General features: G+C 59.4%; 9 protein-coding genes, 1 long non-coding RNA gene and 1 pseudogene across 28 annotated transcripts in view; 6 read left to right on the plus strand and 5 right to left on the minus strand.

Moving 5' to 3' along the window:
- Positions 1–10058: 10058 nt before the first annotated feature.
- Positions 10059–24030, plus strand: PLEKHM1 (pleckstrin homology and RUN domain containing M1). 7 transcript variants are annotated; one of them, XM_052699609.1, is made up of 13 exons: positions 10090–10127; positions 11196–11349; positions 12571–12647; positions 13688–13935; positions 14634–15257; positions 15810–16068; positions 17386–17620; positions 18174–19067; positions 20497–20642; positions 20718–20911; positions 21635–21698; positions 22779–22936; positions 23142–24030. In XM_052699609.1, exons 3-13 carry the CDS (start codon positions 12606–12608, stop codon positions 23290–23292), a joined length of 3015 nt encoding a protein of 1004 aa, XP_052555569.1. In that variant the 5' UTR covers positions 10090–10127; positions 11196–11349; positions 12571–12605; the 3' UTR covers positions 23293–24030. The 7 variants fall into 7 exon arrangements, with proteins under 7 accessions (XP_052555566.1, XP_052555569.1, XP_052555570.1 ...); XM_052699607.1 differs by lacking the exon at positions 10090–10127 and adding an exon at positions 10224–10333 and having other exon boundaries at positions 10372–11349; XM_052699608.1 differs by lacking the exon at positions 10090–10127 and adding an exon at positions 10224–10333 and having other exon boundaries at positions 10448–11349.
- Positions 24031–25277: 1247 nt separating this feature from the next.
- On the plus strand, positions 25278–43580 carry ARHGAP27 (Rho GTPase activating protein 27). The gene is made up of 15 exons (XM_052699613.1): positions 25278–25654; positions 33023–33415; positions 34105–34302; positions 37620–37730; positions 37826–37893; positions 37978–38065; positions 39314–39418; positions 39493–39591; positions 39665–39734; positions 39811–39918; positions 39990–40088; positions 41098–41175; positions 41258–41392; positions 41479–41584; positions 42919–43580. The coding sequence occupies exons 1-15, from the start codon at positions 25346–25348 to the stop codon at positions 43094–43096; spliced, it is 2145 nt and encodes a 714-aa protein (XP_052555573.1). The 5' UTR covers positions 25278–25345; the 3' UTR covers positions 43097–43580.
- On the plus strand, positions 25649–27203 carry LOC128088793 (uncharacterized; annotated as a pseudogene).
- LOC128088796 (uncharacterized) lies at positions 29004–32268 on the plus strand. Of its 3 annotated transcripts, none has more exons than XR_008210392.1 (3): positions 29004–29173; positions 30988–31039; positions 31337–32268. It is a non-coding gene; the product is annotated as an uncharacterized LOC128088796 (long non-coding RNA). The 3 variants fall into 3 exon arrangements; XR_008210393.1 differs by having other exon boundaries at positions 30988–31013; XR_008210394.1 differs by having other exon boundaries at positions 29004–29160; positions 30988–31026.
- A 1955-nt stretch (positions 43581–45535) lies between the features above and the next one.
- Positions 45536–49612, plus strand: TMEM98 (transmembrane protein 98). 4 transcript variants are annotated; one of them, XM_052699684.1, is made up of 7 exons: positions 45536–45624; positions 47220–47400; positions 48086–48217; positions 48301–48334; positions 49007–49122; positions 49195–49254; positions 49361–49612. In XM_052699684.1, exons 2-7 carry the CDS (start codon positions 47270–47272, stop codon positions 49563–49565), a joined length of 678 nt encoding a protein of 225 aa, XP_052555644.1. In that variant the 5' UTR covers positions 45536–45624; positions 47220–47269; the 3' UTR covers positions 49566–49612. The 4 variants fall into 4 exon arrangements, with proteins under 4 accessions (XP_052555644.1, XP_052555645.1, XP_052555642.1 ...); XM_052699685.1 differs by having other exon boundaries at positions 45618–45633; positions 47218–47400; XM_052699682.1 differs by lacking the exon at positions 45536–45624 and adding an exon at positions 45996–46067 and having other exon boundaries at positions 47103–47400.
- Positions 49613–50540: 928 nt separating this feature from the next.
- GRN (granulin precursor) lies at positions 50541–55548 on the plus strand. The gene is made up of 8 exons (XM_052699679.1): positions 50541–50595; positions 52394–52545; positions 52619–52790; positions 53708–53811; positions 53891–53987; positions 54087–54184; positions 54890–55117; positions 55411–55548. Exons 2-8 carry the CDS (start codon positions 52405–52407, stop codon positions 55492–55494), a joined length of 924 nt encoding a protein of 307 aa, XP_052555639.1. The 5' UTR covers positions 50541–50595; positions 52394–52404; the 3' UTR covers positions 55495–55548.
- A 39-nt stretch (positions 55549–55587) lies between these two features.
- FAM171A2 (family with sequence similarity 171 member A2) lies at positions 55588–65681 on the minus strand. The gene is given in 10 exon segments (XM_052699673.1): positions 55588–55734; positions 56577–56821; positions 56823–57666; positions 58548–58674; positions 58749–58865; positions 60428–60604; positions 61174–61326; positions 62309–62401; positions 63761–63988; positions 65545–65681. Coding segments are annotated over 10 exon segments (2115 nt in total). The 5' UTR covers positions 65621–65681; the 3' UTR covers positions 55588–55679.
- A 2015-nt stretch (positions 65682–67696) lies between these two features.
- Positions 67697–84214, minus strand: ITGA2B (integrin subunit alpha 2b). Of its 5 annotated transcripts, XM_052699669.1 has the most exons (30): positions 83947–84166; positions 83361–83491; positions 82693–82790; positions 82454–82619; positions 82319–82368; positions 81721–81766; positions 80870–80998; positions 80736–80783; positions 80589–80632; positions 80379–80438; positions 79879–79931; positions 79280–79488; positions 78130–78312; positions 77678–77723; positions 77508–77612; positions 73780–73835; positions 73559–73710; positions 72370–72492; positions 72194–72264; positions 71971–72118; positions 71279–71365; positions 71113–71192; positions 70937–71008; positions 70758–70860; positions 70529–70681; positions 70363–70458; positions 69793–69903; positions 68628–68735; positions 68439–68552; positions 67697–68332 (listed from the first exon to the last, which is right to left on the minus strand). In XM_052699669.1, exons 1-30 carry the CDS (start codon positions 84102–84104, stop codon positions 68201–68203), a joined length of 3132 nt encoding a protein of 1043 aa, XP_052555629.1. In that variant the 5' UTR covers positions 84105–84166; the 3' UTR covers positions 67697–68200. The 5 variants fall into 5 exon arrangements, with proteins under 5 accessions (XP_052555629.1, XP_052555627.1, XP_052555626.1 ...); XM_052699667.1 differs by lacking the exon at positions 81721–81766 and having other exon boundaries at positions 68628–68732; positions 83947–84214; XM_052699666.1 differs by lacking the exon at positions 81721–81766 and having other exon boundaries at positions 83947–84214.
- A 244-nt stretch (positions 84215–84458) lies between these two features.
- Positions 84459–113654, minus strand: GPATCH8 (G-patch domain containing 8). Of its 4 annotated transcripts, XM_052699663.1 has the most exons (10): positions 113233–113321; positions 107746–107820; positions 103928–103945; positions 102856–102928; positions 99402–99446; positions 97667–97734; positions 97253–97339; positions 95527–95670; positions 89759–89889; positions 84459–89157 (listed from the first exon to the last, which is right to left on the minus strand). In XM_052699663.1, the coding sequence occupies exons 6-10, from the start codon at positions 97691–97693 to the stop codon at positions 85530–85532; spliced, it is 4017 nt and encodes a 1338-aa protein (XP_052555623.1). In that variant the 5' UTR covers positions 97694–97734; positions 99402–99446; positions 102856–102928; positions 103928–103945; positions 107746–107820; positions 113233–113321; the 3' UTR covers positions 84459–85529. The 4 variants fall into 4 exon arrangements, with proteins under 4 accessions (XP_052555623.1, XP_052555624.1, XP_052555621.1 ...); XM_052699664.1 differs by lacking the exon at positions 99402–99446; XM_052699661.1 differs by lacking the exons at positions 99402–99446; positions 103928–103945; positions 113233–113321 and adding an exon at positions 113544–113654.
- On the minus strand, positions 99249–100768 carry LOC128088827 (uncharacterized). The gene is given in 1 exon segment (XM_052699681.1): positions 99249–100768. A coding segment is annotated over 1 exon segment (867 nt). The 5' UTR covers positions 100116–100768.
- Positions 113655–140004: 26350 nt separating the features above from the next.
- Positions 140005–142544, minus strand: part of LOC128088763 (uncharacterized) — a 4714-nt gene continuing 2174 nt past the window's right edge. The window contains exon 2 of the mRNA XM_052699552.1: positions 140005–142415. Within this exon, the coding sequence (XP_052555512.1) occupies positions 140111–142415 (2305 nt within the window). The 3' untranslated portion in view covers positions 140005–140110. The remainder of the gene's footprint in view (positions 142416–142544) is intronic.

Consider the following 142544-nt stretch of genomic DNA (forward strand, 5'->3'; position numbering starts at 1 on the left):
CTGCAGCATAGGAAGTTCTGCACCAATGTGCACAAGAACTTCTTTACAGTGAGGTGAGGAGCACTGGAACAGGCTGCCAGGGAGGTGGTGGAGTCTCCTTCTCTGGAGATGTTCCAGACCTGCCTGGATGCCGACCTGTGCGACCTGCTGTAGGAACTGCTTTGGCAGGGGGTTGGACTCGATGAGCTCTGGAGGTCCCTTCCAACCCCTACAGTTCTGTGATTCTGTGATTCTGTGACACCATATATATATATGTGTGCAAATATACGCACAGTGATATCCTTCTTAATGTGCTTTTTTTGAGGAGCAGTGCCACTCACAGAAGGGCAGAACCACACAGAATGACCCAAAGCCACCCCTGGGAGACATGAGGTGCAGTGAGGCCAGTAGGCCTCACTACTGGCCTACACACAGAATCACAGAAAGGCCAGGGTTGGAAGGGACCTCAAGGATCACGAATCTCCAACCCCCTGCCACCTTCAGGGCCAACAACCTCCACGTTTAGTGCTAAACCAGGCTGCCCAGGGCCCCATCCAACCTGGCCTTGAACACCTCCAAGGACGGGGCACCCACAGCCTCTCTGGGCAGCAGTTCCAGCACCTCACCACTCTCTGGGTAAAGAATTTCCCCCTGATGTCTGACCTCAATCTCCCCTCCCTCAACTTCAAACCATTTCCCCTCGTCCTACACATATCAACCCTTTCAAAGAGTTGATTCCCCTCCTGTTTGCAGGCTCCCTTCAGGTATTGAAAGGCTGCCATGAGGTCACCCCACAGCCTTCTTTTCCCCAGGCTGAACAAGCCCAGCTCCCTCAGCCTGTCCTCATAGGAGAGGTGCTCCGGTCCTCTGATCATCTTTATGGCTCCTCTGGACCCTCTCCAACAGCTCCCTGTCTTTTTTGTACTGGGGGCTCCACACTTGGACACAGTATTCCAGATGGGGCCTCACAAGAGCAGAGTAGAGGGGGACAATCATCACCTGAGGCCTACACACACCTGAGGCCTACACACACCTGAGGCCTACACACACCTGAGGCCTACGCACACCTAAGGCCTACACACACCTGAGGCCTACGCACACCTGAGGCCTACACACACTACCCACAGCTGAAGCCTACGCAGGCCCAAGGCCCCAAGACCCGTTTCAAGTGGTGTCCCCCGGGGGTCGGTGCTGGGGCCCATCTTGTTTAGTATCTTTAGTGATGACGTAGATGAGGGCAGTGAGTGCACCCTCAGTAAGTTTGCAGGTGGCACCAAGCTGGGAGGTGGTGTGGATCTGCCTGAGGGCAGGGCGGCCCTTCAAGGGGATTTGGGCAGGCTGGAGCGCTGGGCTGAGGTGAATGGGATGAGGTTCAACAAGGCCGAGTGCCGGGTCCTGCATTTGGGCACAACAAGCCCATGCAGCACTGCAGGCTTGGGGATGAGTGGCTGTGAGTGTGAAGAAGAGAAGGAGCTGGGGGTGTTGGTTGGTGCTGGGCTGAACATGAGCCCACAGTGTGCCCAGGTGGCCAAGAGGGCCAACAGCATCCTGGCCTGCATTAGAAATGGTGCGGCCAGCAGGAGCAGGGAGGTGAGCATCCCCTGTACTCAGCTCTGGTGAAGCCGCACCTCGAGTGCTGGGTTCAGTTTTGGGCCCCTCACTACACAAAAGACATTGAGGCCCTGGAGCGTGTGCAGAGAAGGGCAACGAAATGGTGAGGGGTCTGGAGCACAAGACTTATGAGGAGCTGGGATTGTTCAGTGTGGAGAAGAGGAGGCTGAGGGGAGACCTCATTGCACTGTACAACTTTCTGAAGGGAGGCTGTGGTGGAGAGGGGTTGGGCCTCTTCTCCCAGGCAACGAGCAGCACACGGGGCAATGGCCGCAAGTTGTATCAGAGGAGGTTTAGGTTGGACATAAGGAAGAACTTTTTCTCTCAGTGGTCAGGCACTGCAATGGCTGCCCAGGGAGGTGGTGGAGTCGCCGTCCCTGGCAGTGCTCGAGAGGCGTCTGGACGACAAGCTGTGTGATGTGGTTTGGTGCTGGTGGCGGCAATGCTGATGAGGAGACGGTTGGCCCAGATGATCCTACAGGTCGTTTCCACCCTTGTGATTCCACGATTCTATGATTCTAAGGCCTACACACAGCCCAGGCCTGCGCACACCTGCAGCCCGGTTGCCCAGCAACCATGATGGCAACGCCATGGTTCTGCCCCGACTCCACCACCCATTCCTCCTCGTCCTGGTGCTCCCGTTGGTCACAGCTCTGTCCCCAGGGCAGCCCGCTGCCCTCTGCCCGCCCTCCTGCCACTGTCACCGGTGGCTGCTGGACTGCAGCCGAGCCTCCATGGTCGCGGTGCCGCGGGCCACCCGCCGCTGGGCCCTGTCTGTGCTGTGAGCAGTTTGTAGGGGAACGGGGTTTTGTGTTCCGTGCCTCACCTTGGAGGACCCTCCGATCTCCAGGGAAGCAGTGAGATGGAACGGGAAAGAGGAACTCGTGTAACGTCATTAAAGGGCTGACTGAAATCCTCGTGCTAATGACAGAAGCAGCTCTGAGACGGGGCACGGTGCAATGGGACGAGAGGGGGTGGTGGCCTCAAGTTGTGCCGGGGGGGGGGGTCAGGTTGGATGTGAGGAAGTGTTTCTTCTCGGAAAGAGCAGTGATACATCAGCACTGACTGCACGGGGGTGGGGGGTCATGGAAATAGGAGGTGTGGCACCAGGGGATGTGGTTTAGTGGCAATATTGGTGGTAGGAAAATGACCTGAGAAGACTTTTCCAGCCATAACGATTTGATGATTTGCAAGCAGTCTTTCTGCAGACGACTTTCTGCAGACCTGTTAGCAATCGCAGTCACGTGACGCTCGTTTGTTCGCAGAAATTTCACCAGCAACTCTATTTCTTCCATTGAAAAAGAAGCATGGAGGGAATACCCGTGGGCTGAGCACTTGTAAGTATTCATTTTAAATAAATAAATCAGATAGTTTCAATCCAGACACTCTATTTCTTGAGCTGAGTGTATAAGGAACACAAGCACCCACACGAAGCATTTCCAAGTGAGTTCAGAGCTGAGCTGCTCAGTAAGGAGGGGTGAGAAGCCCCCCAACCTCCATGAGCGGCCGAAATGCTGCGAGCTACGGGAAGGCTAATGGTGCCAGTCCAAGAGGGCCATCCCTGTGCCTAATTAATCAACCACCAAGCTACAGTTGGCTTCAGCAGCTCAGGGGGGAGTGCCTGCTCCTCTTGGTGCCGCAGTAAACGACTGTTTTGTTGCAGAGTTCTCCAGGACAACGATTTGAGGGTGGTGAAGAGGCATTCGCTGGAGGGTTTGCTGCTGCTGAAGCATCTGTATGTGTGGGCTGGTTCTGTCCCCCTCCCCACGCAAGTGTCCTTCATTCCCCCCCTGTTTCAGCAAAACGCAGTGCCACGATCCTGCAGTAGCGACCGGCGCGAGGATCCACTGCAGGGCTGTGGTGCCACTTTCTTTGCTCCAAACCTCCCAAAGATGAGGTGGCTGCTGCCCTTTCCCTCCGGGTGATTCACAGTCAATCCCACCCCAGCTGTGATCTCCTGTGAGCTGCAGATTGCCTCTAGCTTTCGCTGAGGACTGTTCAGGTGTGGCGATGGCCAAAACAAGGCAGAACCCATACGTGCACGCCTCGCTTCTGCCAAGGTTTGGGTGGAAAATTCCTGCAGCGAAGTCAGAGCCCTGCAGTGCTGGTCACTCAGGACAGGCTCTCAGCTTGCTTGCTGTATTTCTGCAATTCCCCTGGCTGCCTGCGTCGCTTCCCGTGCCCGGAGCTCACGTCACCTGAACCTTACAGAGAGGCTGCATCTCTGGGGCACATCCAGAGGGGCACACGCTTGGTTGTGGCCCATGCAAGTGCTTCCTTGGCTGCTAAAGAATCTGCCATAGGGGAAAATGGAGCCCTGAAACAATTCTGGTGGGGTCAGAGCTGGAAAAAATAGCAAGGAGATGAAAGCCACTTCCAGGCACGAGGGTTATGGCAGGTTACACACCGCCGGTATCAGATATAAACATGATGTGAAATTAGAGCCATGAAACACATATGCTGCCAAAGCAAGGGAAGGTAAACACGACGGTGCAAATGTAACCAGCATTTTGTGTTCTAATTTTAACAGGGATTTATCCGGCAATAAAATCCTGTCGATTGAGGAACGTGCTTTTGAGCCACTTCCCTTCCTGCAGCTTCTGTGAGTCGTAAAAATCTCTTTTTGCATTTATAACCTTCTGTGTGCCAGGAAATGTTCTTTATTGTTGGAATAGTGGCAATTTCTTCTGCTAAGCTGGGCTGGAGGGTCGGTGCGGGTGGCTGTGATGCAGCAGGATGAGATCAGTGCAGTTGCCCAAATGCAGCCATGATTTTCCCGAAGGCTCACTGTACCCTGGAACAGAAATAGATGGAGCACATGTGCAGCTCGCTTCCTCTCCTTGACAGGTTGAAAGAACGAGAAGGCAGCAGTTTGGTCCCCGTTCTGCCTCAGATTTGGGTATTTCCTGCAGATCAGTGCTGTTCTGCTCCCCGCAGGACACACCAGATCCCTTTCTTTCCCCCCAGAAACCTCAGTGGAAATCTCATGGCGCGGATCCAGAAGGACACTTTCCAGGCTTGGCATGGGATGCAGTTTCTACAGAAAGTGTGAGTTCTGTCAGCTCTGAAGGCGGATGGGAACGGGACTGAGAAGAACACTTTGCATACCTGCATTTAAAAGCAAAGGTGCTCCGAATCATCCACAAACGGACATTTTGTTCCTTTGGTGCCTGCAGAAACGTGATGCGACCCACAGCCGAGGAGCCCTTCCAAGGATAGGGTCACAATTTCCATCTGGGCCCACAGGGATTCAGGGCGTTTTGCCCACCAAACCTTCACAGGCGTAAAGGAAAGGCCACTTTCCAGAAGAAATACTTCTTTTCTTCCAGCTGCGGGTGATCAGGACCTGCTGCACTTTGTGGCTTACGCCATCCGTTCCCATCTGCACCTTCAGCCCAGGCCCTTCCTCACACGTCAGGCAGTCCTTTACCTCCAGGCTGAAAGGAAAGGGGAGGTTGGAGTCAAAATGGTTCAGCCGAACCCACATCTGCCATCCACGATGAGGCTGGATCCTCATCCTCACCCCCCACGTGGCATAGAAGAGCCTGGAAAGGGGATTTCGATGTGGCTCAGCATCAGATCCAGCACGTGCAGCTCTGATATGGAAACGTGAAGTCTGGCAAAGAGGAGCAATGGATCACGGAGAGGCTTGGCAGGGACCCAGTGGAAATTCACTTTGATTTGTTGTTGTTTTGCAGGATCCTGAGCCACAACCCGCTGTCTGTGATCGATGACGCGTCGTTCTTCCAGCTGCCAGCTGTCAGCTCTCTGTGAGCATCGACTCGTTTTGAGTGGGTTAATGCTTAATTCTCTCCCTCCTGAGGTGGGAAATCACTTCTCCCAGCAGATCAAAGGACGACTTTTGGGCTGTCTGCAGCACAGACCCATCTGCAAAGCAGCCAAAGAGCTGGGACACAAATGAGGCGGGGGAGGAGGTGGGGAAACGCTTCTGCTTCCGTCCCATGGTTGGGAGCACCTGAAAGCACTGAGGTTATGAACAACTTCTATTTAATTAGCAGTATTTAATTAGAAGCGGATCCCCTGGGAGCAGCACCAGGATTTGGGCTCTTTCCCATAAACGTGCCTTGCAAATTCCATCTGCTTTCCCCAACCCTCGCAGTGACCTGGGAGCAACGCGGGTGTCACAGCTGTCAGTGCTGAAACTCCTCCTGACCACGGCCCGTTTGGAGACGCTGTGAGTACACAGAGGCCAGGCTGCCAGCAGAATGCGCTGCTGAAATACGTGCTGTGCTGGGGAGAGCACAGCTCACCCCTACATCGGAATGCCCCCGCCCCACAAGCCTAAAGTGCAGCATTTCTTACTGAGGACCCCCAGACTCGTCTGCTGGCAGTCGGAATTTCACTGTTTCGGTTTTTCAAAGGGAAGTTTTAAGGCAGTGGCTCGCTTCTGTTTCACGTTGCGTTTTGGGATTGGTTCCGCTCTCAAAGGTAAAACAAAAGCATGTGGAATCTCACCGAGAAACCTGGAGAGCAGCTCTGTCTGCGTGGGTTTCGGGGGGAAGTTTTGCAGAGCGATCCCCGTCACGCTGAGATGGCCTGCAGCCTCAGCTGACGCACATCGAGAAACGGAGCTTTTCTCCCCTTTCTCTGCAGCAAACTGCCCCGAGCTGCCGCCTGCTGCCTCTGCCAGGAGCGCCGTGCTGCCAAGGCTCTGTGCAGGAGCGTCCGCTTCCACCAGGAGCTGTGTGCCAGCGGCCCGCACTGCGGTAGGCCCCCAGCACCACATCGGCGGGCTCCTCATCTCCCTGATCTCCCCCGGCTTTGGGAGATGCTGTCGTGTGGCTGTGCCGTGTGAGTTCCCTCCCAGGCAATCCCAAAGCATCTTGAGGAGCTCTGTCCCTGCAAAGCCTTTAATTGCACCCACGTGGCTCCTATGAGAGCTGGGAGGTCTGAACGCATCCCCCGAGCCAGGGGCACAAAATCCTCCTTTTGGAGAACAATGCTTGGAAACAAAAACAAGGGCTGGAAACACACAATTGCACCCATCTGCTGCCGGGGCTATCTGGAGGAAAAGTGCCTTGCAGGGCAGAGCAAACACACCGGCCTCCAACACACACAGAGCACTCAGCCAAGGAAACCGTGTGGCCCGGTGCCGTTCCCAAGCAGGGGAAGCACGGCCTGCTCACAAACCCCACACATTCCCCCAGACCTTCCCAGTGCCACCACAGCATGGCTTGCTGCAGCCCTACTGGGTAACTCATCTGTTAGCGGGATGAGGACGAGCAAACCTCACTGCATGGCCAGGGCATCCTCACGTGTCCCATTTCCCATCAGCTGCACAGCAGAAAGGCCCCAACGCCTCCATCATCTGTAATGCTCCCCACCACGGCGCTCGGTGCCGGCACCGACAGAGAGCTGGCTGCGTGTGCAGCCTCAGTGCGGGGCTGGGAGATGCTCCCCACTGCAGGCTCAGCGCGTTCCCTGTGCATCAGTGCTCTCCTGGACTCTGCCTCACCCCAAGATCCGCTCTGCCCTGATTGTGTTTGTTCTGGTGCTGCAGCTCACGAGGAATCCCCAGCAGAGATGCGAGCAGAACTGAGGAGAGCTGCACAACGCGGCGCGGTGCTGCGCCTCAACCCCAGCAATTCTTCACTTGGAGACAAAGAAACCGTAACACTTAATGTTCTCCTGAGCCCTCACAGTGCTGACGGGGTCCTCAGGAACTCCAAGAATCACATCTCCAGAATGAGCCCCCGCTCCCCTCAGCACCCACGCAGGCAGGAGCTGCACAGCGCTCTGCGTAAGGGCCGGGAGAGTGGGAATGGGGGGAGAAAACTCCATTTCCCAGCAACAGAGCTGAAAGAGGAGCAGCAAAGCACCGCCTCACAGCTGCCAAGACCTGCGGCACACAAGGTCCTGGAAGCAAAGGAAGGAGCCCATGTCCCCACGGAGCCCAGCGGCGCAGGCAGCTCGGAGGATGAGGATGCAGCAATGGAAGGAGACCTCTTTGAAAGAGAAGTGGAGCGCAGCCTGCGCTCGCTGGTCCCCAACGGAGCCCTGCGGGGTTTCATCGCCCGCGTGGCACGAGCTGTGAGGAAGGACTGCCGAGTGCCCCACCTGCAGCCCTCCTGCACCAAGCTGCTGGCACAGACGGGGCAGCTGGTGGGGCTGCTGGGCAGGCAGAGACCCACGGTGCAATGCCCAGTGCAATGGGGGAACAGCTCCGTTGGCACAGAGAGCAGGAACCGGAGTGGGGAGGTAGGGCAGAGCCAGTGGGATCCTGTGGGGGTGGAAATGGGATCCTGTCGGGGTGGAAATGGGATCCTGTGGGGGTGGAAATGGGATCCTATGGGGGTGGCAGTGGGGAGGGCTGCTTTCTCTCTGTGATTTGCTCTTTCTGCCCCAGAGCACGGCAGCGCACAGCTCCAGCAGGAGGGTCCTCTTGGCGCTGTCGGTGTCTCTCATCATCACCACTTACATCGCAGCCATTTGTCTCATCGAGGTGGGCATGGCGCTCATCGCAGCTTAGCATGGGGGGCACAGTGCACATCTGTCCTCCCTATAGCATCCGTGGGCATCGTGGGGGATGTGGGGCCGGCATCCACGCTGCACAGCTCGGTTGGCCGTCCCCCATCTGCAGCTGCGCTTCGCAGCTTTCCTTTCCCAACTCCTTTGGGGCTGTCATCACAGCCTCCCCAAGCCCCACATCTCCCCGGCCCCACATTGCTCCACTCCCACATCTTCTCAGCCCCACAGCCCCTCCTGCCATGCTCTCCTCTGCCGCTGCCCCAGCACTGATTGCAGCAGCCCCTGCTCCCCTCACAGAGCGCAGCGCGTGCCCACATGTCAGCCCCGTTTTGCAGCACACGAGAGGCCCATCCTGACGTTGGGACTCCTCTCTCCTCAACCCCCAGGTCTGCTGCCCCAAACCCACAGCTGCCTCCCAGCCCCACAGCACCAGCAAGTCACGGTGGAGACGGTAATTAATTCATTACCCCCTGCCCCCCAAACTGACCCAGTGCGTCTGCCCACATTCTGGGCCTGTTTATGATGGGCTGCTGAACCTGAGCCTCCGCTTTTTATCCTTTCTCTCCCTTTTTTTCAGGTTCTTGAAGAAGCTGTTGCCGCACCGATGGCGCAGGAACGATGGGGCACAGGTGATGGCAATGTGCCGTGCCCCACAGCTGCCCCACAGCTGCCCCACACTGACACGTCCCATTCCCCACTGCTTCCCAGGGATTGCACTTTGCAGAGCGCATGAAGGACGAACCCAAGTGGCTCCGAGATCTCTACATGCCCCTGGATGACCTGCAGAGGAACTCCATCTATCAGCTGTACCGAGAGCCTGAGGAGGAGGAGGAGGAGGAGGAGGTGTTCAACAGGGCAAAGCCAACGTAAGATGGGACGGTGGCCACGTCTGTCACCCAGCACCACCACGAGCAAACGTGCTCCATTTCCTGCTGCCCCTCATCCCCACAGGATGCCCGAGGAGCAGCACAGCCCCAGCACCTCCACCCCATGAGGCCCAGGAGGGTCCAGCAGGATGGGGGCACTGAGCCCTGAATGGCTCCGGGAGCAGCGCAGCGGTGCACAGAGCCCAGCATGGGGTGCCCTGCTATTGAGTGGGATGGATGCTCCGCTGCAGCAGCGCTGGGTTTGCTATTAAAGGCTGTAGGGTGGGAGTGCATGTGAGTGCATGGGTGTGCGTGGTGTGCAGCTGTGGGGGGTTGCACAGTGCAGGGTGTGTGTCTGCGTGCAGACCTGGGGGGGTGCACATGAGGGGTGCACACGTGGGTACCTGTGTAGGGTACATGTGTAGGGCAGTGTGTGTGTGTGTCTGCATCTTGGTAAGTGTGTGGGTCTGTGTATGTGGACATATGGGCACATATGTGGGCCCATGTGTGCATACAGACACGTGTGGGCCTGTGTGTGCACATATGGGTACATATGTGGATGTGAATGTGCCCACATGGGCACGTGTGTGGGTCTGTGTGTGCACGTATGGATACAAATGTTGGTCTGCACATGTGTGGGTCTGTGTGCCCACATATGGGGATGTATGTGTGTGTGTATGTGTGTGTATGTATGTATGTGTGTGTGTGTGTATGTACGTGTGTGCATGTATGTATGTGTGTACCTATGTATGTTTGTGTGTGTGTGTGTGTGTGTATGTACATGTGTGTATGTATGCATATATGTATGTGTATGTATGTATGTATGTGTGTATGTATGTATGTATGTGTATGTATGTGTATGTATGTGTGTATGTATGTATGTGTATGTATGTGTATGTATGTATGTATGTGTATGTATGTGTGCACCTATGTATGTATGTACATACGTGTCTGTGCACATCCAGCTCTGTACGCCCACTCCTGCCGCCCCGCCCCCACCTGCACGCTCACCCAATCACGCGCGTTCCCCGCACGTCACTCAGCGCGTGGTCCCGCCTCCATTCCAGCGCGGCGGGCGTGGCCTCCTCCCCTCTCGGTACCGCCCCCTTTGCGTGATGACGTCACGAGGAGGAGGGACGCACGGCCGCCACTTCCGGGTTTCCCGGCCGGGTCGCGCAGGCGGTGAGCGGCAGCGGCGGGCGGGGCCGTGAGGGGGGAGCGGGCCGGGATTGGGGGCTGCGCTGCTCGAACCTCAGCACCGCCGGGCCGAGCCGCGGAACGGGGCCTGGAGGCAGAGGGCCCGGCAGGAGGAGAGCTGCGGGACCGTGCTGTGCCCGGTGGGGCTGCTGTAGGCCTCGTGACCTGTGGTGGCTGTGGGGCTGACGTGGGTCCTATGGACCCATTGCCTGCAGTGGGGCTGCTGTAGGCCCTATGGACCCATTGCCTGCAGTGGGGCTGCTGTAGGCCCTATGGACCCATTGCTCACAGTGGGGCTGCTGTAGGCCCTATGGACCCATTGCCTGCAGTGGGGCTGCTGTAGGCCCTATGGACCCATTGCTCACAGTGGGGCTGCTATAGGCCCTATGGACCCATTGCCCGCAGTGGGGCTGCTATAGGCCCTATGGACCCATTGCCCGCAGTGGGGCTGCTGTAGGTACTGTGCCCCATGGGCTGTGTGCCCCCAGGCTGATACAGACCTCATGCCCTATAGGCCCTGTGCCCTCTGGTGGGGCCGTGTTGGCCTCCCACCCCACAGCTCCCATGCGCCCCCAATGGGGCTGGTGTTGTTCCAGGCTGTGCTGTGCCGCATTCCCTCGCTGTGGTGAATTCTGCTCTTCCTGCCCTGCTGACGGCTTGCTGGGTGCTGGGCAGCCATGAGGAGCTCCGCTCTGTGCTCTCAGTGCTGCCCTCCCCAGCAGCAGCCCCTGATCTGAAGGGCCGTCGCCTCCCGTCGCTCTGACGCAGCCCTGAGGAACGCCGTCCTGCAACCAAGGGCTCAGCTCATAACACCTGGCTGTTGTAGGGCGGAATTCAGCCCCGCAGCAGTTTGACATCAGTGCGTCGCTCTGGTGGGGAACAGGACGGCGTTGGGAAGCAGATGGGATCAGAGCTGAGGTCCCACACCTGTGAGCTGGCTGGGGACGTGTGGCACAGCCCCACACCTGCGCTGCCCTTCATCCCAGCAGAGCTCTGGGCGGGGGGTGAGCAGCGCTGCGCTCGTGCTTGGAAAATGAGTCGTTCCCTTTGCAGCCCTGACTCACCGGCCCCACGCTGCTCGTGTTTTCCACCTGCAATGTGCTGCTGGCCGGGAGCTGTTTGTAACTCAGAGCACAGAGCTCCGGGACGGAGCTGACGTCCCAACCCAGAGACCCGCTGTGAGCACACAGCTCTGCTTCCTCGCTGGGTAACCGCGCCGCTCGCTTTCTGTTTTATTTCTTGTCACCTCGAGCCGTTTTGCTCTGCGTCGCTCTCAGGGTGGGGGCTGCAGGGAGGCAGCACCGATCCTCAGCCCTGAGTTCAACCCCGCACCCCACCAGTGTGCGCGGCAGGGCGAAGGCGGCAGCGGCTTCCACAGCGCTGCATCCCGCAGGGAGGAGCAGCCCCACGGCCTGCGGCTGAGCTCGCGGTGCTGAGCAGGCGGGTCGGGCTGGTTGTGCTGCTGGGAGCTGAGCTCCATGCTACACCAACCCCCGGCTCCGCTCAGCTGCTGCTGTGCTGCTCAGTGGGGGCAGCAGGGTGGGCAGCGCCGGGGGCTCTGCTGTCACCTCGTGGCCCCATGGTCGGTGTTGCAACGCCGGGGGGAAATCGCGTGATGAGCCGTGGTGAAAGCGGTTTCTTTTTCTATAAGCTCAGCTGTTGAACTCTGACCGTTGTGGGGTTGGTCGTCAGGGGGCTGCGCGGGGCTGAGCGGGCTGGGATTCGGGGTTCTTGCTTGGGATTTGAGGTTCTTCCTTTGGATTTGGGGTTCCTGCTTGAGATTTGGGTTTTTTTTTCATGGGATTTTGGGTTCTTGTTTAGGATTTGGAGGCCTTGCTTGGGATTTGGAGTTGTTGGTCGGGATTTGGGGTTCTTTTGTGGGGCTTGGGGTTCTTTCCTGGGATTTAGGGTTCTCGCTTGGGATCTGAGGCTCTTCCTTGGGACTTGGAGTTGTCGCCTGGGATTTGGGGGTTCTTCCTTTGAATTTGAGGTTCTTCCCTGGGGTTTGGTGTTCTTACTTGGGATTTGGGATGCTCAGGGTTTGGGCCGCCTCCACGGCTGCCCTCTGCAGTGAGAGCCGATGGGGTGGGAGCACACGGCCCTACCAGCACCGCTGGGCTCTGCCTCCACTTCACACAAAGCCGCAGCAGCGCTCCCACAGCGGGGGAAGGTTTCCTCTCCCAGCTCTGTGCCCTTAGCAGCGCTTTGTGGCAGCGGCTGCTGCTGGAGCCGCCCGTGGGTCTGGAGGCAGATGAGTGCAGACGGAGCTGAGCTGGGGGCAGCTGTGCTGCTTTGCTTCCACACCTCCGGGCTCAGCAGGGGAAAATCCAGACGCTTTGTGGGGTTTCTGTTCTGCCAGGAGCGGGGCAGCGCTGCAAACTGCACTGCGAGCTCCAAAGTGTGCGAGTGAGCGCGGTGTGACCCACAGGTGACATGTGACCGCGGGCGGGAGCAGCAGCTGAGATGCATTCGAGCCACGCCGATGACCCCAAGGAAGTCATCCAGGTGAGCTGTGCTCCCGGCCCTCCAGCACCGGGGGCCCCAGGCACTGCTGAGACGTGGTGACGCTCCCGGGTGGTTCTTGCACCCCTCTGCTGCTGCGGTGGGATGCACAAACCCCGCAGGATGTGGGCACGGTGCTCAGCCCCACTGCTGGGGGTGCGGCAGCGCTGTGTGCGCCTCGCTGCCCTGCTGCAGCGCGTGGCACGCGGCTTTGTTTGCACTCTGTGACTGCATTAAGGCTGACAGATCAGGGGCAGCTGGGGAGCACGGGGCTGCGCTGCAGGGTTTGGGCACGTGGCCTTCAGCTACGGCTGCAAACCTCGCTTGGGTGCTGGCAAAACATTCAGGGCTGAGGATTCAGTGCAAGAAAACATTCAGCTGGGAAAGGCTTTGCTGCGCACTCTAAAACCCCAGAAACCCAATGAGCCCCAAACCCTGAGCTGTGGGAAGGGCACTCGGCATCCGTGGCTCATTTACAAAACACAGGTGGACTCTGATGCCAAGAGAGCGAGTCCCCAGCGTGACTGGGTCAGCTGCACTGCTCACCAGCAGCACCTGCAGGGCACACGGATGGCAGGAGCTGCACAGAGCCTCTGGATGAGCGTGGCAGCTTGGCATCCCTGTAGCTTGCAGCCCTGCATCCCAGTTGCTGGCAGCTTGGCATCTCTGTAGCTTGCAGCCCTGCATCCCAGTTGCTTGCAGCTCAGCATCCCCAGACCTTCAGCCCAGCACCCCCATTGCTTGCAGCTTGGCTTCCCCATATCTCGCAGCCCTATATCCCAGTTGCTTGCAGTCCAGAACCGCCGTAGATTGCAGCTCAGCTTCCTGGTTGTTTGCAGCCCAGTGTCCCAGTTGCTCGAAGCTCAGCTTCCCAGTTGCTTACAGCCCAGTGTCCCCCAATCTTGCAGCCCAGCATCCTGATTGCTTGCAGCCCGGTGTCCCTTAGCTTGCAGCTCAGCATCCCAGGTGCTTGCAGCTCGGTGTCCCCATCGCTGCCCTTTTTCCTGACCCTACAATCTAACCCTGCGCCTCCCGTGCCGCAGCTGATCAAGAAGCAGCTGGTGAGCTCCATCAAGGCCCTGCAGAAGCAGTACGTCTCCTCGGACGCCGTGGTGACCAGCGATGACGGGAACGCCAACACCCTGTGCAGCGCCCTGGAGGCCGTCTTTGTGCACGGGCTGAAGGCAAAGCACATCAGGACAGAGACAGGGGGCAAAGGGAGGAAAGCAGGCGGCCGGCTGCTGCTCCCCCAGCCCGTCTTCTGGGCCCTGCTGAAGAGCATCACGCACCGGTGCGTTGCCACGCTCGTTTCTGTGCCCTCTGAGAGGTCGGGTGGCTGGCAGGGAGCTGCCTGTGCTCTGCGCCCTTCGGCTCCAGCCGTGCGACCTCAGAGGGCGTTGGGTCCTGAAAGGTGTGCGTAGGAGAGCGTGGTGCACCTGGGGGTGTCCCCCCCCAAACAGCATCGCATACAGAGAGGTCTGAGATCCCCCTGGCCCCATCAGCTGCTGATGAGCAAATACGGAGCGGATGATGAGAGCGCTTCGGTGCTGTGCAGGGTGGCTTTGTGCCCTCCCAAGGTGTTTCTCCTCTGCCCCTCAAAGACAGCAAACCTGTTCTCTTTTTCCCAGCAGTGAGCTGGGGGCAGGCAGGATTTGGGGAAAAAGCAGCCGAAATGAGGGCAGTGAGGGTGGTTGGAGCACGCAGCGTTTCTGTGTTCCTTCTGCCTTACTGTGGCATCAGATGCACGGTGGACCCCGATGGGTGACACCAATGGGTTTTTCACCCCCTTCCCCACACGGGAGCAGGGAAGATGCCTGCAGCCAGAAGGAGGCCTGAGGAGTGGCTGAACCTGATGTGTTTGGTGTAGGGGGAGTTCAGGAGCTGATGTTTGCCCATAGGAAACCACGGCCTCTCAGCCCCCGTCACGCAGCGCTGTGGGAGCGCATCCCTCACATCCCGCTCTGTTTTTCTCTCTCCCCTTCCCCCCAGGAACATCATCTCAGAGCTGGAACAGCTCCTTTTCATCACCACGGACGTGGGCCGCTGCCGGGCCTGGCTGAGGCTGGCTCTGAACGACGGATTGCTGGAGTGCTACCTGAAGCTGCTGCTGCGCGAGCGCTCCCGCCTGCCCGAGTTCTACCAACCCGCAGCGCTGCTCCTGGACGCCGAGGAGTGCGAGTTCCTCCTGAGCTACCTGCAGGGCCTGTCGTCCCTCACCTTCCAGCTGTCCTACAAGTCAGCAGTGCTCAACGAGTGGACCGTCACCCCGCTGTCCCTCTCGGGGCTGTGCCCTGCAGCCGAGCTGCTGGAGCCCCCGACGGCCGAACCTCAGAGAAAAGCATCCCTGGGCTCCATCTCCCAATCTTCAGGCTCCGATGAGATTGAAATCCAGCCCTCAGCGCTGCCCATCGGCAAAGCGGGCGACAAACCCAAGCGGACGTCGTCCTCGCTGAGCCTGAACACCACGGGTTCGTCGCAGCTGTCCTCCAGCCTGGGCTCTGACGGCGTGCAGCCCCACTGCGCCCGCAGCCCCGAGCGCGGCGATGAGCCGCTGTCCTGCGACTCCGACGTGGGCACGGCCACGGCCGAGGACCTGGACAGGTCGCTGCAAGAGTGAGTCCCCCTCCTCACCTCTCATTTTCTCCCTGCGGGCGCTCTCTGTTTAATGAGTTTTCCTCTTGGGAGCAGCCTGAAAGGCAAAAAGCAGCAGCGCGACCGTTTCTTTAAGCGTGTTTTGGCCGGAGCTCAGCCCAGGCTCATTAGGAGCTTTGGAGCACTTGAAGCTGATGCTGCTAATTGCTCAGCTGTTTCCCATGGCTTAGAGCTCTGCTCTTCCCGTTGCTCACAGCGCTGTCACCTGCTCGTGGCGCTGGGCAGGGACGATAATCCTGGTGCAGAACCCGTGACTCAGTTCTCAGCCTGACCCCGGGTTGGTCTGAGCGGGCTGTGCTCAGCTGGGGCCATGGGAACGCCTGCAAACTGCTGTCGAGAGCGCGGCTGTTTGGCAGCAGCTGGGACCCATTAGCTCACCCTGTTAGCTCATTAAAATCCCCTCAGTCGTTAGGAAAGGCATCCTTTGCAGGTCTTTGCCCTGAGGTTGCACGCTCCTCTTTCTGCTTGACGTGCCTCCAGCAGAGCGATGCTCAATGCTGCTTCTCTTCGAAGGGTGCTCTCCGAGTTCAGGAGAGCTGAGCCGAGCCTTGGTGCCCCATCGGAGCGGCCGATCCCTGCTGTGCTGGGCTGCTCCCCACCACCCCCCGAGGACGCCCACCCGCCGCCTTCCCCACCACCAGCCGAGGCCTGCAGCGCTCCGCAGGAGGAGGACAGCATCCCGACCCCACAGCACGGGGATGGGGGGAAGGAAGGCCGCGTGGCGCGCAGCCCTGCTGCCAAATTCCTCTGCTCCCCGCTGCCGGGCTGCCCGGTAGGTGTCGCAGCTCACAGTGCACAGGATCCTCGTGTCCTTCCTGATCGAATGGGGAAGAGTGGTGAAGTGGGTGGCGGCGTTGCTGGGCTCGAAGCACTCATCCCCAGAGCTGCCAGCAGCACTTGTGGTGTAAATAATGCCCAAATCCATTCCCAGCATCCCAGATCCCACTGAGCCACCGTGGGTCTGAGCAGTGCCATGAGTGCCCACGTGCTGGGGGTGCACTTCCCACCCCCTTGGGTTCCTTTGGCTCATTCCCAGCTCTCCTGTCTCCTCCACTTCCTCCTGGCTCGGGGCCAGCCTGACTAATCTATGGATAACATACGGTGTCAACAGGAAACCCCCTCCTGCTCTGACATGACTCACAGAGCAACCTGCATTCCTCAGCCCGGGGTAAACGGGGCCTTCCCACACCTCCCGCTCTTCGCTGCCGATTCCCACCGTGGTTTTGTCTGTGGTTGGGATAAAATGCTCTTGGCAGGCAAAGAAGGGTCGGCCCTGGTGGGAGCCCACGTTATTGCACTTGGGTGCTGCAGGGCTGCACTCCTCCTCCTGAGCCCCTCTGTGCTTTAGGGGGAGAGAATCAACCCGAGGGTGTTTGTGTGCTTTCACATCCCACCACTCCTTCGCTGCGGAGCCCCTCAGCAGTTGGAGGGCAAAACCAGAAAGTGGTGTGGAGAGGAGAGCCGGGCTTATCAGGAAGATGGAATCATAGAGTCAGTAAGATTGGAAAAGACCTCGAATATCCAACCATCAGCCCATCCCCACCAAGCTGCTAAACCACGTCCCCAAACAGAACCACAGAACTGTGAAGGTTGGAAAAGACTCCGAGATCCCCAAGTCCAAGCGCAGCGCGTCCCCACCGTGCCCACTTGGAGAATCATCCAGGATGGAAGAGGCGGTTGGATTTGGTGATCTTGGAGGCCTTTTCCAACCTGAATGATTCTGTGGTAGGGACAGGTTGGGGTTGGACTTGGGGATCTTGGAGGTGCACCCATCCCACCACGCTCATTCATTGAGGCGTTAAGGTTGGAAAAGGCTTCCGAGATCTCCAAGTCCAGCCCCAACCCGTCCAACTGTGCCCACGTGTAGAATCATTCAGGCTGGAGAAGACCTCCAACATCTCCAAGTCCAACCATCCACCCAGGTCCTTGCCCCCATGCCCACCAAATCGTGCCCCCCTCTCGTGTCCCTGCTCTGCAGACACAGCCTGGATGTGCCCAAGCTGTGCGCTGTGTGCGCAGGCTCACGGTGGATGTGTGTGTTTGAGTTGGTTGATGGATGTTGGTTTCTGTCGCATCTTTCTTGTAACAGAATAGGAAGAGCTGGATTTCGGAAGACGATTTCTACAGACCTTCAGCAGGAGAGAGCGATGAAATCCCAGCTGACGCCAACGGCTTTGTGCCAGATGGGGCCGGGGAGGGCCTGACCTCAGGGCTGCTCAGTGCTTTGGATTTGGAAAGGTCGTCCCCACCGTCCTCGCAGGGCCCCAGGCTGTCCCCCGAGCGAGAGCAGAAGGGTTTCAGTGTCGTGCATCGCCGGCAGATGGGTGCGTGAGCCCCGCTGTGGGACCAGTGGGGAATCAGAGCTGTCCCCATTTGGGGTCAGCACATCGCTGGGTGCTGGCAGTGCTGAAAGCCCCACAGGTGGTGCTCCTGTGGCCCTGCTGAGCCCATGGGCACTGCTGGGGCACGAGAGGGAACGGGATGCGGCACAGATTTGCTTTACACCCTCCCTCTCATCCTTAGCCTCCATACCAAGAGCATATGGAGCATGGCGGGGCCCAGCAAGTGGGTCCTGCAAACTCCTGCGCTCCCCTTAATCCACTGGGATCCCCTTCCATATTCCACCAGGATCCCTATCCTATATTCCACTGGGATCCCCATCCCATATTCCACCAGGGCCTGCTCCCCGTCTCCCATTCCACTGGGATCTGTTCCCCATCCCGTATTCCACCAGGATCCCCTTCCCATCTCCCATCAGGATCCCCATCCCCTGCTCCACCGAAGCCTCGGTGCCTGTGCTTGCACGCTGTGAGCCGCCTCCTGGTTCTCCTCCGTCCCCACCTGGGGTCCCGCTGAGCCGTCCCCTTTTCCCCCAAGGTCTCTCCAACCCTTTCCGGGGCCTGCTGAAGCTGGGCAGCCTGGAGCGGCGCGGAGCCATGGGCATCTGGAAGGAGTTCTTCTGCGAGCTGTCGCCGCTGGAGCTGCGACTCTTCCTGGACCACGAGGATCGCAGCTGCGTGGAGAGCTTCTCCCTGCTGCGCTGCGAGTCGCTGGCGCTGACGCATCCGGATGGACGCTTCGAGCTGGTGTTCCTGGGGAAAAAGCTGTGCTTGAGGGCTCCTTCCCGGGATGAGGCTGAGGACTGGCTGGATCGGATCCGCGAGGCGCTGCGCAAGTGCCGCCCGCAGCTGGAGGAGGAGGAGTGGGAGACGCTGGCGTGCCCTGAGGACGGGGGGGATGGCGGCGAGCCCGCAGCTCCGCTCCAGTGTGAAGCGCCTGGGAATGGCTTGGACTGGACTTTATCCCACAAACCTGAGCTGGATGCCATCAAAGAGTCCGTTCTGTACGCGGACGTAGATAAGACGTGGGTCCCTTTTGTCTTCTCCCTCTCGTTGGAAACCTTGAAGTGCTTTAAAGTGCGGAACAACGACAAAATCTTAAGCAACAGTTACGGCATAGAGACGATCCAGGACATCCTCCCCGACACCAGCCTGGGGGGGCCCTCCTTCTTCAAGGTGATCACCTCCAAAGCTGTGCTGAAGCTGCAGGCCGAGAGCGCGCAGGAGGCCGCGGCGTGGAGGGAGCTGGTGCGAGCGGTGCTGGGCTCCTACCTGGAGGCAGCCGAGGAGGCACTGACCCTGGGGGGCAGCTTGGACGGCCATTCCCAGGTGCTGCTGAAGAGCATGGTGAAGGAGAACGGCTTCTTGTTGCAGTACCTGGTGGCCATCCCCGTGGAGAAGGGGTTGGACTCGCAGAGCTTCATCTGCGCAGGTAGATGGGGCCGGTTTGCAGTGAGGAACCCAGCTCTGCGTCGAGTTCGTTCAGGTTAACGAGGCTGTGGCGTAGCCCCTCTGCTGGGCTTCGACCCCCAAATTTTGTGGTGTCTTTGGCACAGGGAGAATCCCCCAGCACCCCAATCTCCGTCCCCATCCCACCCAGCGCATCAAACCGCGCTCTGCTGGGTTGCTGCCCAGGAGATTTGCGGTTTAGGCAAAAGATTGGCTCTAAGCAACCTCATGTGGAGCTGAGGGACCCCCATCGAGGGCGTCCAGTGCCCCCAGCCCACAGGGAAGACTGGCTCAAGGCAAACCCGTGGAGCAGGGCAGTTTTTCCAGTAAGGCAGCTCTGGGTGTGACCGGCTGCTTCGTGCGACCTTCCAGCAACGCCTCCTGGGTTACCAGCACAACACCCACTGACCTCTGCGAGCTGTAATTTGTTCTGTACCTCGCTGACATAATTAAGCTTCACCTTTTCTCTTGCTTCACTCGTGTTTCTCATCCCCTCCAGCAGGTTCTACCTTAATCTTTTTTTCCATATTTTCCATTTTTCGGTCCCTGCCTTCCCCCCAGGCTGTGTCCTTCCACCTACCAACAAAGGGAAGCAGCAAGTTGAGCAGACCCGTCTTCCTTCCCTGTTTCTTTGCTTTGCTTTTCCTTAGGTGTCTGCTGCCTTCCAGCCCTGACGCCCGTTAGGACAGCAATGGTTTCCCAGTGTGCCAGGGTAGAACAAGAAATATAGGCTTCTTTGTTTGATATTCAACACCCGAGCTCCATAAAATGTTGGCAGCGCACTCCAGATTGCAAAGAAGTGGATGGGGGTGATGGGGTGGCCTTGGCTCTTCCTGGGGCAGACACAGACCCACCGACGCCGTGTTGGGTGTTTTGGAGAAGGGAACCCATTAAAAATAGTTGGAAGGGACCTCAAAGATCGAAGAACCGTGGAATCGTTGGGTTGGGTGAAGTAGGGTTGGGTTGGAAAGGACCTGAAGAGTTGTGGAGCCATGGAATCACAGCATGGCTGTGTTGAAGGGGCCTCAAAGATCACAGAACCGTGGAATCACGGCCTGGTTGGGTTGGAAGGGACCTTAAGGAGCACAGAATGATGGAATGGTTGGGTTGTGTTGAGTAGGGTTGGGTTGGGAGAGACCTTCAGAATCATAGAACCATGGAATGATTGGGTTGGGCTGAGTAGGATTGGATTGGTGTCATCTAAATAAAGGCCATCGTAACGATTTATGGGTTACAGCCGAGATGGGCTCAGGAATGGTCGCGATGCCTGGTGCACAGGGTTGCTCCGTCCTGCTCTGACCGACTGGAACGTGCTTCCCATGTCCACCCCCTTCCCAGGTTTTCCTGCCCCACGTCTCACCCCACATCCCCCCCCAGCTCCCCTCTGACTTCCTGTTCTCTGTTCCCCAAAGGCTGCTCCAGGCAGATCGGCTTCTCCTTCGCCAAACCCAAGCTCTGTGCCTACTCCGGCCTCTACTACTGCGACAGCTGCCACCGGGACGACGAGGCGCTCATCCCCTCACGCCTCATCCACAACTGGGACCTGAGCAAGAGAGGGGTGAGGAGGATGGGGCCGGTGTGGGGGCGGCCCTGCAGGGCCCTCTGGGTGACCGTCCCCCTCGCTCTGCCGTAGATTTGCCGCCAGGCGCTGAAGTTCCTCACCCAGATCCGTAAGCAGCCGCTGATCGATCTCAAGTTGGTCAACGAGAGCCTCTACGACCACGTGGAGAGGATGGGGCGCGTGCGGCGGAGCCGGGAGCAGCTGAAGCTGTTGGGGGATTACCTGAGCGTGTGCCGCAGCGGGGCCCTGAAGGAGCTGAGCAAACGGTGAGCAGCCCGGCTGCCTTCTGCTGGGTGGCACCTTTGCTCCGTCTGTCGCCGTTGCTGCCGTGCTGGGGTTGAAAGGGAGCTCAGGGGTTGCAGAATTACGGAATCGCAGCACGGTTGGATCGGAAGGGAGCTTAAAGATTGCAGGATTATGGGGTTGTGGCACGGTTGGGTTGGAAAGGACCTTAAAGGTGGTAGAGCCATGGAATCGTGGGGTTGGAAGGGACTCGGAGATCACGGAGCCATGGAGGTAGGGCACAGGGTTTGAAGAGACCTCGCAGGTCACAGAACCGTAGGACTCCCTCCCCACATCCGAGCCCAGTTTCCCCTTCCAGTTGGAAGCTGTGCCCCCTGTGCTGCCCCCACCCAACCGCGCCGTTTCTGAGCGCTGGCAGCCGTTCCATGGGACGCGGGCTGGTTTCCCCTCCCTGCCATCTGCTGCAGGAAGCTCCCCGTGTGTCCATGGGGCGGCGCGTGGAGATGGGCCGCAGGAAGCGCTTTCCTGGCCGGGGCTGGACAGGAAACACCTGGGCAAACAGATGGGAGATTGCTTTTCCCTCTTTTGAAATGCTCCCAAACAGTTTTCAATGGCAGGATCTGCGATGCGTCGCTTGGCGCCGTGTCAGGACTGCAGTCACCCAGAGCCTTCATCCCCTGGGCTCCTCCTCGCCCCTCCAAGACGTGGGAAGCTCCCACCGAGCTCCTCTCTGTGCTTATTTGCAGCCTGGATCACAGGAACCACCTCCTCGAGTGCCCCCACAAGTACAGCGTGGCTGACCTGCAGCAGGTGAGCAGCCCGTGCTGGAGGTGCTTCGGTGGAGGGGCTGCGTCCCGTGGGGCCTCCGCCAGCAGCGCGTCTCACTGCGCTCCGCTCCTCTTCGCTTGGCTTCCTGTCGTCACCGCAGCTTAGGGGCTGAAATCATGGGGGTGGGGGGGAGTGGGGTGGGGTGGGAATGGATGGGATGGGGTGAGTTGAAATGGGATGGGGTGGGGTTGGGAAGGGGGTAGGATGGGGCGGGATTGGGTTGAGGTGGGATGGGGTTGGGATGAGATGGAGATGGGGGTGGAGTTGAGGGGTTGGATTGGAGTGGGATGGGGTGAGTTGAAATGGGATGGGGTGGGTTGGGATGGGTTGGGAAGGGGGTGGGACGGGGTTGGTTTGGCTGGGATTAAAGTGGGTCGGGGTGGGGTTGGTTTGAGGTGGGTTGGGGTTGGGATGGGATGGATGGAGTTGGGTTGGATTGGAGTGGGGTAGATGGAGTGGCGTTGGAATGGGATGGGATGTTGGATGGGGTTGGGTTGGGATTGGTTGGGGTGGGTTGGGGTGGGATGGGATGGATGGAGTTGAATGAGGTTGGGTTGGATTGGGATGGGTTGGGATGGAGTGGGATGAGTGGGAATGGGATGAGATGGGATTGGGTTGGGATGGGTGGTGGGATGGGATGGGGTTGGGTTGGGACTTTTTGGGATGGTGTTGAGGTGGGATGGGGTTGGGGCGGATTGGATTGGGGTGGGTTGAGTGGTGTGAGGATGGGATTAGTTGGGATGGGATGGGGATGGGATGAGTGGGGTTGGGATGGGAGTGGGATGGGTGGAGTTGAGGGGGATTTGGGTGGGATTGGGTTGGGCTGAGACGGGATGGGTTGGAGGGACCTCGTGCTCCAGGAGCTCCGGGGAATCATTTCACCCCCACGCGACCCAGCCCTGCTGCAGCTCCAGAGCTGGGCCCCAGTAGCACTCAGTGCGTCCTGCAGCCGACATCGCTGGCCCCTGTGGCAGCCGCCCACCGCGGCCCTGGGCCCCACGCGGCCACACGGGGCTGCGGGGCGTTTTGTCTGCGAGTCGCGAGCCCAGCTGTGCTCTGCAGCTCTCCGACGGCGCCTTCGAGCCCTTCCTGCTCTCGCTGATCCAGTTTGCGTCGCACCACGTCTACAGCTGTGAGCTGTGCACGCAGCGGGGCTTCATCTGCCAGATGTGCAGCAGCAGCGACATCATCTTCCCCTTCCAGCTGGATTCCACCTCCAGGTTGGCTTCGCCAGCGGCCTGCGGAGCGGCTGCGATGCCAGCAGCGCTGCTGTCGGGCTGCTCGCCCTCCTGGCGTTGTGGCGTTGTGTTGGGGTCTGGGGCAGCCCGGGCTGGGGGGGTCGCTCTGGAAAGGGGGCTGAGGAGCCACCCAGCCCTGCGGGCGCCCAACCCACGCTGTGTTCTTTTGTTTTGTTTTGTTTCCCAGATGCAAAGACTGCAAAGCTGTTTTCCATCGGGAATGCTTCGACAGCAGCACTGCCTGCCCGCGCTGCGAGCGGCGGCGGCGCTACCGACAGGAACAGCAGGAGGAGGAGGAGGAGGAGGAGGAGGAAGGCGGCGCGGGGCCGATGCCGTAGAGCCAGCAGCCATCCCAGAGGCGGTGGCAGATGATGCCCCAAAAGCACGCGGTGCACAACTGGCCGTCGGCCCAGGAGCTGTCGGGCAGCGCGTGGCACTGGGGGCTGGGCCTGCACCCAAAGGACCCCACAGCCAATGGGGGATGGATGAGCAGGGGGGGCTGTGGGGCTGAGCCGGGGCTGTGGGGCTGCAGCCATCCCCTGCCACCACCCCGCTGATGGGGAGGCGGCGGCGCTGGGCGGGTTTTGGTGTCCCCATCCCTGGGGGATATGGGGACGGGGCTCCCCAGGGCCTGCAGTCCCCCCTCCTTTGGGGTTTCTTTGGCCCCCCCCCCCCTTTGGGGTTTTGGTCTCTCCATCCCAGAGGGGCACAGGGAGACGTGGGAGCAGGGACTCCCCCCATTTTGGGGTCAGATGTGCCAAGGGGACGCAGGCTGTGCAATGCCACCCACTGGGATCCCTGCCGTCCCCCGCTGCCATCGTCCCAACGTCCCCCCGGTGGCACTGGGGGGCTCGCAGGCTGCGCAGTGGGGCGGCCGTGGGGCCCAGCTGCTGTCAGTGGGGCCCGGACTCGAGGGCTGTGCGACGGCTGAGCTCGGGGCGTTTGTGGGTTTGGGGTTTTTTGGAGGTGCCGTGGTGCCGTCGTGCCTTGGGGGGCAGAGCTGCTCTGCCTCCCTTTTAACCCCCGGCCCTTCGGGGGCCGCAAAGAGAGTTTTATTTTCCTGTCACTGTGAAAACGATGGAGGTTTGTTGGATGTTTTTCTCTGCGGCCGCCCCTCCCCGACTCGCAGGGGGGTCGGCGCCCACCCCACAGCTCCACCCCACACACTGCACCCTTTTGGGACCCCACGAAGGGTCAGACGCCACTGGGGACCCCGGGCTCAGTGCCCCCCACCCTTCCAGCCTGCCTTTCCCCAACCCCTTTCCTTCCCCAGCAGTGGGACTGCGGGTCCCCCCACCCGCCCCATAGATCCACTCCACGCCGGAGGATGTGATGGGATCCCACCAGGGGACAAACCCCACTGGGGACCCCCAGGATCAGTGCCACGAACCCTTGGCTGCCTTCCCCCCCAACCCTCCAGCAGTGGGTCTGAGGGCGACCCCATCTCCCCCATAGCGTCACCCCACGCTTGGGACCATAACAGGACCCAGCCCTGGAGGGGACAAACCCCACTGGAGACCCCCGGGATCGGTGCCCACCACCCCACTCTTGGGGCCACGATGGGACAAACCCCATTGGAGCCCCTTGGGCCGATGTCGCTCCCCCTCCTCCCCCAGCAGTGGGGTGGGGGTGCCTCCATCCAGCCACCCCACAGCTCCGCCCGCAGCCCTATGGGACCCCAGGAGAGGGCCGACCCCACTGCAGCCCCCCGGGATCGGTGTCCTCTGCCCCACAGCACCACCCCGCGATGGGACGCCAGGAGAGGACAAAACCCCACTGGGGACCTCGGTGATGAGTGGCCCCACGGCGCCTGCGTGCCCCCACCTCTCCCATCGCAGCAGTGGGGCTGGGTGCTCCTGCCCACCCCACAGCACCACCCCGTTCCTGGAGCCGTTTTGGCACCTCTGCAAGGAACAAACCCCATTGAGCACCTTAGGGATCAATGTTCCCCCCACCCCCCACAGCGCCACCCCACATCTGGGGCTGTGATCACCCCCCGCCAAGGGGGGAAACCCCACCGGGGAGCCTCGCGATCGACATCCGCCGTCCCGCAGACCCCAAGAGCCGCAGGCCGAGGGACCCACAAGCAAACAAACCCCGCTGGGAAAACCCCGCAATCGATGTCCCCCGCCCCACAGCTCCACCCCACAGCCGGAGCCGTGATGGGGCACCAAGAGGGTCGGAACCGGCACCGAGGACCCCACGGCCGGCTGCCCCCTCCCCGCAGACCCCGAGGCCGCTGGGTTGGGCCCTTCCTGCCGCAGGAACCGGCCGCATCCCGTCGGCCGCCATCGCCCCATCCCTCCCTCCTGGGGAGGAGGAAATAGGTTGGGCCACGGGGCCCCAACGCGGGGCGAGCCGGGACGGGGCGCTGTGCCCTATAGGGCCGCCATGGAGGCGGAGGAGGTCTACGTCTTGGTGGAATACGGCTTTGAGTACCGCACCAAGGACGGCACCGTGGTCTCCATCCACCCCAATGAGCGCTACGTGCTTTTGGGGCGCACCAACGAGCACTGGTGGCACGTCCGGAGGAGCGGCGATGCGCGGCCCTTCTACGTCCCCGCTCAGTACGTCAAGGAGCTGCCCCCCATGGCCGCCCCGCAGCCGCTGTACCCCGACGAGGTGGGATCCTATGGGTTCCCCACGTTACGAGTGGAGCCCAGCCCCGGCGAGAGCTCCAGGAGACAGCGGGAGGTGCAGGTATGCGACACCCCATAGGTGTCCCCACACTGGGCTTCGTGTGGGGCATCAGCGACCGGTGCTCCGTGGGGCAGAGCGTCTTCAGTACCCCTCGCCTGGGGGTGGAATGGGACGGGGACGCGGCTCCCCAGGGTCTGGTGTCCCCATCCCATAGGGTGGCACTGGGACAGGGATGGGGGTCCTCAAGGTTCAGTGTCCCCATCCTGTGGGTTTCGGTTCCCCATCCCATGGGGTGGGACAGGGACAGGGCTCCCCAGGGCCTGCAGTCCCCATCCCTTTGGGGTTTTTGTGTCTCCATCCCTTTGGGGTTTCTGTGTCCCCATCCCTTTCACTTTTTCGTCTCTCCATCCCCAGGGGGCACAGGGGGACATGGGGACGGGGACTCCCCACATTTTGGGGTCGGATGTGCCAAGAGGGGACGCGGGGACAGGCAGTGCCACCCACTGTGTGCAGGATGTGGGGCTGTAGGATCGGTGCTGTCCCTCACTGCCATCATCCCGACGTCTCCCACATGGCACAGGGGGGCTCCCAGGGCCGCCCCGCAGTGTCGCGCAGTGGGGCAGGCTGTGGGGCCGGCCGCTGTGTTCATCCCCCTGTGGCGCTGCAGAATGGGGCCGTCGGGGTCCCTCCATCCCGGCGCTGTTATGGGGCAAAAAGAGGCAGAAAAGGGTTAACAGGGAACCGCAGCAGCTCCTCCCTTGTAGGGCGGGTGTCACCTGGGGAGGGAGGGGAGCGGGGGGTGCCACCCCACAGAGCTCACCCACACCTGTAGGTAAGGAGGGGCCCTTCTGGGGGGTCCCTTACGTGGGGTGGCTGAGGGGCTGCTCCCTGATCCCGTTCTCTATGGGGCGTCCGACAGCGGGGTCGACCCACCTGTGGGGCACAGCAGCACCGCGGGGTCTCGCGTCCTCCCCACGGCCCAGCGCCTCTTTGGGATCACCTTGCGCTTAAAGGGGGGGGGACACGTGCCAGCACCAGGACCCCAATGCCAGCCCTAAACCCAACGCCGACCCCAATCCCGATCTCAGCCCCACACCACCATTCATGCGTCCCTGGGCTCAGCCCCGCGCTCCCAGCCCCATCGCCTCGGGATTCGCCAGTGGGGTTTTTTCTGCTGCGCACCCCGTGCCGTAGGGCTGCGCTGTGCTATGGGGCAGAGCTGCGGGGTGTTGCCGTCCCCCCGCATTCCTCGCCTTTCCCAAGCGCTGCCGGGCCGGTGACATCGCCCAGGTGGGAGAAACCCTTATGGGACATTTCGCAGCCTCAGCCCCACATGCGCAGCCCTTCTGCCCGCCCCACAGCCCTCCCAGGAGGCAATTCCGCATCTGGGGAGCGCTGCTCTTCCGCCCCATAACACCAACAGGAAGCACACGGCGCGCCCAGAGCCACAGCGGGGCCACCCAGCGCCCCGACCCCATAGAGCTCCCCATAGCGCAGCGTCCCCGCTGGGACACCCCAACCCCACGGATCCCATTGGAGCATCCCGACCCCAAAGCGCCGGGATGCTGCAGCGATCCCACAGCCGTGAGTGGCGGCCGCTGCACCGGGGCGAGGTATGGGGTGGGCAGGGGATGGGGGCAGCTCGCTATGGGGCGGCGTGGGGCAGCGTGGGGCGGTGGGGCCACGGCGAGGAGACTTTGTCCCCATTGCCGTCGCAGGTCGTAAAGGCGGAGAGCAAAGGGTAACTGTGGGTTGGCTGCCTCTTCCTGCTTGGGGTCACGCACCCTATGGGGATGTGTCCCTGCCGGGAGGAGGGCGGGGGGCCCCTCTGCCCCCGGTGGGGTGTTGTCACCCGTGGGGACGCGGGGACAGGAAGCTGTGGGGCAGCTTCGAAGGCTGTCGGATGCAACAGGGCAAAATGGGGAAGAGGCGAAAGTTGGGGTGCGCGGAGCGCGGGGACGGAGCCAGGGGTCCCATCCTCGGTGTGGGGCTCAGGGTGGGTCGGCCCCATAGGCAGCCCCATAGGCAGCCCCATAAGCAGCCCCATAGGCAGCCCCATAAGCAGCCCCATAGGCAGCCCCACACGTCTGGGCGGAAATGGGCGTTTATTTTGGGGTGCGGTGGCGGCGCCGTCAGCCTCAGATGGATGCAGAGTGGGGAGCTGGGGGTGCAGGAAGTGGAGGGCGGGGGGGGCTGCGAGGGGGGAGCAGGGGGCCGGGGGGAGTCAGATGTTGGGTTGTCGATGAGGTGGGATCCCAAAGTGACCCCAAAGTCCCAGGAATCCCAAAGTGCTCCAAAAGTGCTCCAAAAGTGCAGGCGTTGGGGGCAGATTTGGGGGGCAGGCGTTGGGGTTCCTATGGGGTGGGTCGGCTGTTGGGGCTGGATGAGATGGATGCGGATATTGGGGGGCCGATATTGGGGAGCATAAAGGGATGTTGGGGGGCAGATGTGGGGCCAGACGTTTATGGGGGGCTGTATGGGGCGCTGATGAGTTGGAGGCTGATGGTGGGATGCAGATGTTGGGGGGCCAATATTGGGGTTCCAGCGTTGGGATTTGGGGGGGCCAATATTGGGATGCTGAGGTTGGGGTGAAGATATTGGGGGCCAATTTGGGGGGGCTGATGCTGGGGGGCCAACGGTGGGATGCAGATGTTGGGGTGCAGATGTGGGGCCAGGAATTTGCCGGGGGGCAGATTTGGGATTCATATGGGATGCCAGTGAGATGGGCGTCGATGGTGGGGTGCAGATATTGGGGGGGTGATGTTGGGGGGCAGAGTTTGGGGTGCTGGGGTTGAGGCAGATGGGTTGGATGCAAACTTTAGGGAGCAGCTCGTGGGGCACAGATATGGGGGGCGATGCTGAGGGGCCGATGTTGGGGTGCTGATGTTGGGGGGGCCGGCGATGGGGCACAGAAAGGGGTGCCGATGTGATGGGTGCAGATATTGGGGTGCAGACATGGGACCAGATGTTTGTTGGGGTGCAGACCTTTGGGTGCTGATGTTTGGGGGTCAGGAGCAGGAGGGAGATGTTGGGGGGCCAATGATGGGTGCAGATGTTGGGGTGCTGAGCTGGAATGCAGACACTGGGGTGCAGAAATCGGGGTGCAGGAGTGGGGTTTGTTAGGGGTCTGCGTTGGGTGCTGATGAGTTTGGGTGCTGATGTTGAGGTGCTGATGTTGGGTGCTGATGTTGGGGTGCTGATGTTGGGTGCTGATGATGGGTGCTGATGATGGGTGCTGATGTTGGGGTGCTGATGTTGGGTGCTGATGTTGGGTGCTGATGTTGAGGTGCTGATGTTGGGTGCTGATGTTGGGTGCTGATGTTGGGGTGCTGATGTTGAGGTGCTGATGTTGGGTGCTGATGTTGGGTGCTGATGATGGGTGCTGATGTTGGGGTGCTGATGATGGGTGCTGATGATGGGTGCTGATGTTGGGTGCTGATGTTGGGTGCTGATGTTGGGTGCTGATGTTGAGGTGCTGATGTTGGGTGCTGATGTTGGGTGCTGATGTTGAGGTGCTGATGTTGAGGTGCTGATGTTGGGTGCTGATGTTGAGGTGCTGATGTTGGGTGCTGATGTTGGGTGCTGATGATGGGTGCTGATGTTGGGGTGCTGATGCTGAGGTGCTGATGTTGGGGTGCTGATGATGGGTGCTGATGTTGGGTGCTGATGTTGGGGTGCTGATGTTGGGTGCTGATGTTGGGTGCTGATGTTGGGTGCTGATGTTGGGGTGCTGATGTTGGGGTGCTGATGTTGGGTGCTGATGTTGGGTGCAGATGTTGAGGTGCTGATATTGGGGTGCTGATGATGGGTGCTGATGATGGGTGCTGATGTTGGGGTGCTGATGTTGGGGTGCTGATGTTGGGTGCTGATGTTGGGTGCTGATGTTGGGTGCTGATGTTGGGGTGCTGATGTTGGGTGCTGATGTTGAGGTGCTGATGTTGGGTGCTGATGTTGAGGTGCTGATGTTGGGTGCTGATGTTCGGGTGCTGATGTTCGGGTGCTGATGTTGGGTGCTGATGTTGGGTGCTGATGTTGGGGTGCTGATGTTGAGGTGCTGATGTTGGGTGCTGATGATGGGTGCTGATGTTGGGGTGCTGATGTTGGGGTGCTGATGTTGGGGTGCTGATGTTGGGGTGCTGATGTTGGGTGCTGATGTTGGGTGCTGATGTTGGGGTGCTGATGTTGGGGTGCTGATGTTGGGTGCTGATGTTGGGGTGCTGATGTTGAGGTGCTGATGTTGGGGTGCTGATTTTGAGGTGCTGATGATGGGTGCTGATGTTGGGTGCTGATGTTGGGTGCTGATGTTGAGGTGCTGATGTTGGGTGCTGATGTTGGGTGCTGATGTTGGGTGCTGATGATGGGTGCTGATGTTGAGCTGCTGATGTTGGGTGCTGATGTTGGGGTGCTGATGTTGGGGTGCTGATGTTGGGGTGCTGATGATGGGTGCTGATGTTGGGTGCTGATGTTGGGTGCTGATGTTGGGGTGCTGATGTTGGGTGCTGATGTTGGGTGCTGATGTTGGGGTGCTGATGATGGGTGCTGATGTTGGGGTGCTGATGTTGGGTGCTGATGTTGGGTGCTGATGTTGGGGTGCTGATGTTGGGTGCTGATGTTGGGTGCTGATGTTGGGGTGCTGATGATGGGTGCTGATGTTGGGTGCTGATGTTGGGTGCTGATGTTGGGTGCTGATGTTGGGGTGCTGATGATGGGTGCTGATGTTGGGTGCTGATGATGGGTGCTGATGTTGGGTGCTGATGTTGGGTACTGATGATGGGTGCTGATGTTGGGGTGCTGATGTTGGGTGCTGATGTTGGGGTGCTGATGTTGGGTGCTGATGATGGGTGCTGATGTTGGGGTGCTGATGTTTGGTGCTGATGTTGGGTGCTGATGTTGGGTGCTGATGTTGGGGTGCTGATGTTTGGTGCTGATGTTGGGTGCTGATGTTGGGTTCTGATGTTGGGTGCTGATGTTGGGTGCTGATGTTGGGTGCTGATGTTGGGGTGCTGATGTTGAGGTGCTGATGTTGGGTGCTGATGATGGGTGCTGATGTTGGTTGCTGATGTTGGGGTTCTGATGTTGGGTGCTGATGTTGCGTGCTGATGATGGGTGCTGATGATGGGTGCTGATGTTGGGTGCTGATGTTGGGTTCTGATTATTGGTGCTGATGTTGGGTGCTGATGTTGGGTGCTCATGTTGGGTTCTGATTATTGGTGCTGATGTTGGGTGCTGATGTTGGGTGCTGATGTTGGGTTCTGATTATTGGTGCTGATGTTGGGTGCTGATGTTGGGTGCTGATGTTGGGTGCTGATGTTGGGTTCTGATGTTGGGTGCTGATGTTGGGTGCTGATGTTGGGTGCTGATGTTGGGTGCTGATGTTGGGTGCTGATGTTGAGGTGCTGATGTTGGGTGCTGATGTTGGGTGCTGATGTTGGGTGCTGATGTTGGGTGCTGATGTTGGAGTGCTGATGTTGGGTGCTGATGTTGGGTGCTGATGTTGGGTGCTGATGTTGGGGTGCTGATGTTGGGGTGCTGATGTTGGGTGCTGATGTTGGGGTGCTGATGTTGGGTGCTGATGTTGGGGTGCTGATGTTGGGGTGCTGATGTTGGAGTGCTGATGTTGAGGTGCTGATGTTGGGTGCTGATGTTGGGGTGCTGATGTTGGGTGCTGATGTTGGGTGCTGATGTTGTTTGCAGATGTTGGGTGCTGATGTTGGGGTGCTGATGTTGGGTGCTGATGTTGAGGTGCTGATGTTGGGTGCTGATGTTGGGTGCTGATGTTGGGTGCTGATGTTGAGGTGCTGATGTTGGGTGCTGATGATGGGTGCTGATGTTGGGGTGCTGATGTTGGGGTGCTGATGTTGGGTGCTGATGTTGGGGTGCTGATGTTGGGGTGCTGATGTTGGGGTGCTGATGTTGGGGTGCTGATGTTGGGTGCTGATGTTGGGTGCTGATGTTGTTTGCAGATGTTGGGTGCTGATGTTGGGGTGCTGATGTTGGGTGCTGATGTTGGGTGCTGATGTTGGGGTGCTGATGTTGGGTGCTGATGTTGGGTGCTGATGTTGAGGTGCTGATGTTGGGTGCTGATGATGGGTGCTGATGTTGGGGTGCTGATGTTGGGGTGCTGATGTTGGGTGCTGATGTTGGGGTGCTGATGTTGGGTGCTGATGTTGGGTGCTGATGTTGGGGTGCTGATGTTGGGGTGCTGATGTTGGGTGCTGATGTTGGGGTGCTGATGTTGGATGCTGATGATGGGTCCTGATGTTTGGTGCTGATGTTGGGTGCTGATGTTGGGTGCTGATGTTGGGTGCTGATGTTGGAGTGCTGATGTTGGGTGCTGATGTTGGGTGCTGATGTTGGGTGCTGATGTTGGGGTGCTGATGTTGGGGTGCTGATGTTGGGTGCTGATGTTGGGGTGCTGATGTTGGGTGCTGATGTTGGGGTGCTGATGTTGGGGTGCTGATGTTGGAGTGCTGATGTTGGGTGCTGATGTTGGGTGCTGATGTTGGAGTGCTGATGTTGGGTGCTGATGTTGGAGTGCTCATGTTGGGTGCTGATGTTGGGTGCTGATGTTGGGTGCTGATGTTGGAGTGCTGATGTTGGGTGCTGATGTTGGGTGCTGATGTTGGGTGCTGATGTTGGGGTGCTGATGATGGGTGCTGATGTTGGGTGCTGATGATGGGTGATGATGTTGGGTGCTGATGTTGGGTGCTGATGAAGGGTGCTGATGTTGGAGTGCTGATGTTGGGTGCTGATGTTGGGGTGCTGATGTTGGGTGCTGATGATGGGTGCTGATGTTGGGTGCTGATGTTGGGTGCTGATGTTGGGTGCTGATGTTTGGGTGCTGATGTTGGGGTGCTGATGTTGGGTGCTGATGTTGGGTGCTGATGTTGGGGTGCTGATGATGGGGTGCTGATGTTGGGTGCTGATGTTGAGGTGCTGATGTTGGGTGCTGATGTTGGGGTGCTGATGATGGGTGCTGATGTTGGGTGCTGATGTTGGGGTGCTGATGTTGGGGTGCTGATGTTGAGGTGCTGATGTTGGGTGCTGATGATGGGGTGCTGATGATGGGTGCTGATGTTGGGTGCTGATGTTGGGGTGCTGATGATGGGTGCTGATGTTGGGTGCTGATGATGGGTGATGATGTTGGGTGCTGATGTTGGGTGCTGATGAAGGGTGCTGATGTTGGAGTGCTGATGTTGGGTGCTGATGTTGGGGTGCTGATGTTGGGTGCTGATGTTGGGGTGCTGATGTTGGGTGCTGATGATGGGTGCTGATGTTGGGTGCTGATGTTGGGTGCTGATGTTGGGGTGCTGATGTTGGTGTGCTGATGTTGAGGTGCTGATGTTGGGTGCTGATGATGGGTGCTGATGTTGGGGTGCTGCTCTCTGGACCCCCATCCCCCTCGCTGACGCCCCCACGTCCCCGCAGGAGCGCCGAGAACCAGAGGAGCCCTCAGCCCACATCTACCTCAACCTGCAGGAGCTGCAGCTGGAAGCCGCCTCATGCGGCCCGGCCCCGCTGCCCCCCTGCCCGCCCCACAGCGCCGACTGGGAGACCCACCGCGACTCGGAGTCGGGACTTTTGTTTTATTACAACCCCAGCACCGGGGAGACGACGTGGGAGCGGCCCTTGGAGCTGGACGTCGATGCCGTGAGTCCCGGCGCCTCCCCCCCCATGTGGGGACACCAGGAGGAGCCGAGCAGGCCGGCGCTGTGCTGTGATTCGGCGACTGGAGAGGGGCTGTGGGACCCACAGAGCGTGGGAGATGGGCACTGGGATGCGGAGATGGGAACGGCGCCCTACAGCCCCATGGAGCACAGGGTGAGACTGCGGGGAGCAGGGGTGCGATGGGGACACGGGGGGGAAGAGTGGGGATGCAGTGGGGATGCAGTGGGGACACGATGGGGACTCAGAGGGAAGACAATGGGGATGCGATGGGGGACAGTGGGGACACAGTGGAGATGAGGTGGGGATGGGGATGTGACACAGTGGGGACATGATGGGGACACAAAGGGGATGCAGTGGGGACACAATGGGGACTCAGCAGGAATAAATGGGGATGTGATGGGGGCACAGTGGAGATGAGGTGGGCACACGACACAGTGGGGGGACACGACAAAATGGGGACAAAGTGGGAACACAGTGGGGATGCGATGGGGAGGTTGTGGGGGATGCAATGGGGACAAAGCAGGGATGCAGTGGGAACACAATGGGGACAAACCGGGGACACGGTGGGGATGTGAGGGGGACACAGTGGGGGCATAATGGGGACACAACGGGGATGCAGTGGGGACACAGTGGGGATGCAGTGGGGACACAGTGGGGATGCAGTGGGGACACAGTGGGGATTTAATACGGATACAGTGGGAACACGATGAGGACACAGTGGGGACACAACGTGGGGACACTGGGGACGCAATGAAGGTGCAATGGGGACACGATGGGGACACGGCGGGGACGCAGTGGGGCAGGGATGGGAACTCCTGGTCACCTTCCCGCCCGCCCCGCAGCCGCCCACCCCCGAGGCCGATTACCCCGAGCTGTCTGCAGACGAGCTGGAGCCCTGCCCCGAGGAGGACGGCTCGCCCCCGGGCTCCTTCCGGTGGGGGGCGGCTCCCTGCCCGCCCCCCCGGTGGCACCAGGAGCTGGCGGGGTCCCCACGGTGGGACGGAGCCCCTGGGGAGCGGGAGCCACGCGGCACCGAGACGGTATGGGGTCGGGGGGGGGAGGAAAGGGGGGGGATGAAGATGAAGGTAAGGATGAGGGCGGAATGGCAGCAGGGATGGGGGCGAGGATGGGGACAAGAATCGGAATGAGGATGGGGTGGAGTTGGGGGTGAAAATGGGGAATGGGAGTAAGGATGGGGGGGTGAAAATGGATGAAGGTGAGGATGAGGATGGGGATGGCAACAGGGATGGGGATGAGGATGAGGACGGATGGGGACGAAAATGGGGGCGGCAATAAGGGCAGGGATGGGTGTGATGATGGGATGGGGTGAAAATGGATGGGGATGAAGATGAGGATGGGGTTGGGATGGGGATGTGGGGGGGGATAGGGATGAAGATGAAGATTGGGATTGGGATAGAGGTGAAAATGGGGACAGGAATAAGGATAGGGATAGGAAAGGTGATGAGGATGAGGATGAGGATGAGGATGAGGATGAGGATGAGGATGAGGATGGGGATGGGGATGAGGATGGGGATGGGGATGGGGATGGGGATGAGGATGGGGATGAGGATGAGGATGGGGATGAGGATGAGGATGAGGATGGGGATGGGGATGAGGATGGGGATGAGGATGAGGATGGGGATGAGGATGAGGATGGGGATGGGGATGAGGATGGGGATGGGGATGAGGATGAGGATGGGGATGAGGATGGGGATGAGGATGGGGATGAGGATGGGGATGAGGATGGGGATGAGGATGGGGATGGGGATGAGGATGAGGACGGGGATGAGGATGAGGATGGGGATGGGGATGGGGATGAGGATGAGGATGAGGATGGGGATGGGGATGAGGATGAGGATGGGGATGAGGATGGGGATGAGGATGGGGATGAGGATGGGGATGAGGATGGGGATGAGGATGGGGATGAGGATGGGGATGGGGATGAGGATGAGGATGGGGATGAGGATGAGGATGGGGATGAGGATGGGGATGAGGATGAGGATGAGGATGGGGATGAGGATGGGGATGAGGATGAGGATGAGGATGAGGATGAGGATGAGGATGAGGATGAGGATGAGGATGAGGATGAGGATGAGGATGAGGATGAGGATGGGGATGAGGATGGGGATGGGGATGAGGATGGGGATGGGGATGAGGATGAGGATGGGGATGAGGATGAGGATGGGGATGAGGATGGGGATGGGGATGAGGATGGGGATGGGGATGAGGATGAGGATGAGGATGAGGATGGGGATGGGGATGAGGATGAGGATGAGGATGGGGATGGGGATGAGGATGGGGATGGGGATGAGGATGAGGATGGGGATGAGGATGGGGATGGGGATGAGGATGGGGATGGGGATGAGGATGAGGATGAGGATGAGGATGAGGATGGGGATGAGGATGGGGATGGGGATGAGGATGGGGATGGGGATGAGGATGAGGATGGGGATGAGGATGAGGATGGGGATGAGGATGGGGATGGGGATGAGGATGGGGATGGGGATGAGGATGAGGATGAGGATGAGGATGAGGATGGGGATGAGGATGAGGATGAGGATGGGGATGGGGATGAGGATGGGGATGGGGATGAGGATGGGGATGGGGATGAGGATGGGGATGGGGATGAGGATGAGGATGGGGATGAGGATGAGGATGGGGATGGGGATGAGGATGAGGATGAGGATGAGGATGAGGATGAGGATGGGGATGGGGATGAGGATGGGGATGAGGATGAGGATGAGGATGGGGATGAGGATGAGGATGAGGATGGGGATGGGGATGAGGATGGGGATGGGGATGAGGATGAGGATGGGGATGAGGATGAGGATGGGGATGAGGATGAGGATGAGGATGAGGATGAGGATGAGGATGAGGATGAGGATGAGGATGAGGATGGGGATGGGGATGAGGATGAGGATGAGGATGAGGATGAGGATGAGGATGAGGATGAGGATGAGGATGAGGATGAGGATGAGGATGGGGATGAGGATGGGGATGGGGATGAGGATGAGGATGAGGATGGGGATGAGGATGAGGATGAGGATGAGGATGGGGATGAGGATGAGGATGGGGATGAGGATGAGGATGAGGATGAGGATGAGGATGAGGATGAGGATGGGGATGAGGATGAGGATGGGGATGAGGATGAGGATGAGGATGGGGATGAGGATGAGGATGGGGATGAGGATGAGGATGAGGATGAGGATGGGGATGAGGATGAGGATGGGATGAGGATGAGGATGAGGATGAGGATGAGGATGGGGATGAGGATGAGGATGGGGATGAGGATGAGGATGAGGATGAGGATGGGGATGAGGATGAGGATGGGGATGAGGATGAGGATGGGGATGGGGATGAGGATGGGGATGAGGATGAGGATGAGGATGAGGATGAGGATGAGGATGAGGATGGGGATGGGGATGAGGATGAGGATGAGGATGGGGATGAGGATGAGGATGGATGAGGATGAGGATGAGGATGGGGATGAGGATGGGGATGGGGATGAGGATGAGGATGAGGATGGGGAGGATGAGGATGAGGATGAGGATGGGGATGAGGATGGGGATGAGGATGGGGATGAGGATGAGGATGAGGATGGGGATGAGGATGGGGATGGGGATGAGGATGAGGATGAGGATGGGGAGGGGGATGAGGATGAGGATGAGGATGGGGATGGGGATGAGGATGGGATGAGGATGAGGATGGGGATGAGGATGAGGATGGGGATGAGGATGAGGATGAGGATGATGAGGATGAGGATGGGGATGAGGATGAGGATGAGGATGGGGATGAGGATGAGGATGAGGATGAGGATGGGGATGGGGATGAGGATGATGGGATGAGGATGAGGATGAGGATGAGGATGGGGATGAGGATGAGGATGAGGATGAGGATGAGGATGAGGATGATGATGAGGATGGGGATGAGGATGAGGATGAGGATGGGGATGAGGATGAGGATGAGGATGGGGATGAGGATGGGGATGGGGATGAGGATGAGGATGAGGATGGGGATGGGGATGAGGATGGGGATGAGGATGAGGATGAGGATGAGGATGGGGATGAGGATGAGGATGGGAATGAGGATGAGGATGAGGATGAGGATGGGGATGAGGATGGGGATGAGGATGAGGATGAGGATGGGGATGAGGATGGGGATGAGGATGAGGATAAGGATGAGGATGAGGATGAGGATAAGGATGAGGATGAGGATGAGGATGAGGATGAGGATGAGGATGAGGATGAGGATAAGGATAAGGATGAGGATGAGGATGAGGATAAGGATGAGGATGTGGATGAGGATGAGGATGAGGATGGGGATGAGGATGAGGATGATGGCTGGCGTCTGTCCCCAGGTCCTGGCAGGTGGCCTCCACCAGCGGGCCAGCAGCAGCTCCAGCCAGGACAGCGGGTTGCTCGCATGGCCAGCTGGCAACCCGGCATCACCAGGGCTCCGCGAGGAGAAGGTGAGCATCCTGGGACAGCGTGGGGACGTGGGAGCACGCAGATCTGGGGGGCTCTGCAGGCCGGGGCAGAGCTGACGCTGCGCCTTCCTCTCCAGCTCAAAAGCCTTGACAAGGCCGGGGTGCTCAACAGGACCAAGACGATGGACAGAGGGAAGCGGATACGGTGAGTGCGTCCCCGCGTCCCTCCAAAGGGGACAAGGGTGGCCGCGCCGCCCCCGCTGTGACCCCCACCTCCCTCTGACCCCAGGAAAAACTGGAGCTCCTCCTGGACGGTGCTGGAGGGCGGAATCCTGACCTTCTTCAAGGACTCCAAGCACTCGGCTGCGGGTGCCCTGGTGAGCGCCATGGGGCCGCAGGAGGGGCGGCACCCGAGCGGAGAGGGAGGGAATCCATGGGAGGGGGCCAGGAGCCGTGGGGTGGGACCAGGACTCGTGGGATGGGGTCAGGATGCAAAGGACAAGAAGGAACCCAACAGGAGAGGGCAGGAACACACGGGATGGGCTCAGGAGCCATGAGATAAAGGCAGCCCCCAATAGGAGGGGGCAAGAACCCACAGGATGGGACCAAGGCCGGTGGGATGGGGTCAGGAGCCATGGGACAAGCGCAGAACCCAAAGGTAGAGGATGAGAACCATGGGAGGGGGCCAAAACACATGGGGGGGAGTCAGAAGCCATGGGAGGGGGCCAGGAGCCGGGGGGTGGAATCAGAATCCATGGGACAAGTGTGGCACCCAGTAGGAGAGGATGAAAAGCCATGGTGTGGGGTCAGGATGTGTCGAGTTGGAGTCAGGACCCACAGGACAAGAGCAGAACAGGAGACAGTGAGAACCTATGGGGTGTGGGTCAGGACCATTGGGGTAAGGCCAGGAGCTGTGGGGTGGAGTCGGGATCCACGGCACAAGGACAGACCTTGGTCAGGGCTGCACGTGGTGGCAGTGTGGGACATGGCAGAGTGTCCAAGCCATGCAGGTGCCGTGTGGGTGCATGTGGGTGCATGTGGGTGCTGCGCCCCGTGCCTTGCTGTCACACGCACCATCTGTTGGAGGAAGCGATGCCTGTCCCAGCCCACAGCCAGCACTGAATGCAGAAGTTGCACCGGGGTCTTGCAACACCCCACAGCGCTTATGGGGCCAGCACAGGGTGACACCGCTGTCCCCACAGCAGGGAGGTGGCTTGGGGTCTCCAGCATCAGTGGGTTGGAGTTGGTGAAGGGGAATGCATCCAGAGCCAGGACACGGGGCAGGACAGCCTGTCCCCATAAGGCCCAAAAGGGCCGTGCCCCCCACGGACGGCCAGGAGCACAGACGGGGCTGACAGCAGCAGAGTCCCACCCCAAAGACCCCTCAGGCTCAGTTCAGGGCTGTCCCATAAGGTGACAGCGATCCTTGGGTCACCCACAGACGGTGGCACAGGACAGGGAGATGCGGGTGACCCCCACAACTGCAGGGTCCCCTCGTTGCCACGGGGTGGGGACAGACGGGTCCCACTGCGGTCGTGGGGACAGCGCTGCCCCCGAGGGCCCCATTTTGGGTGGAGAAAAGCCCAAAGCGGCGTCCTGGGGTGACTCCCCGTCCCCACACACAGCGGCACCCCACCACCCTGACCACCCCGGAGCACACGGTGGAGCTGCGTGGAGCCGCCATCGCCTGGGCCAGCAAGGAGAAATCCAGCAAGAAGCACGTGCTGGAGGTGAGCGGGGGGACGGCGCGGGGACGTGGGTCACCCTACGGGGTCAGCCCTCACCCCAAGCGTCCCACCCCCAGCTGAGGACGCGGGAGGGCTCCGAGTTCCTCATCCAGCACGACTCGGAGCAGATCGTCACCACGTGGCACCGGGCCATCGCCGACAGCATCGTGCTGATGGTGAGGGGCGGCCGCGCAACCGCGTCCCCCCGCGCGTCCCCAAACCCCTCCGACTGACCCCGCTGCCCCCCAGGGCTCCGATGTCCCCACCGAGGAGGACGCCGAGAGCGGGACGGAGTTCGGCTCGCGGGAGAAGCTGGGCGGTGAGGAGAGGAGGGCAGCGGGCGAGCGCCGCCCCGACGTCCCCGCGGGCGATGCTCACCCTGCCCCCTCCCACAGCACCCAGCCCAGGCGACAGCGATTCCAGCAAAGTGCGCAACAAGCTCCGCAAATTCCTCCAGCGGCGGCCGACGCTGCAGTCCCTGCGTGAGCGTGGCTACATCAAAGGTAGGGATGTGCCCTGGGTGTCCCCAGGATGTCGCCTCCCGCCCGTGCCCACCTCCCCTTTTTTCCCCCAGATCAGGTTTTTGGGTGCTCGCTGCAAGCGCTGTGTGAGCGGGAGCACGGCACGGTGCCACGGTTTGTCCAGCAGTGCATCCAGAGCGTGGAGAGGAGAGGTGCCAACGTGGGGACGTGGGGATGCGAGGATTTGGGGATGTGGGGATGGGATTGTGGCAACATGGAGACATGGGGATATGGGAATGTGGGGACATGGGGACGTGGGGACATGGAGATGTGGGGACGTGGGGATGTGGGGACATGGAGATGTGGGGACGTGGGGATGTGGGGACGTGGGGATGTGGGGACATGGGGACGTGGGGACATGGAGATGTGGGGATGTGGGGATGTGGGGACGTGGGGATGTGGGGACATGGGGATGTGGGGACATGGAGATGTGGGGACATGGGGATGTGGGGACATGGAGATGTGGGGACATGGGGATGTGGGGACATGGGGATGTGGGGACATGGAGATGTGGGGATGTGGGGATGTGGGGACGTGGGGATGTGGGGATGTGGGGATGTGGGGACGTGGGGATGTGGGGACATGGAGATGTGGGGACATGGAGATGTGGGGATGTGGGGACATGGGGGCGGGGTGGTGGCATCACTTCTCTCAATCAGGAAAGTCCAAGTTTGATGAGGAATCCCATCGGGGCTTCCCAAAAAACCATTGGGTTGGAGTTGTGAGATGGCACTGGCTGTCCCCACCCTGGTGCCACCAGTGACCATGTGGGAACAGCCCTGGGGACGTGGGGACACGGGGTGGGGTGGTGACTCTCGCTGGCGTAAGCTCAGCTTTGACAGTAGGGAATCCCATGGGGTTCCCCCCAAAATCCATCGGGTTGGAGCTGTGTGTCGCCGTGGCCATGCTAAAAGTGCCACTGGCTGTCACTGCGCAGTGCCACCTGGATGACCGTGTGGGGACAGCCCTGGGGGCACGGGGTGGGGGGTGGCGTTCTCCCCAGGCAAAGCCCGGCTTTGAGGTCAGGGAATCCCGTTGGGTTTCCCCCCAAAATCCGCTGGGTTGTGGCCATGCGTTGACACATCTGTGCTCAAAGTGCCACCCGCTGTCACCACATTGGTGGCAGCGCCACCTGGATGACCGGCAGTTGTCACCCCTCAGGGCTGGACATCGACGGGCTCTACCGGGTCAGCGGCAACCTGGCCACCATCCAGAAGCTGCGCTACAAAGTGGACCACGGTACTGTGCCCATGTCCCAGGGGTGTCCCCAAATGCCACCTGGTGGGTGTCCCGTGTCCGAGGTGTCCCCGTGTCCCCGCAGAGGAGCACCTGGACCTGGACGACGGGCGCTGGGAAGACGTCCACGTCATCACCGGTGCCCTCAAGCTGTTCTTCCGCGAGCTGCCGGAGCCGCTCGTCCCCTTTGGGCACTTTGACAAGTTCATCGCCGCCATCAGTAAGGGATGGGGACGGGGACGGGGACACGGGGGGCGGCCCGTCCTCCAGCATCACCGCCCCACACCGCATCCCGTCCCCTTGCAGAGATGCAGGACCCGGTGCTGAAGGGACGCTGCATCCGTGACCTCGTGCGCTCGCTGCCGCCCGCCAACCACGACACCATGGAGGTCCTCTTTGGGCACCTCTGCAGGTGACGCCGCGTGGCCCGCCATGGGGCCACCAAGGCGGAGGGGGGACGGGGCCGCGTCGTGGGGTTGGGTCCAATCTGAAGACGCTTGGGGGGCATGGAGGGAGAGGCCAGGTTTCAGGGACCCCTGCGACCTCAGGTGGACCAGGTTCTGGGTTTAGGCAAAGCCACACGGGGTCTGGCTGTGGGGCTCCCCGCGGGAACAGGTCTGGGTGTTCCCCACATCCTCACAGGGATGGGTCTTGGGGTTCCTCATACAGGAACAAATCTCGGGGTCCTCCAGGGCCCCACTAGGGACTGGTTTGGGGATCTCCATAGGAATGGGCCTTGGGGTCCTGCAGAGCCCCACAGGTACCGGTGTTGGGCTTCCTCATAGGAACAGATCTTGGGGTCCTCCAGAGCCCCATAGGGACTGGCTTTGGGATTCCCCATAGGAACCAGTCTTGGGTTCTTGCAGAGCCCCACAGGGATGGGTTTTAGAGGGTCCCACAGGACTGGGATTTGGGGGCTCCCAATAGGAACCACTCTTGGAGTTCTCCAGACTTCCATTGAAGCTGGTTTGGGGATCCACAGGAACTGGTCTTGGGGTCCTCCAGAGCCCCATAGGGACTGGTGCTGGGGCCCCCCACAGGAACAGATTTGGGGGTCCTCCAGAACCCAATAAGAACCAGGCTCTGGGGTTCCCTATAGAATCTGGTCTCGGGGTCCTCCAGAATCCCAGTGGGACTGGTTTGGGGATCTCCATAGGAACCCGTCTTAGGATCCTCCAGATCCCCATGGGGGCCTCGGGGGTCTGCGTAACTCCACTGTGATGGGGATTGAGAGGTCCTGCAGAGCCCCGCGGGTGGGGTCCCACTTAGGGGGCTGGGGTCCCATTTCGGGGGCTGGGGTCCCATTTCAGGGGTTGGGGTCCCACTTAGGGGGCTGGGGTCCCATTTTGGGGGCTGGGGTCCCATTTCCGGGGCTGGGGTCCCACTTAGGGGACTGGGGTCCCATTTTGGGGGCTGGGGTCCCATTTCAGGGGTTGGGGTCCCATTTAGGGGGATGGGGTCCCATTTCAGGGGTTGGGGTCCCACTTAGGGGGCTGGGGTCCCATTTAGGGGGATGGGGTCCCATTTCAGGGGTTGGGGTCCCACTTAGGGGGCTGGGGTCCCATTTTGGGGGCTGGGGTCCCACTTAGGGGGCTGGGATCCCATTTTGGGGGCTGGGGTCCCATTTCAGGGGTTGGGGTCCCATTTTGGGGGCTGGGGTCCCACTTAGGGGGCTGGGGTCCCATTTCGGGGGCTGGGGTCCCATTTCGGGGCCCAGTGGTGACGCTGTCCCTCGTCCTGCCGCAGGGTGGTCGAGTTCAAGGAGGAGAACCGCATGTCGGTGCAGAGCGTCGCCATCGTCTTCGGCCCAACGCTGCTGCGGGCGCCGAGCGAGGAGGGCAGCATGGCTGTGCACATGGTGTTCCAGAACCAGGTGGTGGAGCTCATCCTCAACCAGTACGGACACATCTTCCCTGACGGGTAGCGCGTGACATGGGGACAACACAGGGACACCGCGAGGACACCGTGGGGACACCGCGAGGACAGCATGGGGACACAATGAAGACACCACGGAGACATCATGAGGACATGGTGGGGACATGATGGGGACACCACAAGAACATCATGAGGACACCATGGGGACATGATGAAGACACCATGAGGACACCATGCGGACATCATGAGGACATCATGGGGACACCATGTGACACCATGTGACACCATGAGGACACCGTGGGGGACGCCATGGGGACACCGAAGGGACACCACGGAGACACCATGGGGACACCATGGGGACACCATTGGGACTCAGGGGCATCAGACTGTGGGTGACAGCACCTGAAGGTGGCACAAGGGATGGGGACACCGCTGGGGACGGTGACATGGACCCTGTGGGGAGGGGACACCCAGGACGGGGTGTGGAGATGCGTGGCCGGGAGCGGTGCTCCTCAATAAAGAGATTGTAAGGACATGAGGACAGTTTGGTGACATGGGGACACCAGGGGGAAGATGGGGACACAGAGACACCATCAGGGACATGGGGACACCATCAGAGAGGTGGGGACATCAATGGGGACGTGGGGACACCGTCAGGGACACAGAGACACCATCGGAGGCATAGGGACATCAGTGGGGACACCGCTGGGGAAAAGGGGACAACAGTGGGGACATGGGGACACGGGGACAACATCAGGGAAGTGAGGACACCGTCAAGGACATTAGAACTCCAGTGGGGACATGGGGACACTGGTGGGGATATATGGACACTGGGACAACAATGGGGACATCAGTGGGGACGTGGGGATAAGGGGGACAGCACAGCAATGCTTTGGGACCCCATGGGGACAGGGCACAGTGAGGACGGTTTGGGGGACAACTGGGGCACCTTGGGGCATCATGGGGACACTTTGGGACATAACGGGGGTGGCTTGGGATGCCATGGGGACACTTTGGGGCCCTCTGGGGCACCATGGGATCCCTGTGATTCAACGGGGACACTTTGGGATGGGGAGCGGGACATGTGGGGACACTTTGTGAGTCAACGGGGGCACTTGGGGACACAGCGGGGACACTGAGGCACTTTGGGGCACCATGGGATCTCTGTGATTCAATGGGAACGGTTTGGTGTGGGGTATGGGGACACCGGGGGACACTTTGGGGCACATTGGGTCCCAGTGGGAACTCTGTGGTTCAATGGGGACACTTTAGGAACAGAGGAGGGGACATTTGGGGGCACTTTAGGGGCAAATCGGGGCTCTTTGGGGCTGTAGGGGACAGCTGGAGACTCTTTGGGGACATGATGGGACACATGGGGGCTCTTCAGACCAGTCTTTGGCATTTTGGGACACGACAAGAACTCTGTGACTCAGTGGGGACACTTTGGAACGGGGTAGGGGACATTTGAGGGCACTCTGGGGACACAGAGGTGTTCTTTGGGACGGTCTGGGGCCCTTTGGGGCAGTTGGGGATGGGGTAGGGGACGTTTGGGGACATTTTGTGAGTCCCTGAGGACACGGTGGGGCGTCGTGGGGACACGGTGGGGCGCTTTGGGCCACAATGGGACATCCGTGATTCAATGGGGACACTTTGGGATGGGACAGGGGACATCTGGGGACACTTTGGAGGCACTCTGGAACACTTCAGGGCCGTAGGGGACATTTGGGGACACTTTGGGGGCACGCTGGTTGTCTTTGGGACAGTTTGGAGCTCTCTGGGACACGACGGGAACACTGTGATTCGGTGGGGACACTTGGGGACATAGCGGGGACACCGGGGCACTTTGGGGCACAGTGGGGTCTCTGGTTCAATGGTGCACTTTGGGAGGGGGTGGGGGACATTTGGGGGCACTTTGGGGCTCCCAGGGCCAGTTTGGGGTTCTTTGGGACACAATGGAAACTCTTTGGGAGTCAAGGGGACACTTGGGGACACTTTGGGGCACTTTGGGGCACAGCGGGATCTCTGTGATTCAATGGGGGCTCTTTGGGGTGAGGGAGGGGACATTTGGGGGCGCTTTTGGGGTACACTGGGGCTCTTTGGGACACGATGGATGCTCTCAGTGAGTCAGTGGGGACACCTGTGACACAATGGGGACAATTTGGGGGCACTTTGGGGCACAATGGGATCCCTGCGATTCAATGGGGACGCTTCGGGATCGGGGGGCACTTTGGGGGCACATCGGAGCTCTTTGGGGCACTTTGGGACGCAATGGGATCTCTGTGATCCCAAGGGGGCACTTTGGGATGGGGTAGGGGGCATCTGGGGGCACTTTGGGGGCAAATTGGGGCTTTTAGGGACAGTTTGGGGGCACTTCGGGTACTTTGTGATTCAACGGGGACACTTTGGGACCGGAGAACGGGGACGTTTTGGGGGCACTTTGGGTCACGGCAGGGACTCTTCGGGACCCCGTGGTTCCTCTGGGGGCCCCACTGCGTGCCTACGGGGGCGGCGCCAGCGGGGGGAGGACGGCCGTCCACCGCCCCATAGATCCCACAGAGCCCCGGCGTGCAGCTCCAGGTTTGGGGGAGTTGGGATTGGGGGAGGTGGGATTGGGTTTAGGATTGGGGCAGGGAGGGGAGCCCTCCCCTCACATTGGGGGCAGCGTGGGGTTACGGGGCGGGATCGGCTTTGGGGCCGCAAATCTGCTTTATTTAGGGGGGGGGGGGGAGGTGGGGATGGGGCGGAGTGGTACAGGTCTGTGGGATTGGGGGGGGGGAGGGGAAAAAAGGGGGAAAAAAGGGGGAAAAAAGGGAAAATGGAGGGCAAAATGGGGGGGGGGGGGGGGATAGGGGGGGGATAAAGGGAAAGAAGGGGAACTGGGGGGTGGGGGCTGGGGGGGCTGTGGGGCCGGCCGCCTGCCCCCCCATTGCGTTACTCACGGTGCAAAGGTCGCAGCCGCGCTGCGGAAGTGCCCCGATCCCATTCCCGGCCCCGATCCCCGCAGATCCGGCTGCACGCAGGTAGGGGCCGGGCCCCATAGCGGAGCCCCGTAGGGATTGGGCTCCGGGGTCCCCATAAATGCGGGGAGCCGGGGGTTGGGGAATCTGCAGGGAGATGCGGGTCCAGGGGCTCTGCGTCCCTGTGGGATCCGGAGTCGGGGTCCTCCGGAGCCGCACGGGGATGGGCTTCGGGGTGCCCCATAGGGACCGGGCTTTGGGGTTCCCCATAGGAACCGGTCTTGGGGTCCCCTGGCCCCATTGGGACAGGCCTTGGTGGGCCCCATGGCGCCTGGCTGTGGGGTTCCCCATAGGGGCCAGGCTCCGGGGTTCACCAGAGCCCCATAGGGACGACACTTTGAGGCTCCCCAGCAGGATCAAGCTTAGGGGTTCCCCATAGACCACAGCCCCATAGGGACTAGTTTTGGGTTTCCCCGTAGGAACCAATTGTGGGGTCCTCCAGAACCGCATAGGAATGGGCTTTGGGGGATCCCATAGGGATGAGATTTGGGATTCCCAATAGGAATCGCTCTTGGGGTCCTCCCAAGCCCCATATAGAGGAGCTTTGGGGTACCTTCTACAATCTGGTCCTGGGGATCTTCAGAGCCCCATAGGGACCGGCTTTGGGGTTCCCCACAGAAACCAGTCTTGGGGTCCCCAGGCCTTGGTGGTCCCATAGGAACTGGCTGTGGGGTTCCCCATAGGGGCTCAGGGGTTCACCAGGGCCCTGCAGGGCTTTGAGGTTCCCCAGCAGGATCAAGCTTAGGGGTTCCCCACAGATACCTGCACTGGGGTCACCCACAGCCCCACAGGGACTGGCTTTGGGATTCCCCACAGAAGCCAATTTTGGGGTTCTCCAGAGCCGCGTGGGGATGGACTTTGGGGGCTCCCATAGGGCTGAGATTTGGGGTTCCCAATAGGAACCACTCCTGCTGTCCTCCAAAGCCCTGTAGCGATTGGCTCCAGGGGTCCTCGTGGAAACTGGTCTTGGGGTCCTTTAGAGCCCCGTAGGGATGGGTTTTGGGGGTCCCCATACAACCCGGTCTTGGCGTCCTCCAGATCCCCACTGGAATTGGTTTGGGGATCCCATAGGAACCCGGCCTGGGGTTCTCAACTGCCCTCGGGATCCCCAGAGCCCCACAGCGTCCATCTCTGGGGGTCCCCGCCCCACTGCAGGCGCCGCCGGGGCCGAGATGCAGCGCAGCGCCTGAACGCGACGGGGAGCCATGGAGACGGTGGTCATCGTGGCCATCGGGGTCTTGGCCACCATCTTCCTGGCGTCCTTCGTGGCCCTGGTGGTGGTGTGCAGGCAGCGCTACTGCCGCCCCAAGGACCTCCTGCACCCCTATGACACCAAGTGAGCTCGGGGACGCCGTGGCTGTCCTGTGTCCTTGTCCCCAAGTCCTTGTCCCCGTGTCCTTTGGTGCGTCCCCAGTGGGTGGTGAGGACCCCACGTGTTGGGGATGGTGTCATGCATGATGGCACTGAGGCTGGGAAAAGCCTTTGGGAACACCACTGAGGATGGAGAGGTGGCACCAGGGTGACCCTGTGTCCTTGTCCCCATGTCCTCGTCCCCATGTCCTTGTCCCCATGTCCCTCGGTGTGTCGCCCTGGCTGTGTGTGTGACCCTGTGGGTTGGGGATGGCGCTGGGGATGTGTCAGCATTATGGCATTGGGTTGGAAGAGCCCCGTTGGGATTGGAGAGGTGGCACCGGGGTGTCCCCATGTCCTTGTCCCCATGTCCTTTGGTGCGTCCCCAGTGGGTGGTGAGGACCCCACGTGTTGGGGATGGTGTCATGCATGATGGCACTGAGGTTGGGAAAAGCCTTTGGGAACACCACTGAGGATGGAGAGGTGTCCCATGTCCTTGTCCCCATGTCCTCGTCCCGTTGCCCCCGGTGCAGATGGGATGGTGCAGATCCCAAGGGTTGCAGACAGCGCTGGGAAGGCGTCACCCATTGTAGCGTTGGGATTGGAAGATCCCCAGTGGGGATGGAGAGGTGGCACCAAGACGTCCCCAAAGCCACCCGTGTCCCCTCCAGACCCATCGTGGACCTCATCGGGGCCATGGAGACGCAGTCGGAGCCCTCGGAGCTGGAGCTGGACGACGTGGTGATCACCAACCCGCACATCGAGGCCATCCTGGAGAACGAGGACTGGATCGAGGACGCCTCGTAAGCGCCTGTCCCCAAAGTGCCACCGCTGCCCCCGGGGCTGAGGGTGGCTCTGTCCCCATTCACTCCTCCTCCGTCCGCAGGGGCCTGGTGTCACACTGCATCGCCATCCTGAAGGTGAGCGCCCCCGCCGTCCCCATGCCAGTGTCCCCGATGTCCCTGTGCTCGGCATCCCCAGTGTCCCCGTGGTTGGAGTTCCCGATGTGCTCACGCTCGGTGTCTCTGATGTCCCCTGATTGGTGTCCCCAGTGTCCCTGTAGTTGCTGTCCCCGTTGTTCCCCTGTTGGTGTCCCCGTGCTCCCAATTCCCTGTTGGTTTCCCCAAATTCCCCACGGTCCCAAAGTCCCCACGGTTGGTGTCCCCCGCATTCTCGTGATCCCAGTGCCCCTATTGTTGGTGTCCCCATTGTTCCCCTGCTTGGTGTCCCCACAGCTGGCATCTCCAATGTCCCCATGGTCTCAGTGTCCCCGTGATCCCAGTGACCCTATCGTTGGTGTCCCCACTGTCCCTATTGTTGCTGTCTGCAGTGTTTCCATGGTCTTCATGTCCCCATGATCCCAATGTCCCCATAGTTCCAACGTCCCTATTGTGGGTGTCCCAGTATCCCCATGGTTTCAGTGTCCCCGCGGTCCCAATGTCCCCACAGTTGGTGTCCCCAGTGTCTCCATGGTCTCAGTGTCCTTGTGTCACCACTGTTGGTGTCCCCCATGTCCCCACGGTCCCAAAGTCCCCATTCTCGGTGTCCCCACGTTTGGTGCCCCCCACCCTCCATCCCCCCCGTCCCCACAGATCTGCCACACGCTGACAGAGAAGCTGGTGGCCATGACCATGGGTTCTGGCGCCCGCATCAAATCCCCCTCCAGCCTCGGTGACATCATCGTGGTGGCCAAACGCATCAGCCCCAGGTGAGGACGGGGGACGGCGGCGCATCCCCGTCACGTCCCCACGTCACCAACCCCATCCCCATCCACCACCAGGGTGGACGATGTGGTCAGGTCCATGTACCCCCCGCTGGACCCCAAGCTGCTGGACGCCAGGTGACGACGGCGGGGGGGGGGGGGGGGGGGACGCTCGGGTGTCGGTGGCCGCGGAAGCCGCTCCTCGTCCCCACGCCGCCGTGACGGCCGTCCCACGTCCCCGCAGGGCCGCGGCGCTGCTGCTGTCTGTCAGCCACCTGGTGCTGGTGGCACGGAGCGCCTGTCCCCAACCCGGTGACAGGGACTGGGTGGACCGGTCGCTGGCGGCCGCCGAGCAGCACATGGCCGCGCTGCGCCACGCTGCCATGGCCACCGAGCCGGAGAGGACGGCGGGCACCGAGGCCTTCAGGCAGGAGCAGTCGGCCATCTGAGCCCCGGGAACCGGCGGCGCCACCACCAGGGTCACTGATGCCACCATGTGATGCCACCGCTGGTACCAGTTGGGTGCCACAACCGATGCCACCATAAGTGCCACCGGCTGTGTCACCGGTGCCGCTGGTGCCACCATAGGCATCGCCACCAGTGCCACTGATGCCACCACCAGTGCCGCCGATGCCTCCTGCAGCGTCACCCCTGGTGCCACCAACCCCCTCCCGGAGGAGCAGTCGTCCACCCGAGCCCTGGGATACCAGCGATGCCCCCATGGGTGCCAATAAACGCCCCGTGACACTGCTGCCTGTCTGTGGTTGTGGCCCTGGGGACAGCAGGTGACACGGCGGTGATGCTGTCCCCTCCCCCGCACACATGGTGCTCCCGCTTCTGCTTTTGGGGAGCACGTGGCATTTCCGGGGGGGGGGGGGGGGGGGATCCAAGCCCAGGTCCTGTTGGGGGGCTCAGCTGGGAACCTCTAAATCCAGACAGTGGGGGGGGAGGGGGGCTCTTATAGGACCCCTCCAAATCTCGAGTCGAATGAAGGCGGCTCTTGTAGGACCCCCACCCCCAAATCCAGACCCAATGAGGGGGGCTCTATAGGACCCCCCCAAAAACAGCCCTCCCTCCCCATCCAGGCCCGGCGGGGTCCCCGTTCCCCGGTGCCTCCCACCCCTCGATGGCATTTGGGGGCGGTCCGGCAGCTTTGTGCCCCCGCCTGAGAACGGCCGCGCTCATCGCACTGCTGCTGAGCGGGGAAAGGGGGGGGGGAGGAGCGGTCATGTGGCTTTACAGCACGTGATTGGAGGAGCGTGGCCTGGTGTTCCCGCCCTCCTGCCGGCGGCGACCAATGGGAATGGAGCGAGGAAGCACGTGTTTGAGAGGAGGGGCTTGATGTGCATGCCCACCGAGAGACGGCGGCCAATGGGAGTGAAGCGAGGGGGCGCAGCGGGCCAATGGGGAGGGAGAGGGCGTGGCTCGCGGAGAGGAGGGGCGGGGCGTGGAGGGAGGAGAGCGTCGGGAGCGTGCAGGGTGCGGAGGGGTGGGGGGGAGTGGGAGAAGCGGGGGGGAAACTGGGAGAACTGGGGGGGGACTGGGGCAAAGTGGGAGGATGGGACTGGGGGGACTGGGAGACATGGGGAGAGTTGGGACTGGGAGGCAGCGGGGAAACTGGGAGGCAGCGGGGGGGGGAACTGGGAGAAATGGGGAGCTGGGAAGTGCTGGGGGGAGCGGGGGGTCCTGGGGACTGGAGTGCGCGGGTGGAACTGGGGGGCGCTGGTGGAAACTGGGAGATGTGGGGAGGGGAACTGGGAGGCGATGGGGGGAACTGGGAACAGCCCCCCCCCACCCCCAGGGCCCGGTTCCTGCTGGGGGGAGGAAGTGAAAGGAGGGGGGGCTTGGAGGTGCTGGGGACGGGGCCATGAGTGCCCCCCCATTGCCCCCCCCATGTTTTTTTAGGGTCCCCTCTGGCTCTTATCCCCCCCTTGTAGGACCCTCTCCTGCCTTTTGTCCCCCCCCCCCCCCCTTGTCATTTAGGGTCCATCCCCCACTGCCTTTTAGGACCCCCCCTCCCCCCTTTTGGCTCTTAGCCCCCCCCCAAGCTTTTAAAGCCCCCTGTTCTCTTATAGGACCCCCTTTGGTTTTTAGGGCCCCCCCGTGTCTGTAGCCCCCCCTAACTCCTAGAACTCCCCTCCCCCCCCTTAGCTCCCCAGATCCCCCTTTGGCTTTTAGGGCTGCTCCCTTTGCCTTTAGGGCCCCCCCGCCCCCCCCCCCATTTGTTGGACTTTGCCCCCCACCAGACCGGTTTTTCTCGGGGGGGGGGGGGGGGGGGAAGCAGCCATAGGGCAGCAGGGGTACCTTAAGGCAGGGCCCTAAAAATGGGGGGGGCTGTGGGGTGGGGGCAGTTTTAGGGTGGGTGGTGTTATGGGGCTGGAGGAACGATGGGGTCAAAGGAGCTATGGGGTAAAGGGGTGTTATGGGGTGAAGGCAGCGATGGGATGGGGGATCTTATGGGGCAAGGTTGGGCTGTGGGGTGGGGGTTGTTATGGGATCAGGGTGCGATGGGATTGAAGGAGCTGTGGGGTCAAGGGAATTATGGGGGGGGGGAGTATTATGGTGTTAGGGGAGCTATGGGGTGGGGGATGTTTTGGGATCATTGTGCTGTGGGGCGGGGGGAGCTATGGGGTGAAGGGAGCTATGGGGTGGGGGAGTCTCATGAGATGGGAGGAGCTGTGGAGTGGGGGAACCTATGGGGTGGGGGCAGCTGTGGCATAGGGGGTATTATGGGGTGGGGGGTGCTATGGGGTTGGAAGAGCTATGGGGTGAGGGGCTCTTATAGGGTGGGGTTATTTTATGAGGGGAGCTATGGGGTGAGGAGAGCTATAAGGTAGGGGGTGCTATGGGGTGAGGGGTGCTATGGGGTGAGGGGTGCTATGGGGTGAGGGGAGCTATGGGGTGAGGGGAGCTATGGGGTGAGGAGAGCTATAAGGTAGGGGGTGCTATGGGGTCAGGGGTGCTATGGGGTCAGGGGTGCTATGGGGTGAGGGGAGCTATGGGATGGGGGTGCTGTGGGGTGGGGGGAGCTGTGTGGTGGCAGGGATCTATGGGTTCAGGGCTGAGGGCAGCTATGGGGTGGAGGATCTTATGGGATGGAATGAGCTGAGGAGGGGGGGCAGCTGTGGGGCGGGGGGTGTTGAGGGGTCGGGAGCGCTATGGGGCCAAGGGAGCTGCGGGGTGGGGGCGTCGTGGGATTGGGGGCGCGGGGGGGGCTGTGGGGCAGAGCTTTGGGATCGGGGAAACCGAGGTCCGGGGGGGGCGGTGCTGCCCGCAGGCGTCCCAGCCATGAGGGCGGCGGTGAGGCTCTGGTTGTCCCTCGCTGCGGTGACGGCGCTGCGGTGCCCCGACGGCGCCTCCGAGTGTCCCCAAAACACCACGTGCTGCGTCACCGCCGGGGGGGCCTGGGGCTGCTGCCCGATGCCGGAGGTACGGGGGCACCGCGGGGCGGCGCGGCGGGGATGGGGCTGACGGCGGGGCTGAGGCGGTCGGTGCCGCGCAGGCTGTGTGCTGCCGGGATGAGGAGCACTGCTGTCCCCGCGCCACCAGCTGCGATTTGGAGCGCGGACGCTGCGTGTCGCCCTTGGGGGACGGCGCCATGGCCACCAAATTCCCAGCGTGGAAGAGGCCGCGTGGTGCCGCGGCGCCACCTCAGCCCCTCGTCCCTGCAGTGGGTGAGGAGCATCTCTGTCCCCATGTCCCCATCCTCGTGTCCCCATGTCCCAGCACTGGGTATGGCGTCCCTGTGTCCCCATGTCCTCACATCCCCACGTCCCAGCAGTGGGTGCAGCACATCCCTGTCCTCTTGTCCCCATCTTCATGTCCCCATGTCCCCGTATTCAGACACTGGGTGTGACACATCCCTGTCCTCTTGGCCCTATCTTCATGTCCCCACATCTCCATGTCCCCATGTCCCAGCACTGGGTATGGCACATCCCCGTCCCTTTGTCCCCATGTCCCCACACCGTGGCCTGCAGCTCAACAGTGCCACCACCTCATATGTCCCCATGTGCCAGCAGTGGGTATGGCACTTCTGTATCCCCATTTCCCCAAGCCATGTCCCTGGTCATGGCACATCCTTGTGTCCCCATGTCCTGGCACTGTGTATGGAATGTCCCTGTGTCCCCATGTCCCCACATCCCAGCAGTGGATATGACACATCCCTGTCCTTATGTCCCCATCCCCATGTTCTGACACTGGGTATGGCACACCCCTGTCCCCATGTCCCCATGTCCCAGCAGTGGATATGACATCCCTGTCCCCATGTCCTGGCACTGTGTACAGAATGACCCCATGTCCCCATGATGTCCCCACATCCCCTTGTACTCATCCTGTGGCCTGCAGTGCCTCAGTGCCACCACCTCATATTGTCCCTTTGTCCTCATGTCCCAGCACTGACTGTGGCGCGTCCCCACGTCCCCATGTGCTCACGCTCCCCCATCCCTGTCCCAGCACCGACTGCGACCCGTCCCCGTGTCCCCACATCCCAGCGCTGGCTACGACACATCCCTGTCCCCGCGTCCCCACGTCCCAGCCCTGTCTCTGCCCCAGCCCCGTCCCCACGTGCTGACGGTGCCGCCGCTCCCCGCAGCGCTGCGCCGGCTGTCCTGTCCCGACAACAGCTCCGCCTGTCCCGACAGCGCCACATGCTGCCAGCTGCCGTCGGGGCGCTACGGCTGCTGCCCCCTACAGAACGTGAGCGTGTCCCCAAACGTCCCCCCGTGGTGGTGGCACTCGGTGCCGGCCGTGCTGTCACCACGCTGTCCCCACGCAGGCGGTGTGCTGCGGCGATGGGTGGCACTGCTGTCCCCAAGGCACCACGTGTGACCTGCAGCGCTCCATGTGCACCTCGGGGCGGGACGTGGCGCGCGGTAAGGGGACGCGGCCACCCCCAAAGCCACCCCCAAAGCCACCCCACGGCCCCGGCTGGGGCTGGAGGGGACATCGGTGGCTCATGGCCTTGTCCTCAGTTGGTGACGTGAAGTGTGACGATGAGATGAGCTGCCCTGATGGGAACACGTGCTGCAGGCTGAGCTCCGGGGAGTGGGGCTGCTGCCCCCTGGAACAGGTGATGGGGGGACGGGGGGACGTGGGGGGGTCCCAGGGGGGCGGGTGGGACGAGGGCATTGTCACCGTCCTGTGATGGGATGAGGAGTGAGGTCCCCGTGTCCTGCATGGGATGGGGTTGGGGTCCCATGATGGGACGAGGACAGATGTCCCTGTGATGGGACCAGAGCCATTGTCCCCATGTCCACCAAGGGACAAAGTTGGCTTCCCCATGTTGGAACAAGGACCGATTCCCCGTGTTCTTTATGGGATGGGGTTGGGTCTCCCCTGAGCCGTGATGGGACGAGGACAGATGTCCCCGTGTCCTCCATGGGGTGGGGTTGGTTGTCCCTTGTCCCTAGGTTCCCTGATGGCACAAGGACAGATGTCCCTAAGGTTGTCCCCGAGGTTTGGTGTGCCCCGTGCCATGATGGGACACAGACAGACGTCCCCACAACGAGCCACTGTCCCCATGTCCTGCATGGGGTGGAGCTGAGCGTCCCCCGTCCCCATGCTGGGACGTGGACAGATGTCCTCCTGAGCCCGGGGGCTGGGGACAGCGTCCCCAATGGAACAGGAGCAGATGCCCCCCATCCCCAAGCTGGGACGAGGACAGACGTCCCCCTGTCCTCCACGGGATGGGGTCAGTCGTCCCCTCTGCCCCTAAAGCACAGGGCAGCCCCACCGCTGTAGGGTCAGCGCTGACACCCCTCTGTCCCCCCCCCAGGCCGTGTGCTGCCCCGACCACATCCACTGCTGCCCCCAGGGCTACACCTGCGACCCCCAGGGGGGGACGTGCCTGCAGGGGGGGGGCCGCCTGCCCTGGCTGAAGAAGAGCCCGGCGCTGCGGGGTCGGGGGGGGGACGTGCGCTGTGACGACAGGACGAGCTGCCCCGATGGGAGCACGTGCTGCAGGCTGAGCGGGGGCACCTGGGGGTGCTGCCCCCTGGAGCAGGTGGGGGGCTGGGGGGGGGGGGGGCGAAGGGTGGTGGGAGTTTGGGTGGCGCTGGGTGGGGGGAATGGTGGGGCGGGGGGGGTTTGGGGTCAGGCCGGTGTGTGGGGGGCTTTGGGGACGGGAGGGAAGTGGGACCTGCACCCATCACTGCCCCCCCCCTCCGTTTGTGTTCCTGGGGGCACACGAGGGTGACAATGGGGGCACACCTGCAGCAGGGACAGGGGGGTGGCATGGGGTGGTGGCAGTGGGTGGCACGATGTCCCTCCCCCCCCATGACATGTCCTCCCCCCCAGGCCGTGTGCTGCAAGGACCACCAGCACTGCTGCCCCCAGGGCTACACCTGCGACATCGCCACGCAGAGCTGCGAGAAGCTGTGACCCCCCGGGGCTGTGAGCCCCCCACCCCAATAAAGGGTTTGTAGGGAAAAAAAACCCAAACGATTTTGGGGGAGGAAGAGGCGGAGGCGGCGATGTGTCAGTGGGATTTTATATATTAATGGTATCTAAAATCCACAGTGGGGTCTGGGGGGGGGGGTTCTGCCCTCCTCCCCCCCACCCCGTCCCTATGGCAGCTTGGAGGCACCGCTGGCCCGGGGGGCAGTGCCAGACCCCCCCGTCCTGTGGGGACACAAATGGGTTTGTGTTAAGAATGGGGGATGTGGGGGGGTCCCGGCCCTGTCCCATCCACTGCCCCCCACCCTGGGTGGAATGGCCATGGGGCAGAGGGGGGGAAGGCGCTATGGGAGAGGAGGGGGGACTTGGGCGCCCATGGGGCAGGGATGTGGGGTGGGAGGGGGACAGGATGGAGGAGGGGCAGGGGAGGGGGGGTGGGAATAGGATGGAGATGTGGAGAGGGGTTGGGGGGATGGATGGGGATGGGGATGGGGATGGAGGTGAGAATGGAGATTGTGGTGGAAACAGGGATGGGGGAAATTGGGATGGGGGTTGGAAAGGGATGGGGGTGGATGGAGTTGAAATGGGTGGGAATGGAGCTGGTGGATGGAAATCGTGGTGGGATGGAGATACGGACACGGGGATGGGAGCAGAGAACATGGAGGAGCAAAGGGGATGGAGATGGGAACAGGGACTGGGATGGGGATGAAAACAGGGACTGGATGGAATGGAGTTGGGGACGGACGGAGATGGGGCTGCAGAGGGGTGGACATGAGAATGGAGATGGAGAGGGAAAGAGGATGGGGATGGGAGGAGGTGGAGACGGGGACTGGGATGGGATTGGGACAGGACCTGGGATGGGATGGGAGTAAGGATGGGGATGGGGACAGGAGGCGAAATGGGGATGGGAGTGGGGGCAGAAACGGAGATGGGGGGGAGACGGGGATGGAGGTAGAAATGAAGGAGACGGGGTGGAGATGGAGATGATGGAACGGAGACGGGCTGGAGACGCGACGAGGTGGGGGCAGGGCTGGGGGTGGAGACGAGGATGGGGGCTGCGCGCTTACTTGACGTTGAAGACCATGAGCGGCCGCTCCTCCCTCCTCTGCCAGGGGCTCTTGCGGTCCCCGCCGTCGTCGCCGCCGTCTCCCCCGTCGCCCGCCTCATCCTCGGGGCTGCTGGGGGAATCCCGGGGGGGCTCGGAGGCGCTGCTGCACCCGCTGCCCCCGGCCCCGCGGCGCCCCACGGGCGGCCCCCCCAGCAGCGGGGCCAGCGCGCTGTCCTCGGGCGACGGCGGCCCGCGGGGGGGGGGGCGGCCGCGAGCGGGGCGGCCCTCTGTCGCCGCCCTGCAGGTCGATGTAGGAATGGCGGACGTGGGACGCGCGCCCGTCCAGGGACACGAACCAGGCGCGCGGCGCCACCAGCTTCTGCTCGGCCAGCGCCTGCAGCTCGCCGTTGAGCTGCGCCACCGCGGACTCGTTGAGCAGCACGGGGATGGCCACGGGGCCGCCGCCGCCGCCTTGGGCCGGGGCCGCAGCCTGGCTCGAGCCGCTCGCCGCCGCCGCCGGGTTGGTGGCTTCCAGCTGCTGCGCGCCCTCGGCGGCCCCGTCCAGGCGCATGTAGCGCGCGGGGATGAGCAGGGTGGGCACCACGCCGCGGTACACGTCCTCCTGCGGACCCTCCAGCGCTCCGCACAGGATCAGCGGCCCCGGCGGCCCCATGGGCGGCCCCATCGCTGGCCCCATCGCTGGCCCCATCGGCGGCCCCATGGGCGCTCCCAATGACGGCGGCCGCGGTGGCGGCGGCGGCGGCGGTGGCAGCGGGTCGGACGGCGGCACTTCGGCTCCGTGGGGTGCTGCGGGGGGACCCTCGCTGGGGGTGAAGTCCTCACGGGGGTGGCAGCGGCGCGGCGCGGCGTTGGAGGACGTTTGGGGCGCGGAGGAGGGGACCTGCTTGAAGAAGTCCTCGCGGGAGCTGTCGAATTTGAGGACGGGGCTGTGAGCCTCCGTGTCCCCCCCCGAGGACGCCGTCTCCAGGTGGCTGCTGCAGATGAGGTTGAGCTGTGACATGGACGTGGCCTGGTCCCGCTTGGAGGGGTCCAACGTCCCCGACAACGGCAGCTTGCGGTGCTGCTGGCGTGGCTTCAGGCAGCGGCGCCTGTGGGGACGGCGGGGGGACAATGTGGGGAGTGTGTCCCATAACGGCCCCCACGGGGGTGGTGGTCCCATAGTCTGCTATAGGGCATCACCATAGCCAGCTATAGGACATCGGGATGGTAGATCCCAAGTCAACTACAAGGCACCTAAGGGTGGTGGTCCCATAGTCTGCTATAGGGCACCCAGGAGTGGTGGCCCCATAGCCAGGTATAGGGCACCCAAGGATGGTGGCCCCATAGTCAGGTATAGGACATTTGAGGTTGGAAGACCCCACAGTCAACTATAGGGCACCCATGGCTGGTGGTCCTGCAGCCAAACATAGGATACTCTGGGTTAGTGGCCTGATAGTCTGCTATAGGGCACCCAGGAGTGGTGGCCCCATAGCCAGGTATAGGACATCTGGGGTTGGAAGACCCTGTAGTCAACTATAAGACACCCAGGGGTGGTGGCCCCATAGCCAACCATAGGACATTCAGGTTTGGCGGCCCTGCAGTCCACTGTGGTGCACCGAGGCCTGGTGGTCCCATAACCAGATATAGGACAGCTGGGGTCAGCAGACCCCATAGTCAACTGTAGGGCCCCACAGCCAACCGCAGGATGCTCAGGGTTGGTGGTGCCTGTGGCCAGCTATAGGGCGCCTGAGGGCGGTACGAGTCGGAGGCCCCATAGTCAGCTGTAGGACAGGCAGGGCTGGTGGCAACTTATGGGATGTCTGTGAGCGCCAGGAGGTGTGGAACCCACAACCAGCTATGGGATGTCTGCGGGTGCCAAGCAGGAGGTGCGCCCCAGAACCGGCTGTCAGCCACCCCCGGGTGCCAAGCACACCGTGACCCACGGCCGGCTGCAGGACCCCATGGGCAGCGTGGGGCGGCCGGCGCTGACCTGCAGTAGTAGATGAGGAGGCAGAGCAGGGTGAGCACGAGCAGGGCCAGCGCGCCCAGGATGGTGAGCAGGAAGATGGTGTGGTACGCCGTGATGTCCTTCATGCCCGCAGCCACGGCCACCAGCCCTGCGGGGACACCGAGCTGGGATGTGGCACGGCCACCCCCGGGACACCACAACCCCCCAGCCAGAGGGTCCTACCTGGGCTAGGAGAGGGCACTGCTGCCGCCCAGTAGCCCAACTGGGGGGCCACAAAGGTCCAGTAGAGCTGCTGGCCCTCCCTGCGGATCAGCCCCGTCCCATTGCGGACCCACAGCCCTATGGGGAGAGGCACCGTCATGGCGGGGCGAGACCCCGAGCTCCACCATGGCCACCACCATCATCACAGCCACCATCACCACAGCCACCATCACCACAGCCACCATCACCACAGCCACCATCACCACAGCCACCATCACCACAGCCACCATCATCACAGCCACCATCATCACAGCCACCATCATCACAGCCACCATCATCACAGCCACCATCATCACAGCCACCATCACCACAGCCACCATCATCACAGCCACCATCACCACAGCCACCATCATCACAGCCACCATCACCACAGCCACCATCACCACAGCCACCATCATCACAGCCACCATCACCACAGCCACCATCATCACAGCCACCATCACCACAGCCACCATCACCACAGCCACCATCATCACAGCCACCATCATCACAGCCACCATCACCACAGCCACCATCACCACAGCCACCATCATCACAGCCACCATCATCACAGCCACCACCTCCACAGCCACCATCACCACAGCCACCATCATCACAGCCACCATCACCACAGCCACCATCACCACAGCCACCATCATCACAGCCACCATCACCACAGCCACCATCATCACAGCCACCATCACCACAGCCACCATCACCACAGCCACCATCATCACAGCCACCATCATCACAGCCACCATCACCACAGCCACCATCACCACAGCCACCATCACCACAGCCACCATCATCACAGCCACCATCACCACAGCCACCATCATCACAGCCACCATCATCACAGCCACCATCACCACAGCCACCATCACCACAGCCACCATCACCACAGCCACCATCATCACAGCCACCATCACCACAGCCACCATCACCACAGCCACCATCATCACAGCCACCATCACCACAGCCACCATCACCACAGCCACCATCATCACAGCCACCATCACCACAGCCACCATCATCACAGCCACCATCACCACAGCCACCATCATCACAGCCACCATCACCACAGCCACCATCACCACAGCCACCATCACCACAGCCACCATCACCACAGCCACCATCACCACAGCCACCATCACCACAGCCACCATCATCACAGCCACCATCACCACAGCCACCATCATCACAGCCACCATCACCACAGCCACCATCACCACAGCCACCATCATCACAGCCACAATCATCACAGCCACCATCACCACAGCCACCATCATCACAGCCACCATCATCACAGCCACCGTCATCACAGCCACCATCACCACAGCCACCATCACCACAGCCACCATCACCACAGCCACCATCATCACAGCCACCATCATCACAGCCACCATCACCACAGCCACCACCATCACAGCCACCATCACCACAGCCACCATCACCACAGCCACCATCATCACAGCCACCATCATCACAGCCACCATCATCACAGCCACCATCACCACAGCCACCATCATCACAGCCACCATCATCACAGCCACCATCATCACAGCCACCATCACCATGGCTCCCGTTGCCCACGGCCACCACCACCACCCACCGCCACCTCCCCACCCCACTCCCGTTGCCCCCCCCGTCCCTCCGCTCACCGCTTTTGGGGTCAAACCTCCATGCAGGCACGCTGGTGGCCGCGACGGCGCTGGACTCGGAGCTGAGTGGGACGGACAGATGGACGGGCCCTGCCAGCTGCACCTCGGTGCCGTTCCCAGTGAACAGACGGACGCCGAGCGCGGCCACGGGCGACAGCTCCAACCAGGTGACATTGGCTGGAGAGGAGGACAGCGGGGTGAGCAGACAGAGTCACAGAGTCACAGAATGGCCAGGATTGGGAGGGACCTCAAAGATCACGGAGCTCCAACCCCCTGCCACATTTCACAGCAGCCCAGGCTGCCCAGGGCCCCATCCAACCCGGCCTTGAACATCTCCAGGGATGGACGGGGCATCACAGCCTCTCTGGGCAGCTGTTCCAGCCCCTCACCGCTCTCACAGCACAGAACTTCCCCTGACATCCAACCTCCATCTCCCCTCCCTCAACTTCAACCATTTCCCCTCGTCCTGCTGCCATCTCCCCTTGCACAGTTGACTCCCCTCCTGTTTCAGGCTCCCTTCAGGCACTGCAGGCTGCACTGAGGTCACCCCGCAGCTCCTCTTCTCCATGCTGAACAACCCAGCTCCCTCAGCCTGCCTTTGGTGCTGCAGCCCCTGCTCATCTCTGTGGCTCCTCGCACCCCCTCCAACAGCTCCCTGTCTTTGTTGCACTGGAAGCTCCAGCCCTGGACGCAGTGCAGCCAGGACCCTCCGTGCGCCCCCACCCCCCGTCCCGGCGTCCCCATACCGCTGCTGTCAGCCCCCAGGAAGGCAGGGAAGCTGCGCAGGTCTCGCAGGGCGGTGGCGGCGGTGAGCGATGCCCAGAGCTGGCTGTACGTGGAGCTGCGCGGCAGGCGGGCGGCGCGGCGCTGGAACTGCGCCCATGGCTGAGCCCGAGCGCCTGGGGGGACGGGGACAGAGCTGTGGGGTTGTGCCCTGTGGGCAACTGGAGGGCATGGGGGGCGGTGGCCCCGTGGCAAGAGATGGGACATGGAGCGTGCCGCGGGTTGGTGGCCCCGTAGTTATAAGTCACCCAGGGTTGGCGGCCCTGTGGTCAACTGTATGGCACGCTGGGGCAGTGGTCCTATAGACAACCGTATGGCACCCAGGGGTGGTGGCCCCATGGGAATCTATGGGATATCTAAGTGTGCTATGGGTTGGTGGCCCCATGGTCAACCATAGGGGCACCCAAGGGTGGCGGTCCTATAGACAACTGTAGGGCACCCAGGGGTGGTGGCCCCATGGGAATCTATGGGACATTGAGCGTGCTGTGGCTTGGTGGCCACGTAGTTATAAGTCACCCAGGGTTGGTGGCTCCGTGGTCAACCGTAGGGCACCCTGGGGCAGTGGTCCTATGGTCAACTGTAGGGCACCCAGGGATACTGGCCCCATGGGAATCTATGGGACAACTGAGCATGCTATGGGTTGGTGGCCCCGTGGTCAACCGTAGGGCACCCAAGGGTGGCAGTCCTATAGACAACTGCATGGCACCCAGGGGTGGTGGACCTATGGGAATCCATGGGACATCTAAGTGTGCTATGGGTTGGTGGCCCCATAGTTTTAAGTCACCCAGGGTTGGTGGCCCCGTGGTCAACCGTAGGGCACCCAAGGGTGGTGGCCCCATGGGAATCTATGGGACAACTGAGTGTGCTTTGGGTTGGTGGCCCCATAGTCAACTGTAGGACATCTGGGGTTGGTTGCCCTACGGCAGGCTGTAGGACACCCAAGGGTGGTGCTCCCACAGCCTGTATGGCACTATCTGGCACTATCTGGCACTATATGGCACTATCTGGCACCCAGGGGTGGCGGCCCCATGACAAGCTATGGCAAATTTCAGGGTTGGGGGCCCCACTGTTTGTAGGACATTTCGGTGCCCCACTCACCAGGGGGGCCCAGCAGGATCTGCACCAGGTCCTCGTACAGGATGAGGGTGGCAGGGCGCTCGGGCTGCAGGTACAGGCTGATGGAGGCGTACACTGTGTAGGGGGAGGGGGAAATGAGGGGGGGTCCCCGTGCCCCCAATCCTTGCCCACCCCAACCCCTGCACCCCTCCCGCCCCCCCCTTCCGACTCCCCCCCCACCCGATTGCTCCACGTCCCACCCCACGGCAAGGTGACCCCATTGATGCTGTCCATCCCCCCCCCGTGGTGACACGGCCGCCCCGGGGCAGGGCTGGCACTGAGCTCAGGGTGACCCCCCCCAGGGGACCTCAGTGCCAACAACGCCCCCCCCGCCGGGACACGTCACTGCCTGCCGTGGCAGCGGGGTCCCAGTAAGGGATCGGGGTCCCCCAATAAGGAGCTGGGGGTCTTAAAGGGGCTCTGAGCCCCCAAGGAAGGGATTGGGAACCCCCCCCAAAAGGGTTGGGGGCCGCTTACAGCTCTAAAGCCCCCAGCAAGGGACTGGAAAGCCCCCAAGCATCCCAATAAGAGGTTGGGGTCCCCCAAAAGTGTCCTGAACCCCCAGTAGGGGATTGGGATCCCTTAGGAAGAGGATGGAGCCCCAACAAGGGGCCCTGCCCCCTGCACAGAGCCCCAGTAAGGGATCAGAGCCCCCCAGTAAGGGGCTGGGCCCCCCAGAAGGGCTCTAAGTCCCCCGTATGGGACTGAAACCCCGTAGGAAGATGGGTTCCTTATAAGAGATCAGAACCCCCCAGTAAAGGATCTCATAACAGCCCTAAGCCCCCCAGTAAGCCATCAGGGTCCCCCAGTACAGCACTGGGAGGACCCCCACCACCCCAGTAGTGGGCTGGGGTCCTCCAAAAAGGCCCTGAGCTCCTTATAGAAGGATTGGGCCCCCAAAAGGGGGTTGGATCCCCTAAAAGGGATCAGATTCCCTCCAGTAAAGGATTGGGAGCCCCCAAATGGGACTGGGATCCTCCAGCAAGGGGCTGAGGTCCCCCAAAAGGGCCCTGAGCCCCCCAGTAGGGGATTGGGACCCCCAAAGAAGGGGTTGGGCCCCCCATAAGGGCTGTGAGTCCCTCAGTAAGGGATCAGAGCCCCTCAGCCAGGGACTGGGAGGCTCCCAAGCACACCAGTAAGGGGCTGAGCTCCCCAGAAGGGCTGTAAGCCCCCCCATAAGGGACTGGGCCCCCCTAGGAAGGGGATGGGGCCGCATAGTGGCTCAAAGCCCCCCAGTAAGGGATCAGGGTCCCCCAGCAAGGGACAGGGATGCATCCAAGCACCCCACTAAGGGACCAGAGCCCTACAAAAGGTCCCTGAATCCCCCAGTCGAGGATTGGGACCCCAAAAAGGGGCTCAGGACCTCCTACAAGGGATCGAGTCCCACTTCATTCCCGCTCAGATCCCCCCCCGGCGGCGGGGATCCCAACTCACGCGGCAGTTTGGTGACACGCCAGGGCACGGTGGAGGTGACGAAGCCCCGTCGGGTGGCACTGACCAGCACCCAGGTGCCCAGGCTGTAGGACAGAGGCAGGACCCCCCCTCCCTCGTGGTCCGTGGTCCCGGTGGCCAAAGAGCCGCGGGGTCCCAGAACCTCCAGGTTGGTGTGGGGCAGCGGGGTGAGCGCGCCGCTCTCGTACACCTGTACCTTCAGCAGGACGTCTGTGGGGACACGGGGGGGCGGGATGCGTCCCAGTAGGGTCAGCGTGGGGCTGCGAGGAGCCCGTCCCGCTAAGGTGCTGCCACGTCCCACCGAGGCCCTGGGCATCATCTTATAGGGCCATGGGTACCGACCCAACACGGTGGGACCCGGCCCAGCAAAGGCAGAGCACCCATCCCGTAAGGCCATGGGCACCATCCCAAAATGCGGTGGATCCACCCCGCTAAGCTGGTGGGCCCCATTCCAACACGTGGTGGGACGCCCCATAAGCTCATGGGCGCCTTCTTATGGGGTCCTGGGCACCACCCCAACACGGGGCAGAGGCGGCCCAGTAAGGCTGTGGGACCCGGCCCTGTAAGGTCACTGGGATCCTCTCATGGGGTCACGGGTCCCAGCCCAGCAGGGCACCCACCCCCACCCCACAGAGTGACACCCCCCCTCCTCCCAACACCCCCATGTGCCCCCCCACCACACACAGTGGGATTCTGCCCATCTCAACCCACAGCGGGGCCCGGTGCCCGCACACAGCTATGGGGCCGGGTGGGCACAGGAGGGGGGGGATCCCAGCCCCACCCCCAGCCCCCCCCCCACGCCAGCAGATCCCGCACAGACCGCGCAGCCCGCAGCATCCTCAGCTCGCTGCCGTCACCATGGCAACGACCTCATCCATCCCCCCCCCAAATCCCCGAGTGATTTCGGGACCCCCCCCACCCCGAGCATCGCCCTGACCCCCAACCCGCCCCCCCCCCCCCCAATCATCCCCCGTTGCGGGGCGGCCCCGAATGTCGGTGGGCGGAGGGAAGCGATGCGCTTTTGGGGCTGGGGGCGGGGGGGTCCCGACTCTTGGGGGCAGCTGTCGCTGTGTGGCACGGATGTTCCCCGCTGTTGGGGACAGGTGGCACGGGGAGGGGGGGGGGGGGAAGGGGGGGAGGGGGCACCACGTGTCCCGCGGCACAAAAGTGGGGTCCCACCCCCCCTCGCAGCGCTGCCCGAACACCGCGGGGGGGGCTTTGGGGAGCGGGGAGGGGTCGTGGCGGGGACCTCCCCCCCCCCACCGGCACCCGCGGCCACACCGCCCCCATGGAACGCCGCCCCCCGGCCCCCCCCACGGCCCGTGGGCCCCCTCCCGTCTCACCGTCTCCCCCCAGCGCCCCCCCCACCCCACCGGTGCTCCCCGTTCACCCCCAGCGCCCCCCGCCCACCCCATCCCCGCCCATCGCCCCCTCCCCACCCATCCCCCCACGCCCACCCCGCGGTCCCCAACGCACCGCCTACGGCCCCCCCACCCCACCCGCAGCCCGGGACCCCTATCCGACCCCCCCGCAGCCCCCTCCCCTCCCCAGAGCATACGCCCCCCTCCCCACCGCACGGCATCCCCTCCCCGTCGCCCCCCACCCATCACCCCGCGGACCCCCACCCCGCAGCCCCTACAGCACCGCCTAAGGACCCCCCCGCACCCCACACCCATAGGGGGACCCGCCCCATCCCCGCAGCGCTGACATCCGCGCACCCCGACGGGGGTCGATGCCGCCCCCCCCCCCGCACACAAAGCACTCACCCATCGCCCCCCGCCCGCCCGCAGCCGACAGGAGGAGGAGGAGGAAGAGGAGGGGGGGGGGGCGGCGGGGCCGCATCGTGCCCGCACCGCTCCGCTACGGCTCCATGGCCGCCCCGCACCGCCCCGCACCGCCCCGAGCCCCCCCGCCCCCCCCCACCCCGCACCGCGAGGGCCGGGCTCCGCCTGGCGGCACCGCCGCGCACCGCCGAACCCGCGCGTGAACGCGCACTGCGCGCCCCCTACAGGGAGACCCCCCAGAGGGACCGCCCCCAAAAGGGCCCCCCAGGAGGGGCACCTCATAACGAGCCCGGTCCATAGGGACCCCCATAGGACACCCCCCCCGTGGACCCTCCATAGTGAACCTCCGCAGGGACATCCCATAATGAGCCCCGCCAGTAGGGACCCCCATAGAGACCCTCCCACAGGGACACCCCATAGGGACCCCCGCCCATAGGGACCCCCTCCCCCTTAGGGACCCTCCGTATGAACCTCCGTAAGGACCCCTCCAAAGGGCCACCCTATAGAGATCCCCCCATAGGGCCCCCCCCATAGGGCACCTCATCGTGACCCCCACCCATAGAGGCCCCCCCATAGGGTCTTCCCCTCCAAACACCCCCCCTTCATAGGAACACCTCATAGGGACGCCCCATAATGACCCCCCCCCCTTAGGGATCCCCAATAGGGAGCCCCCACGTGCCCCCCTCCCCCCATAAGTGAGGCCCCTCCTTTATGGACCCCCCTACAGGGATGGACACCCTAAGGGCTGCCCCCTCCTTAGGGTCTCCCCCATGGGAACCCCCCCATAGGGACACCCTGTAGTGATCCCCCACTCAGGACCCCCCCCATAGAACCCCTCCATAGGGACATCTGATAGAGAACCCCCTCCCCATAGGGACACCCCAAGGACACCCCATAGTGAACCGCTCCCCATAGAAGCCCCCCATAGGGACCCCCCATCGAGAGCCCCCAAAGGGACCCACCCCATAGGGAGCCCTGCCCATAATGCCCCCCGCCCATAAAGACCCCCATAGGGCTCCCCACATAGGGACACCCCATAGGGATACCTCAGTGACCCCCACCCATAGGAACCCCCTCTTAGGACCCCCCCCCACAGTGAACACCCATAGGGATGCCCCATAGTGACCCCCTCCCCCATAGGAACCCCCCCACAAAGAGACCCTGTCCTTTGGGACCCCCCCCCCATATAGGGACCCCTCACATAGGGACACCCCATAGCTACTCTTCCTATAGGGGCTCCCCAGAGGGACACCCATAAGAACTCCCCCCAAAGCGACCCCTCCTTGGGGTCTCCCCCACAGAGAGCCCCCCCATAGGGACACCCCCATAGTGAACCCCCCTCGGGTGCCCTCTCCATAGGGACCCCCCATTGGGTCACCCCATAAGGACAGAGGGACACCCATAAGGGCTTCCCCCAGGGACCCCCCTCAGTAACTCCCCCCCCCCAAGGACCCCGTCCATCATTCCAGCCCTACACACGGCCCCCAGCAGTCATGCCCCTATAGGAACCCCTCCATAGGGACACCCCAAATAGGGCTTTCCCATAGAGACACCCCCCAAGATGGGCACCCCCACTGAGACGCACCAACGGCAACCCCCCACGCAGCCCCCCCACAGGGACCCCCCCCCCAATAGGGGCATCCCCCATAGTGACCCCCCGTAAGGACACCCCCATGGGGACACACTCATAGGGAGCCCCCAATAAGGACACCCCATAGAGACACCCCAAGAGGCACCTGCCCCACAGGGGTGCCCCCATAGGGATTCCTTCCCCCCCCCCCACCATAGGGTCACCTCGATACCAAGTGTCACCAAGTGCACTGCTGAGATTTATTGGAGGGGGAAGTGGGGGGGGGGGGGGGGGGGTCAATAGGATCCTGAGGGGGATGGGGACAGCGGGATGGGGCTATGGGGACATTGGGAACCACTGATGTTGGGGACAATGGGGCAGGGACATTGGGGTGGGACTGTGGGGACACTGGGGCTGGTGTGAGGCGCTGGGGACACTGGGGTGGGAGTGGGGACACCGGGATCTCAGAGATTTTGGGGACACTGGGGCAAGTGTGGGGCACTGGGGTGGGACTATGGGGACACTGGGAACCCACAGATGTTGGGGACATTGGGGCAGGTATAGGGTGTGGGGGTCACTGGGGGCAGGGATGGGGTCATTGGGGTGGGACTACAGGGGCACTGGGAACCTACAAGATGTTGGGGACATAGGGGCAGGGACACTGGGGGAAGGGGGGACTATGGGGACACAGGGCAGGTGTGGGGCTCTGGGGACATTGGGGTGAGAACGGGGACATTGGGAAGCCATAGATGGTGGGGACACTGGGGAGGGGTTGGGGACATTGGGGCAGGACTATGGGGACACTGGGAACCCAGAGATGTTGAAGACAATAGGACAGGGACACTGGGGGGGGCTATAGGGACATCGGGGCAGGTGTGGGGCACCGAGGACACTGGGGGAGGGACGGGGACATTGGGAACCCACAGATGTTGGGGACACTGGGGTGGGAATGGGGACGTTGGGGCAGGTGTAGGGTGCCTGGGACATTGGGAACCCATAGACGTTGGGGACATGGGGTGGGGATGGGACATGGGGGACATGGGGGGGCAGGACACGGGGTCCCCTCCCCTACCCCTGGCCGTCCCCCATCTCCGTGCCCTGTCCCTGTCCCTGTCCCTGTCCCTGTCCCTGTCCCTGTTCCGCTGCCCCCTCCCCGGTGTCCCCCTCCGCCGGCGGCCGCGTCCTCTTGAAGAACCCCATCTGCAGGAGGGGACAATGTGACCCCGCACCGCACACCAGGGCCCCATTGCGGGGTGTCCCCAGGTGTCCCCAGTGATGTCCCCCCCCCTCTCCCCCCAGCACTCACCATCCCCATCAGGAGGACGAGGAGGGCGAGCAGGAGGAGCCCCGCCAGCACCCCCAGCACCACCCACCACACCGGGACGGCAGCGGGCCGGGAGCGCAGCACCTCGGTGACAGCCTGGGGGGACGGGGGACACGAGGACAGTGCCACCACAGCGGGGACATCGGGAGACCCCGAGGGACAGCACCATACCGTGGCGGTGCCGTGGGGCAGCGCGTGGGGCTGGACGTGGTACGGCATGGCTGAGGTGTTGAAGGAGGCCCAGGACTGGATGGAGAGGTGCTGGGGGTGGTCGTCCTGCTGGGGACACGGGGGGACATGGGGGGACATGGGGGGATATGGGGGACACGTGGGGATGGGCACATGGTGTCCCCATGGGGGTTTGCCATATGGCCAAGGCTGTGGCATTGCCCCACTGTGGGGACATCATGGGGGACACAGAGGGGACAGCATGGGGACACCACTGAGACACCAAGGGGACACCATGGGGACACAGAGGTGATACTATGGGGACACCATGGGGAAACCATGGGGACAACACGGGAATATTGTGGGAGCACATTGTGGGAACACCATGAGGACACGATGGGGACACTGTGAGGACAGCATGGGGACACAGTGGTGACACCATGAGGCACCACAAGGACACCATAGGGACATTATGGGGACACCATAAGGACACAGTGGGCACATCATGGGGACACGATGGGGACACACACTGACACCACAGGGACACAGAGTGACACCATGGGGACACCATGAGGAAACCTCAAGGACACCACAAGGACATCATGGAGACACACGGTGACACCATGGGGACACCATGGGGACGCTGTGGAGACACACAATGACACCATGGGGTCACTATGAGGACACTGTGGGGACACCATAGGAACACTATGGGGACACCAAGGGGACACAGTGGGCACATCACGGGGACACCATGGGGACACTATGGGGACACCACAAGAAATCCACAAGGACACCACAAGAACATCATGGAGACACACAGTGACACCATGGAACACCATGGGGACACAGTGGTGACACCATGAGGGGACACAGTGACACCATGGGGACACTACGAGAACATCACGGGGACATAGAATGACACCATGGGGACACTGTGAGGACATCATAGGGACGTGATGGCAATGCCACGAAGGCACACAGTGACAGCATGGGACACCGGGACAAAATGGGGACACCATGGGGACACAACGGGGACACCATAAGGAAACCACAGGAACACCACAAGGACATCATGGAGACACACAGTGACACCACGGGGGCAATATGGGGACACCACAAGGACACCGTGGGGACAGAGGGGACAGCAGTGGCATGGTGCCACTACCTGCAGGGTTTCCATCCAGAGCAGCGCGCGGACGGCCACCAACACGCGCTGTCCCTGCGCCATGCTGCCCGCCTGGCACCACACCTCTGCACAGGTGGCATTGCCACAGTCCTGTGGGCACAGCACACGTCACGTCACACATCACACGTCACACATCACACGTCACACATCACACGTCACACATCACACGTCACACATCACATGTCACACATCACACGTCACACATCACACGTCACACATCACATGTCACACATCACACGTCACACGTCACACATCACACGTCACACATCACATGTCACATGTCACACATCACACGTCACACATCACACGTCACACATCACACATCACACGTCACACATCACATGTCACACGTCACACGTCACACATCACACATCACACATCACACGTCACACATCACACATCACACGTCACACGTCACACGTCACATGTCACACGTCACACGTCACATGTCACACGTCACACATCACACGTCACACATCACACATCACACATCACATATCACACGTCACACGTCCCCCTGTCCCCAGCCCCCCCACGTCCCCCTCTCACCACACTGACGCTCTCCTCCCCGTCCCCCACATCCCTGCGCTCCCGTCGCCGCGTCCCGTTGCTCTGCCCCACATCCGGGGCTTGGGCCACCTCCAGCTGGGACAGACGGACAGCCGTTCAGCACGGTGCCACCCGCGCCGTCCCCGCGCTCGTCCCCGAGCGTCACCTGCATGGGGTTGAGGTCCGGCGGTGGCACACAGGTGATGCCACCCTCGGTGCCCAGCTCCAGGAGGTACAGCAGCGTGCGGCCGCCCGCGGTGACAGGGATGTGGAGGCTCAGGGTGACGTTGGTGACGGTGGCCGGGCCCTTATTGTGCAGCTGTGGGGTGACATCGGGTGGCACTCGGTGACACTTTGGGGCCGTGCCACCTCCACCCCCCTGCGCCTTGCCCTACCTGGTAGACGTGCTCCACGCGCACCCCATGGTCCTCGGGCTGGCGGCCGTCCCCAGCCCGCCGCCACTCCATGGGCAGCACGGTGGTGGCGGGCAGGGACATGCTGGTGGCACATGGGGACGTGTGGGGTCACCTCCCCGCCGCCCCGCAGCCCCGCAGCCCCTCATCCTCATCCTCACCCCCTCAGCTCCATCTCTGCGTGCGCTTCCACAGGGATGCTCACGGCCGCGGTGACGCTGGGGCTGTTCTTGCTGCGGGGACAGCGGGGTGAGCACAGCACCATGTGGGGACACGGCAGGGGACAGCATGGGGACAGCATGGGGACAGCAGGGGGACAGCAGGGGGACGGCGTCACCTCCTGAGCTGCAGGTGGAAAGTGATGGCATCGCCCGCGTCCTCCAACCCGGTGACACTCAGCTCCACGGCCACAGCGATCTGCAGGGCGGCATGAGGGGACACGAGGTGACAGGAGGGGACACAGGGGGACAGGAGGGGACGCGGGAGGTGACAGTGCCACCCACCTGTGTGCCCGCCTTCATGGGGTTGCCCATGTCGCACACCACCGCGTGGGTTCCGTTCTCCTTCCTGGGGTTGCAGCTCAGCTTCTCCTGTCCCCATAGCGGTGACATCAGGTGACACCACAGCGTCACCACCCCAAACCCAACGTCACCACCCCGCACTCAGTGTCACTGTCTCATATCTGACATCACCACCCCAAACCCAATGTCACCATCCCGTAGCAGACGCCACCACCCCACATCCAGTGTCACTGTCCCATACTCAGTGTCACCACCCCACACCCAATGTCCCCCCATTCTCAGTGTCACTGTTCCATCCTTGATGTCACTGCCCCGCACCCGATGTCACCACCCCACACTGAGTGTCACCAATGCCACCACCCCATACTCAGTGCCACCGTCCCATACTGAATGTCACAACCCCATGACCCCACACCATACCCAATGTCACCACCCCACACTCGATGTCACTGCCCCATACTCATAGTCACCATCCCACAACTGGTGTCACCGTCCCATACTGAGTGCCACCACCCCATGTCCCCACCCCACACCTGATGTCACCACCCCACACTCGGTGCCACCGCCCCATACCCATTGTCACCATCCCATACCCAGTGCCACCGTCCCATACTCGGTGTCACCACCCCACACCGATGTCCCCCCGCCCCCATCCCAGCCCCGCTGTCACCCACCTGCGTGTCACTCAGCGCCCGCTGGTAGAAGCTGCCATCCGGGAGCTGCACCCACAGCTCGGCCTCGAAAGCCCCCTCCCCCATGTTGGTGGCCCCGACCCGCAGTGTCACCGCGTTGTCATCGCCGATCCGCAGCCGTGCGTCCGGCCTGGGGGCAGCGGGTCAGAGGGAAATGGGGGGGGGGCCGGGGGTCCTGAGGGGGGGAGGGGGGGAGGGGGCTCACGTGTGGGCAGAGAGGCGCAGGTCGGGGACGCAGACGTTGTCATCGCCGCAGTCCTCCAGGATGATGTGGGTCTGGGGGGGGACGGCGTGGGGATGGACGGACATGGGGACAACGCGTGGGGACACCCAAGGCACCGTGAGGGGCGGCACGGCCCCGCGTTCCCCGCTGCCCCCTACCTGCGCCTGCACGTGGGTGTCCCCATAGAGCACCAGGCCCAGGCCTTTGGGGTCCGGGGGCGGCAGCGCCAGGCTGAGGCTGGTGACGATGGGGCTCAGTTTGTCCCTGAAGTCCCCTTCGTCCTGGGGACGCAGCGGTGGCGCTCCGTGGGTGGGCAGCCTGGTGCTGGCTGTCACTGCCCACGCCGACGTCACCACCCCATGTCTGATGTCACTGCCCCACAAGCAGCATCACGGTCCCAAACCCGAAGTCACCGCCCCGTATTCAGTGCCACCTGACGTCACCATTTCGTAGCCGATGTCCCCATCCCGTACTGAGTGCCACCGTCCCAACACCTGATGTCACCACCCCATACTCAACGTCACCAGCCCATATTCAATCACTGTCCCACACTCGATGTCACCACCTCAAACCCAGTGTCCCCACCCCATACCCAATGTCACCATCCCATATTCAACGCCACTGTCCCAAACCCAACGTCACTGCGTCACCCTCGATGTCACCACCCCAAACCTGATGTCCTCATCCCATACCCAACGTCACCATCCCACACCTGATGTCACTGTCCCAAACCCCATGTCACCACCCCACACCCAACGTCACCATCCCAAACCCAGCGTCCCCATCCCATACTCAGTGCCACCATCCCATATCCAGTGTCACCACCCCACACCCAATGTCACCGTCCCATACTTAATGTCACCATCCTGTATTCAATGTCATTGTCCCAAACCCAATGTCACCATCCCGCACTCAACGCCACCATCCCACATCCAACATCCCCACCCCACACCCAATGCCACCATCCCATATTTAATGTCACCTCCCCTTACCCGATGTCATTTCCCCAAACCCTGTGTTACCACCCCAAACCCAGTGTCACCATCCCATATCCAATGTCACCACCCTACATCCAACATCCCCACCCCACACCCAATGCCACCACCCCATATTTACTGTCACTACCCCACACCTGGTGTCACCACCCCACACCCGATGTCATCATCCCATATTTAATGCCACCATCCCGTACTCAATGTCATTGTCCCAAACTGTCCCAACCCCAAACCCGTTGTCACCGTTCCATGCCCAATGCCACCATCCCGTACTCAGTGTCATTGTCCCACCCCCAACGCCACCACCCCATATTTAACGTCGCCACCCCACACCGCTGTCACCACGCCATACCCTCAGGTACGCAGCCAGTTGGTGGCACTGCGGCGACGTCCCCGGCTCCAGGGTCACCTCCCGCTGCCACGCCGCCTGCTGTCCCCGCAGCAGCAGCACCCTGCGGTGTCCCCTCTGCTTCAGGCGGTCCAGCTGCAGCTCTGCCACCAGCCCTGAGGTGACAGCGTGGTGACAGCGCCGTGCCGGTGCCACCGCCCGGCCCCCCGCCGCGTCGCACTCACGGATGCTGCGAGGGATGCGGCGTCCCGACACGGAGACACAGAGCTGCGCCTCGAAGCTGCGGGGACACGTGGGGGGCGTCCTGTGGCTGTCCCCAAAGGGCGTCCCCACGCAGCGCCCCCGGGACCGCGACCCCGTGGTGGTGACAGCGTCCCGATGGCCGTGTCGCCCCCGTAGCGCCCCCACAGCGGCGTCCCCGTGGCTCTGTCCCCACAGCGGTGTCCCCATTGATTTGTCCCCACATTGTCCCCACGGCTGTGTCCCCAAAGCAGTCCCGAGCTGTTGTCCCGATGGCGGTGTCCCCACATGGCTCCATCTCCGTGGTGCCCCCACAGAGCATCCCAGTGCTGGTGACGCTGAAGCGGTGTCCCCATGGTTCCCCCATGCCTGTCCCCAGGACAGTGCCCCCATGGTGTCCCCATAAAGCATCCCAGTGATGGTGTTGCCAAAGCGGTGTCCCATAGCCGTGTCCCATAGCCGTGTCCCATAGCCGTGTCCCATAGCCGTGTCCCATAGCGTTGTCCCATAGCTGTGTCCCATAGCAGTGTCCCATAGCCGTGTCCCATAGCCGTGTCCCATAGCCGTGTCCCATAGCCGTGTCCCATAGCCGTGTCCCATAGCAGTGACCCATAGCCGTGTCCCATAGCCGTGTCCCATAGCCGTGTCCCATAGCCGTGTCCCATAGCAGTGACCCATAGCCGTGTCCCATAGCAGTGACCCATAGCCGTGTCCCATAGCCGTGTCCCATAGCCGTGTCCCATAGCAGTGACCCATAGCCGTGTCCCATAGCCGTGTCCCATAGCGGTGTCCCATAGCCGTGTCCCATAGCGGTGTCCCATAGCCGTGTCCCATAGCAGTGACCCAAAGCCGTGTCCCATAGCAGTGACCCATAGCCGTGTCCCATAGCCGTGTCCCATAGCCGTGTCCCATAGCAGTGACCCATAGCCGTGTCCCATAGCCGTGTCCCATAGCCGTGTCCCATAGCCGTGTCCCATAGCGGTGTCCCATAGCCGTGTCCCATAGCAGTGACCCAAAGCCGTGTCCCATAGCAGTGACCCATAGCCGTGTCCCATAGCCGTGTCCCATAGCCGTGTCCCATAGCAGTGACCCATAGCCGTGTCCCATAGCCGTGTCCCATAGCCGTGTCCCATAGCCGTGTCCCATAGCCGTGTCCCATAGCAGTGACCCATAGCCGTGTCCCATAGCCGTGTCCCATAGCTGTGACCCATAGCCGTGTCCCATAGCAGTGTCCCATAGCAGTGACCCATAGCCGTGTCCCATAGCAGTGTCCCATAGCCGTGTCCCATAGCAGTGTCCCATAGCCGTGTCCCATAGCCGTGTCCCATAGCCGTGTCCCATAGCAGTGACCCATAGCCGTGTCCCATAGCCGTGTCCCATAGCTGTGACCCATAGCCGTGTCCCATAGCAGTGTCCCATAGCCGTGTCCCATAGCCGTGTCCCATAGCCGTGTCCCATAGCCATGTCCCATAGCAGTGACCCATAGCCGTGTCCCATAGCCGTGTCCCATAGCCATGTCCCATAGCAGTGACCCATAGCCGTGTCCCATCGCTGTGTCCCATAGCAGTGTCCCATAGCCGTGTCCCATAGCGGTGTCCCATAGCAGTGTCCCATAGCTGAGTCCCACAGCGGTGTCCCATAGCCGTGTCCCATACCCGTGTCCCATACCCGTGTCCCATAGCCGTGTCCCATAGCCGTGTCCCATAGCCGTGTCCCATAGCCGTGTCCCATAGCAGTGACCCATAGCCGTGTCCCATAGCCGTGTCCCATAGCCGTGTCCCATAGCCGTGTCCCATAGCAGTGTCCCATAGCCGTGTCCCATAGCCGTGTCCCATAGCAGTGTCCCATAGCAGTGTCCCATAGCCGTGTCCCATAGCCGTGTCCCATAGCAGTGTCTCATAGCCGTGTCCCATAGCCGTGTCCCATAGCAGTGTCCCATAGCAGTGTCCCATAGCAGTGTCCCATAGCAGTGACCCATAGCCGTGTCCCATAGCAGTGTCTCATAGCCGTGTCCCATAGCCGTGTCCCATAGCCGTGTCCCATAGCAGTGTCTCATAGCCGTGTCCCATAGCCGTGTCCCATAGCCGTGTCCCATAGCAGTGTCCCATAGCAGTGTCCCATAGCAGTGACCCATAGCCGTGTCCCATAGCAGTGTCCCATAGCCGTGTCCCATAGCCGTGTCCCATAGCGGTGTCCCATAGCAGTGTCCCATAGCTGAGTCCCACAGCGGTGTCCCATACCCGTGTCCCATAGCCGTGTCCCATAGCCGTGTCCCATAGCAGTGTCCCATAGCAGTGACCCATAGCCGTGTCCCATAGCAGTGTCCCATAGCCGTGTCCCATAGCCGTGTCCCATAGCGGTGTCCCATAGCAGTGTCCCATAGCTGAGTCCCACAGCGGTGTCCCATAGCCGTGTCCCATAGCCGTGTCCCATAGCCGTGTCCCATCGCCGTGTCCCATAGCAGTGACCCATAGCCGTGTCCCATAGCCGTGTCCCATAGCCGTGTCCCATAGCCGTGTCCCATAGCAGTGTCCCATAGCAGTGTCCCATAGCCGTGTCCCATAGCCGTGTCCCAAAGCCGTGTCCCATAGCCGTGTCCCATAGCCGTGTCCCATAGCAGTGTCCCATAGCCGTGTCCCAAAGCCGTGTCCCATAGCCGTGTCCCATAGCCGTGTCCCATAGCCATGTCCCATAGCCGTGTCCCATAGCCGTGTCCCATCGCCGTGTCCCATAGCCGTGTCCCATAGCAGTGTCCCATAGCAGTGACCCATAGCCGTGTCCCATAGCCGAGTCCCATAGCCGAGTCCCATAGCCGTGTCCCATAGCCGTGTCCCAAAGCCGTGTTCCATAGCCGTGTCCCATAGCCGTGTCCCATAGCAGTATCCCAAAGCCGTGTCCCATAGCCGTGTCCCATAGCCGTGTCCCATAGCGGTGTCCCATAGCCGTGTCCCATAGCCGTGTCCCATAGCGGTGTCCCATAGCCATGTCCCATAGCGGTGTCCCATAGCCGAGTCCCATAGCCGTGTCCCATAGCCGTGTCCCATAGCCGTGTCCCATAGCCGTGTCCCATAGCCGTGTCCCATAGCAGTATCCCAAAGCCGTGTCCCATAGCCGTGTCCCAAAGCCGTGTCCCATAGCCGTGTCCCATAGCCGTGTCCCATAGCCGTGTCCCAAAGCCGTGTCCCATAGCCGAGTCCCATAGCCGTGTCCCAAAGCCGTGTCCCATAGCCGTGTCCCATAGCCGTGTCCCATAGCCGTGTCCCATAGCCGTGTCCCATAGCAGTATCCCAAAGCCGTGTCCCATAGCCGTGTCCCAAAGCCGTGTCCCATAGCCGTGTCCCATAGCCGTGTCCCATAGCCGTGTCCCAAAGCCGTGTCCCATAGCCGTGTCCCATAGCGTTGTCCCATAGCCATGTCCCAAAGCCCTGTCCCATAGCCGTGTCCCATAGCCGTGTCCCATAGCGTTGTCCAATAGCCGTGTCCCATAGCCGTGTCCCATAGCCGTGTCCCATAGCCGTGTCCCATAGCCGAGTCCCATAGCCGTGTCCCAAAGCCGTGTCCCATAGCCGTGTCCCATAGCGTTGTCCCATAGCCGTGTCCCATAGCAGTGTCCCATAGCCGTGTCCCATAGCCGTGTCCCATAGCCGTGTCCCATAGCAGTGTCCCATAGCCGTGTCCCATAGCCGTGTCCCATACCCGTGTCCCCTCTCACCAGGTGACACGGCTGTCACTCCCCGGCAGGACGCACTCTGTCACCTGTGGGTTCAGCCCGCTGGGGACGCTCAGCTGCGCCTGGGCCACCACCACGGGCTGCGCCCTGCATTGCGGCACCATCAGCACGCACCGCTATGGGGCAGAGCCCCCCGACCCCACAGCACCCACCGGTACACGGCCACCATGGAGACCCCAAAAGCACCGACCAGCAGATCTGTGGGGCACAGAGGGGTGGGAATACATGGGGGCTCCTGGGGGTGGCACAGCTGTGCCCAGTGCCAGGGCACCCACGGCCATATTAGGGAACCCATGGCCATATTAGGGTACCTGTGGCCATATTCAGGTTCCCACAGCCACATTAGGGAACCTGTGGCCATATTAAGGTACCCATGGCCACATTAAGGTACCCACAGTCATATCAAGGTACCCATGGCCATACTGGGGTTCCCATGGCCATAAATATGGGTACCTATGGCCATATTAAGGTACCCACAGCCATATTAGGGTACCTATGGCCATACTAACGCTCCCATGGCTACATTAAGGTACCCACGGCCATATTAGGATACCCATGGCCATATTAGGGTACCCACTGCCATATCGGGGTGTCGTGGCCGTACCTGGGTACCCGTTGCCATCGATGTCGGTGCCACCACGGAGCGTGAAGCCGAAGGCGGCAGGGCCGGGGAAGGGGCTGCTGAGGCGCTGCGCTGGGGTCGGGCTGAGCCCCTCCCGCTGCCCCCGGAAGATGAGCACCGCCCCGCTGCCATCGTCACCGCCGTATGGGGCGCCAACCGCCACGTCTGGGGTGCGGGGACAGCGGGACGGTGGCACCGAGGGGCTGAGAGCGGGGCGGCGGGGGGCAATGGGGCGGCGTGGGGAGGGGCGAGAGGGGAGGTGGGGGGAGGATGGGTTGGGTGGCACTGGGAGGGGACAGCGGGGGGCTGTGGGGTGACAGGGTTATGGGGTGGGCGGCAATGGGGCAACACGGAGTGCAGTGGAGTGCAATGGGGAGGGGGGTGAGGGGGCGAGGGGGGGTGGCACTGGGGTGGCACCGAGAGGGGCAGTAAAGGGCTATGGGGTGACAATAGGAGGAAGGGGACATCGGTGTTCTGTGGGGTGACCAGGTTATGGGACGGGCGGCAACGGGGCAGCAGGGAAAGGGGCGACACAGCGCTATGGGGTGATGGGGGGGTGGCAGCTGGGTGGCAGCGGGAGGGGGCAATGAGAGCTGTGGGATGGGGTGATGGGTTGGGGAGGAGCAGCGGGGGGCTATGGGGTGACAGCAGTGGGAGGAACGGGACATCGGGGTTCTGTGGGGTGACGAGGTTATGGGGTGGGCGGCAATGGGGCAGCATGGAAAGGTGCAATGGAGTGCAGTGGGGGGGTGAAGGGGTGACGGGGGGGTGGCACTGGGAGGAGCAGCGGGGAGCTACAGGGTGACAGCAGTGGGAGGAAGGGGACATCGGGGTTCTGTGGGGTGACCAAGTTATGGGACGGGCGGCAACGGGGCGGCACGGAAAGGGGCAACGCAGCGCTATGGGGTGATGGGGGGGTGGCAGCGGGGTGGCAGTGGAGGGGGCAGCGAGGGCTACGGGGTGACAACAGGAGGAAGGGGACATCGGGGCTCGACGGGGCGCCGGGGTTACGGGCGGGCGGCAACGGGGCGGCGGGGGAAGGGGCAACGCGGGTTCGGGTGGCGCCGGGGGTCGGGAGGCAGCGGGGAGCCGCAGCGCCGCGGGGTCGAGCGGGGCTCCGCGCCGCCGTTACCGGCGCAGCCGTCGAGGTCCAGGTCCCCCAGCGGGGCGATGGCGGCGGCGAAGCGGCCGTAGGGCTCCGTGCCCGTCAGGGTCTGGGGGCGCCGCTCCCACGGGCGCCGGGCGCCGCTCAGGTAGACGTAGAGCCGCCCCACCTCGCGCTGCTTCCCGTCCGCGCTCCGCTCCACGAACAGCGGGGCTCCCACCAGCACGTCGTCCCTCCTGCGCGTCCGAACCGTGGCCCCGCAGCCCCGCGGTTCCGTCGCCCCGCAGCCTCGTAACCCCGCAGCTCCGGGCCCCATGGCTCCGTGCCCACGTGACCCCACCGCCCCAGAACCCCATGGTTTCGTTGCCCCACGCCTCCTCAACCCCGCAGCTCCGTGGCCCCAGAACCCCGTGGTTCCAAAGCCCCATAACCCCACAACTCCACGGCCCCGTCGCCCCACAGCTCCATGACCCCATGGTGCTACAACTCCACGGTTCCGTCGCCCCACACATCCAACCCCCCGTAACCCCACTGCCTCACAACCCCGTCGCTCCAAGGCCCTGCTGCCCCACAGCCCCACACGGGGTCAGGAGGCTCTCGGTGCCGTCACGCTTTGGGATCCTCACCCGTCCCCGTTGACATCGGCCACGGCCACAGAGTGCCCAAAGTAGGAGGCCACCTGGGGGGGGGTGGCACCAGGGGCAGAGTGGGGTTACAGGGCTATGGGGTGCTATGGGGTGGTGCATGGGGTGTTATGGGGTGCTATGGGGTGCTATGGGGTGGTGCATGGGGGGCTATGGGGTGCTGTGGGGCGGTGCATTGGGTGCTATGGGGTGCCATGGGGTGGTATGGGACAGTGCATGGGTGCTATGGGGCAGTACACGGGTGCTATGGGGTGGGTGTGTGGGGTGCTATGGGACAGTGCATGGGTGCTATGGGGTGCTATGGGGCAGTGCTATGGGGCAGTACACGGGTGCTATGGGGTGGGTGTGTGGGGTGCTATGGGACAGTGCATGGGTGCTATGGGGTGCTATGGGGCAGTGCTATGGGGCAGTACACGGGTGCTATGGGGTGGTGTGTGGGGTGCTATGGGGCAGTGCTATGGGGCAGTACATGGGTGCAGTACCTGCTCACTGGGGATGCCGTGCACGCGGCGCAGCGCCAGCCCCGCACTGAAGATCTCCACCTGCCCCATGGCGACATCGGTCCCCGATTCCCCTTTCAGCCCCCCGCCCCATTGCAGCCCCACTGCAGCCCCCCGCCCCATTGCAGCCCCATTGCAGCCCCCCGCCCCATTGCAGCCCCATTGCAGCCCCCCGCCCGGCACGCCGCTCACCTCGCCCCTGGTGCTGCCCTTATTGGGGACCCCCACCACGAACTCTGCGGGGTCAACCGGCCCTGAGCTCCCGCGGGGTCCTTGGGCCGCGCAGGGCCGGGGGGTCGCGGCCCCACGGAGGGGCTGGGGGGCAAAGGGGCGGCCAACCTTTGGTTTTGGGGTCGCCGTCCAACTCTCCCACGGCCACGGCGTAGCCTGCGGATGTCGGCGCCGTCAGCACCGCGGCCCTCGGCTCCCAACCCCCCCCTCTCCCCCCCTGGCGGCGGCGCCGCGCCGCTCACCCCGGTAGCCGTCGGTGGAGTCGGGATCCGCCGGCTCGGCTGTGGGGCGGCCGGGGCTGTGAGGCCACAGCAGAGAGGAGTTGGGGAAACGGGAGAGGATGGAGGAGAGCTGAACCACGAACAGCAGCCCTGCAGGAGGGACGTGGGGGGAAAAGGGGGGACACGGGGGAGAAGGGGGGACGCACATTGTGGCACCCGCTGTCACCCACTGCGACTCCCATTGTTGCACCCATTGTCACCCATTGTCACCCACTGTCACCCACTGTCACTCACAGACACCCACTGTCCCCCACTGTCACCACTGCGTTGCCCATTGTCACTCATTGACACCCATTTTGTCATCCCTCGTGGCACCCATTGTCACTGTCACCCACTGCGACTCCCACCGACACCCATTATGTCACCCAGTGTCACCCACTGACAGCCATTGTGTCACCCATTGTGTCACCCATTGTGTCACCCACTGTCACCCATTGACACCCACTGTGTTATCCACTGTGACTCCCATTGTCACACAGTGTCACCCATTGCCTCCCACTGTCACTCACAGAGACCCAGTGTCCCCCACTGTCACCCACTGTCACCCATTGACACCCATTGTGTCACCCATTGTCCCCCACTGTCACCACCCACTGTCACTCATTGACACCCATTTTGTCATCCCTCGTGGCACCCATTGTCACCCATCATGACTCCCACTGTCACCCACTGACACACATTGACACCCGTTGTATCACTCATTGTATCACCCATTGTGTCACCCACTGACAGCCATTGTGTCACCCATTGTCACCTATTGACACCCACTGTCCCCCACTGTCCCCGCCGTCACGCCGTGGGGCTGCACTCACCCCGGAAGTAATACCCCCCCGGAGCCCCCAGCGCCAGCGTTCCGTCCTGTGGGGAGATGCGGCTGTGCTGCCCCACGGCCACCGCAGGGCCGCCCCACACCGCGCCCATGGGGACAGGGACACCTCAGTGCCACCCACCGCCCGCCCCATAGAGCTCCCACAGCCACAGCCCAAGTGTCGGCCATTGGAGCTCCCCACAGGGACGCCCTTGTGGCCACCCCATGTCCCCATGTCCCCATTACCCCCATATGTCCCCATGTCCCCCCATTGCCCCCATGTCCCCATTGCCCCCATGTCCCCACATGTCCCTACATCCTCCCATTACCCCCATACCCCCATGTGTCCCCATGTCCCCATGTGTCCCCATGTCTCCCCATGTCCCCATATCCCCACGTCCTCCCATTACCCCCACTACCCCCATTGCCCCCATATCCCCATGTCCCCATATCCCCATATGTCCCCATGTCCTCCCATATGTCCCCATATCCCCATATGTCCCCATGTCCCCCCATGTCCCCATGTCCCCCCATGTCCCCATTACCCCCATATGTCCCCATGTCCCCATGTCCCCATTACCCCCCTGTCCCCCCGCTCTCACCGCGGTGACGGCGGCGCTGAAGCCGAGCTCGCAGTAGCGCTGGTCGAGCACTGCGGGCACAACGCGCTCAGCTCCCCGACGCGGGGCGGCCCTCAGCCTCCCGCTCCGGGGGTCGCCGCCCCGCTCCCCGCTCACCGTACTGCGTGTCCCGGTACGAGGCGGCCATGCGCACGTCTCGGCACGGCGAGATCCAGGCGAGGCCGCGCCGCCCCGCGCCGCTCACGTAGCACGCGCCCACCGGAGTGCGGAACGCCTCCCTGTGCCCGCGCACGGCGTTCCAGTGCTGCAGCGGGGCGCAGGCCTGCGGGGTGGCGCGGCTGGGGGTGGGCGCCCGCCCCGCCGTGACACCGAGCGCCCCGGGCCCCGGCACCCACCAGCAGCGCGCCGCCGTGGCTCAGCAGCGACGCCCCCAACCACTGCCGCGATTTGTGAACCTGCAGCTGCGCGCCGGCGCTGAGCTCCTGTTCGTCCCCTGGGAGGTGGGGGGAAAACGGGGGGAGCGCGGCCAGCAGTCAGTGGGGGGATGTGGGGCGATGTGGGGTGACAAGGGGCGACACAGGGTGATGGGGGGTGATGTGGTGGGGTGGCATGGGGTGATACGGGGTGACAAAGAGTGACATGGGGTGATAGGGGGTGATGTGGGGTGATGTGGTGGGGTGATACGGGGTGACATGGGTTGACGCAGGGTGACACGGGGTGATTTGGGGTGATATAGGGGGATATGGGGTGACATGGGGCCCAACTCCCACCCACGGTGCGAGCGGGATAGGGGGCATAGGAAGAGACCGCCACCCATCTCCATAGGATGATACGGGGTGACACGGGTGCTATGGGGTGCTATGGGGTTATTAGGGGTGACACGGGGCCCCATTCCCTCCACCCGCAGTGCCAGTGGGGCAGGGAGACACAGGGGCTGACCCCCACCCATCAGTGGTGTCAGCGGGGATGGGGGGACTTGGGGTGCTATGGGGCGCTATGGGGCGATATGGGGTGCTATGGGGCGCTATGGGGTGCTATGGGGTGACGCGGCGTCGCCCCCCACCAGCGCTGTCGAAGGACACGAGCTGACACGCTGCCGGCCCCGGTGGCCACGAGCAGAGGAAAACGGCTCCGGGTTCGGTGACGTTGGGCTGCGAGGTGTTGGCACGCGGGGCGCCCACGGCCACTCCGACCCTGTGGGGCAGCGCCCACATCTCCCTGTGCCCCACATCCCCCCGTGGCCCCCATCCCTTCCCCGCGATCCCCGCATACCCCGCATCTCCCATCTCTTCCCCATGACTCCCACTCCCCTTCCCCACAACCCCCCACGTCCTCCCCATCCCTTCCCCACGACCCCCATGTCCTCCACGTCCCCCCATCCCTTCCCCGTCTCCCCACCATCCCTCCCATCTCCCCCCCCACCCCTTCCCCACATCTCCCTCATCTCCCACCCCCTCTCCATCCCTTCCCCCCGACCCCCACATCTCCCCCATCCCTTCCCCATATCCCCATCATCCCCCATCCCCCCCCGCCCCTTCCCCATATTCCCGCCATTCTCCACCCCCTCCCATCCCCTCCCCGCGACCCCCGCATCCCCCACACCCCCTCCCTTCGCCCCCCGCCCTCATCCCCGCACCCCGCCGCCCCACCTTCCCCCTTCCACGTGAAAGTCCAGCGCAAAGCCGAAGTAGCTGCCGCCGGGCCCTCGGTACGCGCCGTGCTGTTCGTGCAGCAGCTGCACGCCGGCGGCCCCGCGCAGCGCCCCGACCAGCAGCAGCAGCAGCGCCGGCAGCAGCGCGGACCCCATGGCCGCCCCAAAGGCGCTCAGCCCCGCTGTGCCCCGCAGGCAGCCGGGACCCGAAGTCTGGGGCGCCCCGGGGGTTCATCCGGCCCCCGTCGCTTATCGCCGCGCCCAGACGGAAGCGCCGGCCGCCCCCCATCCGTCCCTCCCCCCCCCCCCGGAGCTCCGCGCCCGCAGCGCCCACCGCCCCCAGCGGCTCTGCCCACAGCGAGGACGCCTCCCCCCCCCCAGGATCCCACCCCCCCTCTCACATCTCCCCCCCACTCCCGGCTCTTTCCCCCCCCCCCATTCTTCCCCCTCCCATCCCCTCCCACCCCACAGCCCCTCCCCCCCCCCCCCCCAGCAGACCCACAGCCGCCGTTCCACAAACCGTCGCTTTATTAGAAAGCCCCCCATGTACAGCATATATATATATTTATATCTCTCTTATGTGACACAGTTAAATACAGGCCGGCGCTCGTTAAGCAGCGGGAGGTTAACGAGCGCTGGGTCCCCGGCACCCCGACCCCCCCCTGCCCTCAGTGCAATTCTGTACGTTAAACAAAAATAGAGATATCCTATAAATTATGGGGCCCGGCGCTCCTCCCGCAGCTCCACAGGGGTCCCTGCTGAAGCCCCTCCCCCCCCCCCCATGGGCAGCAGTGGGGCTGGGGGCTTCCGGGAGGAGCCCCTCCAACAGCCGGGGGTCGTGGAGGCCCAGCGCCGTGCAGAGCTGTGGGGACGGCCGGGGCTTTGCTGCACGTCGCACAATGGGACAAAATGGGTGCCTTGCTGGGGGTCCCACTGGGGGTCTCACAGGAGCCCACTGCAGCCCCATTGGCGTCCCATTCATGTCCCATTCATGTCCCATTCATGTCCCACTGAAGCCCGTCTGTCCCCACTGGACCCTCCGGAATCCCACCCGATGTTCCGCTGGCGCCCAGCGGGGTCCCGTTGGAGCTCACTGGATGCCCCACTGAAGTCCAACCGGAGCCCCTGGGAGGCCATGGCAGCCTCTGGGGTCCCACCGGAGTCCAGCTGGATCCACGCCGGACCCTCGCAGGTCCCCGCAGGGCTGCGCTCCCCTATGGCCCATCCGTGTCCCGCTGGAGCCCCGCTGGATGCCTCGTGGGTCCCCTGCAGCCCCACAGCTCGTCCTGCCGGAGCCGCTGCAGGTCCGTCAGATGTTCCACCGGAGGCCTTCGGGGGTCCCACGGACGGCATCCCACCAGAAGCCGGGGTGCCGTCGGTTGGTCCGCTGGAGCCACTGGAGCTCTGGGGGTCCCGACGTCAGCCGTTCTCCGGCGCACTGCAGGCCCCGCTGAACGCCCTGCGCGCCCATCGACCCCTCCGTGTTTCTTTGGCTGCTCGGGAGCGAACACGAATCCCATCCTTGCCTTCCAGCTTCGCCCCCGAGCACGACGCCCTTCCCCCACGGCGGCTCCGTGCCCCTCAGGTGCCGTGGCTCGGGGGGTGCTGCAAGTCCTGCCCTGAGAAGATGGGGTGCAGCAAAGGGTGGAGGTGCAGCGCCGTGGCGGCGGCGGCGGCGGCGGGACGGGGGGCGAGGAGCGTCGGGTAGAGAGCGTGGGGCACCGGGTGGAAGGTGAAGGGGCCCGGGTGGATGGCCGAGGCCGGAATGATGTGAATGGGGTGGCTGGCGAGGAAGGTGGCGGGGTGGCCCGGGATGATGGAGTGGGTGAGGTGGGACAGGGAGATGGGCGTCAGGTGGGGCTGCGGGATGTGGTGCACCTGGGCCAGGGGCTGCGGGTGGGGGTGCGGGTGGATGCCGATGGCGGCGGCGGCGGCGGCGGCGTGGTGCTGCAGGATGGCGTGCTGCACCGTGGTGATGGACGTGGCCGAGGCGGCCGCCGGCTGCGGGATGTGGATGGGCTGCAGGGCGGGCGCCGCGGGGGCCAGCGCGGCCGAGGCGGGGAAAGCCTTGACCTGCTTGGCCAGGAGCTGCTGCTGGATGTGCTGCTGGGCCGCCTGCTGCAGCTTGCTGTACTTCTCCATCTCCTCGGGCGTGAAGGTGATGGGCTGGCTCTCCAGCGGCGCGAGCGAGGCGTCCTCCCCCCCGTCGCGGTCCCCCTCCATGCCGGGCTCGCCGCCCTGCGGCACGAAGCCGGGGAAGTGCTCCACGTCGGGGACCAGCGGCATCACGGCCTGGCCGCCCCCGTCCACGGGCTCCAGCGCTTCACCGTCGGCCGGGGCCGCGAGGAAGGAGTGGGGCAGCACCAGGTCCCCGGAGCCGAAGCACTCGGGCAGCGCCGGCGCTTCCAGGGGAGCGGAGGGCATCTCCTCCTCGCGCTTCCGCTCCTCCGGAGCCGCGTCCTGCAGCCCCATCGCCGCGTCCCCCAGCTGCCCGCCCAGCGGCGCCTCCTCCGCCCCCTCGGAATCCGACAGCTCCTCGCCCCTCTCCATCCCGCACTCCTCGTACCTCCTGGCGCTGGGCTTCCGCACGGTCGGCAGTTTCCCGATCAAGGGCAGCACGGGTTTGTTGCCCAGAGAGGGAGGGAGCTTGGGGCCGAAGTAGCCCTGCGGGGGGTCTTTGAGCTTGATGCCCACCTTGCCGGCCCCCGCCAGCATCTCATCGGCGACGCAGGGCTTCTTCTCCACCTTCCGGGACTGGACCTTCTCCAGGAGCAGCTTGGCGGTGACGGAGTTCCGCTCTTCGGGGCTGCAGTCGCCCTCCGAGGCGCGGCCGGCGCCCGAGCCGCTGCTCTGGGAGCCCCGGGGCTCCTCCCCTCTGCCGTCCTCTCTCTTCGCGGCCCCCTCGCCTCGCGCCGCTCGGAAGTAGTGCGGCGACTGCGAGCGGTAGATCTTGGACCTGATGAAGTCCCTCCTCCCCGGCCTCCTCTCCTCGGGGCTCTCGTGGCCGCGGGAGCCCTTCCTGGACAGCGAGCGCTGCGAGCGGCTCCTGCTGCTGCGCCCGCGGCTGTAGCTGCGGCTGCGCTTCCAGCTGCGCCCCGTCACGCTGCGGCTCCTCCTCTTGCCGCGACCGCGGCTGCAGCTGCTGCTCCGCGTCCGGCCCCGGCTGCGCGTCCTCGACCTCCCGCTGCGGCTCCTCGACCTGCTCCGGCTCGAGCTGTAGTCTTCGGAGGACGAGTACTTACGCCGCTTCGACCTGCCGTAGTCGGAGTCGTCCTCCGAGTCCCGCGAGCGCTTGGAGCACCGCGACCGCGCGCTGTAGTCGCTGTAGCTGTCGGAGTAGCTGCGGCGGCGGCTGTAGCGGCTGCGGTCGGACGAAGCGCCGGAGCTGCTGGAGTAGGAGCGCCGCGACGAGCGCCCGCGCCCCGACGCTGAGCGGCTCTGCGAGCGCTCGCTGCCCGACCCGTAGTCGTCGCTGTACTGCGAGCGCGCGCCGCCTGAGCCCTCGTCGCTGTCGTCCTCGTCCCCGCTGCTCCGCCGGCTGCGGCGCGGCCCCGGGCACCGGCGGCGGGCAGCCCTGCGCTTCTTGGCGCCGTGCTCGGGGCGCGAGGCGCCGCTGTCCTCCTTCTTCCCGCTGCTGCCCTCCTCCGCCGACACAGATTTCCTCTGCGACTCCTGCGAGCGGCGCTTCTTCTTCTGCAAGTGGCCGCGCTCCTCGCACGGCTCCGCCTTCAGCGCCCGCTCCGACTCGGTAGAAAGAGAGGATTTCAACTTCTTGTGCCGGCGCCGTCTCCGTTTCCTGGGTTTCTCCTCACCCGGGTCCGTTTTGCAGCTCTTTTCCTCGGGCTCCTCCTTGTGTTTGCGTTTGTGCCTGCTGGACTTTTTGTGCTTCTTTTTCTTCTTGTGCTTGTGGGATTTGCCAGCCTTCCCCCGGCCGCTTCCGCTCCTCCCGCTCTCGTCGCCCTCGCCCTGCAGGCAGCCCTCCTTGCCCTGGGACACCGACCCGCTCTCCGCCCCCCCAGAGCCGTCGGCGCTGCCGTCCGCCTCCTTGGCTCTGCTCACCTCTCCAAACTCGGCGTTCTGGATGCTCTCCCTGCACAGCCCGCCCGGATCCTTGGGCTTCTCGGCCCCTTTCCCTTTTGCGTCTTTGTTGCGGGAGAGCTTGAAGTCGAAGTACAGAGGATTGCAGCTGTAGGAGACGGACGGCTCCGCTTTGGTGAAGATGAGGAGCTCCGACGGCCACTGCAGAGTGGTGCTCTCATCCTTACTCAGGACCGGGATGAAGGGTCCCGGCGGCGGCCTGGGCCCCTCTGGGGCGTCCCTACAGCTCGGGGCAGCAGCGCCGCCGGGCTCAGGCAGGCCGCTCTCTGCCAGGCTCTCGCTCTCCTGCGCGCCGACGTCTCCTGGGGCCTCCTTCTGCTCCCCCTCGCCCTGCTGAGCGCCGCTTTCGGCAGCACTCTGCTCCTTCGGCGGGGCCGTGCTCTCGGCTGCCTTCTCCACGTGCTTGCCGGGTTTGGGTTTAGGGGAATTTCCCTTTCTGACTTCATTTGCGGTTTTTTTGTTCACGTTTTCAGCTTCCGTTTGTTCTGTGGACTTCATGAAAAGCAGGAACTGGAAGTTGGGCTTCACTTTGCAGTGGGCCGGGGGGATGTAGTGGTAGTACTCCGGCTCCACCGCCGTCGGTCCGTCCTCCCGCCTCATCTTTTTCAGTTTAGACAGCGTGGTGGCCAGAGAGCCGCTGTCCTTGTCGTGGTCGTCGTCCTCCGCCTTGCCGTCAGAACTGTTTGTGCTTTCGCCCTCCCCGGCTTTCTGCAGGCCCCCTCCATCCGAGGAGCCTTTCTCATCAGCTTTCGCTCCATCTGCAGAACTCGATTCGTCCACGTGGTCCTTGAAAACCGAAGCGATGGTCTCCAGCTTCACCGGAGTCTTCTTGGCAAAGGAGAACGACACGCCGATCTTCTGCAGCGGGGCTCCCGGCGCGCCCTTAATGCCAAAGCTGACGGCCTGCGCTGCCTGCAGGGGTGCCTGGCCCGGCCCGGCGCTGCCCCCCACGTGCCCCACGTTTAGGAAACCCCTGTCTGCGCCCACCTCCCCGCCCGGGCCCGACGTCTGGGGGAACGAGCCGCTGTTGGCCGCAGCGTCGTCGTCGTCCCCCCCTTCCTCGTCCACAGCCACAGTCGTGGTTCTGAACATGGGGCCGCTTCCCGGAGCGCTGCGGGAACGAGAGAAAACGAAGGCCGCCTGTTTGGGTCGGAAGGGACCCTTAAGATCCTCCACTGCCACCCCCCTGCTACAGCCTGGGACGCCTCCCTCTGAGCAGGCTGCTCGCAGCCCCGTCCAGCCTGGCTTTGAGTGCTGCCAGGGGGGAGGCGCCCACAACCTCACTGGGCAGCCTGTTCAGCACTGCACCGCCCTCGCAGTAAAGAATTTCTTCCTAATATCCAGTCTGAATCTAAACTCATCCGATTGAAAATCACTTCTCCTCGTCCTGCTGCCCTTTTAAGTAGTCCCTACAGCTTTCCTGTAGGCCCCGTTGGGTCCTAGAAGGGCTGTAATGTCCCCCCAAAGCCTTCTCTTCTCCAGGCTGAACAGCCCCAGCTCTCTCAGCCTGTCCTCATAAACCTGCAGTCACATTTCACCTCTTCCAAGTGCCACCCAGGAGCAGCACCGCGCGCCCAGCACCGTCACACAACAGCAGGAAACGGCCGCTGCTGGGCAGCACAGCTGGGCCATTCCCTCCTGCCAGAAGCACAGCGCAGGGCCGAGCCCCAGCCCCCCGCGGCTCAGCACCCGAGCAGGACGCCTTCACTCACCACTCCGGCTGCCTCCGCTGCTCGGCCAGCTCGTGCAGGCGCCGCAGGGCCCTCTCCTGCTTCCTTTCATCCTTCCGCGATCTTGAGGAGACGTTACGAGCAAACTCCCTTTGCTTGAGATCTTTCAACCTCTGAGGCAAAAGAAAGCGGGCGGGGATCAGAGGAACACGGCCGGAGCCCTGCGCAGCGTGCTGCCAGCCCCCGGGGCCACGGCCTGAGCGGGGGGCAGCTGGGCCCGACACACGGCTCCAGGCAGGCTGCCGCCTGGCACGCAGCGGAGAGGCAGCAGAGGGGCTACGGCTTCACGCCTGCACAACCAGCTTTCTTTAGCGGCACGGTAAGGCTGCTTTCAAAGCAAAAAAGCAAATTCTGGAAGGGAAAAAAAGCAAAACAACCGATAATTAAGAAAAAAAATAAAGGGCTGTTTGTTCTGATGCTCTCACAGGGTGCAAATGTACAGCAGAAACAGCGCAGCGGCAGGGAGGGGACGGAGCAGGAGCTGGTGTGGAAGTCACCCGGGTAACAAAAGCAATGTGCAGCTTACATTGGAGAAGGTGCCAAAAATCCCATGCGAATGATCGCAGTGAGCAAAGAAACAACACAACACACAGCACAAACAGCGCCCCGCTCTGCTGAGCTCCGAGCTCCTCGGGAAACAAAAGCTGCCGGGCGCCGCCAGGGGGTCAGCGCTTCACAGGGCAGAAACGCCGCGGGCCGGAGAGCGGAGCCAGGAGCGTCAGCCATCACAGCACCGCTGGGCGCCTGCTGTCCCGTCTGAACAGCGCCGAACAACAGCTTCTGCAGGTCCTGGTTTGAAGCAGCACGACAGGAGGCCGCTGCTCTCCTTCCAACACGGGCAACAATTCCCAGGCTGTTTTTTATGAGCACCACTCAGAAGGTGAAGAAAGTTGCCAAGAAAGACCTCTGCCGCCCTGAGCACTCAAGCACCTCCCGTTTTGTTCGGGGTTTCTGTGCGCAATCTTTTAAAAGACCCAATTTCAGGAAATGCCACGTATGAGCCGTTGGTGTTTCTCACGTCAGGTATTTCAGGAAGGGCCCCAAAGACAAATGGCATCAGAGCAGGACTGAGCTAACGAACCCAGCGTGCCAGCCCAGGGAATTACCGAGCCCAATGTAAAGAGAACATTGCTTTGTGGAAAGGGGAGGTCGGACAAGACAGAGGATTCTCTCGCCTAATCGCAGTGACTGAACACGGTTTGAGCTTTACCAAAACCAGAGGGAAGGACAGACAAAGAATACAGCTACAGACACCGGCAGAGAGAAACTCACTCGTGTGATCTGGGCTCCGAAATTAGAAGGGTTTGCTTTCAATACATCATCTGAAAGTGTCCCATCACAAAGAAAAAAAGAAAGTGAAGATATAACGAGGGTGGGAGAGAGAAGAAAGAGGAAGCAAGCATTACTGGGGAGCTCCCGGCGCGCCAGCTAGGAGCAGGAGCCGGGCAGCACAGCTACGGGGCCGACAGGGGACGGGGTGCACACACACAAGCGATCCACCCAGAGCTGCTTCCCCGGGACAAGCGAGGGCTGAAGGGTCTGCGGGGCGCTGGGTGTGGAATGCCGAACTCCTGGCCGAGGAAGGGGCCGAGCAGCGCTGCGCTGGCAGAGGGGCTGCGGGCCGTGGGGGGGCTGCCTGCACCGCGTCTCCCTGCGCTCTGAGCTCGGCGTGCTCAGACGGCCTGCACACAGCAGGGGACTCGGCTGCAGCGCAGCTCCCAGGCACAAAGCACACGGCAGCGAGCTGCTGCTGACTGCAGACAAGAGCCGTGCGGCACGCGGCGCTGAGGGCCCTCAGTGCACAGCGCGGACACCGAGTGCCGGCTGCACCGCGCTGACCCTGCAGGGGAGTCGGGGAGCCACCCTGCAGCACTGGGGCGCGAGGACCTTGCTGGGCAACGTGGAAAAACAAAATCTCAACAGCTGCACCGCACTGCTGCCTTGGGACGGCGAACACGGAACACGGAACCTTCCTTCACCAACTGCTCCCAGCACGTACCTGGAAGCAGCAACTTCTCGATGCAAGGAGCAGCAGACAAGACATTAATTGCAGCCGTGCCACTGCTGTCCCTGGTGCAGCCAGAGAGGAGCAGAAAGAGCACCAGGTGCAGCTGCACAGCAGAAGAACATCGAGGAACACAGAGCTCCTCGGCAAACTGCAGCTCCCAGCCCTGGCAGAAAGCTAGCCAAGCTAAACCATATTTAACCCAGGCTTACCCTCAAGAAATTCCCCCCATAATCAAGAGGCGAGCGTTCGTTATTCTAATCCCTTAGCTCCCCACCTGCTACTGGCAGCACACCGCACACACTCCCTTCCAGGAAGAGCGCTGTGACACAACAGGGCCCCCCGCCTCTGCAGGCACCTCTGCCTCAGAGCAGAGCCCCGCTCCATCAACCCTTCACACCTCGTGCTCAGCAGTTCTCTTGTCTCTTTAGCAGCATCGGGGCCGCCCTCTTCTACCCACCCCAAACGCGTCCCTGGGCGCTGCTGCAGGGTTTGGGAAGCAGACAGCACTCTCTCCTGAAGGCCCCGCACCCCGGAGGAGGCAGGAAGGTCTCCAAGCCATAGAGTGTGGCTGAGCACAATGCCAGGACAGGCAGCGCGGCTGCTTCACTGCTCAGCTGAGGAGCGGAGCCCAGGGACAGCGAGGCGATGGGCACCGCTCCGCTGCCTCAGGCCCTCCTCCACTCCCTAACAGCAGCACTTTCAGCCTCCTTTCCAGCAGAATTACCAAGGAGTGCAACTGAGCTCCTAAAGAGCAGGTGCTCTTAATCTGCAGCTGCTCAGCCCTCGAGCGTGGACGGGGCAGAGACGGGCTGTGTTCTGGCCGTGGCACGCAGGGCTGTTACCACGCAGTGCTGTCACCATGCAGCTCCTTCCCCTGGCTCACAGAGCCACACTCCTGCCTCAGCAGGAAGCTCCAGGGAGCATCACGGTGTGTAAAGGTGGCTGAGCCGGAGGGTAGGGTCAGCATTCAGCTGCAGAAACAGGGGAGGACGGAGCACATGGGACAGCTCGCTCGTGGGCTCATGTCACTGCTCAACGCACACTGCTTTGCGGGGTCAGGCACAGCGGCAAACGATTTATCTCAGCATCAGGTGGAAAAGCAAGGAGACTTATGTAAGAGGATGCCGTGCAGAGGGGATGAAGCCGCTCCCTGTGCTCCCCACACTGCCACCCTACTGAGCCTGCTCACAGCAGACAGGAGCTGCACAGCGAGGTGCCAGCACTGGCCGCAGGGGAAGCAGCTCACATGGAGCACAGCCAGCGCAGCGCCGCTCCTCCTCAACGCTGCTCTCCGCTCTCTCTGCCAACCTCACTAAAGAAAACCACTTCTCACTCCATACCCCTCATTCTGCTGCAACAGCCTGGAAGGGAACTGCAGCACGAGCTCCAAGGATGGCAACCTCTGGCTGACAACTTTACACGAGTGCTAACACAAGCACAGCCCACTTCGGGCCACCAGGGTTCTTTGCACAACCACAAAGAGAGAAGAGCAGAGGGAAAGCAGCCAGGAGCTGAGGCTTTACTTCACTTCTTCCCTGCAAAGCCTTTCAGTTGAGGATGACACACCACGAGTCGATGGCACACAGACCCCCCCCTGCGTCAGTCCCTGTATGCTGACACGTGGCCCCGCGCTGTGAGCACACGCTGTTTCTGCCCTGGACACCAAGTATGGCAGAGGCACTCCCAACTTCCCTGCACCATGCTGTGCTGAAGATGTGAGCGTTCAGAAAGCACCGCTCTGCCCAAACCGGGAAGTCCAGGGTTTGCATTTGGAGCACTCAGCCAGCACAGCAGTGACCGTGCTGGCAGCACAACGGTGCTTCCCTACATCTCTCTTCCTCGGCACCAGAAATGGATCCCAGAAACAAAGAGCCCAGCAGAGATGGCAGCAAGAGGGACACGCATCTGTGGGGTCACGCCGCAGTTTCACCCCTTTCCCCCTTTCCCCTCGGATTGCTGCCTTATGGACCGAGACGCGGTGCAGAGGGTGGCTCAGACACAACCTGATGCCACGAGAGCAGCAGGGTCAGGAAGCAGAGGAACACCACCTCCCCGTTGCTGCTCGGTGTGGACGCGGTGGAGGTTGTCCAAACGAACCCACAGGGATCAGGGCACTTACCTATCGTCCCTGTTTGGCAATAATCCTGAGATCCTTCCTGGAATACAAGACAGCATCTTTATAACTGGGGAGAAGACAGGGATGTGGGGGCAGAGCGGCTCTCTGTGGGGCAGCAGGACACACGCTGAGCAGGGGAGCGGGGAGCAGCACCCCCAGCCCCACACTGCCAGGAAGGGCTGCTCCAGCATACAGACAGCACGGGTGGCACAGCACTACTGCTGCTCATTCGCCTTCCTCACCTCTGGGTGCTGCACGTCCAGATGCTGACACACCGCAGCACCACAGGGAGCTGGGCAAGCCCTTTCCCTGAGCAAAGCACAACTTCCTCTCTGTTCAAACCACTGCCTAATTAGGAAGGAACGCTGGGTGACCTACAGGAACCTGAAGGCTCCCACCTCCCCACAGCGCTGCGGGTTCCTGTAGGACCAGCCATCCCACCCAGCCTGCAGCCCCTTCCAGAGCTGCGGTGACTGGAGCGCTGCCACTACCCTGAACCACGACTCCTTTTATACCAACGAGGGGCAGTTTGTTTCTCCTTCCTAACCTCTTGTCAGCCCAATTACCCACCCAATTAAGCGGGAGCAGGCCGTGATCAGAGCACATCGCCACGCTGCACAAACGTGCCACCACCAGGTCCCCCCTCCCCTCAGCAGAGGCACCCAACTGCTCTCCATCTCAGCCCGGTGATGGAGAACACAGCACTGCTCTCGGGTATCACAGCCACGCCAGCCCCCCTCTGCTGGGACTGCATTCCCAACCATAGCAGTGCTCACACAAAGCGCCCTGCTGCACGTTTCCTGTTAAGGCTCCCCTGGTGAATCTGCTTGGAACCACTGTTCCCATACTTAACATTAAAAATTCATGCCCTGTAATGCTATACTCCCATTTCAAAGCTGTTGCTTCGCTTCCATTTGGCCAGGCTCTGCAGCACATCCTCCACAAGTCGTCAGTGCTCCAAGCATCACGGTGTTAAAATCGGTCATTAGGAGTATCAGAACATTTCCTCTGAGCACTTTTACCCCCAGATGAGCACAGCACAGCTCTCTGTTGTGAGATCATGAATGGCCAAAGAGATGAGGCCAATGCACAGACTTCGGTCAGCCACCCAGCACTCGAGCACACAGCACTGCCCTGCCACATCCCAGCTGGGGACTGAAGGCAGAGCTGTGCGGATTCAGAACAGACCTCATGAACATCACAGAATGTGGAAACTTCCCCTTTCGACACAGCCCCTCTTTTCCTGGTCTCCCAACACTCTGAAACATGGCAGATCGTCAGACTCCACAGCCGTGCCGCTATGAAAGCAGACGTGAAGCAGGAGCCTCCACACCCGGTTCAGGAGGAGTTCCCCCCCAGTTTCCAGCAGCCTGCTCCTGCTCACACCTCACTCAACACAGAGCTTCCTCACCAGCCGGCGGCAGCTGTCTGCTCCTTTCTGTTTGTGTGTCTGTTGTTGGTTTGTTTCCAAAGGGATGGTGGGCAACAAGACTGGGCCAGCAACACGGGGCCTGCTCCCAGTGAGGACAACGAGCACACGGGGGGAAATCAAAGTATGAACTGCAAAGGAGACGCTGCAGAGAGCACACGACGAGCTGGCAGCACCGCCTGCAGAGCTCTGTTTACCTGCTTGTGAGCGTGGTCGTAGGAGTTGATGTGGTTGTCAAACTCCTGGTGCTTCTGGTACTGCTTGTCGCAGAGCTCGCAGTAGAAGTTGGCTCTGAGGTCTTCCAAAGCCTTGGCAATCGCCTTCTCCTTATCCACATAATCCTGCAAAACGAAGAGCAGTTACAAGCTGAACTCGCTCTGGAGCAATCTGAAAGATTCTCTAGAAGTCCTCAGCAAACACCAGCTGAAGGGTTCCTCCTTCCATGAACAAGAGGAGCCACAAGCACCGAAAAGAAGACGCACTTAGAAAGCTTTCTTCTTTTGATTTGATGAGATCGTGTCCAAGGGACGTGGTGAATCTCCCGGTTTACCACCCCAGGGACACAGACACAACACTGCTGATGTGCTGCTGCAAGGCCAGATCTGTGCGAAAAATATTTCGGCACCCGAAGGGGAAAAATCTAAAACATCCTGCTGCTACAAGATGGGCTTTATTTCCCCTCCAAGCGCTACTCTGCTTTTAAATAAAGAAGGATTTAAGCTCCCGTTTTGCTGAGTGCAGAGAAACCACGCTAAGAAAGAACAGCACGTGGGGCTGTGGGGCTGCAGCAGGTCCCCATGAAGGCAGGAAAGGAAACAAGCCCAGGACGATGGCGGGCCGGGCTGCTCTGCCGGGCAGAAGGCGCTTCCTGCGGCCAGCGAGGCTGTGCAGCACACATCCTGTGGCGGAGCAGCTCTCACTTATCACTGCCCACAGCGGGGAGGGAATGACGGAGCATTTCCCAGCACAGAGCGACCCGCAGCCCCCCCTGGATGTGCTGAATTGCCGCACACAGCTGGCAGCTGCATCACCTCAGAGCTGCGAAGAAACGGCCCTGGCAGAGCTTTAATACAGAAACGCAATAAAGCACACGAGGGAAAACATCCACGCAGGGAGGGACTGCTGCAGCTCCGCTGAGTTCCTGGAAGGGACCCGAATGGGACCTGTGCTGAATGCTGGCAGGGAGGCTTGAAAAGGCGGCTGCAGAAAGAAGGGTTTGGTGACACACGGCACTGCTCTTCGTCATTAGGTGCCGCTGACACAGCAGCTCCTGTCCCCACCCAGAGCACAGGAGCACCGCGGTGTTTCTGAAACATGCCAGGTTTCTGTGCTGTCACTCAGCTCCAAAGGAATCAATAGATAGCAGTAATCACAAACACAGTAGTTACAGAAGTAAATGAACAAATACAGCAGGAAGTCACCAAGCAAGTCGAGGTCTCGGGGGAAAAAGGAACATCCAGAAGGGAGGAATGAACTCCAGAGAACACCACCAGTCTGGTTAACCTTAAAACATGGCATATCTACAGGCATTCTGTGATGCTGCCCGATCAATCCTCCCACACAGGGACAGAACAAGAACTTCTCAGCCCTGCAGCCACGTTCTGCCTTGTCAGAGGGCAGCACTTTGCACAGCAGCACTAACACACCGTGTGATGCCTCAGCGCCAGCTGGTAACGGGGCGCCCCTGCAGGCCGGCTCTGTGTGCTCTGTGCCCACAAGGCAGCAGGCCTGGCCCAGCACTGCGGGCTGCGGGACCAAAGCACTGCTGCCCCAAAGCTCTTCAGCAGCAAAACAACTCCAGGAGGTGAGCAACCCACTTGTTCACATGTGAGCTGTCTCAGTGACACCAGGGAACAACAAGAGTGCATTCCTGCTGGGGTTACAGCAGCCAGCACAGGCCTTGGGAACGCTGCTGCTCAGTACCTTGTATTTCTGCCTCAGCTCCTCGGTGTCTTCTTTCTCCACCTCCAGTACACGCCTCCGCTCAGTGGCATCTTCGGCGTAGTCGAGCTTTTTAAAACAAACAGAAGAAGAATTACAAACGTTGAAAATGGCCATTTGTCCCACAGACCCCTCTTGCACCAGGCGCTGCCAGAACGTGCAATCTCAAAGCTGGGCCCCTCATTGTGCTGGGTTTCTCCCTCACCGCACTGGCCTGCAGTGCAGCACCAGCAGCTCCAGCTCTGCGCAGTGGGAGCTGCCAGGCAGAGGCACAAAGCTCAGCTCAGCAGTGCTCAACAGAGCGCAGGTTCTCACAGAAGCATTTCCTGGCTTTAAGAGCACTTTTCGACACCCAGACGGGCCTTTCAACCCCTGCCCCACACCCAGCAGCCTTACCTCCATCTCCATGCGCCCCATGCCCATGACATCATACTTGACGACAATTGGGATGGGATCTGTCCTCCCTGCAATAGGAACACACAGAGGCGGTCAGGGGCTGCGCCGTGCCCGCGGCTCGCTCGACACATTGGGTTTGGGTGGTTAGAGATCTTGCCTTGGAGTGCAGAGACCAGAAAGCTACAGTGAACCAAACACGAGCCATTCCCACAGCTTGCAGCCAGCCGTGCCCCCCGGCCCCACGCGGCACAGCTCCGTGCCTTCCAACGGCGCCGAGGAACCAGCTGGTGCTCAGCGCCCAAGTGCAGCACGTCCTGCTGCGTGTGTGCTGCCAGGACCTGCCAACGAGCCCCTGCGCTCCACGCACAGCTCGCAGACCTGAACCCCACTGCTGCTCAGGAGCACAGAACCCCCACCTCCGCCCTCCCCCGGGGCCGCGGGGCGACGCGGCTGCAAGCTGTGAAAAGGACTGCTAGCGAAGAGAATTGACTTGGAACTAATCAAACTACGCTGGAGATTTTGTTGGGGTTTGGTTTTCATTATTATTTGTTTTTTCAACTTATCTTTAATCCACTCATAACCAGCCAAACAAAGCAAAATGGGGCACGCAAGCACTTTACTACCACAGCTTTTTAATTTCGTTTGGATTTTTCTCTGTTTTGGATTGTTTTGTTGTACGTTACATCCCAACCCGCGCTGTCGGTTGCGATGTAAACCTGCTGGAACAGCACTTACCTTCTCCGGCGCACACCCTGGGTGAGAAAACAGAATGTTTACAGCCCTGCTCATGGCTCTGGGTCGGCGTAAACACCTGCTTTGTTATACACACATACAACACCATTATACCTTTGGGCTCTGAGATCCGCAGGCCTTCCCAGGCCAAAGCGACGCTGCGGCGCAGGGCGCTGAGGGCTGAGCTCCTGGGATGGATGCAGAGCGCTTCTCCAGGGCCCTGGAGCCCAGCACGGCTCTGCCTCAGGCAGGCACACAGCTCCCTTTCAGGCTGCGTTGTTTTAGGGGCGCCCATGGCACGCGGCCACAGCTCCAAGCGCGGCCGCCGCGCCGACGCACCGTGGCTCTTTGGAACCACGCTCGCCTTTGGCTGCTTTAATGCTGTTCCTCATTTGACACGTTTCTCTTTGGCCCAATGGTATAATACAGGAAGCAGTGACTGCAATTTTTAGCAAAAGGCCCAAATTAAAGACGGGTTATAAAAATGGCTTCCTAAGCGCAGCATCACTTTCGTAACGTCTCAGGCGGGGCTGGCAAACCCGAGCAGCATGGCTGGCCGCGCGTGCCGACCATTCTGCATCTCAGCTTCGTTTTGGGTCGGATTGGGGTTCGGTTCTCCAGCAATGGAGAGCGCGGGTGCCGCCTCGTGGAGCCCCGCACACAAACAGTGCAGCGGAGCTTCTGCCTTCTAAGGCAGGCAGAGTTTTTCAAGATCTCTTTGTAAATTGCAGTAGCAAGTGCTGGTGCCCACGGTGGGGAAAATCAAGTTTGGACAGTATTAGAAATTGACGCTTAAACTGATTTTGGCAGTTCTAACACAAACAGAAACGTCCCTTCTTAGCAATACCCTTTAATGAACGAGGATCAGACAAGTGTGCATAAAGAAAGGAAAGGAAAATGAAAGACCAAGCAGAAGGATGATGGCTACAACAGAGAAAGTAAGCCTAACATATTGGTGCACTGATGACAAAAGGAGTAATTCAGTCTGAAAATTAAAAATTACCACTGCTAAGTTTACCATCACCACAACAAGTCCAGGATCATAACGCTGTAAAAAAGAAACACCATTTGTTAGGCAGAAACCACTGGGGCAGAAAACAGGCGGTTTGCAGCAGGCAGGGAGGTGGGCAACCACAGCGGGCTCCTTCCTCACCCCTCCACCCCAACACCGCGCCGTGGGCCCGGCCGGCGCCGCGCTGCTGTGGGACGGCCCAACCTCACCTGGTGGGACGCGTGACAGGGCAGCGACATCAGGAGCACCGATCCCAGCGCTCGGCTCGGCGCTCCCGCAGCGCCGCCTCCTGCCGCACCGCGCGGGGAGCCGGGCTCTCAGGAAGGGGCAGGGAGCGCAGCCCGGGATGGCAGCGCAGCTCGGGATGGCAGCGCAGCACCGGATGGCAGCGCAGCTCTGGATGGCAGCGCAGCTCGGGATGGCAGCGCAGCACCGGATGGCAGCGCAGCTCTGGATGGCAGCGCAGCCCGGGATGGCAGCGCAGCTCTGGATGGCGCCGCAGGGCCGCGGGTGCCGTGAGCAGGCAGTGAGCCCCACAGGTCCGCTCTGCTGCCCCTACAGCCCGGAAACACCACAGGACATCCACCGGCGTGCGCGCAGGGGGCGCCGTGCAGACGGACGGAGCGCCTCCACGCGGGCAGGAGGCAGAGCTGCCCCCGAGAGCAACTTCAGCACGGGCAGCAGCTCGGCAGCACCGCGGCGCATCCCAGCGACAGAGCACAGAGCAGCACAGCGCCGGCTGCTCACAGCAGGCAGGAGCGACAACAGGGCAGGAGCGCCGCACGGAAGCACCCCGGCACACCGTGGGACGGGACCGCAGCACGCACCGTCCCTACTTACTTGCAGAGCCGTCCCGCTCGAGGACGAGCTTCGTTTTTCACAAGGACCGCGCAAGCTCTGCAAGCTCTGCAAGCTCCCCCGGCCGGCTGCGCCCCGAGCTCCCGGCCGCCGCCCATCGCAGGGAGCGCCGCCTGCTGCTCACGGCAGCCCTGGACGCTCCCTGCCGGCCCGGAGCAACGCTCCCCCCCCAGCCCTGCGCCGCCGGCCGCGCGAGGCGCGTGAAAACAAGGCGGCCTCTCATCCTGCCGTCCTCTGGGAGCGGCACCGCTGAGCTCATCCTGTTTATCTCCGGTTTCTGGCAGGGGCCGCAGACAGACACGAGGCTCAGACGAAGCCTGAAATGCCTCTCCTGCTCGGTGAGGAGCAGGCAGCCCCAGTCCCACGCAGGAGATCCCGAGCCGCGCCAGGAGCTCCGTTGCGTGAAGCAGACGCAGGAGCCGCGCACACGGCGGCCATCGGCCCGCAGCGCCCCTCATCAGCGCCGCCCCGTCCTGCGCGTGAAATCCCTGCTGCCACCCTGCTGCCCTGACTGACGCTACACAAGCGGCAGATGCCCGTCTGTGCCGACCTCAGATCCCCGCCAGCACTCACTCAGAGGCTGCAGATAAGATCATGTTTACATCCAGTTCTTACAGACGCTGCCAAACCACCCAATTCTTACTGACTAACGGCTGGTTCTTCTCCTTTTCTTCCATACTCTCACACGGCTCCAAACCCCCAAAATGAATTCAGAATTCCTCATTTCCTCGTGCTGTTCTTCTCGGATGTGCATTGTTCTGTGTTCCCAGGGCCTCACAAACATCTCCTCTGTGAGATGAGAGCATTTACCAAATGGAAAAACACGGACAGACGAGCTGCCGGCCATTTGGTGAGCCAGCACTCGACACCTCTGGAATGTGAACCCTGAGCACTTTTCTCCGGGCTGCAGCTGCCACGCCAGCCCTGCTGTGACCGACCCCAGCGGGCTGCACGGTCCCCGAAAGCATCAAGATGTGGCTCAGCTCTGTGACACAGCCTGAGGAGCTGCAGCTGGGCTGGGTGAGGAGCAAAGCAAAGCAAAGCTCCTCCACAGGGGGCTTCAGGAGGACCCACCTCTGCCGAGCTCAGCGCTCCCTGCTGGGACGGAAGAAATCCAGCAGGGATTTCCCACTCTGCCCCTCCTGCAGCCTCCCCTGCTGTGGCTGCACAACTCCCCACTGCTGAGGCGCTGCCTGCAGTGCAACCCCCAGCTGCGCTGATGTTGGGGGGAGCCCTGGTGGGTGGAACGGCTCCTGCTGCAGGAGCACCGGCTTTGTTCAGGTCAGCCACGTGGAAACAAGGGGAGGGTGATCTCAGCGTGTGCAAACGAATCAGCTCTGAGGGCTGGCTGCCAAATGCAGGACGGCAGGTAATGTATTCATGGCGAACAGAAATGCAGAGTGCTCTGAGTTCTGCACTATTGGATGTCCTTTAGGCTCCAGCGCAGTGCTCACAGCACGGCAGCCCTGCGTTCTCTCCTCAACCTCTTTAGAAATCTCCGTTGGATGTTTTGATGAAAAGAACATGGAAGTGAGAAGATGTCTTTGTTCTGCTCTCCCGTCCTCAGCGCACATCAAATGCCCTCGCTCCCCATGGTCCCGGAGCACAGTTCAAACTGGAGGCCACTGCTTCCTTTCTTCAGTTTGCAGATTTGGGGTTTGGGGACAATTCAGGTAGAAAAGCCACAGGACAAGGAATGAAACACCCTCAGAGCGACGTCCTGCGGTGCCGCACGGCAGCAGGGAGCTCCTCCCGCAGCCCGGAGCAGCAGGGGTGGAACTCGATGCCCACGGGGCCCTTCCAACACAGCCCACCCGATGCTGCGGAGCAGCAGGACACAGCAGCACGTCCCCACAGCTGCCCCTCGCCCCCCACAGCTGCCGGCAGCCCCGGGGCCGTGGCCTCATGCAGGTGCGCCGGGCCCGGCCTTCCCTCGGCTCACTGCTCCCACACAGAGTGACAGAGGGACACCCAGAGGGACAAGCGGGCTGAGGAACACGCAGCCAACGCTGCGCCACAGCACGATGCTGAGGGCGGCAGCTGCAGCCCCCTGCACACCGGCACGAGGCACAGGGACAGTAAGAAGGCCAGCATGAGCCACAGAACTCCGAATGGAACCCAGGTAGGGGCAGCGAGGAGCGTTAACCACCAGTGCGGCCCCGTCCAAGAGGTCAGAGAGCCTCAGCCGCAGAGCCCACCGCATCCCAGGGCATCTGCAGGGCGCAGAGCCCCGCGCCTCTCCAACAGTCCTCAGCTCTGCGGGGCCGCTGGGGGCGGCAGGGCCACTCACAGGCTGCCAGCTCTTCAGACTGCAGCCAGGGGAGCAGCGAGCCGGGCGGCCCGGCTGCCAGCAGGCCGTGGGCACGCGGCCCCATGCGGCCCCACACCGCCCCACACCGCCCCACACGCTCGGGAGCCATGGAGCTCAGCCCCGGCCGCAGCGCTGCGTGCAGTCAGTGCAGCACCACGTCCGACCCGCAGCGCCTCCCCACAGAAACCCAGCAGTGCCTCTGCCTGCACGGCGGCAGCAACGACCCACGCAGGAACGGAGAGCAGAGGTTCTGTGGGAGCTCACGGCAGCACTTACCCTGCAGCGACTTGCCCAAGCCCTGGCCCAGCTTCCAGCCATGCTTCTGCAGTAAGCGGTGTCCGATATTATCCTGACAGACAGAACAGAGAGAACAAACCAAAAATATTCCAATAATTTATCCTTCCCTTCCCGCCGCCACTGAAACATGTGATGAACGAGAGATTTTCTACATAGATACGCATGCAAAAAAATGCTACTGAGAAGGCAACGTGTGCCCAAGGAAAGGGAGAGACCGATGGCAAAAATTGCTGGCTGGAATTGTTGCAGGGCCGGGGTTGGCCGCTGTCTGATGGTGTGCTGGGCAACGTGTGTGCGTCAGGGGAAAGGAAAACAACCACGACAACCAAAAAAACAGAAAGCAATGGGGGAGGAAAGGTGTACCGATCAAAATTGACAGTAAAAAGCATAAAATCAGGCTACTGAGACAATCGTATCCATCACCTAGACAGCACCATTAGGAGGCTGGCGGAGGTCTACGCTGGGTTTAGTCGCTTGGTTTGCGTGTCAGGATTTAGAGAACCGAAAGCTGTCAGTGCAGCACTGCCCACCACTAAAACCAAACGCAATCAGAGCACAATCCAGACTACACTTGATTGGGTTTTATATATGTATATATAGATATAAACTAGCATGCAGCCAATATTAAACTGAAAAAACAGTGAGGTTAGTAAAAACAAAATAAGGAAATCGATTAAATAAAATGAGCTCAAGCACAGACTGGGTGATGCATCTCACATGGAAACTAACCAAACACTAAGGTGTTAGAATGGAACAGGCCTAGCAGTCATAACAGCGAGGAACCATTAGTGCACGGGGGGAACAATTAGCATAATGTCTCATCTTCCCCAGGAAAAGCCGATCGGGCGGGTGGAAAACCGCGCAATTAAGGGCTGGCTTTTAATTGGGCCGCCGGCGGGGGGCGCCTGCAGCAGCGCGGCGTGAGAGCAGCACGAGGCGGGGATGAGACATTGTGCTGACTGCGGGTGAGCGAGGCACCAGGGGACACGGATGGAGCGGGACGCTATTTCCAAAAGCAGTGCAAGTGGAGTGAAAGCATTTCCATACGAACCTGGCTTTAAAAACTGGGCTGTCAAAAGAACAGTTAAATGTAACACAAAGTAAGAAACTGTCCAATCACTAATGGTCGTTTTTCTTTTGCTTTGTTTTCAATTCACTGCTTGCAAGTAATGTACTTACTAAAGAAGAGTGAAAGCATAAAATAAATTCAACAAGTCAAGACCAGCTGGAGATTCAAGAGCGGTGCGTTGTGACTGACACAGTGAGGGGGGACGAATGTTAAGGGGAGAACAGACCCACTGACAGGCTATACACACAGCGCCGCTCTTACAGCGCCACTCAAGAGGGCGGCCGCCCCAACACCCAGCACGCAGCTCTGGGCACGGCGCCCCTCTCACCCCCAGCCCTGCTGCCACTGAGCTGCGGCCTTGGGCCGGTCGGCGCCCTCTCGGGACACACGACTGCCTGCCGCCGGGCCCCACGTGCCCACGCTGCTGCTCTGGGGCTGCCCGCACCGCAGCAGGAATGGGAGCTGGGCGGGCAAGGAGGGCCGGGGCCTTTGCTCCTATGTCTCTACATGCAGACGGCAGCTTTGCGAGGCGGAAACGCGGGGCTGTGTGCCCCGTGCCCGGCTGCTAAGCCAGCTGGAAGCCAGCACCGCGACCGTGTGTGACAGCACGGCCTGCAGCCGGCTCCAGAGCGAGCGGGGAAAGGCACAAAGATCTGTGTGAGAACTGGAGGGGTTTGGTGCTGCTGGGGGCGGGAGAGGCCCTGCGGCAAGAGGGGGCTCTGCAATGTGCAGTGGGGCTGCATGGAGGCCGAACCAGAACCGGCTGCGCCCCGTGCAGGGCTCCCATGGGATCCCAGGGCTGCAGCGCTCTGCTCCTCTCCGGGCAGCACCGGGAGCCGTGAGTCTCTTGAGTGGGCTGTAAGCTGTGCTGACTGTGTATGCGGGACCAGAAGCGAGGATTGGATGCTACGGGGTGAACCCATGCAAACGAGAGGTTGAAAAGAGTCCCAAAACAAAACCTAGAGCTCACTACAGATGACACAATGAAGACCAGAGAGAAAAGCCAAATAGTAATGCTACACCATTCAGCTTCAAGAAGCACGTTATTTATAGCGCTGTCCACACGTGGCTGCTGCTAAATGTCAAACCAGCAGCCTCTCCCAGTTACACTTTGGAACCAGTGGAGTCCACAGATCTGTACAGGTGGTGCGACCACAGGCAGCGGGCCGGCAGCACGGCTCTGCGCCGAGGGCAGGGAGCAGCGTGCTGCTGAGCACCGCTCACCTCGGCGCCGTGCCGCCTCTGTGTGGGGAGGAGAGCCGAGGACTCACAGCCACGGGACCGGGGTCGAGGAGTGCAGTGTGGGGAGGACGGGCCCTAGGAGAGGAGCCACGCGTCGCCGCTGCTGAGCTGAGCGCACGCTGAGTGCTCACAACCAGCACAGCCCTCTGCGAGCTGAGATGCTGCACGAGGGCTCCATGGCTCAGGATGAGCAGCAGTGGCTGCGCCGACGCCGCCAGCGTGTGTGCAGCACCTTTCAGAGCAGCACAAAGGCGCCGTCACTTGCGGGGGAAGCGAAAATATCGCTCTCGGAGCTATGAGGAGTCCATTGATGGGGAATACTTTCAATTTAGGAATGGAAAATCGCTTCTGGCTGAGGCTGCGCACATCTCCGGGCCCGGGCCGGCCCTGCTGCCATGTTGTGCTGTGCTTGGAGCCGCGCGTGGCCGAGGCCCAAACAAGGCAGGGCTGCACGGAGCCAAACGCCGGCGTGCGAATTGAGGACACGTGTCAGCATTGTAACGATCTGTAGACTCCCAGACCTTTGTTTCCAGCCACCTCCGAGTTGCATGCTGTAGCAGTACGGTCAGCGCCTCTCACCAGATAATGCTGCAGAGATGGATTCCCCATGGCACTTTGGCTACGCTCTGTGTTTGCTGGGCCGGCAGCACGAGGTGCCAGCAGCCTTCCTGCCAGAACAGCAGAGCTGCAGGGAAACCCCCCCCCGGGAACTTGCTAACTTCAGCCCGTGGGTCATTAAGAGGGCGGGAAACATTTTCACTGGCAGCGGGAAACCTGATGCATTATTCTTGCTTTCCACCTGCAGGTCGTCTTCCGAGAACCAACAGCGTTTTGTATGAAGACGACGTGGAGATGGAGGCGGTGCTGAGTGTGAGGGCAGAGGGCAGAGGCCGAGGGCAGAGCCACAAAGGCTCAGCGCAGCAGCGCGGGGCGACGGCCGCCCAGCCGACAGCCATCAGATGGAGCGCAGCTCAACCACGAGGCCAAAGCGAGGTGTTAAACCGACCCTGAGCTGCGAATCGCCGCCCCCATCGGATGGCAGCACGGAGCCCTGGGATTGCTGGGGTTGGAAGGGACCTCAGCGGCCCCACGCTGAGCAGGGCTGAATTCAATGCTAAAGCTGCCACTTCATTCGCAGCCTTCTGCCGCGGCTCCTCGCTGAGCAAAGCCCCCGCGGCCACAGGCTGTGCCTGCAGAAGCCCAGCACGCACCAGGCGCCGCCGTCCACGTGCAGCTCCTGCGGACGCGCTGGGACCCCACGAGCCCCCAGCTGGGGACGGAGCTCAGAGCCGGGCACCTCCTGACACCAGGCCGCCACCTGCGCCGCCATCAGCGCTGCGTGCAGCAACGAGCCTGAGTGCTTCCTGGGATCTGTCAGCACTTCCATCGCAGCCCTGCGCCACACAGCGCGACTGAGGTATTCAGGACAACGCTGAATACAAACCCCATCTCTGCAGCATTATCTCATGCGTCATCGATTACTGCCATGCCTGGATCTAGCATCATGCCAGCACAGAAGACAGGAGGTACTATACGCAGTGTTCACTGGACCAGAAGAACAGAAATAAGAAAAGGGAAAGGAAACCCTAGAGAAGAAATTAAAAAAGGCAGACCGTGCAATACAAACCAGATCGGGGCTGCTTAGCTACTATGGACCAACTGCTGCGGAAGAAAAACGTCGAACACCCCAAGTTGTGTAAATTCTGGTAAACATCCAAACACACACAAACACACACAACACCGACCTACACACCAGGGAGGAGACGCTGAGCCCTCGCTAACTCTGAGTGCTTCTAAGTGGGCACGGACACGGAGCAGCCTCAGCAGCTTCGTTTCTTAGGTGGGAAAGGGAACACCTGAGAGCTCCTGCCTCTAACAGCAGCGGTTTCTCCGAGCAGAGCTCTGTGTGAGCTCAGCGCTCACCTCATTTCCTCCTCTCCTACTGCTGCTGCACTGACTGAGGCTGCAGGGCTAAAGCTGGATGCCAGGCCCGCAGGTGAGCACAGCCCTGCGCCCACGGCTGGCAGAGACAGGACTTAAAAGGCTCCAAAAAGCTTTAAAAGGGAAAACTACACAAAACTGAGGCTTGCCCCGTTTTATGGCTGTGTTCTCCACATTCATAAGAAAAAGAAAAAAGAAAAAAAAAGCCACAAAACACACAAAAGCAACACTTAAAAATCCTGGCCGCAGTTCCGGCCCCGTGGGGCAGCTCTGCTGCACTGCCACAGCCGTGCTCCCTACCGCCAGGTGCATCCCAACCCACCGTCAGCCAAAACACGACAGGGGATCAGCAGGCACTCTGCTGCGCTATCCTGCGGCTCTGCTAAGAATTAAACTGATTCTTTGGCAGAAATATAAAACAACCTAACGGCTCTGGGTGGCTGAGGACAGCGCTGAAGTACGGCACCGAACTCGGACGGCACGGTGCAGGATGGCTGCTGGCAGCCGGCAGCCCTGCACACACAAAGCTCAGCATGCAGCTCGCCCCTCCTGCCCACAGCAACGCGCCCGGGGCCCAGCACAGGGCAGGAGGGTGCCGGTGCTGAGCACAGCCTTACCGATTCGATGGGCTTGTCCAGGGACGCCTGCTCTATCTCCAGGTGCCCTTCTTCATACTGGTCGAAGTGGTTGCCCTGCGAGAGAAGAGCACGGTCAGCTTTACGGCACAGAACGCGGCCTCGGCCCACAGCTCTCGTTTCACGTGCAGGTTTGGGCTCAGGTTTGTTCGCTCCATTTTTACCAGAAATGACCAAACTCAGCGCAGGCCCGGCTCGGCCCGTGGGCTGTCAGGAAGGCTCCTGAAACGCGGCCCAACGTGAATTGCACACATTGTGAGAGATCACACACGTGAGACGGCGGCACTTCTGGCTGCCCACACGCTGGGGCAGCGCCGCCCCAGGGCCGGCTGGAGCCGGCTGCCCTGAGGTGCAGCTCTGGCCCTGCGCTGAGCTGCTGCGGAGCTCTGCAGCGCTCGACAGCAACAGCAGCACAGAGCCGTGCCTGCCCAAAGCAGGGCCGTGCGCCCGCCGCACCACCGCAGCAAAGCAGGGCAGCTCTCCTGTCCCGTTGCGCTGGGCACAGAGCAGGGACGGAAGCAAGCAGCAGCACGCTGCCCTGCTCTGTGAGATGCTGAGCGCTGGGGCTCAGCCAGGAGAGCAGCCAGCAGCACCGGCAGCCATTTCAGGACAACCATCTCCGTTGTGGCCGCTCCGAAGCTGCAAATTCCTAAGACCACAAAGGCAGAGAACCATTTTTGCCCACAGGAGATGCTCACGCTGCACCCCCAGCAGCCAGCGCTCCCAGTGCTGCACACAGCATCCCGCCCGGGGCAGCCACCCCCCACCAGTGCCCCCAGTGCCTCGCAGCCCAGCACCGCCCAGGAGCACCCAGTGCCGCTGCTGGGAACACAGCATCGCTGCTCCCTTCCACCAGCACCAGCTTCTGCTGCAAGGAATGCTCACGGAAGCAAACGTGAGAAAGGGCTGCTGCTAATCCCAGCTGAGTGCAGCTGGCAGAGCACAGGGCAGCCCCCGAACCCCCCTGTGCTGTGCTCCCAGCTGGCCAGGCAGCCCCAGAGACCCAGTGCCAAGAGAAAGCGATCTGGTGCTCGTGCCCAAACACCAGCTGCCCTGAGCCATCCTCCCTGCAGCCCCTCACAGCAGAGCAGCAATCCAAGAACGCAACCCGCAAAGCATTTCGGTGAGGAGCGTTACAAACACAGCAAACGCAAAGTGCTGGCTTTTCTCCCTTCTGACTTCCCAGCATGACTCGCTGCCTGCAGCCAGCTCTGACTGTGCCAGCCGGGTCACTTGGGCTGCCCAACCCCCTGCCTGCTCCATGTGAAGGCAGCAAGGCTCAGCGAGGCTCCCAAGCACGCCTGGCCCATCCCAGGCTTTGCTGACAAAAACAAAAGTCCCCTCCCGGAAGCGAATCCAAAGACTGAACCCCATCCAAGCCAAATGCAAAGCAGCCCACAAGCAAACCAAGCTCGTGTGAGAGCCAGCGATCCCCCACTGCTCCCGCCTTGGGCCTGACTTGATGCATTTGCACCCTTCCGGGACCTGGGAGCCAAGGGGGGGGCAGCCCTGCAGCCACAGAGCTCCATCTGCCGCCTCGCTGCGCTCCGAGGGAGCTGGCACTCCAAACGGAGCCATTTTGTGCCACCGTGCCCCGAGACAATGGAGCAGAGGGAGACGTTTCAATCCAACCGTTAATTAAACCCCAAACACGCTGAGAACACAGCGCTCCTGGCAAACGAGGCTGTGAGCACAGGGCACACAGTGCCATCACTGCCACCCGCGCCTCCACAGAGGGGAGCTCTGAGCAAAGAGAACCATCGCCACCACAGGCAAAACAGTCACAGGAGCGCTGCTGAGCACCAGAAGGAGCTCCTACCACGGCTGCTGAGCACACAGCCCTGCTGCCGACCAGGGCCGCCCTGCCAGCAGCCAGCCCTGCTCACCCCCATCACCTCTGCTAACAAGGGAAGGCCAAAAGGGGCCAAAGAAGCCCACAGTGGCTGCGAGGAGCCGGGCAGAGCGCAGCCCAGCACACACACGAGGTGCCACAGTCCTGCTGCCAGAGCTCACAGGCTCCACCAACCCTCAGCTCTCCTGGACCACGTTAGGGCTTCTGCAAAGGGCAGCACGAGCTGCTGAGGGGAGCTGGGAAGCCCGACTTGACGCTCGGCCACAGTCAGACCCTCCTGCTGCTGCGTGCCGAGCGCCGCACCGAGCCGACAGGCCAGCAGGATCCTCGTGCAGCAACGTGCAGGGAAGCCAGCGCACCACGCAGCGCCCTGCGGAGCTCCTCCTGCCCACGGGGCGCAGCGCAGCTCAGCGTCTGTGGCAGCAAACCCAGCATGTAGGCAAACACAGGGCAGCGACGGCCGAGCGCTTCAAGAGAAAACCTCTCCAGCTGATACAACAACAGCAATTACGACACAGGAATTTCAATTGGCAGCTTTTGAAAGGAGCACCCTTAATTGCAAGGGAGAGGCGGGCGGCTCCTGCAGTTCCCAGCCCCCAGCGCCGCTCTGACAGCAGCACGCAGCCCCACGGCCAGCAGTGGCTCCTGGCTGTGATGGCAGCACGGCCTCACGTGGATTCCTGGCTTCCCAGCTCTGCACGGCCAAAGCCTCAGAAGAACCACCTGCCCAAACCGCTGCAGGAAGACGGGCTGAGAACGGCTGTGGTGGGAGCTGCACAAGGAGAGCAGCACGTCTGCACGCCTGCACTGGGGACGCAGAGCCGCAGAGCCCCGCTTTGTGCCCAGGGCAAACCCCACAGGGACCGACCTGCTGCGATGCGGGGCGCTCAGCCCTGCAGGGCTCTGCTGCGGCTCCTCCTGCCGACCTGCACGGGGCTCTGCTCCCAGCTGCAGCACAGCTGGACAACAGCACAGCGTGTCACCACAGGAACTCACTGCGCACACAGTACAGCCCTGCTACAACTAAAGGGAAGCCGCGGCCCTGCAGTCGCACATCCCCCATCTCCCCACTGACCCCTTGCCCCCCTCCCACCCCTCCTGTTGTGCTGCTGGTTTCCCTTTCCCCCTAACAGCGCAGAGCCACGTGCAGCCCACAACCTGTCCTCACCTCCCTGGAGCAAATCAGGAGCACAGAAACCCAACCAACACCCCGGCAGCTCCGTGCCGCTCAGGCCCTGCCCCAGCTCACCACTGCCCAGCCAGCCCTCCCAGCCCGTCTCCAGCAGAAAAGAAACAACTGACAAAACCAGAGCAGCTCTCAGTGTTGTTTTTCCCATCCTGGGACAGCTTCCTGTTGCTGCATCGCTAACCCAAAGGCATCTGCCTCTCCTCCCCAGCGACGAGGATCCTCTGACCCGCACACTGCGCTCCCGACCTTTTGTTTCTCTTCCTTTCTTGGGGCTCTGCACATCTTTGGCTTCGCTGAGATCACAAGACCACGAGCAGACCGCAAAGAACGCAGCCCGAGAGCTCCTCCGCTGACCCCAGCCCAGCTCCGAGCGCAGTGGCTGAGCCCAGCCTTCCAGTCCAGCAAGCCCACCTGCCAAAGCCTCAACCAAGATGCTACAAATTGGTTGAAAAGGCTTTTTCAGCAGCCCTACAAAGGGAGCCTACATACAAAGCCCTGACTTCCTACCGACAGTCTGAGTTTTGCCACAGCTGAGAGCAGCGCTTTGCACCGACGACCAAAAGCAGCGTTGGTGCCTCACAGCCCCCCGCTGAGCACAGCGCCGCAGGTCCTCCTGCGCCCCACGCAGGGCTCTGCCTCCAGCAACCTCGGTCTGAACACCGGGAAACACGAGCTCAGAATTCACCTCCACGAGCAGCTAACAGGGAGGAAGGAGCAGCAGGGCCCCCCGCAGCACGGCGCTGAGCCACAACCCCCAGCCCAGCAGCAGGGCTCCACGCAGACACCTGAGCGGCTCCTCTATAATTCATCCCTCACTGCGGGCTCACTGCCACTCCGAGTCTCTTCCCGTTTCCCATTTCCCCCACAGGCTCCACACACAAAACAAACCCATCCCCTCGCTTCGGCACTCACAGAGGAATCAGAATCAGCCTAGTGTGGCACAAGGCCCCCCTCACATGAGCCCACGGGAAACAACAGAGCGCGACGCCCAGCACGGACGCAGCCCTCATCTGCAGCCATTGTCTGCGAGCAGCTCGCCGTGCGGGGCTGTGCTGCCTCTCCTCTGACATCACACACTGACACACCAGCAGGTTCTGCCGCTGCCATTACTTGCTGTGAAGCCACGCTGCCCTGCAAAGGAAGGAAAACAAGGCGAGCTGAACCCACGTGTGCACACATTGTGCACCGCACAGCCAGGAGCTGCCCGCCGCCCTGCTCTGCAGAGCTCCCACTGGGAGGCTCCCCCGCCTTCCGCTCCTGAGGGAACCATCACAAGAAATGCGTCTTCAAGCCCAACCTCTGCCTGCCCGGAAAAGGAACCTGCAAGCGGAATCGCACCGTGTCAGTGCTAATTAGGGGGAGTTTAACGAAGTCACCCCGCGCGTGGGCTCACAGCGCGCAGCTCAGGGTGTACGACAGAGCTGAGGTCCCCTCTCAGCCGCCTCTTCTCCAGGCTGAACAGCCCCAGCTCGCTCAGTCTCCCCTGGCAGGAGATGCTCCAGCCCCCATCTCACAGCCCCCGCTCTCTGCAGATGATCTGAACTGAGCAGCCCAGAGCTCAGATATTCCAGATGTGGCCTCCCCAGGGCAGAGCAGGGGGGAGCAGAACCACCCTCGCCTCGCTGACCACTCCATAAGTGCACCTCAGGGCCCCAGGCGACGCTGCCGGCTCACAGCCAGCCCCTGCCCACCGCAACCCCCACGTCCTCAGTGCACGGCTCCCTGCACAGCTCAGCCCCCACCTGCACTGCTGCTGAGCTGGTTTCCCTGCAGGTGCAGAGCTCTGCACTCACCCTCATTGAACCCAGCAGGTTCCTCCCTGCCCAGCTCTGAACGGCAGCACAGCTCACAGGACGGCTGTGGTTGGAGGGGCACAGAGTCACAGAATGGCCCGGGTTGGGAGGGACCTCAAAGATCACGGAGCTCCAACCCCCTGCCACATTTCACGGCAGCCCAGGCTGCCCAGGGCCCCATCCAACCCGGCCTTGAACACCTCCAGGGATGGACGGGGCATCACAGCCTCTCTGGGCAGCTGTTCCAGCCCCTCACCGCTCTCACAGCACAGAACTTCCCCTGACATCCAACCTCCATCTGCCCTCCCTCAACTTCAACCATTTCCCCTCGTCCTGCTGCCATCTCCCCTTGCACAGTTGACTCCCCTCCTGTTTCAGGCTCCCTTCAGGCACTGCAGGCTGCACTGAGGTCACCCCGCAGCTTCTCTTCTCCATGCTGAACAACCCAGCTCCCTCAGCCTGCCTTTGGTGCTGCAGCCCCTGACCATCCCGCGGCCCCCCGCACCCCCCGCAGCGCCGTGTCTTGCCGTGAGGTGCCGCCCCCCCCCCCGCACTTCCTCCCATCCCGCCCACGGAGCTCCCAGCCCTGCAGCACATCATCAGCTCCCGCCGCGCCGCTCCCCAGCAGCACGGACCGCTCCGCACACCGAGCCGGGCCCTGCGCCTTCAGCTCCTTCGCTTTCCCGTTGCTGTCAGCGCCATCACCGCCATCACCGCCATCACCGCCGTCAGCTCCCCCCCGTCCCCCAGCTCCCGTTTCCCGTCCGTTCCCGTCCGTTTCCGTCCCGTCGCCCCCCGCCCCCGCCCTGCCCCCCCCGCCCCGCTCCTCCCGTTCCTTTTGTTCCCCCCCGGCCCGACGCTTCAGGCCCCGCGAGCTGCGTGCGGCCTGCCGGCTCCCCGACCCACCGCACACGGCCCGTCCGGCCCGGGACGCCGCAGCCGTTACCTGGAAGTCCCTGTCCTCGTTGAAGCGGGAGAACCTGTCGGCCATTTTGCGGCCCGGCCCCGCGCCGCACCCCCCACTCCTCCTCCTCCTCCTCCTCCCGCCGCCTCCCCTCAGCGCCGCGGCCGTGCGCCCGCCGTCCCGCGCATGCGCGGCGCACGGCCACCCGGTCGCGGAGGGCTTCTGCGCACGCGCCGCCGCCCGGCGGCGCGCGCACCCCATATCCGGCCTCCCGCCCCGCGCGTGCGCGCGGCAGGCGGCGGCGAGGGCGCGACCCGGGGTGCGCGGGGAGGGCGCTAAGCTTCCCGCCCTCTCGGAATTAGCCAATGGAGTCGCTCAGATCTCTTGAGCGATGGCGGTGCGAACCAATAGAAGGACGACCTCGCTGCGAGGGGTCGAGGGGCCCGCAGTCCTCTCGCGGGGCGTCTCGCGGGGCTGTTCTGTGCCCCGGCTCGGGCCGTCCGTCCGTGCAGCCCCTCCGCCGGTACCTGGAGCGGGGGCCGGGTCCTTTCGGGGCGTTATAAAGAGCATCCGCGCAGCCTGCAGGGCCTCGATGGGGCCGCTCGGCTCCCAGCGGCAGCCGGGGTGCACCGATCCCATCCTGTGTCACTACAGTGGTACCGAACGGCACAGGGCCCGACGTGGCTCGTCACTGCCTCCAGCCGCACACGGAGCAGCCGAGCGCAGCCACGGGTGAGCGGCCATCCGGCAGCTGGGAAAGCATCTCCCTGCCGGCTGCCCCCAGCACGGAGCTGAGGTCCGAGCCGCGCGCAACGCCAGTCCGCCCGCTGCGAACCGACCAGCAGGGGGCGCTCGTGAAGCGGGCAGCGCTGCGGGCCGCACAACACAGCACAGCACAACACAGCACAGCACAACACAGCACAACACAGCACAACACAGCACAGCACAACACAGCACAGCACAACACAGCACAGCACAACACAACACAACACAGCACAGCACAACACAGCACAGCACAACACAACACAACACAACACAGCACAGAATCACAGAATCACCCGGGTTGGAAGGGACCTCAAGGATCATGTAGTTCCAACCCCCCTGCCCAGCAGGGCCACCAAACATCCACATTCAGATCAGGTTGCCCAGGACCCCGTCCAACCTGGCCTTGAACACGTCCAAGGACGGGGCATCCACAACCTCCCTGGGCAGCCCGTTCCAGGCCCTAACTACTCTCCTTGTGAAGAACTTCCCCCTAACATCCAACCTAAATCTTTCCTCCTTCAACTTTGATCCATTTCCCCTAGTCCTGCTGTTATCAGCCCTTCTGAAGAGTTTACTCCCCTCCTGGCTGTAGGTTCCCTTCAGGTATTGATAGGCTGCAATGAGGTCGCCCCGCAGCCTTCTCTTCTCCAGGCTGAACAAGCCCAACTCCCTCAGCCTGTCCTCATAGGGGAGGTGCTCCAGCCCCCTGATCATCTCAGTCGCCCTCCTCTGGACCCTTTCCAAGATCTCTCTGTCTTTCTTGTACTGAGGGCTCCACACCTGGACACAGGACTCCAGATGGGGCCTCACAAGAGCCGAGTAGAGAGGGACAATCACCTCCCTGTCCCTGCTGACCACCCCTCTCCTGATGGAGCCCAGGATCCCATTTGCCTTTCGAGCTGCCAGAGCGCACTGCTGGCTCATGTTCAGTCTCTCGTCCATCAGGACCCCCAGGTCCTTCTCTGCCGAGCTGCTCTCAAGGACCACTCCTCCCAGCCTGTACGGGTGCCTGGGGTTCTTCCGGCCCAAATGCAAAACCTTGCACTTTGCCGTGTTGAACCTCATTAGGTTCACCCGAGCCCAGCCCTCCAGCCTGTCGAGGTCCCTCTGAATGGCATCCCTTCCTTCCGCCGTATCAACCGCACCACTCAGCTTGGTGTCGTCAGCAAATTGCTGAGGGTGCACTCAATTCCTTCATCGATGTCATTAATAAAGATGTTAAAGAGCACCGGTCCCAAGACAGACCCTTGGGGGACACCACTTGTTACCGGCCTCCACCTGGACACAGAGCCATTGACCACCACCCTCTGTCTGCGGCCTTTCAACCAATTGCTTATCCATCGGGTCGTCCACCCATCAAATCCACTTCCCTCCAATTTGGAGATGAGGATGTGGTGGGGGACCATGTCAAAGGCCTTGCTCAGGTCCAGGTAAATGACATCGGTTGCCTTCCCTTCGTCCACCAATGCCGTCACTCCATCATAGAAGGCCACAAGATTAGTCAGGCATGACCTTCCTTTGGTGAAGCCGTGCTGGCTGTCTCGGATCACAGCTCATTCTTTATGTGATCGAGCATGTTGTCCAGGAGGATCTGTTCCATCATCTTCCCAGGCACGGAGGTGAGACTCACCGGCCTGTAGTTCCCCGGGTCCTCCCTGCTCCCCTTCTTGTATATGGGAGTGACGTGACCCTTCCTCCAGTCATCCGGGACCTCACCTGACAGCCACGACTTCTCAAATATGATGGAGAGCGGCTCGGCAACCACCTCAGCCAGCTCCCTCAGGACCCTGGGATGCAGCCATCTGGCCCCATAGACTTGTATTCATTCAGTCTAAGGAGGTACTCTCGGACTTGCTCTGCCCTTACAGTGGGGAGGGATTTACCTCCTTGGTCCCCACATAGAGGTTTGGGGATGCAGGGTTCATGGACGTGAAGAAGACTAGAATCCTGGCCACCAGTGAAGACCGAGGTGAAGAACTCATTCAGCACCTCAGCTTTCTCTTCATCTGTTGAAGCCAGTTCTCCTTTTAAATTTACCAAAGTAGGTACGCCCGTTTTGGCCTGTCTCTTCTGGCCAATGTACCTGTAGAAGGTTTTCTTATTGTTTTTCACGTCCCTTGCCAAGTTCAGTTCTGCCTGCGCCTTAGCTTCCCTGATCCCACGTCTGCAAGTCCGGACGGCATCCCTGTACTCTTCACAACACAACACAGCACAACACAACACAGCACAACACAGCACAACACAGCACAGCACAACACAGCACAACACAGCACAGCACAACACAACACAACACAGCACAACACAGCACAACACAGCACAACACAGCACAGCACAGCACAACACAACACAGCACAGCACAGCACAACACAACACAGCACAACACAACACAGCACAACACAGCACAACACAACACAACACAGCACAACAAAACACAGCACAACACAGCACAACACAACACAGCACAACACAACACAACACAGCACAACACAACACAACACAGCACAACACAACACAGCACAACACAACACAACACAGCAGAACACAACACAACACAGCACAGCACAACACAACACAGCAGAACACAACACAACACAACACAGCACAGCACAACACAGCACAACACAGCACAACACAGCACAACACAGCACAACACAACACAGCACAGCACAACACAGCACAACACAACACATCACAACACAGCACAACACAGCACAACACAACACAACACAACACAGCACAACACAGCACAACACAGCACAACACAACACAGCACAACACAGCACAACAGAGCACAACACAGCACAGTACAACACAGCACAGCACAACACAACACAGCACAGCACAGCACAGCACAGCACAGCACAACACAACACAACACAGCACAGCACAACAAAACACAGCACAGCACAGCACAACACAACACAGCACAACACAACACAGCACAACACAGCACAGCACAACACAGCACAACACAGCACAGCACAACACAGCACAACACAGCACAACACAGCACAACACAACACAGAACAACACAGCACAGCACAACACAACACAGCACAACACAACACAGCACAACACAGCACAACACAACACAGCACAGCACAGCACAACACATCACAGCACAGCACAACACAACACAACACAGCACAACACAACACAACACAGCACAACACAACACAACACAACACAGCACAACAGAGCACAACACAGCACAGCACAACACAGCAAAACACAACAATACACAACACAACACAGCACAACACAACACAGCACAACACAGCACAGCACAACACAGCACAACACAACACAACACAGCACAACACAGCACAACACAGCACAACACAACACAACACAACACAGCACAGCACAACACAACACAACACAGCACAACACAGCACAGCACAGCACAACACAGCACAACAAAGCACAACACAGCACAACACAGCACAACACAACACAACACAGCACAACACAGCACAACACAACACAACACAACACAGAACAGCACAGCACAACACAGCACAACACAACACAGCACAACACAACACAGCACAGCACAGCACAACACAGCACAACACAGCACAACACAGCACAACACAACACAACACAGCACAACACAACACAACACAACACAGAACAGCACAACACAGCACAACACAACACAGCACAACACAACAAAGCACAGCACAACACAGCACAACACAACACAGCACAACACAGCACAACACAGCACAACACAACACAACACAACACAGCACAACACAGCACAGCACAACACAGCACAACACAGCACAACACAACACAACACAGCACAGCACAACACAGCACAACACAACACAGCACAACACAGCACAACACAGCACAACACAACACAGCACAACACAACACAGCACAACACAACACAGCACAACACAGCACAACACAACACAGCACAACACAGCACAACACAACACAACACAGCACAACACAGCACAGCACAGCACAACACAACACAACACAGCACAACACAGCACAACACAACACAGCACAACACAACACAACACAGCACAACACAACACAACACAGCACAACACCGCAAAACACAACACAACACAGCACAACACAGCACAACACAGCACAACACAGCACAACACAAAACAACACAGTACAACACAGCACAACACAGCACAACACAACACAACACAGCACAACACACCACAACACAGCACAACACCGCACAACACAACACAACACAGCACAACACAGCACAACACACCACAACACAGCACAACACAGCACAACACAACACAGCACAACACAGCACAACACAACACAGCACAGCACAGCACAGCACAACACAACACAGCACAACACAGCACAACACAGCACAACACAACACAACACAGCACAACACAGCACAGCACAACACAACACAGCACAACACAACACAGCACAACACAACACAACACAGCACAGCACAACACAACACAGCACAACACAACACAACACAACACAACACAACACAGCACAGCACAACACAACACAGCACAACACAGCACAGCACAACACAACACAGCACAGCACAGCACAACACAGCACAGCACAACACAACACAACACAGCACAGCACAACAAAACACAGCACAGCACAGCACAACACAACACAGCACAACACAACACAACACAGCACAGCACAACAAAACACAGCACAGCACAGCACAACACAACACAGCACAACACAGCACAACACAGCACAACACAGCACAGCACAACACAGCACAACACAGCACAACACAGCACAACACAACACAGAACAGCACAGCACAGCACAACACAGCACAGCACAACACAACACAGCACAACACAACACAGCACAACACAGCACAACACAGCACAACACAACACAGAACAACACAGCACAGCACAACACAACACAGCACAACACAACACAGCACAACACAGCACAACACAACACAGCACAGCACAGCACAACACATCACAGCACAGCACAACACAACACAACACAACACAGCACAACACAACACAACACAGCACAACACAACACAACACAACACAGCACAACAGAGCACAACACAGCACAGCACAACACAGCAAAACACAACAATACACAACACAACACAGCACAACACAACACAACACAGCACAACACAGCACAACACAACACAGCACAGCACAACACAGCACAGCACAACACAACACAGCACAACACAGCACAACACAGCACAACACAGCACAGCACAACACAGCACAACACAACACAGCACAACACAGCACAACACAGCACAACACAACACAACACAACACAGCACAACACAGCACAGCACAGCACAACACATCACAGCACAGCACAACACAACACAACACAACAAAGCACAGCACAGCACAACACAGCACAACACAGCACAACACAACACAACACAACACAACACAGCACAACACAGCACAGCACAACACAGCACAACACAACACAACACAGCACAACACAGCACAACACAGCACAACACAACACAACACAACACAGCACAACACAGCACAGCACAACACAACACAACACAGCACAACACAGCACAGCACAGCACAACACATCACAGCACAGCACAACACAACACAACACAACAAAGCACAGCACAGCACAACACAGCACAACACAGCACAACACAACACAACACAACACAGAACAGCACAGCACAACACAGCACAACACAACACAGCACAACACAACACAGCACAGCACAACACAGCACAACACAACACAGCACAACACAGCACAACACAGCACAACACAACACAACACAGCACAACACAGCACAGCACAACACAGCACAACACAGCACAACACAACACAACACAGCACAGCACAACACAGCACAACACAGCACAACACAACACAACACAGCACAACACAACACAGCACAACACAGCACAACACAGCACAACACAACACAACACAGCACAACACAGCACAGCACAACACAGCACAACACAGCACAACACAACACAACACAGCACAGCACAGCACAACACAACACAGCACAACACAGCACAGCACAACACAACACAGCACAACACAGCACAACACAACACAGCACAACACAACACAGCACAACACAGCACAACACAACACAACACAGCACAACACAACACAGCACAACACAACACAGCACAACACAGCACAGCACAACACAACACAGCACAACACAACACAGCACAACACAACACAACACAGCACAACACCGCACAACACAACACAACACAGCACAACACAGCACAACACAGCACAACACAACACAACACAGCACAACACAGCACAACACAGCACAACACAACACAGCACAACACACCACAACACAGCACAACACCGCACAACACAACACAACACAGCACAACACAGCACAACACACCACAACACAGCACAACACAGCACAACACAACACAGCACAACACAGCACAACACAACACAGCACAGCACAGCACAGCACAACACAACACAGCACAACACAGCACAACACAGCACAGCACAACACAACACAGCACAACACAACACAACACAACAAAGCACAGCACAGCACAACACAGCACAACACAGCACAACACAACACAACACAGCACAACACAGCACAACACAACACAGAACAGCACAGCACAACACAACACAACACAACACAGCACAACACAACACAGCACAGCACAACACAGCACAACACAACACAGCACAACACAGCACAACACAGCACAACACAACACAGCACAGCACAACACAGCACAGCACAACACAGCACAACACAGCACAACACAACACAACACAGCACAGCACAACACAGCACAACACAACACAGCACAACACAGCACAACACAGCACAACACAACACAGCACAACACAACACAGCACAACACAACACAGCACAACACAGCACAACACAACACAGCACAACACAGCACAACACAACACAGCACAGCACAACACAGCACAGCACAACACAACACAACACAGCACAACACAGCACAACACAACACAGCACAACACAGCACAACACAACACAACACAGCACAACACAACACAGCACAACACAGCACAACACAGCACAGCACAACACAGCACAACACAGCACAACACAACACAGCACAGCACAACACAACACAACACAACACAGCACAGCACAACACAGCACAACACAGCACAACACAGCACAACACAACACAGCACAACACAACACAGCACAACACAGCACAGCACAACACAACACAGCACAACACAACACAACACAGCACAACACAACACAGCACAGCACAGCACAACACATCACAGCACAGCACAACACAACACAACACAACACAACACAGCACAACACAGCACAGCACAACACAGCAAAACACAACACAACACAGCACAACACAACACAGCACAACACAGCACAACACAGCACAGCACAACACAGCACAACACAACACAACACAGCACAACACAACACAACACAACACAACACAGCACAACACAGCACAACACAGCACAACACAACACAACACAACACAGCACAGCACAGCACAACAGAACACAACACAGCACAACACAGCACAGCACAGCACAACACAACACAACACAACAAAGCACAGCACAGCACAACACAGCACAACACTGCACAACACAGCACAACACAACACAACACAGCACAGCACAGCACAACAGAACACAACACAGCACAACACATCACAGCACAGCACAACACAACACAACACAACAAAGCACAGCACAGCACAACACAGCACAACACAGCACAACACAGCACAACACAACACAACACAGCACAACACAACACAGCACAACACAGCACAACACAACACAGCACAACACAACACAGCACAGCACAACACAGCACAACACAACACAGCACAACACAGCACAACACAACACAACACAACACAGCACAGCACAGCACAGCACAACACAACACAGCACAACACAGCACAACACAACACAACACAGCACAGCAGAACACAACACAGCACAACACAGCACAACACAACACAACACAGCACAACACAGCACAACACAACACAGCACAGCACAGCACAGCACAGCACAACACAGCACAACACAGCACAGCACAACACAGCACAACACAGCACAACACAACACAGCACAGCACAACACAACACAACACAACACAACACAGCACAGCACAACACAACACAGCACAACACAGCACAACACAACACAGCACAACACAACACAGCACAACACAGCACAGCACAACACAACACAGCACAACACAACACAACACAACACAGCACAACACAACACAGCACAACACAGCACAACACACCACAACACAACACAGCACAACACAGCACAACACAACACAGCACAACACAGCACAACACAACACAGCACAACACAGCACAACACAGCACAACACAACACAGCACAACACAGCACAACACAACACAGCACAACACAGCACAACACAGCACAGCACAACACAACACAGCACAGGACAGCACAACACAGCACAACACAACACAACACAACACAGCACAGCACAGCACAACACAGCACAGCACAACACAGCACAGCACAACACACCACAACACAACACAGCACAGCACAGGACAACACAACACAACACAGCACAGCACAACACAACACAACACAACACAGCACAACACATCACAACACAGCACAACACAACACAGCACAACACAGCACAACACAACACAACACAGCACAGCACAGCACAACACATCACAACACAGCACAACACAGCACAGCACAACACAGCACAACACAGCACAACACAGCACAACACAGCACAACACAACACAACACAACACAGAACAGCACAGCACAACACAGCACAACACAACACAGCACAACACAACACAGCACAGCACAACACAGCACAACACAACACAGCACAACACAGCACAACACAGCACAACACAACACAACACAGCACAACACAGCACAGCACAACACAGCACAACACAGCACAACACAACACAACACAACACAGCACAACACAGCACAACACAGCACAACACAACACAGAACAGCACAGCACAGCACAACACAGCACAGCACAACACAACACAGCACAACACAACACAGCACAACACAGCACAACACAGCACAACACAACACAGAACAACACAGCACAGCACAACACAACACAGCACAACACAACACAGCACAACACAGCACAACACAACACAGCACAGCACAGCACAACACATCACAGCACAGCACAACACAACACAACACAACACAGCACAACACAACACAACACAGCACAACACAGCACAACACAACACAACACAACACAGCACAACACAGCACAGCACAACACAGCAAAACACAACAATACACAACACAACACAGCACAACACAACACAACACAACACAGCACAACACAGCACAGCACAACACAGCACAACACAACACAACACAGCACAACACAGCACAACACAGCACAACACAACACAACACAACACAGCACAACACAGCACAGCACAGCACAACACATCACAGCACAGCACAACACAACACAACACAACAAAGCACAGCACAGCACAACACAACACAACACAACACAACACAGCACAACACAGCACAACACAGCACAACACAACACAACACAACACAACACAGCACAACACAGCACAGCACAACACAGCACAACACAACACAACACAGCACAACACAGCACAACACAGCACAACACAACACAACACAACACAACACAGCACAACACAGCACAGCACAACACAGCACAACACAACACAACACAGCACAACACAGCACAACACAGCACAACACAACACAACACAACACAGCACAACACAGCACAGCACAACACAACACAACACAGCACAACACAGCACAGCACAGCACAACACATCACAGCACAGCACAACACAACACAACACAACAAAGCACAGCACAGCACAACACAGCACAACACAGCACAACACAGCACAACACAGCACAACACAACACAACACAACACAGAACAGCACAGCACAACACAGCACAACACAACACAGCACAACACAACACAGCACAGCACAACACAGCACAACACAACACAGCACAACACAGCACAACACAGCACAACACAACACAACACAGCACAACACAGCACAGCACAGCACAACACATCACAGCACAGCACAACACAACACAACACAACAAAGCACAGCACAGCACAACACAGCACAACACAGCACAACACAACACAACACAACACAGAACAGCACAGCACAACACAGCACAACACAGCACAACACAACACAGCACAACACAACACAGCACAACACAGCACAGCACAACACAACACAGCACAACACAACACAGCACAACACAACACAGCACAACACAGCACAGCACAACACAACACAGCACAACACAACACAGCACAACACAACACAACACAGCACAACACAACACAACACAGCACAACACCGCACAACACAACACAACACAGCACAACACAACACAACACAGCACAACACAGCACAACACAGCACAACACAACACAACACAGCACAACACAGCACAACACAGCACAACACAACACAGCACAACACACCACAACACAGCACAACACCGCACAACACAACACAACACAGCACAACACAGCACAACACACCACAACACAGCACAACACAGCACAACACAACACAGCACAACACAGCACAACACAACACAGCACAGCACAGCACAGCACAACACAACACAACACAGCACAACACAACACAACACAACACAACACAGCACAACACAACACAGCACAACAAAGCACAGCACAGCACAACACAGCACAACACAGCACAACACAGCACAACACAACACAACACAGCACAACACAGCACAACACAACACAGAACAGCACAGCACAACACAACACAACACAACACAGCACAACACAACACAGCACAGCACAACACAGCACAACACAACACAGCACAACACAGCACAACACAGCACAACACAACACAACACAGCACAACACAGCACAGCACAACACAGCACAACACAGCACAACACAACACAACACAGCACAGCACAACACAGCACAACACAACACAGCACAACACAGCACAACACAGCACAACACAACACAGCACAACACAACACAGCACAACACAACACAGCACAACACAGCACAACACAACACAGCACAACACAACACAGCACAACAAAGCACAGCACAACACAACACAGCACAACACAACACAACACAGCACAACACAGCACAACACAACACAGCACAACACAGCACAACACAACACAGCACAGCACAACACAGCACAGCACAACACAACACAACACAGCACAACACAGCACAACACAACACAGCACAACACAGCACAACACAACACAACACAGCACAACACAACACAGCACAACACAGCACAACACAGCACAGCACAACACAGCACAACACAGCACAACACAACACAGCACAGCACAACACAACACAACACAACACAGCACAGCACAACACAGCACAACACAGCACAACACAGCACAACACAACACAGCACAACACAACACAGCACAACACAGCACAGCACAACACAACACAGCACAACACAACACAACACAGCACAACACAACACAGCACAGCACAACACATCACAGCACAGCACAACACAACACAACACAACACAACACAGCACAACACAGCACAGCACAACACAGCAAAACACAACACAACACAGCACAACACAACACAGCACAACACAGCACAACACAGCACAGCACAACACAGCACAACACAACACAACACAGCACAACACAACACAACACAACACAACACAGCACAACACAGCACAACACAGCACAACACAACACAACACAACACAGCACAGCACAGCACAACAGAACACAACACAGCACAACACAGCACAGCACAGCACAACACAACACAACACAACAAAGCACAGCACAGCACAACACAGCACAACACAGCACAACACAGCACAACACAACACAACACAGCACAGCACAGCACAACAGAACACAACACAGCACAACACATCACAGCACAGCACAACACAACACAACACAACAAAGCACAGCACAGCACAACACAGCACAACACAGCACAACACAGCACAACACAACACAACACAGCACAACACAACACAACACAGCACAACACAACACAGCACAACACAGCACAACACAACACAACACAACACAGCACAACACAACACAGCACAGCACAACACAGCACAACACAACACAGCACAACACAGCACAACACAGCACAACACAACACAACACAGCACAACACAGCACAACACAACACAACACAACACAGCACAACACAACACAGCACAACACAACACAGCACAGCACAGCACAACACAACACAGCACAACACAGCACAACACAACACAACACAGCACAGCAGAACACAACACAGCACAACACAGCACAACACAACACAGCACAACACAGCACAACACAACACAGCACAACACAGCACAACACAACACAGAACAGCACAGCACAGCACAGCACAACACAGCACAACACAGCACAACACAACACAGCACAGCACAACACAACACAACACAACACAACACAGCACAGCACAACACAACACAGCACAACACAGCACAACACAACACAGCACAACACAACACAGCACAACACAGCACAGCACAACACAACACAGCACAACACAACACAGCACAGCACAGCACAACACAACACAGCACAACACAGCACAACACACCACAACACAACACAGCACAACACAGCACAACACAACACAGCACAACACAGCACAACACAACACAGCACAACACAGCACAACACAGCACAACACAACACAGCACAACACAGCACAACACAGCACAGCACAACACAACACAGCACAGCACAGCACAACACAGCACAGGACAGCACAACACAGCACAACACAACACAACACAACACAGCACAGCACAGCACAACACAGCACAGCACAACACAGCACAGCACAACACACCACAACACAACACAGCACAGCACAGGACAACACAACACAACACAGCACAGCACAACACAACACAACACAACACAGCACAACACATCACAACACAGCACAACACAACACAGCACAACACAGCACAACACAACACAACACAGCACAGCACAGCACAACACATCACAACACAGCACAACACAGCACAGCACAACACAGCACAACACAGCACAACACAGCACAACACAGCACAACACAACACAACACAACACAGAACAGCACAGCACAACACAGCACAACACAACACAGCACAACACAACACAGCACAGCACAACACAGCACAACACAACACAGCACAACACAGCACAACACAGCACAACACAACACAACACAGCACAACACAGCACAGCACAACACAGCACAACACAGCACAACACAACACAACACAGCACAGCACAACACAGCACAACACAACACAGCACAGCACAGCACAACACAACACAGCACAACACAGCACAGCACAACACAACACAGCACAACACAGCACAACACAACACAGCACAACACAACACAGCACAACACAGCACAACACAACACAACACAGCACAACACAACACAGCACAACACAACACAGCACAACACAGCACAGCACAACACAACACAGCACAACACAACACAACACAGCACAACACAACACAACACAGCACAACACCGCACAACACAACACAACACAGCACAACACAACACAACACAGCACAACACAGCACAACACAGCACAACACAACACAACACAGCACAACACAGCACAACACAGCACAACACAACACAGCACAACACACCACAACACAGCACAACACCGCACAACACAACACAACACAGCACAACACAGCACAACACACCACAACACAGCACAACACAGCACAACACAACACAGCACAACACAGCACAACACAACACAGCACAGCACAGCACAGCACAACACAACACAGCACAACACAGCACAACACAGCACAGCACAAAACAACACAGCACAACACAACACAACACAACAAAGCACAGCACAGCACAACACAGCACAACACAGCACAACACAGCACAACACAACACAACACAGCACAACAAAGCACAACACAACACAGAACAGCACAGCACAACACAACACAACACAACACAGCACAACACAACACAGCACAGCACAACACAGCACAACACAACACAGCACAACACAGCACAACACAGCACAACACAACACAACACAGCACAACACAGCACAGCACAACACAGCACAACACAGCACAACACAACACAACACAGCACAGCACAACACAGCACAACACAACACAGCACAACACAGCACAACACAGCACAACACAACACAGCACAACACAACACAGCACAACACAACACAGCACAACACAGCACAACACAACACAGCACAACACAACACAGCACAACACAGCACAGCACAACACAACACAGCACAACACAACACAACACAGCACAACACAGCACAACACAACACAGCACAACACAGCACAGCACAACACAGCACAGCACAACACAACACAACACAGCACAACACAGCACAACACAACACAACACAGCACAACACAACACAGCACAACACAGCACAACACAGCACAGCACAACACAGCACAACACAGCACAACACAACACAGCACAGCACAACACAACACAACACAACACAGCACAGCACAACACAGCACAACACAGCACAACACAGCACAACACAACACAGCACAACACAACACAGCACAACACAGCACAGCACAACACAACACAGCACAACACAACACAACACAGCACAACACAACACAGCACAGCACAGCACAACACATCACAGCACAGCACAACACAACACAACACAACACAACACAGCACAACACAGCACAGCACAACACAGCAAAACACAACACAACACAGCACAACACAACACAACACAACACAGCACAACACAGCACAGCACAACACAGCACAACACAACACAACACAGCACAACACAACACAACACAACACAACACAGCACAACACAGCACAACACAGCACAACACAACACAACACAACACAGCACAGCACAGCACAACAGAACACAACACAGCACAACACAGCACAGCACAGCACAACACAACACAACACAACAAAGCACAGCACAGCACAACACAGCACAACACAGCACAACACAGCACAACACAACACAACACAGCACAGCACAGCACAACAGAACACAACACAGCACGACACATCACAGCACAGCACAACACAACACAACACAACAAAGCACAGCACAGCACAACACAGCACAACACAGCACAACACAACACAACACAACACAGCACAACACAACACAGCACAACACAACACAGCACAGCACAGCACAACACAACACAGCACAACACAGCACAACACAACACAACACAGCACAGCAGAACACAACACAGCACAACACAGCACAACACAACACAGCACAACACAGCACAACACAACACAACACAGCACAACACAGCACAACACAACACAGCACAGCACAGCACAGCACAACACAGCACAACACAGCACAGCACAACACAGCACAACACAGCACAACACAACACAGCACAGCACAACACAACACAACACAACACAACACAGCACAGCACAACACAACACAGCACAACACAGCACAACACAACACAGCACAACACAACACAGCACAACACAGCACAGCACAACACAATACAGCACAACACAACACAACACAACACAGCACAACACAACACAGCACAACACAGCACAACACACCACAACACAACACAGCACAACACAGCACAACACAACACAGCACAACACAGCACAACACAGCACAACACAACACAGCACAACACAGCACAACACAACACAGCACAACACAGCACAGCACAACACAACACAGCACAGCACAGCACAACACAGCACAGGACAGCACAACACAGCACAACACAACACAACACAACACAGCACAGCACAGCACAACACAGCACAGGACAGGACAGCACAGCACAACACACCACAACACAACACAGCACAGCACAGGACAACACAACACAACACAGCACAGCACAACACAACACAACACAACACAGCACAACACATCACAACACAGCACAACACAACACAGCACAACACAGCACAACACAACACAACACAGCACAGCACAGCACAACACGTCACAACACAGCACAACACAACACAGCACAACACAGCACAACACATCACAACACAGCACAACACAGCACAACACAACACAGCACAACACAGCACAACACAGCACAGCACAACACAACACAACACAACACAGCACAGCACAGCACAACACAGCACAGCACAACACAACACAACACAGCACAGCACAACACAACACAGCACAACACAACACAGCACTGCACAGCACAACACAGCACAGCACAGCACAACACAACACAGCACAACACAGCACAACACATCACAACACAGCACAACACACCACAACACAACACAGCACAACACAGCACAACACATCACAACACAGCACAACACAACACAGCACAACACAGCACAACACAACACAACACAACACAGCACAACACAACACAGCACAACACAACACAGCACAACACAGCACAGCACAACACAGGACAACACAACACAACACAACACAGCAAAACACAACACAGCACAACACAGCACAACACAACACAACACAGGACAACACAACACAGCACAACACAACACAACACAACACAGCACAACACAACACAGCACAACACAACACAACACAACACAGGACAACACAACACAGCACAACACAGCACAGCACAACACAGCACAACACAACACAGCACAGCACAACACAGCACAACACAGCACAACACAGCACAGCACAACACAACACAACACAACACAGCACAGCACAACACAGCACAACACAACACAACACAGCACAACACAGCACAACACAGCACAACACAACACAGCACAGCACAGCACAACACAACACAGCACAACACAGCACAACACAACACAGCACAGCACAACACAGCACAACACAGCACAGCACAACACAACACAGCACAGCACAACACAACACAGCACAGCACAACACAGCACAACACAACACAACACAGCACAACACAGCACAACACAGCACAACACAACACAGCACAGCACAGCACAACACAGCACAACACAACACAGCACAGCACAACACAACACAACACAACACAGCACAACACAACACAGCACAACACAACACAGCACAACACAGCACAACACAACACAACACAGCACAACACAGCACAACACAGCACAACACAACACAGCACAGCACAACACAGCACAACACAACACAACACAGCACAACACAGCACAACACAGCACAACACAACACAGCACAACACAGCACAACACAACACAGCACAGCACAGCACAGCAGAACACAACACAGCACAACACAACACAGCACAACACAGCACAGCACAACACAGCACAGCACAACACAACACAGCACAGCACAACACAGCACAGCACAACACAGCACAACACAACACAGCACAGCACAACACAGCACAACACAGCACAACACAACACAGCACAGCACAACACAACACAGCACAACACAGCACAACACAGCACAGCACAGCACAACACAACACAGCACAGCACAACACAGCACAGCACAGCACAACACAGCACAGCACAGCACAACACAACACAGCACAACACAACACAACACAGCACAGCACAACACAGCACAACACAGCACAACACAGCACAGCACAGCACAACACAACACAGCACAGCACAACACAACACAGCACAACACAACACAGCACAGCACAGCACAACAAAACACAACACAGCACAACACAGCACAACACAACACAGCACAGCACAACACAGCACAGCACAACACAACACAGCACAACACAGCACAACACAGCACAGCACAACACAACACAGCACAACACAACACAACACAGCACAACACAACACAGCACAACACAACACAGCACAGCACAACTCAGCACAGCACAACACAACACAGCACAACACAGCACAACACAGCACAGCACAACACAACACAGCACAGCACAACACAACACAGCACAACACAACACAGCACAACACAACACAGCACAGCACAACACAACACAGCACAGCACAACACAACACAGCACAACACAACACAGCATAACACAACACAGCACAGCACAGCACAACACAACACAGCACAACACAACACAGCACAGCACAACACATCACAGCACAACACAGCACAGCACAACACAGCACAACACACCACAACACAACACAGCACAACACAGCACAACACAGCACAGCACAACACAGCACAGCACAACACAGCACAACACACCACAACACAACACAGCACAACACAGCACAGCACAGCACAACACAGCACAGCACAACACAACACAACACACCACAGCACAACACAACACAGCACAACACAGCACAACACAGCACAACACAACACAGCACAACACAGCACAACACAGCACAACACAACACAACACAGCACAGCACAGCACAACACAGCACAACACAACACAACACAGCACAGCACAACACAACACAGCACAACACAGCACAACATATCACAACACAGCACAACACACCACAACACAACACAGCACAACACAACACAACACATCACAACACAGCACAACACAACACAACACAACACAGCACAACACAACACAGCACAACACAGCACAACACAGCACAACACAGCACAACACAACACAGCACAACACAGCACAACACAGCACAACACAACACAGCACAGCACAACACAGCACAGCACAACACAACACAACACAGGACAACACAACACAGCACAACACAGCACAACACAACACAGCACAACACAGCACAACACAACACAACACAACACAGCACAACACAACACAGCACAACACAGCACAACACAACACAACACAGCACAACACAACACAGCACAACACAACACAGCACAACACAACACAACACAACACAGGACAACACAACACAGCACAACACAGCACAACACAACACAGCACAACAAAACACAGCACAGCACAACACAGCACAGCTCAACACAACACAACACAACACAGCAGAGCACAACACAGCACAACACAACACAACACAGCACAACACAGCACAACACAGCACAACACAACACAGCACAGCACAACACAGCACAACACAGCACAACACAACACAGCACAACACAGCACAACACAGCACAGCACTACACAACACAGCACAACACAGCACAGCACAACACAGCACAACACAGCACAACACAACACAGCACAACACAACACAACACAGCACAGCACAGCACAACACAGCACAACACAGCACAGCACAACACAACACAGCACAACACAGCACAACACAACACAACACAGCACAACACAGCACAACACAACACAACACAACACAGCACAACACAACACAGCACAACACAGCACAGCACAGCACAACACAACACAGCACAACACAGCACAGCACAACACAACACAGCACAACACACCACAACACAACACAGCACAACACAACACAACACAGCACAACACAGCACAACACAACACAGCACAACACAGCACAACACAACACAGCACAACACAGCACAACACAACACAACACAGCACAACACAGCACAACACAACACAGCACAGCACAGCACAGCACAGCACAACACAGCACAACACAGCACAACACAACACAACACAACACAACACAGCACAGCACAACACAACACAGCACAACACAGCACAACACAACACAGCACAACACAACACAGCACAACACAGCACAGCACAACACAACACAGCACAACGCAACACAACACAACACAGCACAACACAACACAGCACAACACAGCACAACACACCACAACACAACACAGCACAACACAGCACAACACAACACAGCACAACACAACACAGCACAACACAACACAGCACAACACAGCACAACACAGCACAACACAACACAGCACAACACAGCACAACACACCACAACACAACACAGCACAACACAGCAAAGCACAACACAGCACAACACAGCACAACACAACACAGCACAACACAGCACAACACAACACAGCACAACACAGCACAACACAGCACAGCACAACACAACACAGCACAGCACAGCACAACACAGCACAGGACAGCACAACACAGCACAACACAACACAACACAACACAGCACAGCACAGCACAACACAGCACAGCACAACACAGCACAGCACAACACACCACAACACAACACAGCACAGCACAGCACAACACAACACAACACAGCACAGCACAACACAACACAACACAACACAGCACAACACATCACAACACAGCACAACACAACACAGCACAACACAGCACAATACAACACAACACAGCACAGCACAGCACAACACATCACAACACAGCACAACACAACACAGCACAACACAGCACAACACATCACAACACAGCACAACACAGCACAACACAACACAGCACAACACAGCACAACACAGCACAGCACAACACAACACAACACAACACAGCACAGCACAGCACAACACAGCACAGCACAACACAACACAACACAGCACAACACAGCACAACACATCACAACACAGCACAACACACCACAAAACAACACAACACAACACAGCACTGCACAGCACAACACAGCACAGCACAGCACAACACAACACAGCACAACACAGCACAACACATCACAACACAGCACAACACACCACAAAACAACACAGCACAACACAGCACAACACATCACAACACAGCACAACACAACACAGCACAACACAGCACAACACAACACAACACAACACAGCACAACACAACACAGCACAACACAACACAGCACAACACAGCACAGCACAACACAGGACAACACAACACAACACAGCAAAACACAACACAGCACAACACAGCACAACACAACACAACACAGGACAACACAACACAGCACAACACAACACAACACAACACAGCACAACACAACACAGCACAACACAACACAGCGCAGCACAACACAACACAGCACAACACAGCACAACACATCACAAAACAGCACAACACAACACAGCACAGCACAACACAACACAACACAACACAGCACAGCACAACACAGCACAACACAACACAACACAGCACAACACAGCACAACACAGCACAACACAACACAGCACAGCACAGCACAACACAACACAGCACAACACAGCACAACACAACACAGCACAGCACAGCACAACACAGCACAACACAGCACAGCACAACACAACACAGCACAGCACAACACAGCACAACACAACACAACACAGCACAACACAGCACAACACAGCACAACACAACACAGCACAGCACAGCACAACACAGCACAACACAACACAGCACAGCACAACACAACACAACACAACACAGCACAACACAACACAGCACAACACAACACAGCACAACACAGCACAACACAACACAACACAGCACAACACAGCACAACACAACACAGCACAACACAACACAGCACAGCACAACACAGCACAACACAACACAACACAGCACAACACAGCACAACACAGCACAACACAACACAGCACAACACAGCACAACACAACACAGCACAGCACAGCACAGCACAGCACAACACAACACAGCACAACACAACACAGCACAACACAGCACAGCACAACACAGCACAGCACAACACAACACAGCACAGCACAACACAGCACAGCACAACACAGCACAACACAACACAGCACAGCACAACACAGCACAACACAGCACAACACAGCACAGCACAGCACAACACAACACAGCACAACACAGCACAACACAGCACAGCACAGCACAACACAACACAGCACAGCACAACACACCACAACACAGCACAGCACAACACAGCACAGCACAACACAACACACCACAACACAGCACAACACAGCACAGCACAGCACAACACAACACAGCACAGCACAACACAACACAGCCCAGCACAGCACAACACAACACAGCACAACACAGCACAGCACAACACAACACAGCACAGCACAACACAGCACAACACAACACAGCACAGCACAACACAGCACAACACAGCACAACACAACACAGCACAACACAACACAGCACAGCACAACTCTGCACAGCACAACACAACACAGCACAACACAACACAGCACAGCACAGCACAACAAAACACAACACAGCACAACACAGCACAACACAGCACAGCACAACACAACACAGCACAACACAGCACAGCACAACACAACACAGCACAGCACAACACAGCACAACACAGCACAACACAACACAGCACAACACAACACAGCACAGCACAACTCAGCACAGCACAACACAACACAGCACAACACAACACAGCACAGCACAGCACAACAAAACACAACACAGCACAACACAGCACAACACAACACAGCACAGCACAGCACAGCAGAACACAACACAGCACAACACAGCACAGCACAACACAACACAGCACAGCACAACACAGCACAACACAACACAGCACAGCACAACACAGCACAACACAGCACAACACAGCACAACACAACACAGCACAGCACAGCACAACACAACACAGCACAACACAACACAGCACAACACAGCACAACACAGCACAGCACAACACAACACAGCACAACACAGCACAGCACAACACAGCACAACACAGCACAACACAACACAGCACAACACAACACAACACAGCACAGCACAGCACAACACAGCACAACACAGCACAGCACAACACAACACAGCACAACACAGCACAACACAACACAACACAGCACAACACAGCACAACACAACACAACACAGCACAACACAACACAGCACAACACAGCACAGCACAACACAACACAGCACAACACACCACAACACAACACAGCACAACACAACACAACACAGCACAACACAGCACAGCACAGCACAACACAACACAGCACAACACAACACAGCACAACACAACACAGCACAGCACAGCACAACACAACACAGCACAACACAACACAACACAGCACAACACAACACAGCACAACACAACACAGCACAACACAGCACAACACAGCACAACACAACACAGCACAACACAACACAACACAGCACAAGACAACACAGCACAACACAGCACAGCACAACACAGCACAACACAGCACAGCACAGCACAACACAGCACAGCTCAACACAACACAACACAACACAGCACAACACAGCACAGCACAACACAGCACAACACAGCACAACACAACACAGCACAGCACAACACAACACAACACAACACAGCACAACACAACACAGCGCAGCACAACACAACACAGCACAACACAGCACAACACATCACAAAACAGCACAACACAACACAGCACAACACAGCACAGCACAACACAGCACAACACAGCACAACACAACACAACACAGCACAACACAACACAACACAGCACAACACAACACAACACAACACAGCACAACACAACACAGCACAACACAGCACAGCACAACACAGCACAACACACCACAACACAGCACAGCACAACACAGCACAACACAGCACAACACAACACAGCACAGCACAACACAACACAACACAGCACAGCACAACACAACACAGCGCAGCACAACACAACACAGCACAACATACCACAACACAGCACAACACAACACAGCACAACACAGCACAACACAGCACAGCACAGCACAACACAACACAGCACAGCACAGCACAGCACAACACAACACAGCACAACACATCACAACACAGCACAACACAACACAGCACAGCACAGCACAACACAACACAGCACAACACAACACAGCACAACACAACACAGCACAACACAGCACAACACAGCACAACACAACACAGCACAACACAACACAACACAACACAGCACAACACAACACAGCACAACACAGCACAGCACAACACAGCACAACACAGCACAGCACAGCACAACACAGCACAGCTCAACACAACACAACACAACACAGCACAGCACAACACAGCACAGCACAACACAGCACAACACAGCACAACACAACACAGCACAGCACAACACAGCACAACACAGCACAACACAACACAACACAGCACAACACAGCACAACACAACACAGCACAACACAACACAACACAGCACAACACAGCACAACACAACACAACACAACACAACACAGCACAGCACAACACAACACAGCACAACACAACACAACACAGCACAACACAGCACAGCACAACACAGCACAGCACAACACAACACAACACAACACAGCACAGCACAACACAACACAGCACAACACAGCACAACACAGCACAGCACAGCACAGCACAACACAACACAGCACAACACAGCACAACACAGCACAACACAACACAGCACAACACAACACAGCACAACACAACACAGCACAACACAGCACAGCACAACACAGCACAACACAGCACAACACAACACAACACAGCACAACACAACACAGCACAACACAACACAGCACAACACAGCACAACACAACACAGCACAACACAACACAGCACAGCACAACACAACACAACACAGCACAACACAACACAGCACAACACAGCACAGCACAACACAGCACAACACAGCACAACACAACACAGCACAACACAACACAGCACAGCACAACACAACACAGCACAGCACAACACAGCACAACACAACACAGCACAACACAGCACAACACAGCACAACACAACACAGCACAGCACAACACAGCACAACACAACACAGCACAACACAGCACAACACAGCACAACACAACACAGCACAACACAACACAGCACAACACAACACAGCACAACACAGCACAACACAACACAGCACAACACAACACAGCACAACACAGCACAACACAACACAACACAGCACAACACAACACAGCACAACACAGCACAGCACAACACAGCACAACACAGCACAGCACAACACAGCACAACACAACACAACACAGCACAACACAACACAGCACAGCACAACACAGCACAGCTGAACACAACACAGCACAGCACAACACAGCACAACACAGCGCAGCACAACACAGCACAGCACAACACAACACAGCACAACACAACACAGCACAACACAACACAACACAACACAGCACTGCACAACACAGCACAGCACAACACAACACAGCACAACACAACACAGCACAACACAACACAGCACAGCACAGCACAACACAACACAACACAGCACAACACAACACAGCACAACACAGCACAACACAACACAGCACAGCACAACACAACACAGAACAGCACAACACAACACAGCACAACACAGCACAGCACAACACAGCACAGCACAACACAACACAGCACAACACAACACAGCACAACACAGCACAACACAACACAGAACAGCACAACACAACACAGCACAACACAGCACAGCACAACACAGCACAGCACAACACAACACAGCACAAGACAGCACAACACAGCACAACACAGCACAGAACAACACAGCACAACACAACACAGCACAGCACAACACAACACAGCACAACACAACACAGCACAACACAACACAACACAGTACAGCACAACACAACACAACACAGCACAACACAACACAACACAACACAGCACAACACAACACAGCACATCGCAGCACAACGCAACACAACACAACACAGCACAACACAGCACAGCACAACACAACACAGCACAACACAACACAGCACAACACAACACAGCACAACACAACACAACACAGCACAACACAGCACAACACAACACAGCACAGCACAACACAGCACAACACAGCACAGCACAACACAACACAGCACATCACAGCACAACACAGCACTGCACAACACAACACAACACAGCACAACACAACACAACACAGCACAACACAGCACAACACAACACAACACAGCACAACACAGCACAACACAACACAACACAGCACAACACAGCACAACACAACACAGCACAACACAACACAGCACAACACAACACAACACAGCACAACACAGCACAACACAACACAACACAACACAACACAGCACAACACAACACAGCACAACACAACACAGCACAACACAACACAGCACAACACAACACAACACAGCACAACACAGCACAACACAACACAACACAACACAGCACAACACAGCACAACACAGCACAGCACAACACAACACAGCACAACACAGCACAACACAACACAACACAGCACAACACAGCACAGCACAGCACAGCACAACACAACACAGCACAACACAACACAGCACAACACAACACAACACAACACAGCACAACACAGCACAACACAACACAGCACAACACAACACAGCACAGCACAGCACAACACAGCACAACACAACACAACACAGCACAACACAGCACAACACAACACAACACAGCACAACACAGCACAACACAACACAGCACAACACAACACAACACAGCACAACACAACACAGCACAACACAACACAACACAACACAGCACAACACAGCACAGCACAGCACAGCACAACACAGCACAACACAACACAGCACAACACAGCACAACACAACACAACCACACAGCACAACACAGCACAACACAACACAGCACAACACAACACAGCACAGCACAGCACAACACAGCACAACACAACACAGCACAACACAGCACAACACAACACAACACAGCACAACACAGCACAACACAACACAGCACAACACAACACAACACAGCACAACACAGCACAGCACAACACAACACAACACAGCACAACACAACACAGCACAGCACAACACAACACAACACAGCACAACACAACACAGCACAACACAACACAACACAGCACAACACAGCACAACACAACACAGCACAACACAGCACAACACAGCACAGCACAACACAGCACAACACAACACAGCACAACACAACACAGCACAACACAACACAGCACAACACAGCACAACACAACACAGCACAACACAACACAGCACAACACAGCACGACACAGCACAACACAACACAACACAGCACAACACAGCACAACACAACACAGCACAACACAACACAGCACAACACAACACAGCACAGCACAGCACAACACAACACAGCACAACACCACACAGCACAACACAGCACAACACAACACAGCACAACACAGCACAACACAGCACAGCACAACACAGCACAACACAGCACAACACAGCACAACACAGCACAGCACAACACAACACAGCACAACACAGCACAGCACAACACAGCACAACACAACACAGCACAACACAGCACAACACAACACAGCACAACACAACACAGCACAACACAACACAGCACATCGCAGCACAACGCAACACAACACAACACAGCACAACACAGCACAACACAGCACAGCACAACACAACACAGCACAACACAACACAGCACAACACAGCACAACACAGCACAGCACAACACAACACAACACAACACAGCACAACACAACACAGCACAACACAACACAGCACAACACAGCACAACACAGCACAGCACAACACAACACAGCACAACACAGCACAACACAGCACAACACAGCACAACACAACACAACACAACACAGCACAACACAGCACAACACAGCACAACACAACACAACACAGCACAACACAACACAGCACAACACAACACAGCACAACACAACACAACACAACACAACACAGCACAGCACAGCACAACACAACACAGCACAACACAACACAGCACAACGCAGCACAACGCAACACAACACAACACAGCACAACACAGCACAGCACAACACAACACAGCACAACACAACACAGCACAACACAACACAACACAACACAGCACAACACAACACAGCACAACACAGCACAACACAACACAACACAGCACAGCACAACACAGCACAACACAGCACAACACAGCACAACACAACACAGCACAGCACAGCACAACACAGCACAACACAGCACAACACAACACAGCACAGCACAGCACAACACAACACAACACAACACAGCACAACACAACACAGCACAACACAGCACAACACAACACAACACAGCACAGCACAACACAGCACAACACAGCACAACACAGCACAACACAACACAGCACAGCACAACACAACACAGCACAACACAGCACAGCTCAACACAACACAGCACAGCACAGCACAACACAGCACAGCACAGCACAACACAACACAGCACAGCTCAACACAACACAGCACAACACAACACAACACAGCACAACACAACACAGCACAACACAG

This window comes from Tympanuchus pallidicinctus, unplaced genomic scaffold (assembly GCF_026119805.1).
Source record: "Tympanuchus pallidicinctus isolate F22 unplaced genomic scaffold, pur_lepc_1.0 scaffold37, whole genome shotgun sequence".
Classification (NCBI taxonomy): Eukaryota; Metazoa; Chordata; class Aves; order Galliformes; family Phasianidae; genus Tympanuchus; species Tympanuchus pallidicinctus.

Excerpts from the sequence above, each read along its gene's own strand:
- PLEKHM1 (XM_052699606.1), top strand. The coding sequence starts at position 12,606 with ATGCATTCGAGCCACGCCGATGACCCCAAGGAAGTCATCCAG. Across the intron at positions 13,936-14,633 it reads CTGAAGAGCATCACGCACCG|GAACATCATCTCAGAGCTGG; the intron begins GTGCGTTGCCAC and ends CCTTCCCCCCAG. Across the intron at positions 20,643-20,717 it reads GGGACCTGAGCAAGAGAGGG|ATTTGCCGCCAGGCGCTGAA; the intron begins GTGAGGAGGATG and ends GCTCTGCCGTAG.
- ARHGAP27 (XM_052699613.1), top strand. The coding sequence starts at position 25,346 with ATGGAGGCGGAGGAGGTCTACGTCTTGGTGGAATACGGCTTTGAGTAC. Across the intron at positions 38,066-39,313 it reads ACTCGGCTGCGGGTGCCCTG|CGGCACCCCACCACCCTGAC; the intron begins GTGAGCGCCATG and ends CCCCACACACAG. Across the intron at positions 41,585-42,918 it reads CTCTTTGGGCACCTCTGCAG|GGTGGTCGAGTTCAAGGAGG; the intron begins GTGACGCCGCGT and ends GTCCTGCCGCAG.
- TMEM98 (XM_052699684.1), top strand. The coding sequence starts at position 47,270 with ATGGAGACGGTGGTCATCGTGGCCATCGGGGTCTTGGCCACCATCTTC. Across the intron at positions 48,335-49,006 it reads ACTGCATCGCCATCCTGAAG|ATCTGCCACACGCTGACAGA; the intron begins GTGAGCGCCCCC and ends CCGTCCCCACAG. Across the intron at positions 49,123-49,194 it reads GCCAAACGCATCAGCCCCAG|GGTGGACGATGTGGTCAGGT; the intron begins GTGAGGACGGGG and ends ATCCACCACCAG.
- GRN (XM_052699679.1), top strand. The coding sequence starts at position 52,405 with ATGAGGGCGGCGGTGAGGCTCTGGTTGTCCCTCGCTGCGGTGACGGCG. Across the intron at positions 52,546-52,618 it reads GCTGCTGCCCGATGCCGGAG|GCTGTGTGCTGCCGGGATGA; the intron begins GTACGGGGGCAC and ends GGTGCCGCGCAG. Across the intron at positions 53,988-54,086 it reads GGGGCGGGACGTGGCGCGCG|TTGGTGACGTGAAGTGTGAC; the intron begins GTAAGGGGACGC and ends CCTTGTCCTCAG.
- ITGA2B (XM_052699666.1), bottom strand. The coding sequence starts at position 84,183 with ATGAACCCCCGGGGCGCCCCAGACTTCGGGTCCCGGCTGCCTGCGGGG. Across the intron at positions 73,711-73,779 it reads CCGCATCCCTCGCAGCATCC|GGCTGGTGGCAGAGCTGCAG; the intron begins GTGAGTGCGACG and ends CTGTCACCTCAG. Across the intron at positions 72,493-73,558 it reads AACTGGCTGCGTACCTGAGG|GACGAAGGGGACTTCAGGGA; the intron begins GTATGGCGTGGT and ends CTGCGTCCCCAG.
- GPATCH8 (XM_052699661.1), bottom strand. The coding sequence starts at position 113,588 with ATGGCCGACAGGTTCTCCCGCTTCAACGAGGACAGGGACTTCCAG. Across the intron at positions 95,671-97,252 it reads AGCTGAGGCAGAAATACAAG|GATTATGTGGATAAGGAGAA; the intron begins GTACTGAGCAGC and ends TTCGTTTTGCAG. Across the intron at positions 89,890-95,526 it reads ACGACCACGCTCACAAGCAG|AGGTTGAAAGATCTCAAGCA; the intron begins GTAAACAGAGCT and ends CTTTTGCCTCAG.